The sequence below is a fragment of the Rhyacophila brunnea genome, unplaced genomic scaffold, assembly GCF_057557595.1.
Source record: "Rhyacophila brunnea isolate RB1 unplaced genomic scaffold, BYU_Rbru_1.0 scaffold_2, whole genome shotgun sequence".
Lineage (NCBI taxonomy): Eukaryota > Metazoa > Arthropoda > Insecta > Trichoptera > Rhyacophilidae > Rhyacophila > Rhyacophila brunnea.
The window spans coordinates 43,776,014-43,917,597 of NW_028232859.1; the positions used below are offsets into that span (position 1 = coordinate 43,776,014).

General features: G+C 35.2%; 6 protein-coding genes and 1 long non-coding RNA gene across 18 annotated transcripts; 4 read left to right on the plus strand and 3 right to left on the minus strand.

Annotated features, from left to right (window-relative positions):
* The first annotated feature begins 1,301 nt into the window (after positions 1 to 1,301).
* LOC147072359 (ARL14 effector protein-like) lies at positions 1,302 to 7,975 on the plus strand. Its single transcript, XM_085946705.1, has 4 exons — positions 1,302 to 1,405; positions 4,809 to 4,894; positions 6,655 to 6,798; positions 7,764 to 7,975. Exons 2-4 carry the CDS (start codon positions 4,815 to 4,817, stop codon positions 7,837 to 7,839), a joined length of 300 nt encoding a protein of 99 aa, XP_085802831.1. The 5' UTR covers positions 1,302 to 1,405; positions 4,809 to 4,814; the 3' UTR covers positions 7,840 to 7,975.
* Positions 7,976 to 8,581: 606 nt separating this feature from the next.
* hook (hook microtubule tethering protein) lies at positions 8,582 to 28,260 on the minus strand. Its single transcript, XM_085946703.1, has 12 exons — positions 28,034 to 28,260; positions 27,764 to 27,916; positions 24,693 to 24,809; positions 23,942 to 24,036; positions 23,713 to 23,847; positions 22,046 to 22,333; positions 17,237 to 17,488; positions 14,533 to 14,716; positions 13,441 to 13,571; positions 12,234 to 12,423; positions 10,775 to 10,948; positions 8,582 to 10,617 (listed from the first exon to the last, which is right to left on the minus strand). Exons 1-12 carry the CDS (start codon positions 28,119 to 28,121, stop codon positions 10,307 to 10,309), a joined length of 2,118 nt encoding a protein of 705 aa, XP_085802829.1. The 5' UTR covers positions 28,122 to 28,260; the 3' UTR covers positions 8,582 to 10,306.
* A 6,175-nt stretch (positions 28,261 to 34,435) lies between these two features.
* LOC147072361 (uncharacterized) lies at positions 34,436 to 95,643 on the plus strand. Of its 2 annotated transcripts, none has more exons than XM_085947679.1 (18): positions 34,436 to 34,610; positions 34,923 to 35,079; positions 43,359 to 43,523; positions 44,519 to 46,463; positions 49,822 to 50,011; positions 52,217 to 52,489; positions 61,106 to 61,453; positions 63,022 to 63,360; positions 64,005 to 64,157; positions 64,616 to 64,806; positions 65,413 to 65,802; positions 68,244 to 68,503; positions 75,469 to 75,584; positions 76,903 to 77,111; positions 77,402 to 77,609; positions 93,440 to 93,602; positions 93,691 to 93,911; positions 94,700 to 95,643. In XM_085947679.1, the coding sequence occupies exons 2-18, from the start codon at positions 34,947 to 34,949 to the stop codon at positions 95,198 to 95,200; spliced, it is 5,805 nt and encodes a 1,934-aa protein (XP_085803805.1). In that variant the 5' UTR covers positions 34,436 to 34,610; positions 34,923 to 34,946; the 3' UTR covers positions 95,201 to 95,643. The 2 variants fall into 2 exon arrangements, with proteins under 2 accessions (XP_085803805.1, XP_085803806.1); XM_085947680.1 differs by having other exon boundaries at positions 43,362 to 43,523.
* On the plus strand, positions 53,429 to 55,803 carry LOC147072362 (uncharacterized). Its single transcript, XR_015070708.1, has 3 exons — positions 53,429 to 53,504; positions 53,853 to 54,058; positions 54,483 to 55,803. It is a non-coding gene; the product is annotated as an uncharacterized LOC147072362 (long non-coding RNA).
* Positions 95,644 to 110,346: 14,703 nt separating the features above from the next.
* On the plus strand, positions 110,347 to 135,829 carry AGO1 (protein argonaute-1). Of its 11 annotated transcripts, none has more exons than XR_015070698.1 (15): positions 110,347 to 110,492; positions 113,881 to 114,018; positions 120,735 to 121,018; positions 121,711 to 121,911; positions 122,507 to 122,750; positions 123,890 to 124,112; positions 127,148 to 127,393; positions 128,186 to 128,351; positions 129,227 to 129,378; positions 130,172 to 130,356; positions 130,476 to 130,791; positions 131,249 to 131,338; positions 132,163 to 132,532; positions 132,872 to 133,994; positions 134,675 to 135,829. XR_015070698.1 is itself a non-coding variant. In XM_085947560.1 (15 exons), exons 2-15 carry the CDS (start codon positions 113,883 to 113,885, stop codon positions 133,178 to 133,180), a joined length of 2,997 nt encoding a protein of 998 aa, XP_085803686.1. In that variant the 5' UTR covers positions 110,347 to 110,492; positions 113,881 to 113,882; the 3' UTR covers positions 133,181 to 134,408. The 11 variants fall into 11 exon arrangements, 8 of the variants coding, with proteins under 8 accessions (XP_085803686.1, XP_085803687.1, XP_085803690.1 ...); XM_085947560.1 differs by lacking the exon at positions 134,675 to 135,829 and adding an exon at positions 119,041 to 119,115 and having other exon boundaries at positions 132,872 to 134,408; XM_085947561.1 differs by lacking the exon at positions 134,675 to 135,829 and adding an exon at positions 119,041 to 119,115 and having other exon boundaries at positions 131,252 to 131,338; positions 132,872 to 134,408.
* On the minus strand, positions 112,635 to 113,030 carry LOC147072365 (uncharacterized). The gene has a single exon (XM_085947570.1). It carries the CDS (start codon positions 113,028 to 113,030, stop codon positions 112,851 to 112,853), a length of 180 nt encoding a protein of 59 aa, XP_085803696.1. The 3' UTR covers positions 112,635 to 112,850.
* mRpL53 (mitochondrial ribosomal protein L53) lies at positions 112,635 to 114,272 on the minus strand. Its single transcript, XM_085947569.1, has 3 exons — positions 114,103 to 114,272; positions 113,506 to 113,633; positions 112,635 to 113,203 (listed from the first exon to the last, which is right to left on the minus strand). Exons 1-3 carry the CDS (start codon positions 114,246 to 114,248, stop codon positions 113,043 to 113,045), a joined length of 435 nt encoding a protein of 144 aa, XP_085803695.1. The 5' UTR covers positions 114,249 to 114,272; the 3' UTR covers positions 112,635 to 113,042.
* Positions 135,830 to 141,584: the final 5,755 nt, after the last annotated feature.

Below are 141,584 nucleotides of genomic sequence, written 5' to 3' on the forward strand. Positions count from 1 at the left end.
TATATCCGATATTTTCTTACACACCGTATACGATCACCATATTTACTGTTCACGCTTAACAGAATGACGTCTTCGTCGCTTAAGACCTTCTAATCCTTTATTTGACAAACGAAATCGATTATTTGTATTCAAATATCGTAATGTAGGCATTGGCGCACTTTTTTCCGGTGAAAAAACCATAATCTTGGTACAATTCACTACGTAAATAAAATTCTGGCAGGCGCGTCCGCCACTGTCCGCCATTTCATAGATAACGTGATATTCCAAATTTGATTTTTTTAAATACTTCTTTGTGGCTGTTCACACACTATTTTTGTTATTGAATAATTACCTAGGCTACTGATTTCTATAGATCACAATATAGTCATATTAAACTAACAAAATTGCCATTACAAACAATGAAAGAAATTAATACGAATTGTTATAGTTATCAAAATGGGTGATATTGTATAATATCTACCTATTTTTATCGTCCCTATCATCATCAATCTTGACCTATCCACTGCTGGATGAAGGCCTCCTCAGCCTTATTCTACTCCTTAGTTACACATGAATTGTTATATTTATCAAAATCAGTGATATTATATTATTATCTACCTATCTATATATAATGCCATTATTATCACGAGCCTCAATAAATCCATTGCTGGATGAAGGCCTCTCTACGTTGATTGTATTCTTGACAGTATTGAATTTCTAATGTTATTTATCTGCATATTCATATCGTCATCATAATCATCATCATCATCAACCAGGATCAATCCACTGCTGGATGAAGGGTTCCGCAACCTGATTCTACTACTCAGTTTAACGAATTTGTGATATTATACCTATTTCTATCATTCTTATATCATCGACGTGAACCAATCCACTGCTGGATAATGGGCTCCCTAGCCCGGTTCTACTTCTTTCTGTCATATGAATTGCTGTATTTATCAAATTCGGTGATATTATATTTATCTACATATTCATATCGTCATCATCATCATCATCAACCAGGATCCATTTTGCATTTGCCATTTCGCAATCGAGTGGTCTTCGAAAATTTGGAAATCTGCTATGAAACTATGAAAAATAGGGAACATGCGGCCCGCGGCGAAATATTTCTCCTAATAAAAACGAGCCGACTATGAAAAATTGGGAAAATCCCCAAATACTATAATTTTGGAGGCTCTGTACTATAATTCCACTTTCAAAATATGGCAACACTGCTCTATGGTCTGTACCTGGCAAAAGTATAAGTCTATGGTGCTAACTAGTCTATGGTACTGACACTGCTGCATAGATACCATAGATAAGATACTTAATAGATACCAATAGATACAATAATATTTACGTTGCTGCTAAAAACAGACGAATATCAACAATATCGTCATTTCAGTTGAAATCCAGTTGAAAATTAAAGGTATCTCAACATTATCTACCTTAGCCTAGAGCCCATGCACTAATTATTAATATAGGTACTATATAATGCAGGGTCCTCTGATATTATTGAATAATTCCGTACTACCTACCTGTTTGGCAGAAGCATAATATAAATCGCGTTTTGGCTATTTTGATGCCAATATGGCAGTAAATGCATAGGTACTTTATGTGACGACAAATCATGTAATATAGATAGATATTATCTCTAAAACTTATAGATTTCTCGTTAAACGACTTGGCAAAATAATACATATTGTCATAAATGTCAAGCTCTAACAAGCCAAAACCATGTATGTTATATGGGTATGATTTTGGCATATCAAAGAATTACGCATTCGCAGACTTATCTACGGTATTCTGCATTAGGTACATAATATCGATAATATTATAGTACATGTAGTGGAAGACGAAAATTATGAACACGGTCAGGAGGTCGATTCTAAATGATGCACTATGCCCTTCGCCAAACCGCTTCGACTGAAGCAGGTAAAATTTTTAGTTTTAAAGTGAATATTGTGTGTTCAGAGCTTCGAACGGCATCGAGCCGATGAAGGCTTCAAATAAAACTATTGAAAAATTTTAACGAATTAGGTCATTATCACTATAACATTGTAGAAAAAAAAACGAATGAAAAAGGAGAAACCCCTCAGGCCAGGTTAAAGACTGCCAAATCAGTATTATTTATGAAATCAGCAATACAGAGGGAGTGGAATATAATGTATGCAAAAAAAATGTTCCAACATGTCTTTGGAGTCACCGCAAATTTTATCATATCACATTATCATGAAGTAATTATTAAATATATTGTATAAAAAACCAATTTTCCGATACAGGATTTATTAGTACAGACCTATAAACTTATCTGAAGAATGGCCAAAAATGGAATTACGAACTACCATAGGACGCCAAGTTGAAAATGTCATTCGAATATCAGATTTTGTCCAGTTACGAGTCTTAATTGGGTAGTTTTCGACAGTGGCTACCCCATCCCATTCTTCAGATAAGTTTGTAGGTCTGTAATGGTAATTATTATGGAAGACACAAAACCAGAAACAAAAAAACAAATGAAAAGGAAGAAGTAATTACACACATAAATACCTTTCTGGGCAGTTAACATTTAAAAAAATGTATTATTTGTATTGCAATATGCAAAAGGAAAAAAAATGGTTCGTGTATCATATAGCATGTACATATTGTGTCGATTTTGAATAACACTGGATATCAATTTATTTAAAGTACTAAACACATGCAAAACTTGTGTTTCTTATAATATTCAACTAAAATGTACCTACTACAGATTCACAAGTAAAGCAAAAAATTGCAAATTGACAAGATTGCCCACTAGCAAATGGCAGATGAAGACTATGAATTTAAAAAAAAACGATAAGACAATAAAATTGCTTTTCTATAATTCGACCTGCAGCATGTTTGCCAACGCCTTCTCTTAACTCAAGTATAGTATACTATAAAAGGCAATTATTCATATTTAATTTGATCATAAGAAATTGCACATCAAACAAAACCTCATGTTATAATATATGTGGTACGAGGGAATAGCTGCAAGGGGAACTAACGAAATAGCGTCCTGTGTGATATGTAATCTGAATACCTTAACTCACAACTGTTCAAAGTGTATTAGATTCTCTGATTTTTGTCCGGGACAAAATAAAAATAACATCTTAACTGCAGCTCTATCTTACTTTGTAAGTACATCACCAACTGTCTAGGTCGTGGATCATAAATATTTGCTCCCATGTCATACGCGTCTTGAATGTACCACTGACCATTCGTGTATTGCAAAAGCCCAGAAAACTTCTAACATAGAAATTAGCACATCAACTGCTGACTAGATAATTACTAATTAATTACCACATTTAATACTTTGGACGCTGAAGACACACCCGGCGCGTAGTGACCAGGCGGCCGATCGATGTAATTAACGTGCATGTTAAAGGTGGTAATTAAAAAATCATTATCTAGTCAGCAGCGAATTTTATCTAATGGCCACCTGATCGCTAGGCGCGTCTTTACCGTCCAATGTATTAATATTCCCCATGATTGTTATCAGTTTGTTAGAACAGTACCTAAAGGTACGAATAATTAATTCCGTACTATTTCCGAATTCCGAATTAATTATTCTATACGGAAAATCTAAATAAGTGTATATATAATTAAATACAAACATCACGATATTCAATCCTAAGAGGATCACTATGGGCCACCATAGAGTGACGGTTGTACATTTTTATTAACAGATTTTTTACGAGAATTGGATGTCAACCACTTACTTAACCTATATTAGGTGTATACACTGGGTCCAAACACACATTGATAAACATGTGAATTTGCCAGACCCAGGACCCACGAAACCAAAGCGTTACCGCTCCGTAATTGCACAAGTATATTAATTTATTATTAGCGGAGCCAGCTAGTAGCAGCCAGCCATCTTCGCTAGATAGTAGATTTGGATTAGCGTTCTAACCACATGTGGATTTCAATAGAATAATGAAATAATTCTAATAATAATGATACGTTTTTACTTAACTTTGGGTGCTTGATTGTTCACTGTAATAGGTATTTAAGATGATAGCACGGTTTTTGTTTTAGGGTGGACTTTCGTTATAATGTCAGTTTGACATGATTTCCTTGCTGATTTGTCACTAGCGAGAATAGTTTTATTTTTCTAACATTTAGATTATTGCGGTAAAAATTATTCATTTTTTTTTCGATTGAGCTAGATCCTAATTGATCGGTCAAATGGCTAAGTATTTCTCATATAAAGTTTTTAATATAATTATGTGAGGTGGGAAGCATATATGATCGGTATTGAAGTAAAAATGTTGTTTTTTTTTTTTAAATCAGTAAACGCCTTACTGAATAAATCTAAAAGGGGAAATGAAAATGTTATTGGGACAATAATATCATTATTATTAGAACTATGAAATAATGTAATTTTTATACGGTTTTAAACATACAGGCATTAAATACAGTTCCTGGTATATCTCTGATAATGTAAAATTTTTAAAGATTTTCCTCGATTTAAATTGAAGTAATTTCGGGACTACAAAAATCAAAGTGAAAATGCTAAAAAATCAACAAACTGGCGTTTAAATAAGAAATTAGTGTGTTATCCAAAAGATGTTAGCGTATTAATAGTATTAGATTATTATTGATATTGTTACAATTTGCCCCATTCCCAATTTGTCATTTACTTTTTTAATCTGAAGAAGTAGTTCTATCATCTCGTCATATGCGCTCAGTAGTGTGCGCTCCGGCCCACTGCACCATTATATAATATGAATCAAGACATACCATTGTGTAGTGTAAAGATATGTATAGTGAAATGCATAATAATTTACTTTCATTATTTAACATTGTTACAGATAGCAATGGACAAGATGATGAAAGATTTTAATCCAGAGACATCAGCTCGGGAAAAACGAAAATCATCTCGAAAATCATATAACAAGTAAGTTTGAAATGCTATCCTTAAAGCCAATCGAATAAATGGTTACAGCTGCACACTAGTCATTAAATGATAGTAATCCCCGTTAATTTACCATATACAGGCGGACTTCGACTTTCAAACATTCGACTTACACACAATTCGCTATTTCGCACATTTAAAAAAAATCGTTTTTTAAAACGTCGCGCTGTGGGGTAAAGATATCCCCCTCTCGCTCGCTCACAAGCAGGTGCATTTCTTGCATCCTGCTCGCACCCGTTACTTTGTTTGTGAGCTAGCTAGGATAGGTTTAGTCAAGTCTATGGGTTTAGTCTTGCTAATTTTATTCATTTGAAATATTTCACCCTAAAAATTTGTAAACATGAGTGAGAAACGGAAAAACTGCAGTGTTGATACGAACAAAAAGAAATCAAGGACTCATAAACTTCACACGATCGAGACAAAGATGGAAATTATTAGACTTTTCTGATAGCGGTGAATCTTGCTTCAATCGGACGTTCGTATGATACAAACAGGTCTACAGTATGTTCAATTTTGAAATATATCTTTAAAGACTGTTGCCAAAAGACAAGGCATGCAAGACAATGGAAAAATCTTTGTCATCATGGATCGATGACCAACATCAATGAGATGTCCCTCTGAGCATTTCAATTATTCAAGCGAAGGCTCTTAATTTGCACAAAGATTGGAAGTCTAGATTAAAAGAAGATTCTAACATGGTTTTTCAAGCAAGTAACGGTTGGTTTAACAATTTTAAAATGAGGTATTCTTTTCATAATATTAAATTCACTGGAGAATCGGCTGATGCGGATAAAGATGCTGCAAAAGAATTTATTTCCTCATTATCCAAAATTATTGAAGATGGAGAATATTCCTCTAGCCAAATATTAATGTAGATGAGATAGGTTTATTTTGGAAAAAAAATGCCTAGTCGTACATTCTTATCTAAGGAAGAATCAGTTGCCCCTGGGCATATACCTTCTAAAAACCGATTGACATTGCTTTTTGGTGGAAACTTAGCTGTTGATTTAAATTGATGCCAATGTTAATTTATCAAGCAGTAAACACCCGCAAACCCCACTTAAACATGTCTCTCAAACATCTTATATTTACTTAATAAATAAATATTTTAAAATACACACAATTTTAATTTTTTTTTTACTTCCCTCTAATTTGAACATTTAACATTCACACACAATTTCAGGAACCAATTATGTATGAAAGTCGAGGTCCTCCTGTGGATTGGCTTAGTTTTACACATACACGTTTTCTACAAGTTCGTAACACAATCTGGGTTGTTCATTACTCAGTCATTGTTATTAGACAACTTAGAGCCAAGGAAGTGTCAACTGATTGTGTGGAGCGGTTTTAAGCCAATGAGATGTTAAATCGCTATGATGCAGATGCGGAAGATAAGCCACAAAAGGTTTTGGCTTTGATTAGTATTTTGTTGTTTACCCTTAGTTTATATTGTATAACTTATACATATATCCCATTTTAGCTAAAAATTAGATATTTATTGAATACACTAAATTTTACCTCTGTGTAAGATTATTGCACTTACAACACAACTAATCAAATCCAATCCACAAATACTTCCTAAATCATGTTTATACAATGGATAAATTTATAAATTTAAACATAATTATGTATAGTTTGTTCTTTGATTTAATTTTTTTAATATCGAACTACAATATTTTTGAGGCATTATACAAATTACTTGTAGACGTTCAAACGCTTAACATTTTATATCTGTTTTATAGCCGTAAACCTTCGAATCTATATGACGGATATGGTCATCTCTCATCCAATGGCCTCGATTTATGCGACTGCTTAGACTCAATGTGTCCTGGATGCCATTTTCCATGCCCAAAGTGTCGCTCCAACAAATGTGGACATGAATGCAGGTAATAATTTTAACTAACAGTCCATTACTATCAACTACATGCGTGGATGTATTACTAGCAGTGCGTATCGCCGCTACCATAAAGATGAAAGACAAAATACTTGTATAAGTTGGATTAAAATAGTTTAGGGTCTTTGAATTTTCACACGAGTGGTAACTCCCGCAACATAAATGTCCATGTGTGATAGAATGATGTAGCGTCTCCGACGACAAAATACACAAAACACACCGCGCAGCAGATTGTATCAATGAAATATATTATATACACAATAACTTTTTTTTACACTGTTACACCCCCGAATGGTCCCCATTTGGGGATGTCTCCTCTGTGGATATAAAGAGGCCTGAACCATTATCAAGCCACGCATAGTAAGGGTAAGATTGCGAGAATAAATAAATAATGATAAATATATAACCGGCAACATTGTCCAAATGCCGTTAAAAATATATATAAATGGCAACACCGGATTTTTTACCGACTGACAGCGAACGATTTTCCCGCGCAAGAGACGCTCCTAAATATCGACATTGTAAACACGTACATTTTAACCTCCGCAAAAGTTATTAAAATTATATAAAATGTAACCAAATAGTAGTAAGCAAATAAAAATTGACGTTTTCGACCATTCTGTTCACTCCCAAGTCCCAAATGACAGACGATGTCCAGCAACCAGCATACATGCATCTTCTCGCTCCCGACCTGACGGGAGATGACAATACCTTTCCGATTTTCAAAATTGTATTGCTTTATTTGTGGCATGCAATAAATATAGCAAATATTTTTATGAATAAAATTCAACCCCATACCCCCTCCCCTTTAAATCTTTCGTACACCCGGGGTTCTGCAAACACTGCATAAGATTCGATTTGTTTTCTTTGGCCATATCTACTCAGATAATATAAATAGTATAATAAAAACGCTATACTTAATAATTTGCCAAAATGTATTGTGTTTATTTTTTTCAGAGTCAATCGCAAATGGACTTACGACAGGATTGAAATTGAGGGAAATGATTTCAATATAAAAAATAAGAACAAATAAACATCTTTTCGAGTATTTTTTGAATTTAGTAACTCTGCAGGAGTAAAAACAGTAAAGGTGCAGTAATACGTATTGTGTCTTTTTAATAATATTATTAATATTAATTTAATAATTATAAAAAAAACAAACTAAACTCTAACACAGCTTATTTATTTTTGACATGTCGTTAGGTTTTGGTTTATTTTTAAGTCTCAAAAGACCATAGCCACAAAAACGATACGTAGTACCTACTGTATCTTTAATTAAAAAGCTACTGAAAGTGGAGCTTTAGCAATGAAAGTGGAGTTAACATCACTTAATTATAATTCTGATTTTCAAGGAATACGATATATTATTATCTCATCCATTATAAATATTTTTTCTTTTTAGTTTTAAAATTATCTCCTTTAGCAAATAAATGCATAATACAATTTCAGTGAAATTTTACTAAAAACAACTTGAATAGAAAAGCTGCATATAGGTAATAAAAATTTAATTTTAATTCTGTTGTAAAACTCATCTGTTTCAGTAAAAACATGTGTAATAATAATGAATGTTTCATATTTCAAAGTAATAATGTATTTGAGGTATGTAGCACTTTTATGCATATATGTCAGTTTACACATATTATGTAATAGGTATGATGTATTACGTTTGTTTTGAATAAAGAATACCAATTTATAAAGTATTTGTTTCATTACGATTACTTATTGATTGAATACAAATTAAATAGATACTTGGTCAATAAAACATCATTAGGTAAAAATATATATTTTATTCAAATGTGCAATATATTATCTCTTCATCTGTGAATAAAGCAATTACAATGTTATTAACACATTAAAATATGTATAAAAGAATCTAAAATATGGAAATGATGAAATCATTCTTTTAGAAAAAAAATATGGTTAATTAACATTTGCACTTCAGGATGAGGACTTATTTTGACAAACTCTGTTACAATGACTGGTTGTCAGCCATTCACTCAACTGTTTCCGGTCCAGGCGAAATTTTTGTCCTAATTTTGAACTCATATCGATTGAAAATTAACATGTTAATTTTACAGGTGAAACTTGTGAGCGCATTCCACATCCCACATCAATTACACATTATGTATTTTTTTTTTAAATAAAAGTGAATAAATAATAAGCTACATTACACTATTAATTAAGTTAATGCTCATCTGATGCAGTGATAATTAACAAATGTAAAGTCAGTTATTCTTGTACGTACTCACAGGAGTTAAAAGCTTAGTAGTTATGATTGATAATAATATTATATTTTTAATCTTTAACAATAAATTATTAATGTCAGGTTTTTCTGAGTTTTTTAAAAATCAATAAATTGTTGGTACATATGTATTTCAAACGTCAACATCGGCTATTAGAGAACAATTAATAATGCTATTATGTAAAAAGAATAATATCAAAAATCATAATTGCCTCCAGTTGATAGTATTAATTTACTTTAAATTGAAATACAAATTGTCTGAAATACATGTAATTTTGACAGGAAAAAAATGCTTGTAATCATAATGTCAAGTTACATTTACATTCCATAAATTAAGGATACTAATAAATGGAAATACCATTTCTTAAAACTACATAAAATAACAGCTACTTTGTTCAACACATTTAATAATATTTATCTACTCTTTAAGAAATGTTCAGTAAATACAATAATGGTCAAAATCACAACACAGGAAGCATTATGACATAATACTATAAAGTTGATTTCAATAAAAAAAAAAATTTTCTACACAAAGGCGTAGCTCAGGTTTTTTCTCATACACTAAATTTTCATCATAAAAAACAAAACAATAAAAAAACCCTAACCAAATAAACTCATCTTGGGTTCTCGGTTAGGGATCAATAAAAGATACAATTTTACACAGCAATAAACTTTGGCTTTCACATAACACATATTTTACATAATATGACTAATATGTAAATGACTTACGTCATATTTTATAAGAACCGTGGACTGATGAACTGCCTCCGCTTTCGATTCACTTATCAAAAAAATGTCTCGCTTACAGTGATAACAATAATATAAAACATGATTTCTTAGTATGTATTTCTCTAAATTTTCATCAAATTAATCGTGAGTGATGAATCAAACTCGCTTTGGAATGGTATCATATAAGCAGAATCTACATGACTCTACTCTATGTTGTAAATAATAGAATTTTCTAGCTAAATTCTTAAATTAATTGCTTTAAAAGTAAGAATTTTAAATATGATTCTTTCACTGCTTCAATATAATATAAAACGATGAAAAGTCATCATATTGCATTGCAATTTTTGAAATACAGAAAGTCTTAAATATATTTTTGTCTCATTAAGGCAAGTCGTTTAGTCTTCTCATCGATCAAATGAATCTATTAACATGCTATTTCAGATTAATAGTAAATTTGGTGGTCATAATTCTCTGAAAGTAACGAAATTGGGCACAGGAAAATTTACAGTTTAAATATTGTTAGTAAATTTTATTTAGTTCTAAACGTACTGATGGGCTTCCGAGGAGCGGCCTGTCTCTGACGTGCCAGAAAACTTTGTCCGGCGCTAAGCAAAGCGAACCGCTGATCGACAGCATCCCGGTGACAAGCCACCCCCAATTTGAAGAATGCTGACGTAATAAGTTTTTCTTCTCCCTCCTTCATGGCGTCTTGCGATCCGGTCGCAATCGGACGGGCATTACTCGACCCCCCTTGACCTGACCCTTGAACCTGACCTGGCGCCATCTTCTCCCCTGAGAGTCTACTGTTCAGCATCGTCATGTCTGTTAATGATTGTTGACCTGAATAATTTAACGAGAATTACATACCAACATACAATTTATAAGACAGTGAAAGCATATTATGACAAAGCAAAAAACGAAGGACTGACAAGGTGACAAGCATACGGGGAGTTTAAATCGTCCATTGACAAGAGAATACTTATGGTCACATTCTTACCTGGTGTTCTGGGATCGAGGGTCTTGATGACTTCTTTAGCCTTGTCAATTACTTTGCGATACTTTTCTTCAGTAGCTAATAAATCGGCTTCCTTTTGATTCAGATTGTCTTGTAAACTCTTTGACCTTTGTTTTTCCAATTGCAATGCCGCCATCAATTCTTCCATCTGTGTGCCTGTTAACAAATGGATAGATTCCAATATCATGGTGTTTAAATGTCCACAAAATGTAAATTTACAACAATATGCAAAGTAATATTTTAAATAAGAATAATTCGGCTTTAATTAGCTGTTTCCTTGTCAAAAAAATAACATTTTATGACAGGAAAACCCCATCTTTCTACTTTCATAAAAAAATACTATGATCATTTCTTTAAGCTTCCAAAATAAACAACATACAGATTTCAATACACATAATATTACATTATTATAAGTACATTTTATCGTTAGAACAAAATGTATTCACTCTTAGAAATTTGAATTACATGAAAACTGTGTGAAGGCAATGCGAAACATCTCACAAATGTTTAATTCTTGGTCAAACATAAAAGTAATTCAAGGGGTGCGCTGTAGAAATGTATATTCAGAACTACAGTGTTCGGTCAGTATTTATGAGTTTTTCTTCTTCAGTCAAATCTAAACCAAACAAGTTGACTAGGACGTGATGTCGTTGCACGGTAACCAGTCGTTGATGACAATCGAAACCTAATAGTGGCCAGTAAATGAGCTGCTAAACAACGATCACCAAACTGCAACTGCGGCTGGCTTGTTGAATATTTGCTGATTGTTGTCACGGACTTGGCCTGTTAGAAAGTTTGTTGTCACGATATTAAACTCACAGACAGCACACCAGTTGAAAAATACTGATTTAGAGATTGAATACAGTAAAATCTCATTAATAAAAACACGGATAATTTTAAATTCGCTGTAATTTGAAAACCATACCTTTAATTCGAGTTTCGTAATTCGAAATGATTTCAGAGTCCTGGCATATAAAAATATTCAATAAATCGTAATGAACTACATTATTTCATGAGTCATTGAAAATTATGACAGACTTTTCTTAAAACATCATAAATTACTTATTTTATGAAGGTAAAAAAAAATAATCATTTTATTGTACGACAACATCTTCTTGGCTACGCTTCTAGGCGCTGCTGTCTACTAAATGGGAGGAGCTTCTTAGTTTATAATGAAATTCCGGGTAAAATGGGCGGAGCATGTTAGTTCACAGTTTTAACACGTAGCCAAAAAGATGTTATCGTACAATATGACCCATTAACACACACGGAATCGGAAATTTGGTAGGCACATCTATGATCTTAAACAAAAATCAAAAAAAAATTATATTCCCCCCCCATATAATATTATAATATTTCGTAATTCGATTTTTTTTTTCGATTTCCGGTCCCGTGGAATTTGTATTATCGAGGTTTTACTGTATAAATTTAATATTAATACCTTTTCTTTGGGTTTCCTCGAGTGTTTGAGCCAATTTAAGTTCTATTTGTTGTCCTTTCTGGGTTGCATCACCAGACGAGTTACTCTTTGCTTCCTCCAAACTTGCTTCCAACTGCATTATCTTCTGGTTGGCCTCTCGGCACATTGTTCTCTGCTTATCTAAGCGCTGCCCGTAGTCTTCCAGCAAAGCCTTACAACAAATGAATCTCAATGGCGTTCATACAATAAATTTAGACTAGGCAAGATAATCACCATAGATGAATAAAATCCATTCACTAAACCAGTGCTTCCAACCTTTTTCACCTCACAGCACACTATCTAAATAACAAAAGTTTCACGCCACTGAAAAGGTCTACCTTTTTTTCAACACTAAGGCTCTCTCCAGGGTCCAAACGTATAACCGTGTGTGAAAATTTCGTAGACAATGTCTTTTTTTGGTTATATGTTTATACGATTATACGTTTGAGTTGCGCACGCCGCCGAACGGACGGGGCCTAAGGCTGATTTTCCAGTCACGCTGACCGTCGGCGCTGACGACGATGCGTAGCTGCTCGGCGCTGACTGTCAGGCATGACTCACTGCAACGCTCATTGGCAGAGAAGACTCATCGCCGACGCTATTTAGCACTGATCAATCAGCTTTGTTAGGAAACGCTACATTGTGATAATACATAATATTCGCCGATCAGCGCCGACAGTCAGCGTAACTGGTAAATCAGCCTTAAATTTACATAGGTTGCATATCTCCCCTAAAAAACATATTATTTCTAATAGAAATTTACTGTAGTAGTATTTGAGATATTTATATTTGGGTCGATGCTTGAAAGAGCTACAGCACACGAAAGATGGAAATTAATGTAAAATAATTGTAATGTTGATGCCAAATGCAAACCAATTGTATGACTTTGAGAAGATGCTTTAATTATACTACATAATACATGCAATTATATCATGCGACACACTTCCCAATCAGTTGCGCCACACCCTTTAGGAAGCATAGTTGCATAAAGTGTCTACCTCTAAATCTATAGGTTGCATCTGCTGACATGTGATTTTTTCAATTTAATATGAGTGAATGGCTATAACCAAAACACTCTTATAACCTCATGAGCCGAGATCTATGTCTAATTGTATAGCCAATTTTAAAAAAGGGGAGATAATATTATGGCAAAATAGATTTTCAAAATTAATACTGACAATATAATTACCTGTACGGAAGCTTGGTCACCCTGTGTCCCTTCTTTTTGACGCAGAATTTTATTTTCATGCTCCAACCTGATCAGACGCTCTTTCATGTCTGATGGCATCATTTCCCGTGACACACTGTCTTCGTTGCTTCCTGAAGAAATCAGACAACAAAATTAATAAAACTTGCACAAGCATTATATACTTCAGCGCATCTATTCTATACACAAGACTACTTTCGGCCCGCTACGGCAGCTAGGGTAGGAAAGTATCGAAATATTAACACTTATTGTAACAATTACACTAATTTAGCCGTCTAAACCAGGGGTAGTCAACCTGGTCCCTACCGCCCACTAGTGGGCGTTCCAGCTTTCATGGTGGGCGGTAGGGGTTTTAAAAACATTATTAATATTATTAAAAACTTCGTTATAATCTATTGAAGAGATAGTTTCATCACTTTCCTAAATTGTCATCTATAAAAGATGATGTAACTCCAGAGGATATTAACCACCTCAATGAACTTAAATTGGATATGGAAAAACGTTTTGAAGATATTTTGAAATTGAAGGTGTATGACTGAATGAAAAATCCTTTTACCGCAAATATTGAAGAGGCTGATACAACTTGCCAAGAAGAACTGTTAGAAATTAGATATGATGAAGAAAGTAAACATAAATTCGATAGTGGTAGATATGAAAACCTATGGCAAAATAAAAAAATGCCTGTATTATATCCAAATATGTGGAAAATGATATTCAGTTTATTGATACCTTTCCCCACCTCATATTATCTTGCGGAATCAGGTGGCCGGTTAGAAAATTTTACTACCAACAGATATACAAAAGTGGACGGTAGGTATAAAAAGGTTGACTACCCCTGGTCTAAACAGTCAAAACTGACTATCTCGCTCTGACATTAATAATTATCATAGCCAAGAGAGGTGCTGTTAAAACATAGCACTTACTGTAACAATTACAACGAACATATTGTAATTGTTACAATAAGTGCTAATATTTTGATACTTTCCTACCCTAGATGGCTGTTGTAGCGGCCGAAAGCAGTCTTGTGTATAGAATAGATGCGCAGATAATTGAATAAAAGAATATGGACTATACCGCTAGTTAGAATATTAGAACATCGCAATTCCTCGCAGGCTTCTTTAAGTGTATCTCTTTCGTGGAGTAGGTTGTCTTTCTCTCGTTGCAATGACAACAATTTTGTGTTAATTTTTTTATTCTCAATCTCCAATTTATCGGCTTTTGCTACCTCTGCATCCCACTTTTCATGTAATTCTGTCACCTATGTAAACACAATAAATAAATTAATAAAATAGTTCATACACCATTTTTTCAACAGTTTTATGTTTTATCTTATATCAGAACATTTGTAACTACGATCGAACTTGGTTATTACGAGGAAAATTGGACCGACTGAATTTTCTCGTTATAAGCATTACCTGTTATATCATTATATAACATTTTTCGCGCCACGTTCTATTTAAGCATAGAACATAAAAAATCTGAAAACCATCGTAAAAATCTCCAAACAAGCATGGCATTCATAAACTACAAAAGAAATTGTTTATTGTAATGAACGCTGGTAAGTACCTTATGACTTCACAAAGTACGAAATTTCAACCATATGCGTGGATACTTTTTCAATATTGTCAGCGAAAACACCAATTAGATACTTGGACATAAACTAGTGTCATAAACCTAATCCGATCCCGTTGACATCGGTATACGGTCGGATTTTATTGCTTAGGGTCGAAAATGTTTTTAAAAGACCGACACATTAACAGTTTTAAGAAAAATTTTGTAGATATTTTTGCTCGGTATATCCGATAAGTAGCTCGTTATAAAAGTGAATAAATTTATGGAGAAAATCATAAACTAAAATGTCAACGAATGTTTCCTCATTACATCCGAGATCTCGCAATGTCCGTGATCGTAATAACCGAGTTGGACTGTAGGTGGAAATCCCATCAAAGGATGTACGAAAATCTGAATTTTTGTTAATTTTTTTACCACTGCCAAGAAAAATGTTTCCGAATGTAAAACTATTATTTCCACAAGTCATTCAAATGGCCAGAATGTCTGCAAAATGTTCCTCATTATTTTAAAGAACCACCAGAATCATATACGTATTCTGGTGGTATATATAATTTAATTAACTGTTGTGTGTTTTCATTTGTTTTGTTCATCTGTCATCGACTTCAAAATACTGTTTTTAAAATTGGAATTGCGCAGAACAACCGCGCACATCACAGCTTAATTTTTTGAAAAATGTAATAATTATATAAGATAACAGATTCTTTACTAAATTGTTATAAATCGTTTTGTCCTTGGTTAAAAAAATATATTAATCCAAGGAGCAGTGATTCCCAACCATGTCTGGGGTTTGGCAAGAATTTACAAAAACTTATTCGTAGAAAATTTTATTCGTAGGATTTTTTTAAATTTACACTACAACAGACCACAGGGGTCAAACGTATTGCATCATAGAGAAGTAGGTAGTGAGAGTTATACCTCGTTTACATGTGCATGGATTTATTGCTGACAGTATGTATTATCGCGACCATAACAAAAATGCACATGTAAACACGTATTTTCGTGCAAATTACAAAATTTCATGCATGAATAAAAAAAGTTGTGAATTTTCACGTGACAATTGGACCGCGCAATATCTGCGCCTGCGCAGTAGAATGATACTAGCGAACATGCCGGAAAAAATACAAACTACACCCGCAGAGCATTTTGATGTTTACCAAATTTCACAACCTATCAAATAGCACCGCACCATACAATGACAATTAATGCGTCTCGCTTACATTTGAAGAATGAGATTGACGAGACAGTGAGCACTCTTATATGTAAACAGTTATTATCGCGATATTAATACACACTATTGGTGCAAGTAAATCGTTGCACGTGTACAAGCGCTAAATTAGCGTCGCGTGAAAATTGAGAAGATTCTAAACTTTTTTGATTCATGTATGCAATCTTGCAATTTGCACGATAATACGTGTTTACACATGCATTTTTTTGTTATGACCGCGATAATACGTAGTCAGCAGTAAATCCATGCATGTGTAAACGGGTTATTACTCTATTTACAAGCCTTACTGACAGTGATGTCAAATGCGGGTAGATGGGTCCATGTGTTGCTTAGGAGCGGCAAATGAAGGTAGGAATGCGAATGATACAACTTCTGGGATTAGATTATGCAGAGATTACAAATTGTTCACACTTGTGGCTATTTCACATCAAAAGACAATGTATCATATCGAAAGAAAATATCAATACTGGTATTGTAGAAGAAATATATTTAAAATCAAAACATTGTGTACTCGTATCAATATGAAACAATCATACTCTATCTCACTCTAAAAGTTAAACAGCCAAGAGAGAGGGTGTTATAAGATAGCACTTTTCACAGTTAACATGTGATAATTAACTGCCTGAATACATAAAGTGATAAATGTGATATATTTATCACATTTAGCTATTTTTGGATGTTAAGTGATATGTTAGAATAGTCTCGCAGGATTGGAAACTATCCCTTGTAAGAACAGACAAAAATGTCTTAAGAGCAGAAGTTAATAAAACACTTCTTGTAACACTAATGCAAAGCACTTATATCTCAAAACGCCCCAGGCAAATATATCTCACATCGCACGAGTAAATCTTGCTTTAAATGAAATACAATTCAAAATGACTAGAAGCTAATTTAATTTTTAACCTTTTTTCAACTTTACTGTCACATATTTAGGCACTACCTTCGTAGAAGAAGGTTTTCTTCAACGCCTGTATACATTACCTGCTTTTTATATATCTCCAACTGGCTTTTAATATTGGTCAACTTTTTAGCATCCTCTTCGTGTTCTATACTTCTCTGCACGTACTCCACATTTTTTTCCTCGAGGAGTTTCACTTGTTTCTTCAAATCAACATATTCTTCCATTCTCTTCTTGTATGACTCAATTGTAACCTCGTAATTTAGAACTCTGTCAGCGGATTCTCTCAAAGCGTCCACTTCATCTTTCAAATGTGCTGCTTCTGATGCTGTTATCTACAAAAAATAAATTTTATGAATCACTAATAATTTTCTAGTTATATAACTATAATGAACTGAACAAATCATGTACAGTGAAACCCCGATTCTACGGTTTTCAAGGGACCCTAAGAAAAAACGATAAATGCGAGAAACGTTAAATGCGGGATACATAAAAAATAAAAAACTCATTTTTCTCCTGGTTTTTTTTTGACGTTTTGAATTATTTTCAGTTTCTCAGCTGGAGTTCTAGTTTTCTTCATGGGGGGCATTTTAGTTGCGACTTATAAAAATTAGTGACACGAGATGCGAGGCAAGCGAGCGCCGACCGACCTGTCTAAACCTGACTGAAAGGTCTGTAGTATGTATCATAAACAATTCGACGAAAGCGAAAATGAAATATATTCAACAAAAATGGTCAATAGGGATAATATTTGTGACGGGACCATAATATTTAGAGATAGATCAAGGAAAACGATAAATCGGGGAACGGTTAATGCGGAATTATTTAATATTGTTCTTATGGGTGTTTGGCGGGACTTTCAAAAACGAATGATCCGTGCGTGAAAACGATTTATGCGAGAACGGTAGATCGGGGTTCCACTGTAAATATATTCGTTGTATTTGTATTGCATACATATTGATTTATTCCAACAGAATATGGACAGTACAAATTACTATTAAGCGTCAAATGCATTATCATCACGTTATGTGCTGTCACAGTAAGCTGCCGCTACGGGAAAAAGATGTGTGAAGTCGTTTTAATTGGTATTTAAAATATTATTAGACTGATACTGCTGTCCGGTAGCACATTTCGAACCTTTCAACTTTTTCAACTTTCAACTGACATTGTCAATTATAAAAATCTGCCGAAATCACCAGAACAACAGTGAGGTCACCTAACGCGTATCACACTACATCATGAACCGCATTAGTCAGTGAAGGTTTTTTCTATTTTCTGCAGGCCTACGCATTTATTATTGGTTTTCTCTGTGGATTTTCTATTAAATTATTGTCTATATCTGGTGTTTAAGTCTATTATCAATGGTCTGCTGGTTGGGTTCTGTTCAAAATATTATCTATAGATGCAATATCTCAAGTAATTTTAAGGTACGCACACGTAGAAACTGATTAAATTAATTAACAGTAAAAAATTATTTGAAATTACCATGAATAATGAATAAATATTCAAAATACTATATTAGAGTTGGCACTCTCCATCATTGAATTTATAGAGATAGTGATCATTCAAAATATTCTGCGGAATGACGAAACCATAGACTAAATTTGTCGCCGTGCTAGCATGTGACAACACGTGACGTGATCATAATGTAATCGCAGCATTTATATACCACATGTCGAATTCGTCAATGTGACGTCATCGTCATCCACATAACAAACGCTGTCAAATGGAATCGAATGTCTTCGCAGATTGGTCGAATGCAACTGAAAAACATCTATGTTTCAAAGCGACAGATCGAGTAGCGACTCCACAAACATGTTGGACGGCGATAAAGCCGATAAAGCCGACCCCGCACCTGCGCAAAGCGCTCGATTCGACCATTTTTGCCATTCGTATCTAGACGTCACTGCTCGCCGGTGGCCGTTCTGCTGCGATAAATGATGCACTGTACATTAATATATGCCTAATTGACGGATGAATCCAATATTTTCGCCTTCTACTTCTATTTCTGCGGTACCAATACATAATAATCACTGTATCAGCGTCTGATGACATATTTGCGTAATGGCGTCTGGCCAGAGTACTTATTATTTTGACATTTCGAGAAGTGAGTGTCGCTAGTATATGTGCGCGTTCGTCACACACAACAATTTTTCGGGAGTCTCGGAACTCGGTCGCGGCGAACTAGGCGAGTTTTGATCTAAGAGTCGCGTGGAAGTCAATGCTGTATTTTGTAAAGACCAAATACTGCTTGTTCAACACATGCATGCTACCTGTACTCCTGTATGGTATCTTGCCAAAGTCCAAAGATCTTGATTTTCCAGCTATGAGAATCCATGTCTCTACAAAATCTTAGTGGTATACTAGTATGATTGCATTATAAACACTCGAGTTCATGAGTTGACACGCCAGTCATTGATGACAAATGTAATCAAGGGGCACCTCACGCGGTTTGGACATGTAATGATGTCGCCAGAGGGCGTGCACCGTTTTGCTACAAGTGCAAGGATTCCGTCATCATGGCCAACCCTTCCTCACCTTGCAGCGGTCTTACAAAAGGGATCTTTACACTCTAATGCTGAAGCGTAACAGAGTGACTTGGTAATAAGAGTACCTATTTTAAGAAATTATAAAAATAAAGTCGGTCTAAATTCAACTCATGTAAGCAATTTTTGGTTCAACACAGCTATTTCCCTTCCAATTAACATCAATGACAGGTCAGTTCACTCTTAAGCCTACTCCAGACTATGGACCAAGGCCTGAACAAAAACGATGCATGAGTGCGAGTGAGAAAGTATTCGGCACCCTTACAATATCTTACAGTAAGATAAAAGGTCTACATACGAGGGTGGGTCAATAAGTCCTTAGAAAAGCCGACAGGTGGCGCGACTAGTACTGTAAGCGGTTTGTTTTCATGCAGCGGCACTACCGATTCAGTATGCTGCGAAGTTTCAATCAGATTGGTCGGGTTGTTGTGTGTTTCTCGTACATTTAAAAAAAAAAATTGCTTGTTTACAAAAATGGAGAAAATTGAGTTTAGAGCTGTTATTAAAAATTTTAATATAAAAGGGTTAACAGCAAAGGAAATAAAAAATGAGTTGGATTTAGTTCACGGCATATCTGCTCCTTAACTTGCAACTATTTATAACTGGTTAAATGAATTTAAACGTGGTCGTACATCAACAAAGGATGAACCACGCTCAGGACGTCCTGTAGAGGTGACTACACCAGAAATGATCAATAAAATCCACGATATGGTGTTAAGTGACCGAAGATTAAAGTTGAGTGAGATAATTGAGGTTACAGGGATCTCAAAAGGTAGCGTCATTTCTATTTTACATGACAAATTGAGCATGAAAAAAATTTCTGCAAGATGGGTGCCGCGTTTGCTCACAGTCGACAATAAACGCAATAGGGTGGTGGCCTCTAAAGCCCTGTTGTCGCTCATGCAACGCAATCCGGATGAATTTTTTCGTCGCTTTGTGACTGTAGATGAAACATGGATACACCACTATACTCCCGAGACGAAAGAAAAGTCAGTCAAAGCAGTGGATTGCGGAAGGCGAACCATGTCCAAAGAAGGCGAAAACCGTAAAATCAGCTGGTAAGGTTATGGCTACCGTATTTTGGGATGCACGTGGAATTATTTTCGTTGACTATTTGGAAAAAGGAAAAACAATAACAGGGGATTATTATGCATCTCTATTGGACCAGCTAAAAAACAAAATTGAAGAAAAACGGCCTCATTTAAACAGGAAAAAAATCCTCTTTCATCAGGACAATGCCCGTGTTCACACATGTTTACGATCAATGGCTAAAATTGAAGAATTGAAGTTCGAATTGGTCGACCACCCACCGTATTCGCCAGATTTAGCCCCCAGTGACTTTTTCCTTTTCCCAAACTTAAAAAAATGGCTAAGTGGACAACGTTTTTTTTTCAAATGAAGAAGTCATCGATCGGACAAATGCTTATTTTGAGGATCTTCCGAAAACTTATTTTTCTGACGGTTTAAAAAAAATTGAGAAACGTCTAACCAAGTGTATTGAGCTCCAAGGAGATTATGTTGAGAAATAAAAAAAAAATACAATAATAAAAACTGTTTTAATGCTTTTTTCTAAGGAATTATTGACCCACCCTCGTATCTGTGAGCTAGTTTCCAAAACTATCGCCATCAAATCGGGGCGAAACGCTTCACATAGCGTCGATAACTTGCGAGCTTGAGTTGCTAAAATTGATATTTTTTGTGTTAAACATAAAGTCAATGGTAAATATTTTTAGTTAATTAAGTAGAAAAGATGGTTCTGTGTGTTGTCTTAAAATGTGGTAACCGTACTGATAAGCAAGAAGATGGTATTACGTTTCATAGGTAAGTTGATACATGTTCGTGATAATTTATTTGTATTTTATTATATATTTTAATATCAGTGACCTAGTGTTTCTTTAAAATAACTTAAATTATGGATATCTTTACCTAAAGGTTGCATTTTGACCGCTTTAAAATACTATATAACGTAAAAAAATAGAAAATTATATTTTAATTCTGAGCGTCTAGTGCGAGCACTTTGGGCGAGCACTAGCGAAATGGTCTATGGTCTCGAAAATTTGTAGACGAATGCATTCGCTCGCGCACAAACCAAACGCAAGGCACGCGGCTTCATTTAGCAATGCAACGGGTGGCGTCTAGATGTATCTATAGTCTAAGCTATGGACATATTATATATGTATATGTCCAATATTTGCCATCAGCATTGGAAAACAAAAATCCAAGGTCATTTGTATCAGAACAATATTCTATAGATACAACTTTTAAACATTTGTATACAATGTTCACCAAACCGATGGTCTGGACTAGGCATTATATTACTACATACTACACGATTATGTTAATTACCTGCAATTCTTCCAGTCGCGAGTGCAACATCAATAGTTCTTTATCTTGGATGAGTGTTTTAGCTTTATAATCATCTCTGGCTGTTTCAATTTTGAAGAGTTCATCTTTCAGTAGGTCTACCTGGCGTCTCATATCGTTGTATCTCACCGTACCAGATAGCGCCGGTCCAATGGAATCTCCACAGTCATCGACAGATTCAGAGATGTTTCCGACACCTTCTTGAAGCTTCGCTTGCAGTTTTTGATTTTCATTCAGGATTGTAATTTTCTCTTCAGTCAAAACTTTTACCTGAATTAGGAGAAAAAATATAGATATAGACTAAACTCATTGCAAGTATAATCAACATACTCGGTTAAATATTGATGACAACACAAAACAACAATCCAAAAGAATACAATAATGGTTAGATATTATCTTCATTTTAATGAATTGTTATCCTAAATTGCAAAGATAAATCAATATTATCAATAATTTATAAACCTAGATTATAATGTTATACATACCTATTATAATACGAAGGTTGTCCAAGAATTAAAGACCTTTATTATTTTAAAAATCAGGAAAAATCTATTTTTATAAAAAAAGCAAACGAAATTTTAGGTACATATCCCACTATTTTTCGACATAGTCCTCATTACGATTGATGCAATTGGTGAGCCGTGGAACTAGGTCCTTGATTCTCTTTTCGTAGAACTCTGCCACCACCGTCTTCAAAAATGTTATCACCTCTTCCTCCACATCCTCGTCGGTCTCGCAGCGTTTTTCGGCTAAATGTAGCTTCAGGTGAAAAAAAACAAGGAAAAATTCGGTGCCAGATCAGGGGAGGACATCCCATTTGAATGAGTCCAAAATGTTCAAAAACACCTAAGCGCTTTTCACACGATTTTGTTTATGAGCTTCCGTCAGCGTTTTGGGCACCAAATGAGCACACCATTGCATACCCCAATTTTCCCATCAAAATCATTTGTATGGTAGACTTACTGACGTCTGGGATCAAAATTTCGAGCTCACAGACTCTCAGACGGTGATCTTCACAAACTTTATCATTGATTTTCTTCAACAAAATGTCACCAATTTAGGACCTCCTTCCTCTCCCCTCAGCATCATGAGCACTCGTTCTACCACTTGAAAACTCAGTACACCACTTCCTGACATTCCGTTGGTTCATCACACTACCATAATTGACTGTGAGACGACGATGGATTTCAACAGGGTGGACTTCCTCAGGGGATTCGACAGCGGAGCGTCCATCTCAAACGGACGCAAAGGTCATAATGAAGCAGCTACCGAGCCAGCTCACCACTCGTTCTGGAGAGGGAAGTTTACGCTACATGCCAGTGCTGCCAGCTTTTGAGAAATAACATCTGCATCGCCAAAAATGAATAAAGGTCTTTGATTCTTGGACAACCCTCGTATTATGTAGGTACAACTAAAATAAAATAGTATAAAGAAAACTAATCCTCGCATCATATGTATGCAGTTAGCCGTATCACGGTTCACAGTGAGCCATCATACTGGAAAGAGATGGCGGTATAGTATTGAGATAAAAAATACACGTTCGTGGAGCATTGCAGACAGTACCAATTTTCAATACGTACAATTTACATGTGACCCTACGACTGAATAAAAATATTATACATAATTATTTTATTGAAATAGAGTCCAACCTGTAAGTCAAGTTCATGACATCGCTGTGCTAAGGTGTCTCTGGCTTCCAAATCCGACTGAAAACGTGCGACATTTCCGCTGATTTCTAGGCTCAGACTCGATCTGTTACGACTGTGAATGCAACTCTCCAATTCCTGAACAGTTTAAAAAGCAAAATGTACAATCATGTCCCACTCCATATTATTTTAGTAAACAATAATGTGTCAAACGTCATAATCAACTATTTACCTGAATAGCTTGCATGATGGATCTTTGACATGAAATCTCCAATTCCATTATCCTAGTAATGTATTCTTCTTTCTGTTCACAATTCACAGCACACCCTAAATACATTTACAACAAAATTAGTGGAAGAACATATTATAAGATAATTTCCAGACAGTGTATATTCCTTCTCATCCAACTAAAATACTACTGCTCAAAATCTGTGTAGAAGTTAAAAGCACTGTTGAAAAGGCTGCTAATTGTGTGCCTGAGTTGAAATTCTGCTGGCTCGGTGTATTTAAATTCAAGATATGGGTGTTTACAATTTATACTACTTTTGTATTCCTCTTAAAAAACCTGATTTGGACAAATGACATAAAACCAATCGTCAATACAAAGTAATCAATTAAGATGGCTTTATATTGTTGAGATGGAACTGAAATGATGATTGCTTGCAAAACATTACATTTTATAAAAAAATCCAAACATGACACATTAATTACCTATATTACATTAAGTAGAGCGTTACATATTATTACTTACTACTGCACCCTGTTGCGCTCCAGCATCGCAACATAAGTCAAGCACAAGGTCGCACCACTTCCTTCGATCCATCGCCATGTTATATATTACTAATATTTAAGTAAGTAATCAAAATCTAATAAAACAGTCACGAATGCTTCCAAAATGTTGATATTATAGTGGTGACCTAAGCTAAAAAAAGTCATTTACTAATTTTCTTTAAAAAGGTGTGTTAAAACATATGCTTCTTTACCTAGAATCAACTGCAACAATCGACTAAGTTCATCGAGGTCCCCCTTTTCAGCGATCTTAACAACATCTGGTTTGGGGAAGTCAGCTAGACTTAAACTTAGAGCATCTTGATAGTAATCTAAAATATACAATCACACATGAATGGAAAAAAAACAGTCTGGAGCAATGAACACGGAAACTTATCAGGTTCTTTGTTCACTGTCACTTTCATATATAGCAGGGGGTGGCCACACTTTTTTTCTAGGATCGACAAAATAAATCAAACAAAGTTCAGACAAAGTTCGACTGATATCGCTCGTAATTATATCATGCGAGAACAATAAATTAAATTAAAACAAAATTTATGTATTTTACATTTATACATATAAAAATACCGATACGAAAAAATCGAATTAATAAGTAATTTCGACATAGTTAAACAATTTACCTGTATATCAAATATTAAAAATGTTATTTTTTTTTTAATTTTCAACCGAATCCATATTTCCATCATTCTGTAATGTCACAGACAAAGGAAACATCAAGCAACCGGTTTTGTCATCTAGTTAATGATATTCTGCCCATTCTTTGTTAAATACTGTTTAATTTCAGGTAACATATCTCTGAATTTTTTCAAAAACTTAGCCCGACTAGCGCCAACTTACATTTGTATGCAACAAAAGTTTGCCGTTTTCCAATCCATATTCTTTTCAATAATGATCGAAATTGCCTTTTTTGTAAAGCTTTACCACGAATTAAATTCACAATTTAAAAGCAACATCCATCACGTGCTTCTAGTTTAACACTATTGAACATAACGCCTGCTGGTGTATAATGCAATGATAACTTTTAAAGTGGGTATTGCTTCATCATTTTTACATAAAGTAATAAACCCAATATGATTCCCAACCATAGCAAGAGCTCCATCAGTCGTTACCGATACTAGTTTATGAATAGGAAATCGAGTATGATTAATATATACGACTTAAATGCATTAAATACATCTTCTCCTCTGGTTCGTTTCTTCTGTGGTAAAACTGTTAATAATTCTCCTGAAGCAGACATAATATCTTCAAAAACCAATCGAATAAAAACGCTTAGTTGTGCAATATCCGTGTAATCTACAGACTCGTCAAATTACAAGGATAGGAACTTACATTATTTATTAATGTTTTTCTGTAAAATTTCTTCCAAGTTTAAGATCATCACTTGAATACGTGTATTAATTAAGGCGCTAAGTACCAAAATAATAAAAACTGACATTTTTATAGAAAAATATTCTACATACCAACGCCAATAACTTTAACTATAGTCTAAGTGCCTGAAGCAAGTCAAAAAAACACAGCAAAATAATTAAACCTGTCGACGTTGTAAGTCCGTTGTCGTGTTTTATTTATAATGGTGTAAGTAGCACTGCAGTGGTCAACGGCATTCAATATAAAATAGCTGACGATGGTGTGTTGACACTTGCGAGTTTTTAATACCTAAAATTATAGAAGCTGCCATGATTGCTTCACACTGTAAAACTACATTTTTCAAAAGGTCTGCTTCATGAAATTTTACTGCAATGACTCGGTTTTTTGTAACTACAGGCAATACTACTTATTGGTACTTAGAGCCTTATTTAATACAAGTATTCACTTGTGTTCTTAGCATGACTGTATTTCTTGATAATGATATGTCATTGATTGAAGACATTATTTCAGTTTTATTTTTAGAATATTTAAATAATGTCTCCCCCCGGCTTTAATAAAACGCTCTTTCCCTATTTCACCATCTTCGAAGGGTTTCTTATGTTTCATTAAAACATCTGCTATTACCAAAGAAGCCAAGGTAGCTACCTAACTAGCTTGGATTTTTCATTAAACTTGGTGAGAAAAAACTGTTGACCAGACAATTGTGAATTCAATTAACTCACTTTACTTTTACGCAACTCAGTACCAGGCAGATAATTTCCATTATGATTTCCATGGACAAATAGAAATAATACAAATCGCGAATGGAGAACTACAAGGTTCTAAGTGTTTGTCCTTGATGAAACAAAAGTAACAATGTGGCAGATTAGAACACTACTTCATTGCTGGGTTTGTTTTCTCAAGGAAGAATACTTAGAACCTTGTAGTATTAGGCTCGCGAAATATATTTTTCATTTGCCATAGTGAAAAAAAAATTCCTCTTCCCATTCATTGACAAGAAATTTAGAAGAAGTCACGAGAAATAGTACAATATATTATTATGTCCGCGATCGACCAAAAATACCTTTGCGATCGACGCACTGGCCATCCCTGGTATATAGAAATAACATTGGAAAAAAGTACATTGGGTTGTGCACGTTTTTGCTGACCGGTGAGTGAGTGATGAGAACATACTCTGCGTTGAAATGTATATGGGCGGTACATGGCATTAAACCCCACGATGGCCAAACGGCTAACGCGTCGGCTTAGTGTCATGGGTCCCAGATATGAATCCTGGGTCTAACAAATACACATATTATTTTTCAATATGTGTTTGGAGTCAGAGTATGGATCTAATAGGTTGAGTAAATGGCTAACATCCATTTCTCATAAAAACAAAAATCTGTTAATGCTAACATGAACTCTGGAGGCCCATATGATCTTCTTAGGCTCGGATATGGTCAAAAATGGCATAAATTTGAAAAAGTGATTAATAACTCATGAATAATGATTACACACATTGAGTGACATTTTGATGCATCATTATCACAAACTAAGATTATATTAAGTTGGGGTAGGTTAGGTTTGGTTTGGTCTAAAAAGAAAGTGATAAAATCTCATGACAGCATATGCGGCACATTTACCAATTTTTTAAAAAGAGAATGGAATGAAAGGTTCAGTGTATTGCAAAATTATTTCCCCCAATTAAAGCACTGCATATATGACATATTTATAAACTTTAGGTTGTAGGAGGATCAAGGTTAGCTAGTTGATATTATTGTAATTTATCATATTATTATTATTGAGTAAGATACACAAGTATGTGTTTATAAATTAGCATCATGTGCCCACTTACACACACCATGTTTTTGAGAATAACTAATTACACTGTGGCATGATTAATAATGACATTCCTTACCGTTTATACGTTCTACTATCTTTTTTAGATTGCTGACTTTCAATCTCCAATTGCTTCCGACATCTGGCTTTATTTTGGAATTCCAGTTGGCTGTAAAGAAGTCTGGAGCTATTTGGGTCAGAGCTTCAGCCATAAATACCCCGTCAAAAATTTCTGTAATTGATTGAAAAGGTAAGTGATAGTAAAATTGCTATGCTTACTTAACAAATTACAATTTCGTAAGAAATCATGAGTACATTGCTACATCAACATCGTAATAATATTGTTTACCGTCGGGGGTGTTGTAAGTTCTTCCAAGATTGAGAGTTCGGAGCCATTTCACTAAATTATCGCACAAGGCTGACTGATGAATTTCCATAATATCCTTGGATAGTTTTGAATGAATATATTTCACAAAATAACATTGACAATATGACACCTAGTCAATAATGAAATGAAAGGGATAAGATAAGTACGAATTGGCAACTGGCAATTATTTCGTTTTCGTTCTTCGTTGTGTCAAATGTCAAAGACAATAAGCAAAATATCAAGAAAGGTTTGATATAGGTATTATGAAGAAACCTTCATTAAAAACTATTTTTCATAAATATCCTCGTCTAGTTCAAAGGGAATATTGGGATATTTTCTCGGCGTAAAAATTATAAGTTCCTTTTATTATCAAATATACATCTGAAATAATTAATAATATTACTGATTAACAAATTATTAAAGGGTGATCGATGAGCGACTAATATCATATTCTTTGGCTTGTAATTTTTTTAATAAATGAGTGATCACGAAGAACCAATAGATATATTTATAAAAATTACAATGGTTTGTTAGATTTATATCACTTTTACTTGTTAAATCGAAGCGTGTGTAAAATCATGTACCTACCTATAAAGGATCGATGCATTGCCGACTCAAGTAATCTAATGCCAGCGCTCCATTGGCGAGCCAAACATCCGAGGACAATAAAATAATTTCGAAATAAATACCTACCTGGTACTTTAAAGCCGGCGCTCCATTAGCACGCAAGTCAGACGATTTACAGTCTTCGGACTTTTTTTTCGCGTGGAGCACCCCAGGTCTGCGGACTTTTTAATCCGCAGACCAGGCTAGTTGGATTTCAAACATGTTTGATATTTTACCTCCGATCGCAATGCAAATTCGATTTGACATTAAGGGCCCGCTGAAGAGCCCGCCGTTCAAATATAATTCAGTATAAAAAGGACCTCGGCGTCGTAACTACGTCAATTTAAATCGATCTTTTTGCAAAAATCACTAATCATCGGAGATTTTATTTCAAGAAATATTATTATTATTACTGATAATTTCTGCCGCGCAGAGAATTATTATTATTTTATGAACACCTGCGAGATGAAGCCGATCAGAAAACAGGGCTGTCAACATAATATTAAGCATTCATATTTTTTAAATGTTAATTTCATCATGGTTTTTAATCAAACCTGTGCAAGTACGTACTGATAGCTTGGGTGGATTTTGTAGCAAACATACTATTGATATATATACGGGTATGTTATTATTATAACCCAATTCAAATTGAACATAGGTTGATACTCAAATACTATTATAGTATGTTTATGATTTCGAGAAAATAATACGATGGTATAATTAATCCATATCAATTATTTGAAAACATTACATTCGCACTTTGCACAAAATTACAAACACATTCGAAGTTTGCCGCACACGTACAGACCACGTGATATTTGTTTACGCAAAATCGTCGCTTTTCAAAATGGCGAATTTGATTACCAGATTTTACTGCGATGAATCAGTATGTTCCTTTTTGTCTTTTTTTATTCGTAGGTTTTTTTACTATGTACACCGAGAAATTTCCATTTATAAACTCGGAAACGATTTTTACAGAAGAGTTTTGGAATATAATACAACCAAAACTGGAAAAAATTCTATCATGGGTGTTGACTTCCTGAATTAGCTAACCCCAGGTCCATGCCACTACGTGAACCACAGTGGATATTAAGCCATTTCCACACTGGCAACAAGTTGCTGGCAACCTCATTAAATTTTACGATACTTACCATAATTGCTTAAGAAATTTTACAATAATTATCGTAAAATCTAACGAGGTTGCCAGCAAATTAACTTGTTGCCAGTGTGGACCCGGCATTAGATGCACAAAACTTAAATAATATATATTATAAATAAAAATTTAAAATTATAAATATATATTATGATTTATGTCTTCGACAGCCCTGATGAAATAAATGTGAAATATGAGTCGGATCAGTCACAGAGCAAATTTATTAACACAAACAACTTTGACACGACCTTTTTATATTAACTAGTAGACCAGATATTATGGACCACATGTTAAAAAATCATATTTTCAATTCTCAAGGCCAATTCTGTAGAACGTCCTCTTAATACGCAATCATTCGGACCGCAAAAAAATCTGTAATTGTTTTAAACATTTTCATTGATTTATTTGTTAATTTACACATTATAAAATGAGAGATTTACCAATTATTTTTTTATTTGTATTTATGAAATTCATAAAAGAAAACGTAAATCTTGTGTTGTTTTCACTGCTATATTATTTTACGCAAGTCTACATATAAATAACACAAAATTATAGGGTTATCAGAAGACATTACGATAATCGCAATTTTTAACTTTTGACAGCTCGACTTTTTTATTCGTTCATTGATCAGTAGTAGGGCATAGACAAATCGGACGATTTATTGTCCTCGGACTTTTGGCTCACCAATGGAGCGCTGGCATAACATTTTGAACGCGAAGTTTAGTTTTCGTACAGCGGTTCTTCAACGGAGGTCCCGAAATTTTTCAAACTTTCATTTCATTCGAGCATCGGTTCTCAAGTCCAGTAGTGGTGACCCTTTGATACATTGGAATAATTGTGAAATTTTTCGAATTTAATATTTCTCGTTTGACGTTTGACGTACGACCGTATACTGAACAATTATATGAATAATATTAACTTTCCGAACTATAATTAATTATAACATTGTGAACTTTTGTGAATCATTGTGAACTTTGTAAACGTGAACAATATAATATAGACCTTTTCTAACTTTGCTGTGAGTTTTAATATGGTGACTTATGTGGTCACCGCCTACTGCAAAACCTTGGCCTGCTACTCCTCATGTGATTGACTTCCACTTCCAACCCTTGGAGCTAGCCGCGGATTTGGAGGCTCATCAATTAAATCGTCTGATTTGTCTATGCTCTGCTACTGATCAACGAACAAATAAAAAAGTCGAGCTGTCAAAAGTTGCGATTATCGTAATGTCTTCCGATAATCCTATACTTTTGTGTTATTTATATGTAGGCTTGCATAAAATAATATAGCAATGAAAACAACACAAGTTTTACGTTTTATTTTATGAATTTCATAAATACAAATAAAAAAATTTGATAAATCTATCATTTTCTAATGTGTAAATTGTTAATTTTGTTAAATTAATCAATGAAAATGTTTAAAACAATACCCCAGATTTTTTTTCGGTCCAAATTATCGCGTATTAATGTCAAATTGAATTTGCATAGAGATCGACGGACGAAGTCTGGCAACTCGGAGAGTAATATCAAACATGTTTGAAATCCAACGAGCCTGGTCTGCGGATTAAAAAGTCCCCAGATCTGGGCTGCTCCACGTGAAAAAAAAGTCCGAAGACTGATTCGTCTGACTTGCGTGCCAATGGAGCGTCCGCATTAATTAATCTAAAGATGGCGCTGCCATGATGACATTGAGTTACTTTACAAGCTGCTTGTGTTGGCGAATTTACAATTTGCTTGTAAACTCGATAAGTGTCGTCATCGAACAAGCTAACAAGCAGATTGTAAACAATCTACCGAGAAAAGTTGAAAGGCGGTCTACTTTACTAGCATCGATGACATTGAGCTACTTTACAAGCTACTTGATTACCTATACTTAGACTAGATATATATTTTATTATTTATAATTGAATAGTTCCTTATCAGATAATATGTACTCTAACCACTATTCACTTTGTATTACGAGCATATTTGCACGGTGGAATTTGATATACCTAAACCCCATCAATCATAATATTATTCAATTAAACACTAACGTAATACGTGATAAAGTACTTATCGGTTTAACTCGATCTATAAAAAATAGCGGAAATGCCGAACCGCCGAACTCATATTTTCTAAAACCAACATTTTTTTATAATCTTTTAATGATTTTAATGTGTGAAGTAGGTACAAAAAGAGTCTTCAATCTCTTTGGTGAAGTAGATACCTATACAATTCATGCCACTGTCAAAGCTTAATATCCCGTTTACACGTGCATAGGTTCACTGTACACAGTAAAATGTATGGGGAAACAATATGTATTATCCTGCAGTTGGCAAGATTGCGTGCATAAATCAAACAAGTTTGGAAGGTTCCAAATTTCAGCCCGCAAGTAAGATTATTTTCGAGCTTCGTTTGCGCAGTAAAGCGATAGGGGCGAACACGCCCGTAAAAAAACGAACTACCTACTCATTTTGAGGTTAACCACCGCCATCTTTAGATTAATAAAGACTGAGCATAACTTTTTGCACAAGCGACGAGTGGTCCACTGCCATACTATTTATTCATAACGTACTTACAAGCAGAGTTTAATGACTGAAGAGTATAAATAAGTTATTAGTTATTGTCGTTTAGAATCGACTGTCACATTGACAAACAACGTCTTAGTGTATTATGATATTATTATACACAGAAGAAGTTTATTTACTTTGATCGTCACTTCAAATTATTAATAACACATAACCACTAAATCAGATGAACTCCAAGGTCTCCAAGATACGTTAAATTAATCTGAAACTAAGAATACTCCGACAAGTGAATACGACAGACGCGTCAGTATGAGCACTTTATAGACAATGACAGGTCATCCATAGACAACGGGAGTCGTGTAATGTATCGGCTTCCTTCTTTAGTGGGAAATGGCTTATCAGATTTTCAATACGACCTGTCAGATAGTAGGTAGTATAAAATGACAACCTCGCGTCTCGCTTACTCTTGAAGAATGAGATTGGAGAGCAGTGTTGTCATCTGTTCAAAGTGGAATTATAGTACAGAGCCTCCAAAATTATAGTATTTGGGGAAAAAATATAGTACGCGTTGTCATTTGTTGAAATTGTATAGGTTTTTTGTATCTCAGAAAAAATAACCGAGAATTTGAGAAACCCGAGACCCCTTTTTATTTAGGTATCTCTTCCGACCAAAAATGCTTACCGACGAATTCAAGAAATTTCATTTTAAACCAGTCAAGAGATTTTTCTACGGTTTTCGAGCAATTTTTTTTCAATGTTCTCCAAATCTTCTTATATTGTGAAATTATGGTACTTTGTACCAATTTGTCGAACGGAAATATCGAAATTTTAGTACCTATTCAAAATTATAGTATTTTAGGCGTACTATACCTGTTTTATATCGTACATAGTACGCGGACCAAAATTATAGTACAAATACTATAATTATAGTACGGTTGGCAACACTGTTGGAGAGACAGCAGCACTTTTACATGTAAATAGTAAGGCCATCCTCCCATGGCGCAACTTATGTCCGTCGGAACTGAAACTAAAATTCCAGCCAGTATCTAGCTAATGTATTTCAATATTTTCAATGGCGGCGAGACTGGAATCTCTCAGCTTCAAAACGGTCGCGAAGAGATGCGACATGCTAGTCGCGCGGTCTCTGATGTTTCCAGTCACCGTAAAACAGTGGTACCAACATCATTAGATTTCGGTGAAAAATCATATTTTCTTACCAAAATTGGTTAAATATTAATTGGAAAATCAAAATAACCGTATGTAAACGCTGCAGCGCGCGTGTTGTCAGTTTTTGTACAACACGGTTGATAGTTGAGTTTGACAGTTTGAGGTTATGTGAATATTATTTCAACTGGGTTTCAGTAGCGCCGTGTGCGAAGCATCACATTGGTCAGTTTATGAGTTCCTTCACCAACTAGTTCCATCAGATTTCAGTTGCGCCGTGGGAGGATGGCCTTTTTGTCACGGTAGACTCTCTGTCACGTAACCTTTCCATTTGGAATAGATGTTTTTGAATGAAAACGTGAATAAACCAATCGAGTGCTTGGAATTTACTAATACAATTACCTGTACGGCGTACATATTGTGTAAACTAATCGAGTGCCTGGTTATTAGTAAAAGCCGGGCACTCGATTGAAATCCTTGTCACTGTGTACAATGGTAAGGTTACATGAAGGATAGCTAGTTTAAAACAAGCACGATTGCCGACAGTAATATTCCATGCACGTGTACGGGCGCTATAACTCTTTACTCGTTCCGGTACCTATGAGGTATTACTATCTTGACGGCCTACATATTTTTGTCTGTGAAAGTCGGATGCAAAGAACAACTAGATTCAGCAAAGCCTGAAAAGAACCTGCCCAATATTTATACCTAGCATAAGAACAGATTAGCATATTTATTAGGTACGCAGGAAACTTGCAGGAGAATATTATTATTTATGTACAAAGAGATTGAAGACTTGATACAACTTTGGTTCACAAAACGAGTAGGCTGACATTTGTGTGCTCCCTCTGCCAATCTTTTTGTCTATGTACCTATATTTAATTTAAATTCTTGAAATCATGAAGCTGGCAGCACTTTCCATTGAATCTTTACTCTATGGTGTTAACTCTATGACATAGACAATCTCTATGATCTATGATGCACTGAACTCGTTCCATGGAGTAAAATAAAACGAGATAATAAAAATGATATAATTGAGTAATTTAATAAAACCTGGCGATGATTTTGAATTCAATGGATAGATTACCATAAACTGAATGGTATAATGATATAATTGGCTCCATAACTAGGTAAGTTCTCGATATATTGTGCATTATTTTCATCGATTTAACAACGCTGAGAAAAATGGCGGCGTATCCCTAATACTGGTTATGCGTTTGTCAAGCTGGGCGTCGAAAACTGACATTTTGCTACAACGAAATCAGTAATTTGTAAAAACATTTCCTTTTAATATTACAATTTTATTATTATTAAAGTTAATATAGTGTATTTTATGCAATAATTTATTAAACGACGTTGGTAGCATTGATAATTGATTTCCGCGCTTTTTTGTCAACTTCTCACTACTTGGGTAGTTACTAATATTTTTTTTTAATTTACAGGTTATACTAGTGAATAATTCGACAATGTCGAATACTGTTATTACAAATTATTCAGATATAAGTGGAAAAAATCCTAAACCTGGAAACCAACTGGTTGTTTTTGCAAATAAGGATGGAACCTACTCCGTTGAGAAAGCAGTATTGGACTCTCTTCTCGGTGAGCATTATTATTTTGCCCTTGTGTCAATGTATTGCTTCTATGTCTATCACCAATCAATAACATAAGGGTGCTTTTTTTACTGGTTCTCTGTCGTCGTTATCTGTCAGTCGCCATTTTGGAATTCAGCTATCATTTTGTCCTCGAATTATAGTACGCGGTCCAAGACATTATAGTATTTCGGCAAAAATTATAGGATGTGTTAAAAAGTTTTTTGTTCGTCACATAAACATAACAGAGAATTCGAGAAATTCCGATGCCCTGCTTTATTAAAACACCTCTTACGACTGAAAAATGCTAACGCCGCCCGCCGTCATTAACTGTCATGTTAGTTTTTTAGAGTATACAACGCAAGACTACGTCCATAGACTAATATCGCACACGGATCTTATATTATTAATATCTGTACCTCAGAGGCAGACGGATGGATGCAAATGCCAAATACCCAATTGTTCAGGAGAGCCAAAAAACAATTTTTATTTTAAACGAATATTCATAACTTCTAAGAAAATATACATATAATGATCATTATTTTTTTATTCTAATTCAATTAAAGTACTTCTGAAATATGTAAGAAAGGAATAAATATAATGCAATTTTATATCTAAAAAAATAAAATAAAAAACATAGTGTGGATTTGCATCCTTCTGCCTCTAAAAATATTTTGTTAAATGTGGATTTGTATCTTATTTACCTAGCCAAAATAAAACAAATTATAAATTTAAAAAATTTATAGGTATAAATATAACAAAGCAAAACACATTTTTTTTCAAATTTTATTATGTATTCATTATCATCACCAGCCTGAATCTATTCACTGCTGGATGAAGGCCTCGCTAATCTCCAAGTTGATTCCACTTCCTTCGTCCCTGTGCGTTGCGTTGCCAAGTTTTTCCGCAGAACTTTATCATTTCATCGATCCAGCGGCCTCTAGATCTACCTTGCGGATGTTTTGTACCTCTTGGATACCATTGGATGAATAAATTTGTCCAACGATTGTTCTTTTTTCGACCTATGTGTCCAGCCCATTTCCATTTGAGGTTTTTAGCAAACTCTATCACATCATTAATCCTTGTCCGTTCCCTTATCCACTCATTCTTCTTTTTGTCCGTTTGCATTATGCCCAGCATGCACCTTTCCATTCCACGTTGTGCTACTCTAAGTTTCTGGATCTCTCTTTTACTTAGGGTCCATGTTTCACACGCCTGTGATTACGGGAAGTACACACTGGTTGAACACTTTGCACTTTAGGCACAGTGGGAGGTCATTTTTGAAGAAATTATTCAGGCGGCCAAAAGCACTCCAGCCTAGCTTTACTCTGCAAACAATTTCATCAAATATACATCCATCTATAGACACTTGTTGTGCCAGATAGATGTAGTTTTTCACGTGTTCGAGCTGAATGCCATTGATGAGGATCTTTTTTGGCCCGCATAGCAGTTGAACATGACTTTCTTCTTTGACACATTTATTTTCAAGCCTACTTTGTTGCTTACTCTAGCGAGTTCCTGCATTCTGCTTTGGAGGTCTTCTGAGTCTTGCAAACTACTATTTATTGTCATCGGGAAAGCGCAAATGACTCACGTATTCTCCATTTATGGGGGCCCGCGTCATTCCAGTCAAGTTCTCTAAATAAGTCTTCAAGTGTAGCTGTAAATAGTTTAGGTGAGATTGTATCACCTTGTCGGACTCCTTTGCTGATAGGAAATGATGGCGATGGTTTATGGAGATGTTGTTGCGCTACTGTATATATTATTGAAAATATTTATATAGCGCCCGGGGATTCCTTGATTTCTGAGTGCATCGAGTATTGAAAATTTCTTTATGGAATCGAACCCTTTCTCATAGTCCCATGGATAGCGGCAGGTTGTATTCCTGTTACCGCTCTGATTTCTCTGATGACTTGGATATGGTCCATAGTGCTGTATCCTCTAAAGCTCGTTCTCCTGGCTGGTTCTTGTCTAGTACATATTGCAGACGGTTTGAGAGAATTTTATCTTAGTGGATTATTGGATTTGCATCCTTCTGCCTCTAAGGTAGGTATGGCACTTGCATCTTTATTCTATGCATATCTTGGACTAGGACTTCCATCTCTCTGCATCTAATAAATAAAGCCTTTAGCATGACGATTCTTAAAAAAAATCATTTTCCCCAAAAATGGAGTTGCATCTGTCTGCCTCTGAGGTACAGATATTATATAGATTATACTTCCTACGTCCCTCGCTTCACATTATTACGATTTGCTGTGATTGAAGTACGAACATTTTATTGAACTTTAACGCTTTCGCTGCTGAATAGATAATGAGATTTTAATTGCCCTCTTTAAAATGCACGTTAATTACATCGATCGGCCGCCTGGTCATTACGCACCGTGTGCGTCTTCCGCGTCCAAAGTATTAAACATCGACAATATAGACCATAACTTTTAAACGCAATGAAATAAGCAATGGGGAATATTCGCACAACCGGCGAATTCAATTAATTCCATTTTTCAAAATTGTGGTATTTTTGACGTACTATACTTGTTTAATAGTACGCGGACGAAAATGTTATTTTTTTAACCTTTTCGAAGCCGCAAATAAATTACGCCGCAGTGCTTATCAGGCCAAATATTTTTTGTAAAAACAAAAGTTGTCTAAAATTTTTTTTTGTTGTGTTTATTAAATTATAATTTACTTACCAAATATTATATCTTGCATCGAATGTTAGAGTTTTATTCTTGAAGTTAAACCAGTTTCAAATTTTCATTGTCAGACAGGGTTGGCAGACTGATCAAAATTTTCAGGAATGCCTTCTAAATCATCCATTTCTACATCGCTTTCATCTGACTAATGTAATTCCAGGGTCTTGTTCTAACTCACTCAAAAAGTCTTCTGCATCCATTTTTAGAGGAATATCGTAAATAAATGTTTTTATTATATAGAACAAATACCGAAACTTAGTACAAATTACTAAAAAAATAGCTACATTCACAAACACTTCACTAGAACAAAGAACTTAGCACAAAGCAATTAATTATTTTTGAAGAGTTGTAAAACACTTCACTAGAACAAAGAACTTGGCATAAAGGAATAGGTTATTTTTTTAAAAGTTATGAAAAGAGACCGATATCACTAGCAAAACGCTGATAAAATCGGAGCAAATATAACGCGAACAGGTAATAACAAATATTTTCGTAATATTATTTGAAAATAGTACGAAAAACACGCAAAAATTGAGCAAAATAGAACCACGCACAAACACTTCACTAGAACAAAGAACTTAGCACAAAGCAATTAATTATTTTTGAAGAGTTGTAAAACACTTCACTAGAACAAAGAACTTGGCATAAAGGAATAGGTTATTTTTTTAAAAGTTATGAAAAGAGACCGATATCACTAGCAAAACGCTGATAAAATCGGAGCAAATATAACGCGAACAGGTAATAACAAATATTTTCGTAATATTATTTGAAAATAGTACGAAAAACACGCAAAAATTGAGCAAAATAGAACCACGCGCGTTCAAAACAATCATGAATATTTTAAGTCAAGTGGCAGCCCTTATGACATCTGTATACTGTCAGCTGAAACAGTTTTCGAAATTTACCGATAAATCGCTTAAAAGTATTTATAAAATGACACTTTATAAAATATTTTGGAGAACTTCAACAGATGTCAATGTATGTTCCGTTTTTACCAGATTGTCAATATAAGTTAATACGGCGCAAGAATACGCCACCAAAAGTACTTTTAAATACGGGCACTCCGCCATTTGCCGAGATATCTCATCTGTGGCAACCATCGAGTTAATAGTATGCAAACCAAAATGTACTATAATTATAGTTGGGTTGGCAACACTGCGCTCACTGACAGATGACAGGAAGCGGTGGCGGAGAACCAGTAAAAAGACCCAACATAAGTAGTCTCATACTGAAGACCATTCGAAGCGCATTTAAACAATCATTGAAGAATCAAACGAGTTTATAACCGTTTATAGGTTTTACAGCTGACAAAACGTATTATCGCGGCCATAACAAGAAAATGCACGTGTCAACACATTTATTATAGTGTAAGTAAATATCAGACGTGGGCAAATGCGGCTCTTCGTTGGATTAAATGCAGCCCCCAATATATCTTGATAAAAATATAGGTATTTTCTTTCCCCGTTATACTTGTATTTTTGCGAGTTTCCAAATTTTAGAGATTTAGCTAAAAATGATAAATATACTTTTTATTATACTTACTTTATTTTTATTAAATAAATTTTGAACTAATTTGTGTTTTCTTTCCCAATTTTTATTTTCTCTGTTTTATTTGAAATTGTGTATTTAATATTACGTGAGAACGTGACTATGGTGTGGCTCTTTATATATATGAAAATCCAGAATGTGGCTCTCGTTGACCTCAATGCCCATCCCTGGTATATATGTATCATTCATGGATCAAAAAGTTCAGCGGCTATTGTATTTTCACGCGATAGTTGGAATTTGCGTAGTAGAACGAGTGGCGAACCTGCCAGTAAAAATACAAACTACACCTACAGAGCATTTTGACATTTACCAATTTTAAATAGCACCATACAATGACAATAACGCGTCTTAATTATATTTGAAGAATGAGATTGGCGAGACAGTCAGCACTTTTGTATGAATACAGTTATTATTGTGATAGTTTAATTTACACACCATTGGTGCCAGTAAATCCATGCACATGCAATATAAGTTTATTTATTTTAGATATTTGTATTATAAACAATGAAAACCCGTGTATACTTTGATTTGATTAAGTTTGTGTCAAAGATCTCTTAAAATTATGAGCTTCTCTTACATTTGTGATAGAATGCGTAAACAATCTTTAATAATTAAGGCCAAGGTGAGCATCATAGAATTTTTCAGCGAAAAAAACCTTAGCCGATAATTTTTCCAGAGAACAAACACTACTCAAGGAATTTAAACCGAAGATATGCTTGTGTAGAGACACTGACAGTTGCATCATAACCGAAAAATCTAAAATACTAGATTGTTGGGTAAAACCAAGGCCTGAACAAAACGAAACATAGGTGCGAGTGAGAAAGCATTTGGCACGCTCTTATCTCTGGAATATGCGTTAGAGTAAGATAGAATTTCTACGGCTGAATTAAATATTTTTTGTACACATCGCCGGTAAATATTGATTTGGATGACGAGTCATTTAAAAACCGTGAGCATGTGTTGCTGAAATTTATTGTTTTTGTGTTAATAATAAAGTTAGTGGTAATTATTTTTAGTTAATTTAGTAGATAATATGGTTAACTATGTTGTGTTTAAATTTGGTAACTCTACTGAGAAGCAACATGATGGTATAACATTAAATAGTTAAGTTAATAATAATAAAATTGAAGTTCTACTGTGCGATATGCGCAAGAAACATGGCTTCATTTTTCCGAACAATACCCACTCTCCTTATATTATTACTCTGAGGGTAAAACAATCATCTACTAAATGGCGATCTGATGACTCTAGATTCAGCGATGGCGATGGATACAGCGATATTGCAGATAAAGAAACACCTTTCAAGCATGAGTTGAAGAGCAATAAAAAGCCTTAAAACCAACAAGCTCCCAATACTGATAAATTCCAAGGAGAACTTTTCAAAAAGGAAGAAACTTGATTCTTAAATCCTATAAACTCACGGTTGTTTTTTATCATAGTAGATTCTTCTTTTTTATTTCCCCGACGTTTCGGGCTCATTGCAAAGGTCATTATCAAAAGATATGTGTTATGATGGAGTGTAGTTTAGGTGTATCAATGCAAATGCCGCTCTAAGAATGCCAAAAGGAATCCGATTAGCTAAAATCAAACGTTGCTCAGAGTGTGATGACCAGAGATACCGGATCGAATATTGGATTTTGGCACTGTCGGCATCTTCTGGTTTGACTGTACGAGCTGCAGTCGGTTGACAATTATTGTCTTCATCCTCGGAATCCAAGCCTCTTAATATATTTATGAGCTCGTCTTCAGTTAGAAGTGGCGCATACACCTCAGAACTTTCTGTTATCCATCGTAATAGATTCTTGGGTTTCACCATCTTGATTCATGGAGGATATGTTAAATACACTGTTTTTTTTGTTAATTTCTATGTACGGTTTGGGAAATGTCCCCTTCTATGCTTATTGTATCTATTAAAATTTTCAGTGAAGTCAGTTTACAGGAAGCCAGGCTGAAACCGTGCCAATTTTCATAGTCGATTTTGGAAAAATTCATGAATTCAAGAATGAAAACCTAACCTAACAAATAATTCAGCATATCGGCTATTTTCAAAATTCGTTTGCCCCTGGCTTTCTGTAAACCAACAATAACCATAAAAATTGTTTTTATGGAACCGTCATTGGATGATAATTCATCATTTGAACCGTGACCAGGGGTGTTGTCCAGCACAAGGAGAGCTTTTTGTGGGAGATTTTTCTCAAATAAAAATCGTTTCACTTCAGGCACAAAATTTTGATGGAACCATTCATAAAATACTTCTTTTGTAATCCACGCCCTGTTCTGATTTTTGTAAACCACTTGAAGTAGATATTCTTGAATGGCCTAGGATTCCTAGCTTTTCCTATGACCGAAAGCTTCAGATTGTGTGTCCCAGTTGCATTGGAGCATGACATAATTGTGATGCTGTCCTTGGGCACTTTCCTCCCTGGTGCATTACTTTCTTCGCAATAAACATACGTTTTACGATGGAGAAATTTCCAAAATAAACCCGTCTCATCTGCGTTGCATACTTATACGCGGCGAACTACTGAATTTGACATACGAATACTAGTGAATTATAGAGTTTAATTTTGTGCTTTCAACTAGTAAAAATAACAGCAGATTATAGTAGTTGTCGGATAATCAAGCGGCAGATTACTGAGAGAGTACTATTGAATTTCATAATCAGTAATGTATTAACTACGAGGGTGGGTCAATAATTCCTTAGAAAAAAGCTTTAAAACAGTTTTTATTTTTGTATTTTTTTTTATTTCTCAACATAATCTCCTTGGAGCTCAATACACTTGGTTAGACGTTTCTCAATTTTTTTTAAACCGTCAGAAAAATTAGTTTTCGAAAGGTCCTCAAAATAAGCATTTGTCCGATCGATGACTTCTTCATTTGAAAAAAAACGTTGTCCACTTAGCCATTTTTTTAAGTTTGGGAAAAGGAAAAAGTCACTGGGGGCTAAATCTGGCGAATACGGTGGGTGGTCGACCAATTCGAACTTCAATTCTTCAATTTTAGCCATTGATCGTAAACATGTGTGAACACGGGCATTGTCCTGATGAAAGAGGATTTTTTTCCTGTTTAAATGAGGCCGTTTTTCTTCAATTTTGTTTTTTAGCTGGTCCAATAAAGATGCATAATAATCCCCTGTTATTGTTTTTCCTTTTTCCAAATAGTCAACGAAAATAATTCCACGTGCATCCCAAAATACAGTAGCCATAACCTTACCAGCTGATTTTACGGTTTTCGCCTTCTTTGGACATGGTTCGCCTTTCGCAATCCACTGCTTTGACTGTTCTTTCGTCTCGGGAGTATAGTGGTGTATCCATGTTTCATCTACAGTCACAATGCGACGAAAAAATTCATCCGGATTGCGTTGCATGAGCGACAACAGGGCTTTAGAGGCCACCACCCTATTGCGTTTATTGTCGACTGTGAGCAAACGCGGCACCCATCTTGCAGAAATTTTTTTCATGCCCAATTTGTCATGTAAAATAGAAATGAAGCTACCTTTTGAGATCCCTGTAACCTCAATTATCTCACTCAACTTTAATCTTCGGTCACTTAACACCATATCGTGGATTTTATTGATCATTTCTGGTGTAGTCACCTCTACAGGACGTCCTGAGCGTGGTTCATCCTTTGTTGATGTACGACCACGTTTAAATTCATTTAACCAGTTATAAATAGTTGCAAGTTAAGGAGCAGATATGCCGTGAACTAAATCCAACTCATTTTTTATTTCCTTTGCTGTTAACCCTTTTATATTAAAATTTTTAATAACAGCTCTAAACTCAATTTTCTCCATTTTTGTAAACAAGCAAATTTTTTTTTTAAATGTACGAGAAACACAACAACCCGACCAATCTGATTGAAACTTCGCAGCATACTGAATCGGTAGTGCCGCTGCATGAAAACAAACCGCTTACAGTACTAGTCGCGCCACCTGTCGGCTTTTCTAAGGACTTATTGACCCACCCTCGTATTATTGTTATTAATCCACATTATAGTATTTCGATCGTAAAATGTGATTGACATGTATTTATTTGTCCACATATATCAGAAGAGAAGAGCTATGAAAATACTTCCATCAGTGTGGTGCACATAAACGAGGATGGGAAGCCGGAGGATGCCAGCGATCACAGCTCCGACGATGACTCCATCCCTCATGTTAATTTAACGGTCAACTCATTTTACAATACGGATGGATTGGAGCCCCTACTCGATGGTAAGATTTATACAATACGTATTCCCGTATATTGGTGGGTGGCAAACCTTTCAGACATTGGAATTACTTTTTAAATATTATATTATAATAAGTATATACCATGGAATCAACTCCAAGTTGTGATATTTGTATGGAAAAAATACTATATGTATATTAATATTCATTATAATGATTAGTATGTAATAAATCATTAAGAGTTTAATTAGAAGACATGTGATGAATGATAAATTTCATCTGATATTTTTTCTACATCGGGTGGGTAATTGATAAAACAGTTGTCCAATTTATCATCAGTCAGTCAGTCTCGATTGGTATTTATCTTATACTATTATTATCCTATGGCTTGCGATAGGTTTAAAAAAAAATCCATCCCCTGATCGTTCTTTTTTCAAAAACAATAGTATGAATATATGAGTTCCGGAAAGATCAGAATGGACAGTTCCATGCCCCCTATTTTTATAGAAAAAGCAAAATCTGAGAGTCTTAATAAGTAAGGAAAAAAATTGTATCCAATACATAATCCTCACACTAAAGTTTAATATTATGCCCAAGTAGCCAACGCTCAACATAATCGGATCGTCTATAGTTTTTTTATAATAAATTACAAATTACTTGTGTGCATGTCGTTATACATGATTTACATTTGGGTATTGTAATAGCTGTCACCACATGCTCTTCCTCTTCCCAACGGGCTTGATGCAGAGCCCATTTTCAAGAGATACTGAGGTAGTGTACTGTGGTGTGGTGTTAGTATGAATGTAACATAAACAACAGTGATAGTCTCAAACATTATACATGGGGAACATAATTTATCAAAATAATTTGTGAGTAATGTTTCGACCAATGCCTTCATTTTGCTTTAACAGTCGGATTTTGTCGGTCTTTTAAGAAAATCTTTCCATTCATAGTTTTCTGGTTATTTTTGAATAAATTTTATGGTCACCTGAATTTTCCTATATTATATTGATTCTGAATTATTTTTTTTTTATTTTCAGAAAATGAAAGTGAATATGATGAAATCTCCAAAGAGTGTTTCATGCTGTCATTCCAAAATGACCATTGCTACACCCCTTATACGTCTGAAAATCATTCGGAAAGCGAATCCCTGTATCCTGACACCGAGCCCGTTCCCGTCGTTGTCCATAAATCAACCATTCCTAGTTCTAAAAAGATTACAATTTTAGAAAACAAAATATTGACAAAAGGAAAAATTCCATCAATTCCGCTGATCACTGATCCACGGATAATTTTAAAAGGAGTAGACCTTTTAAAGAAATCTGCTCTCTCTTCCAATATTACGCCGATAGTTAATATCAATCGAAATGTTCATTTGGAGAACAGAGCTCTCTTGCTCAAAAAGAACCGAGCGAATGCGGCGGCGCCTCAAAAAGATCGCAGTTCCAGTGAGAGCTTGCAGGAGGAAGATCGGGATTCCGATTCCGATTACCGTAATCTTTCCAAAAATAAGCAGGCCGGCAAAAATTTCAAACCAAAATCTATCATCAATAAAAATGTTAAGAAACTGCTCAATAAAAAACTAGAATCAAAGAGAATCACTTTGGTTAAGAATGCAATATCTGATGCAGATTTAGAGAAAATCGGTAAACCTGTCAAAATTAAAACGTTCTCGCGGCTAAACAACTCCAGGAGAAATCCCAAAAAGGTAATCGGTACAGAACCTTTGAAATCTCCTGAGATTGCGGCTGCTCCGATTGCAACGGTCGATCCTTACTCTTCCATGAAAAATGCTAAAGATAAATTAAAATTAGAACTGAAACCGGACATCTCTAAATCCCCCAAGTCTGTTATTAAGAAAGACAAGAAACCGCCACCGCACATAACCGTTTTGCTCAACGATATGACTTCGCTGTTTTCAACACCTGATGTTCTTAGAAAAAATTCCACAGAAACTAAAACATTCTCTAAACTCCCTGAAAAGAGTCCTGTCGAGTTGCCTGAGAGGCCACCAGAGTTTGCCGACTCTGTTTCTCCTGACGGAATGGACGCTGACTCTCTGAAGTTATCAAAGACCAAGCGTGAAACCAAGACCTATTCCAACAGTTCCAGAGCGCACTCCAAAAATCTCAGCGGCCAGCGGCTAGATGCAAAACCTCCCGGAAAGGCCCTCGACCTTATGTCACCCCTGGACGATGAGATGCTGACTCGCCTGCTACAGGATACCAATCCGGAAATTTTAACACCATCTCACGACGCTCAGATCGACTTTGAGAGTTCCCTCTTGCCAAACATTATAAAGAAGAATCCCCTCCCCGGGGGACCCTGTCTCTCTGCCGGTCCCTCGGCCCCCGCCCGCGTACCCGAGGCCCCACTCTCTCCCGGTCTTGACCTACTAGCTGGGCTGCAGCCGGAGGAGGAGGGTCTCACCGAAGACCTGCTGATGCACGTCGCGCAGCTCGTTCAGAGCTCAGAGAACCTCCAAGAGGTGATAGACAAACAGGTGCTGGGGAAGGTGGCCGATGTGGCCGCGCCTGAAGATGTTCTGCCTCCCAATCCCACAGTTAAGATGGAATTGCTGAACAATCAGTTCAACAAAATCGAAATGGCTGCTTTACCTTCCACCGCTCCCCGGAAGGAGCCGATCCAGATAATGCGAAGCAACGGTAGGATCATAACGCTGCCTCCGATAGAGGCCCCCGCCACCCGCTCCTCCAAGAGAAAGAGTCTCTTGAATACTTCCGTCAGCGAACCGGCCCCGCCCGCCGCCGACCCCTCACTCAGCAAGATGACTACGCCCGCCACGCAGGCTGTTATGATCAAGCGGGCAACGCAACAGGCTCCTGCCAAAAAAATAGTAAAACCAGCCACGCCCCTCCAGCAGCCTCCCGTCACGGTTCAGCCCGCTCCTGCACCGGTACACAAAGATGACGATGATGCTATTGAATCTGATGAGAGTTGGAACTCAGAAGATGATCCTGACAGGTAATAATTGATTACATTGTATAGGTAAATCATTCTACAGTGGCACCATGGTTACGGAAAAAGCGACTTGCAGTTGTAGTGGTATTGTTTGTTAGCATTAAACGAAGCATTGCAGCAAGGAATTCCAATACATACGCGTAACGCCTATGGTGCCACTGTAGAATGTTTTACCTATACATTGATATCATATCCCGCATGCTACATAATAAGCAATAAAGTCATCTAGTGTTCAACAGTAGTATGTGCATATTTTAAAATTTTGTGTTGAACATAATAATATGCTTTTATTACATAAAATATTGTGGAACAGTATGTGTGCTGAAATTATTTTTTAATGACATCATCTTTGACAATCGACTTCAGCGTGTTAGATTCATGAGTGTAAAAACGTTAGTATTGTTATAAATTAGATAAGAAAAAATTTGCATGTACAGTAAAACCCTGTTGATTTGAAATCGATGGGATCAAAAACAAAAAAAATCTTAAATTACGAAATACAAAATGTATGGTAAAAACAGTGAAGCTTTGAAAAAAGATTTTTTTATTACAATTTTGTAACAATGTTTCAAATACAATTTCTTTCACTTCGATAATATCAGTGGTGACCAGCGGCGGCTGGTCTAACATCATGCAAGTGCACTTCACCGCTTGCATTGCTATGAAACATCGTTCAACATCGTAAATCATATTTTTTCTGCATAGGTTTTTAATATTATCCAGGTTATTAATATGATGTGCCCATACTGCCAATAGGCGTTAATACAGACACTATGCACCTTATACGTCATCTTCACTCAAATCATTTGAGCCCCGGCAATATATTTAGTTTACTTAAAATGAACCCAAAGCTTAGTATGAACTAAAGCCATTATAAAACAACATAATCCGTGCTTTTCGCCATGAGTAAGTTCGTGAACATCGTGCGCCAACCGGGTAAAATGACATCACATTGATCTGAGTAGAGAGCAATTACAGATTTGATTTATGGTTTGTTATTATAGACGCTACAGCTTCCTCTTCACACTTCAAATTATGTTTAGTATAATATTTAGCAATCTCCTATGTAAAATGCCTGTAAAACCAGAAAAAATAGAATTTTTAATGTTAAAATTTAAAATGGGTAAGAAATATAATACAATGTCAGTAAGATACGAGGGTGGGTCAATTCCTTAGAAAAAAGCATTAAAACAGTTTTTATTTTTGTATTTTTTTTTTATTTCTCAACATAATCTCCTTGGAGCTCAATACACTTGGTTAGACGTTTCTCAATTTTTTTTAAACCGTCAGAAAAATAAGTTTTCGGAAGGTCCTCAAAATAAGCATTTATCCGATCGATGACTTCTTCATTTGAAAAAAAACGTTGTCCACTTAGCCATTTTTTTAAGTTTGGGAAAAGGAAAATGGAAAATCTGGCGAATACGGTGGGTGGTCGACCAATTCGAACTTCAATTCTTCAATTTTAGCCATTGATCGTAAACATGTGTGAACACGGGCATTGTCCTGATGAAAGAGGATTTTTTTCCTGTTTAAATGAGGCCGTTTTTCTTCAATTTTGTTTTTTAGCTGGTCCAATAAAGATGCATAATAATCCCCTGTTATTGTTTTTCCTTTTTCCAAATAGTCAACGAAAATAATTCCACGTGCATCCCAAAATACAGTAGCCATAACCTTACCAGCTGATTTTACGGTTTTCGCCTTCTTTGGACATGGTTCGCCTTTCGCAATCCACTGCTTTGACTGTTCTTTCGTCTCGGGAGTATAGTGGTGTATCCATGTTTCATCTACAGTCACAAAGCGACGAAAAAATTCATCCGGATTGCGTTGCATGAGCGACAACAGGGCCTTAGAGGCCACCACCCTATTGCGTTTATTGTCGACTGTGAGCAAACGCGGCACCCATCTTGCAGAAATTTTTTTCATGCCCAATTTGTCATGTAAAATAGAAATGACGCTACCTTTTGAGATCCCTGTAACCTCAATTATCTCACTCAACTTTAATCTTCGGTCACTTAACACCATATCGTGGATTTTATTGATCATTTCTGGTGTAGTCACCTCTACAGGACGTCCTGAGCGTGGTTCATCCTTTGTTGATGTACGACCACGTTTAAATTCATTTAACCAGTTATAAATAGTTGCAAGTGAAGGAACAGATATGCCGTGAACTAAATCCAACTCAATTTTCTCCATTTTTGTAAACAAGTAAATTTTTTTTTTTAAATGTACGAGAAACACACAACAACCCGACCAATCTGATTGAAACTTCGCAGCATACTGAATCGGTAGTGCCGCTGCATGAAAACAAACCGCTTACAGTACTAGTCGCGCCACCTGTCGGCTTTTCTAAGGACTTATTGACCCACCCTCGTATTTTGATTTATGTGTCCTCCAATTTAAATCGGTAAAGATAAAAATAATTTTGCTACCTACCACATTTTTGAAAAATTAATATTTTATTATCCTGTGTGTTGACTAAACGCTAAATGATGTTTGTTATTTATAATATAGAAAATTATTAATTCATGAATTCTAGTGATAAGTTAATAATCTTAATACTATTTCACAAAGTGTAGTTTCATAATAATTAATAGTGATCATTATTCGTACAGTGTTAAAATTGCTAAAGATAATGTACTTATATAGATTAAGATGGCTTCCGTTAAAAGTAGGAGGTATTTATCTACTACAAAAGATACAATCGTTTCTTAAAACTAAACCAATAAAGATTTAAGTAACTCGCAACATGTTTTATTAAAAATATAAAATATACAGGTAATTTCCCAAATGTCAATAACGTTTTGTCAAATCAAAAACAACGCCGATTCATTTTTCAATAATTTGTTTCCAGCGCACCCACAAAAATTACAATCCAAAAGATCACCGGCCGCCACTGGTGGTGACGTATTATTATGTTTCATTCATTGAATTAGTGGAAATTGCTAGAAATAGATTTTATGAATACATTATATTACAAATACAGTGTATTTTGAATTAACTGTGTTTGTATACTGTGCTGTATTATACTAATCACATAATGTGTAACATAGATATTTTATTATTTATTAGTATTGTAAAAGATTGCAAATATACCAAGTATTCTGAAATACCAAAAAGCCTTCTGCTTGTTACATTTCTAAAATTAGTAAACTAATAAATTGATCAACTGTTGTAGGTTAGACTGAAATAATTTATAAAATGAGTTATATTATACAGATTGCTTTATGGCATGTGTTTCGCTCACATAGTCATAATCCACTGACTCATTTTATGAATCGTGACATCAACAAGTACAAACGCCAAGTGTCTTGGAAAGATGAAATCTTCATTTTTGAATGATGTGATATTTTTGTCCTTTCAGGCTATGGTGTATTTGCAAACAGCCTCATAATAATCGCTTCATGATATGCTGCGACCTGTGCGAGGACTGGTTCCACGGCAAATGTGTCAACATCACAAAAACGATGGGCCAAGAGATGGAAGAGAAAGGAGTGGAGTGGAGATGTCCCAATTGTTTGAAGAAAAGGGCAATGGCAAAAAATGCCTTGAAGGTGTGTATTTTATGCCTAATCAACGAAATCCCCTTTTGTATTTTTGTCAAAATAAAATTTATTTACGAATTTATAAAGTGTTTTTATTCATAAAAAAATCTACCTAATTCTTGGTGTAGCCTATTAAAACTGAAAGAATTTGTAATATATTTATTTTATGCTATTTTTAAATGGGAAAATCAGAACTGTTTATCGTTTTACACTAACATGCGAGCCCCGCCTTATTGGACTACAGAAAGTAATGACAGTCATCTTTATTTTCTACAATATTTTGAAATTAATACTCCAGATGAGGGCTGTCAACAGTACAATCGTCAGTAGAATAATATTTTTTTTTTTTTTTATAGAATTATTAATAACCATGTCCTTGCTTTTTCGTACAAGGTGGTTAGTAATTTTGAACAATCACAAACACCCAGGCTTTGAGAAAAACACATAAATGTTTTTGTCATGACCGGGAATCGAACCCAGGAACTCTCGGGTGGAAGGCGAGCGCCTTACCCACTGCACCACGAGAGCCGCCAGTAGAATAATATTGCCAATATATAAAATTATACTTGCCAATGTAGAAACTTATCTTTTCATATAATAAATTACATATTGTAATGTTGGTACTATTGCAATTATATAAAAATAATGGTTGGTTAAATTTCTAACACCAAAATCATTTGCAGTATTCCATATCAGAAGTTCATTTAATATTTTGTTTCTGTCTCGTAATTCATTAAATTGCTAATTTCATGTTCAATCTGCATTCCACTTACACTTCAAAACCTCATTTTTATTTTAAATGTAATAACAAAACATTTGAAAATCATGTTTGCATTCTTAAATAAAATATTGGAACACTTTTTTGTGAAGTGTCAAAAAAAGATTGTGAACATAATAGTTTCATCACATAATGCTGAATGCACATATTGCTAAATATGGTAACATGCACAAATGATTTAAGATGTAGCATTATTTCAATGTAAGTATCTACCCCGTTCTGAAAGAAAACGCATATATTATGTCTGTAAATGTTTCTACATATTGATTTTCACACAGATAATAAAAATATATTCCATTTATGTAATTCTCCGAAGACATCAATGAGTTGTATTTATATTACTTACTGTTATTGTGTAGGGAAAACATTGTGTGCAGTTCATAGACAAGTCGCGAGTGGAGAACTACATGGTTCTAGGTGTTTGTCCTTGGAGAAACAAAAGTAACAATGAGGCAGCTTAGAATACTACTTCATTATAGGGTTTGTTTTTTCAAGGACGAACACTTAGAACCTTGTAGTATTAGGGTCGCGAAGTAATTGAGTGCATGATTTTTTATCCGATAATAATACAATTCTATTATGTATTATCTGATTTCACTGTCTACTATGAAAGACTAGAACTTTTGAGGTTCTGGATGTTTTGAATATAAAATTTTATAACAATTAAAACAAAATATTTCGATTCTTTTAGAAAAAAAGTAGAATTAGTAGTGAATTAAACATTGGCGCATACATAATACACTGGCATTAGGATAATATCAGTAGGTACCTGAAACACTTAAGTATATAAAAAACTAAACCAATTACATAGATTCGCCTACTGAAGTCTTGGATATCGAACGTTTGTATGTTTAGATAATTACTGTTGGTAAGATTAATAAGTTAGTTCAGTTTCTTGTGATATTTGAATAACACACTGATGGTTTTATATATATATGGTAAGAATGAGTATATTATGGTCCGTTACACTACACGAATGAAGAAAAATTACAATAATTGAGTTAATTTTTTTTTACTGTTCGAATAGAAGGCGTCAAATACAATATGGGCATTCGGGCATAATATCCCTTATTCAAATATTATATTCATTAAACGATGATGTATCCGTTATTTAACACAAATCAAAATTCAATATAATTCATATTTAATTGTAATCTTCATAACGTAATTCGATCACAACGCACGAACGTGACATAGGTAACATGAACAATTTGTCATTATAAAACATAATTTTCAGATTTAAAAGTCTTAACATCCAAAGGCAAAACCTATGTACGGATACACATTTATTTTTAAAGAATCGTTTTTATTCTGCATTTGGTGGTTTTATCTACTAAGAATGATTTTGTTACCAATTCATTGATGATATTGATAAAATGGGTACGCGATAAGTACTGATCGGATAACATTTAATTAATATTTATTGTTTAATACAGATGAGCGTAACGCGGAAGTCGACAGAGACCAAACCGGAGGAAGAAAGCGCGGGTGTGTTTTCCCATCTGCCGGCAGATCCGGTAGGCAAGTCCCCTCCGGGCGGCACATTCTGCATCGTGTGCAAGAAAGCAGCGCGCGTCAGCAGCATTTACTGCAGTGACGCCTGCATCCTCAAGCACGCGCAAGAGTCTCTGGGTGGTGCAGCGCCTCCTGCCGATGCCGTCGTTAAAACTAATCCAGTTAAAGATGAACCGTCTGACAAACAAAAGACCGTATGTTCCGTTATCCTCATTTTACCACGTTTTTATTAGCTCGTTTTCTTGTTTGTCCAATACAAATCTTGCAATCGATTTTTAACTAACTTCCCGACAAGCTAGACATTTTAAACTTTTAGAATATATCAGAACACGATGACAATTCATTCTTTTAATACTTTTAGCCATCTTTAAGCAGAATTGAATTCATTTTCAGTTAATTCTGTTTTGTATGGAATGTTAGTTCGGAAAAAAATCCGCAAGGTGGCGCTTCGATCAAAGTCAATGCTTGCACTTTTGCGTAACGTCGTTCGACGATTTTGAAAAAAGAATTAACTCGCTTGTTATTTGTTGGTTTTGTACTTCATATCAAGTACAAGATTTAAAAATCTCATGTTATTCAATTAATAAATGTTTGAAAATTTCTTGTAATTGCTCTCTTTATTACGTATTTGATCATTTTCTTTGATGTTGAGTTGATGGGATAATTCATCAAAAAAAATTTTAAAAAGTATTTATTAAGGGCACACATGCTTACCTAGAGTTTCTGTTTTTTCATTTAAAGTTGAACTATGACATTGAATACTAGGTATGATTTTTAAAGTGAAAGTGATATTATGTTACATCTCTTTTACGCATGCTAATATGATTAAAAAGTTTTTCTTTCTCTTTCTGTCACATTCGAATTTGATTACCAAAGCTTAAACATTTACTATGCGTATTAGCTGACGTGCTTCGTCGTTTACAAATTATAACATGAATTTAAAAAATATATGTATTTATAATATTAAATATATTTTATAATGTACACAGATTTTTTTAACAACTATATTATATATACTTTTATTTATTTGTCGCATATTCAAAATGTTCTTGCTATATTAAAATCTTTTTTTTAGCCGGCCAAGTAAATCCGTATTTTTGGCCATAGACTAATAGAAAAAACTCTCTGCTGTCAGATTATGTTGATAGCAAATTGCAAGATACCTAACGAAGGAATTGTGTTTTATATCAGGAATAAGAAACACTATCTGTAAGTACAATATTATGTTATTTATTACTGTAGTAGTATTCTGTGTGTTTTGCATATATTATTCAAGTGTTAATTTATTGTTTTCTTAGTCTACATTAGTTGCGTGGTTAGTTTAGAGGTTATTGCGAGAATGCCTGTGATTTCATATTTATTTGTTTGATATAATCTAAGGCGTTCTAGTTGTTATTAAACATGTTACCTACCTGATTACTTTATTTTAGTTAATCAATCTTTTTTGATGCTTTGTATTATCACTAATCCGTTTTAATTACCATTCTTCAAACAGTCGCACACTATAAAAGATTAAAAATCACACTATTAACAGTTCATATGTTATGTTTTTTGCAGATGGAGAAAATGTCTACCGAGATCTTTGCTTGTCGACGGTTTCATATGAATAAGATGGAATGAAATAAATCTTTTAATTAATAATGAAATAAATCCGACTTTCGGCGTACGATCCGAACATGGCGTGATTCATATAATATTATTTATGACGTAGACCATCAAGCATATATACCCATTTTATAGATTTAATAGTACAATTACAAAAGGTAAATATAAAGTGACTAATGTTTGTAACCTATAGCTATGTCTATCTCGCATACATATTTAAAAAATAAAACAATTTTATAATTACATTTTTGCACTAAATTTATTATCGATAATGATATAAAAGTTGCTAAATTGATTCATAATATTCTAAAATATAATATAATTTTGCATATCAGTTACTTGTATCATATCAGGTATGTCATTTGGTAGAGCTTACTCTCCAAGTCTTTTCTTTTTCATCCTCAATATCACTTTGATATTAGAAACATTGTCTTTCTAACACCATTTCAAAGACTTTAAGTTTTCTAGATGCTGTATATTAATTCTTCTCTTCGGCTATATCTGCATCTTAGTTGCAGCATATGGATACAATGCGGCGCCTCCAAGAATCTCTGTCACTCTAGTTTTTTTGCATCGTTCCAGGTCATACTAGCAGCCCGTAACTCCGCCAGATATGCTATATAGATAGTATTTAGCGGCCATCCAGGACGCCGGAATCCGGTTGGCTTGAAGAACAGGCAAACCAGATTGGGATTCTCTTCAGGCACTCGCAGCACGTGGCCGGGCCAGGTACAAAGTTGCGTATTCACTCTCAACGTGATGCGAGGCTATTTGGTGCGTTCTTTTATCTCCCGTTACTTCTAAAATTACCGCACACCCAGTATCCGTCGTAAACATCTGTTCTCGAAGCTCAGTATACGGTTGCTCGGAGCCTTTGTAAGGTGCCATGACATAAAAACTAGTAAGATATTTAAAATAGCTGCTAGAATGAATACATTGTTGAAAGGAAATGAAAACTGATAATATGATATATCAATTAATTTGTCCATCTGAAGTTGTAGATATCAGTTAATAATTATGTGTTATACCAGTAATTAAATGCTGACTTCAAATGAAAATTGACTATTAAATATTGAAATAATATATTACCAGTTTTGATTTTTTTAAGTACTATACTATATCCATGGTTCATATTACAATGTCATAGTAAAACTTAGAAGAATAAAATATGTCGTAAGACGAAATCAATCTTGGGGTTTTAATATAAGTTAAATAAATAGTACACAGCTAATTTGTTATTACTTTGAATACATGCCATGTCTTTACATCAATAAAAAACAGAAAAACAATTTAATAATGTATAAATATTTATATAAGACTTAACAACGTCTAGTTAGACATCTAGTTAGACACGATGACCTCCATTTAATTTCCTCTTATTTTAAAATTCACCAAGATATATCCTAATAAGTAGGTAAGTATATTACATTTGTACATATAATAAGTAAATCAAGTACTTAACATAAATAATTATACTGTAAAATTAAATTACAATTGAAGCAGTATATATGGACCCCACAGAGTAATTAACAATATAATAATTTATATAATTATATCGGGTATATACTATATTGACACATTTTAATGAAGTCTATTTTTCTTGGTACCTACGTTCAATGATAAATGTTGTTTTATATTGTAACATAAACAATGGTAATATGCATTGATCTTTCTGATTTTTAAACTGTGATATCTATTTTATATATCTATTGATTTCTATGTGTATTATTGATACATTATTTATTTCAAATACAATAATTTCAAAACTAACAGTAAATAATATATAGAAAGCGTCATGTTGTTTAGTTGGAACATCTACTAGGAAATTCCATCCAATCCAAATTCAATTTTTACCAGGTGGGTACTTGTAGGTCAGTTATTTTTGGAATAAAATGAATCCCTTAAAAAATATGAAATAAGAATAGAATGATAAATATTTGTGAAAATTTACCAAATCAACATGTTTAACGTGAATATTTTCACACTAAAATGATAAATATTGTTAAGAAAATATACACAAACAGTTCATTCAGAAGTTATGACGTTTAAAAGATCCCGCGAGTTAACTCGTGCGTGGCACTGATCATGAGGTGATATCAGTTATAATCATTTATGAGGAATGGTTATAAGCCATTGGCACAACCAATTTGGTTTTTGACCTTGAGAACAAAATGTACTTTTTACACGGAACCAAAACTCACGGCTGCAGAGACGAATGCTTATACAAAATATGGCGCAGTGGAATCGCCAGCAAGATCAGGTATCATTATTTAGATGTAAGTATACATATTATTTTGAATTTCATAAAATTACACTCGTTCTGGGTGTCTCGTAACAGTAAACTATATTAGTAAATTAGATATATCTTGATGAACTATAAAATAGTGATGTAATATAGACTTGTTGAAAATATATTAAGCATAATAAAATTTAAAATAAAAATTTAGAAATTCAGCCTTTCTGGTTCTCTAATATTCATAGATCTACTGGTTCTGGGATCTACTATTTCTGGCAGTAGACAATTCATATAAAAGTGATATATCTTTTTTTCAATCTTTTCAATCCAAAATGTCTCGTCTTTTTTGATTAATTCTATTTTAACAGGAAAATTATGTCCCGTCCAAACTCCAAATAAACAGACATCTTTCTTAGTAATATGAAGCTGCCCCTGAATCTGGAAGTACCAATCGTGATTTTTATCTATTACCATATTCCTGTCTTTATCTACTTTCCAAAATTTAATTTTTTTCTGTACAATAGCTTCATCTGCACTTATTCCAGCAGCTGAGAAAGGACATTTTATTTCAATAATTGTATCATCATCGCTGATGCCATCTGGCGTTGCACCGATAAAATCATACACATCATCGATAAACAATCCACATCTCTCAATCTTAATCCGTTCTTGTACACTAAGCTGTTGTAAAGCTATTGATTCATTTTCTTTACCATATTTTACCGCTTTCACGTTGGCTAATGATTGGCTATATAATAAACGTTTTACCAAAGGCCCAAATTTTGTATTTTCTCGCCGCTTACACACCTTACCAAAAACAGAGGCAGTAAGAAGGTTTCGTCGCCTTTCTAGCCATTCTGCACATTCAGATTGTAATACGGTGCGTCTTTCTATATCCCTCCTCTCATAGTTTGTCAGTTTGAGTTTTTTCAAAAAAGTTTCTTTTAACAATTGATATTGATTTTTGTCCATATCAGGTTTTTGGCAACTCTCTCCATAATCTGGATTAGATAAAGGAACAGTATGTATTGGTTTTCGCCAAGATTTTCCTATTTTTTTTTTATTTATTTTCAACCTTCTTGATTCTAAGCGATTTATGAAGGCTTTTGGGCTATTTTTATAAACTTGTTTTTGAATTGTGCAATGTAACTTATTTGTATTAAATGCGATTACCGCCGCTGCACATTGTCCCATGTACGATTGTCTTTGAGAGTAGTTAATTCTCTTGCCGCCTACAAATTTTGCAATCATGTTATTAAAAGATTCTGAAATATTAGTAGAAAAATTATAAATTAAACTTTTTGAATTTAGCACCAAACGAGAATTATATATCATTAATTGAGAAAATAGACTGCATTCTTTTAATGCTGGTACATAATTTACATCAAGCATGTCCTCTGTATTTGGTTCATTTGTACAAAAATATGGTAGACAAGAAGTATGGTCTCCAAAAACATGGTGCGGTCCATTAAATAAATCTTTTTTCAGAGCGATAACCTTTTCTTCGAAAGTACTATCTTGTAGTTTTCTATACTTGATTGCACCTATGACGGCTTTCCGCAGACGTCTTTTTCTTGACGCAATGATTTTTCTTACATTCAAGGGATATCTTGTGTCTTTGGTTAATGCCTCTATTTTGCCACAATAATTTCTAATTAAATGGTTTTTACATTCAACTTTCTCGACAGTTACATTCGGATAAGGGTGACAATCAAGAATTTTTTTGTATGTGCTGGAATCTCCATCAGCAATCAATTTTGAATAAATCAATCCATGTGTATTAATAGATTCTTTAAAGCCTTCTAATATTGCTGTAGATTCCATTCCACCTGACGGACCGGTATAATTTAAAAAGCATTTATGTTGTTGAGCAGGGATATTTTTATTTTTAGCTTTGGCGCACAAATCGCAATATTTATTTTTCACTGACATGTACAAAATCTTTCCGGTTCTTTGACCAATGATCGTGGCAGCGCCAGATGCTGCGGAATAATTGCATCTGTATGAACGTTTCGACCAACAGCCGTCTGCAACAACTGATATCATGGGAATACCAGAAGAATCGACGTCACCATTTTCGATTGCAAGTTGTCGCTCTTCTTTCGCAGCGTTTTCCATACTCTTATTTTTGGTTTCTTCAAACCACTCGTACACCTTCTGTTGACTCTTTCTGTATGTTCTTGCTGTAATCGATGGTACGTCAATTGCTGAACACATTTCTTCCAGATTTGAAAATCCACTGCCGATACTGATTATACTGGATACAAATGCGTCACACAGATTCATTTTGTTTTTGTTCATTTCAGTGGTATATAATTTTAATTTTTTACCACAAAGTTTACATTGAATAAAAAATGTACTACTAAAGTTATCCCGATTTTCCCCAAAAATTTCTAAATGTGATAAATTACAATTAAATGGAGAATCATGGTGGCTAATTAATTGAAGTTGTTGGAAAAAATATGAAAAGTCTATAATTCTACGGCCTTCTACACGGAATTTAGGGCTTGAATCTTCAATTTCATTTTCTATAATAAATTCTTCGTGTTCGTGTTCAAATGTGGGATGAAATTCTGGTTCAGGTAGTATGCTTTGAGGATTTCCATGCTCAGGCATAGTCTTCGGCAATATATCAATACTATAATACATTCAAAAATATTAGTTTAGTAGATAGTTAACAGAAAACAAAATGTATAGCTGCTATTAATTATTGTACCAGATTATAATTTTTGTCACAGACACACTAATTTCGAATAAGACATGGCACAAACATAATATAAAAATAATATAAGTACAAATGATCATTATACTTAATTGTGTGTATTAATAAGTAATACGCAAAACTTCCTTTTGCAAGATAAATAAATATTGTGAACCAAAATTTTCTGTGAAATGTGGTTTTTTCAACTATGTATAATTATGTCAAATTATAAAATAATAATTTCAAACCTTTGTGTTTTTAATGTATTAATATTTCCATCTTTTCTCCTACGTCTTTTTTTGGAACTTCCAGCCATCGGATAGTGAGTTCGTGGCATTTTTTGTAAGTACAATCGATATAAATAATTGTGATAATATTGTTAGGTACCTATGTCAAAAACCGAGGATGAAAATTTCGCATTCCCGCTGAAATAAATGACGTTCATAGTATTGCCAGGCTAAACTTTCGAAATTAAAGTTAGTTTTTAAAAAAAAAATTACATTGGAAAATATTATGTAAGTACAGGCATCCATTATTATGTTATTTGATGAAAGTATTCTTTAAAATCATCTGTATTATTATAATCTCGCAAATTCATAATTTAGTAAAAGTTAAATTTTCTGTAATATAAACATCAGTAGGTACCTAACCTATGTTGATTCATAATTTTGGCTAAGTAAAAAATATAGATATTTTTACTTCGCGATGTGTTTGGGGTGTTCTAAATTATGTAAGTATGTTTAATAACAAATGTGAAATTCGTAAAACCTCATGTGTATTATTTATTAAATAAAAATAGTAAAACTAATAGTAGATACAAATGGTGAAAAACTTCATTCTCTTATTTACTAAAATATCAATTCAATAATATTTTAGTAGATATGGCAATACTGGACGACCCGATATATGTCACTGAAATAAAATAAAATCTATCACAATTTATAAAATACATACCTACTACAATCATAATTATTTTGAATGTAGAGGGAGATAGTTATAGAAAGGGACAGAAAACTGATTGCTATGTTGCAATATTAGGCAAAATAGATTGCAACAGTGTTAAAAATTATAATGTATGATTTAGTATGACATAACGTAGAATTGACGCAAATACAAATTTCTTCAGATTTTTTTTTGTTTTGTCCTCAAATGTCAAAATATGTTTTCCTTTTGAATAATATGTTCGAATTTGTGTTTGTTTCGCCTATTTTTGTGTTCAATTTGTAGCATTCACTTTTATAAACATATTTTTGTACAATACTTGTGTGTTGGCGTATTTTTTTGGTCATATAAAGTTAAAATAATACCAGCTAAAGATTCCATACATCATACACCAATTCGCAGGTGGGTCTGGCGGATATCAAGATGGTCGAATATTTCGTGGAAACAGTTGTTTTAAAAAGGTCTCTATTTAGTATTACAAATTTATAACTAACAAGATATTTCATCATTTATTCAATGATTAATGATAAACCTTCTGATACGTAGCTTTATATTATTTCGTATGTCTATAATTGTAGCATATTTAAATAACAAAATGTCCACTCGCTTCCATTAGATTTAGAACCAATAGAAACTGCAAATATTATAATTATACTGAATATATTTTACTACATTATGTTTTATAACATTACAACTATCTATAATAAATCGTTTGAGATAATAATTAAGGGAAAAATTTGTCATCATCACAGCCTATTAATGTCACAAAAATATGGCTTCGTTCTCAATTATCACGTTTCACGGTTTCAAAGAATATTATTTTACGTCATAAAAATACTTTATGTAGTTATCAAATGTTTTACATAAATATTTGACGATGAATAAGCTTCATAATGATATAAATAGTTTTTCTACAAATCTTACGTACTATTCAGGCTTAACCTCTGAAAATACCAGAAAATAGCTGACATGGAACACCTTCCCCCTTAATACATAGAATTGTCAAGTTTATATGATTCAACGGAATTTAAAAACGTGGTATATAAAAAGTTCTTTTTATCTTGTAATTATTTAAATTTAAGTGATAGTGGACACATAGTGAATTCTCTATTTAAATAGACCTCTGATTTAAACACCGCTATTTCACACGCTCACCGAGGCTGTGATGGAGTCAGTTAAGCGGAGGGTTCATTTTGCTATAGCTAAAAGTGTAAAAAATAAATATCTTGTCTATAGAACTTTTTCTAAGCCACAAGATTGAAACAATCTTGATGCTGTCACTGCCGGGTTTTTTAGATCGATATGTCGAATTTATTTTTGTTGCAGGTCATAGTTTACGAGCGTAAAACTGGACGATGTCTGGCGGGGCCTAGCGCTCCCACCGAGGCCAATTTGAAAGTTTGGCTTCAACAACATCCCACATTTGAAGTCATACACCCTGGGAAGAATAGCCTCAACAAGATCAAGCCCAAGGTGCAGTCGGTGCTGAAGATCAACAACGATAAGCATATCATCATTATGCAACCGCCCGCCAAGAACCCGACCATTACCGCTAAAACGCCTTCTAAACTCGTAAAAGCTCCCATCGTCAGTCCTAAAACGCCTACCACTAAGCCGCCACCATTAAAACAAAATATCAAGTCGCCTCCTACTCCGAAAACCCCACAATCAAAGGTATGTCATATTACTAAACGTCGCTAGCTTTTTCTAACCATTTTGATTTTGGAATATAGACATGGGATGGTGTATCTATGTCAGTGATGGCAAACCTATGGCACTGTGGCAGATGATTTTGCATGGCATACAAATGTTTTATTTTGAAGACAAAAAAATACCTTTTAAATTAATTAAATAACAATTAAAAAGAAATCATAAAATACAAATATATGTACTTATATATTATTATGTATAATAATATTAAAACACAATGACAACATAGCAATGCGTATTTTTTCGGTTTTATTAATAAAAATATTCAATCAATAAACCTAATGAAATGTACAGTAAAACCTCGTTAGTAAGAACACTGATAATTCGAAATTTTCCCAAAGTCCCTTGAACATTATTTTCATATAAAACCATACCTTTAATTCGAATTTCGTAATTCGAAATGATTTCACAGTCCCTGGCATACAAAAATATTCAATAAATCGTAATAAAGTACACTATTTCATGGGCCAGTCACTGAAAATTGTGACAGACTTTCCTTAAAACATCAAAAATTACTTATTTTATGATGGTAATAAAAATAATCCTGACATTTTATGACTCAATTCGGTAGGCACATCTATGATCAGAAACGAAATTAATGAAAATCAAAAAAAATTTTTTTTTTTCAAAATTTTTATATTTTCTCCTCTATGATCAGAAACGAAATTAATGAAAATCAAAAAAAAATTTTTTTTTCAAAATTTTTATATTTTCTCCTGATACAATTCCTAATTCGAATTTTTTTTCGATTTTCGGTCCCATGGAATTCGTATTAACGAGGGTTTACTGTATTGGCTATCATTTAAAGATAACGGCTGCTTGTTTTTTTGGCTGAAACATAATTGCTAAAAATTAAACCCGTTCAGTGATAGGAAATATAATATGAAAGAAGCATGGTTAAAATGCTCCCACGATCTTTTCAAATGAAATTTTGAAAACAAGGAAAAGATTATTCAAAGAATAAAAGATATGCCTCCGGCTAGTAGAAACTTGGTAAAAAATATAATATCAAGAACTGAATTGTAATTTAAAAACTTTGTAATAGAATTCTTAACTATTTTTTCATGAAAAAACTGCTCGTCACGCCGGACAGTCAACAAATAATATTTGTGAAATATTGGCACGCAAACGTAAAAAGGTTTGCCAACCTTGATCTATGACATCTATGATTTAGTGACAGAGCAAAGTTCAAACTTTATAATATGTAATGCCGTATCCACACTCTCTCGCCGAGACTACCCAGTTGAGACCAAGCGCGAGGGTGTAGTAGGCACGCTCGGCCTTCATTGTGTGCCAAATAGTATCAGGGAAGATCTCGGCGAGAGTGTGGATTTGGCATAAATGTATATTAGTTTTTTTTATATTTTATATAGGTACCTAAAATCTACTAAATTTTTCAGCTCCAGAACCGAACATTTTGTGAATTTAATTATTGCAATGTACGATTAATTCCCACCCAATAGTTAATACGTAATGTCAATTCAAACACTGACAATTCGAATTACTTTATTTAATTCCTCGATATTCTCTAGCAACCTTCAATTAAATCACCCACCTCTACAACGCCAACGCAAAAGAGAGATGAGTTCAAATTCAAAAGTTCATCCGTAGAACCCATCCGGGAGAATGTAAAGAAAACCCTTCAAGAGCAGTTGAGCCTGAGAATGAGTGAATCTCCCGATACCAAGTTCACTCAGGAAGAGATTGTCAAGTTTGCAGTGGACACGGAAATTGAGTTGCACAACCTCTTTAAAGATGTCGGAGCCAAGTACAAAGCCAAATACAGATCGCTCATGTTCAATTTGAAGGACAGAAAAAATTTATCACTCTGGCAGAAGATCTGTGACCGTTCCTTAACACCCAAGCAATTGGTAAGTTAAGTTGCACATAGAAATATCTTATGCAATGTCCATAACCTCTACTAATTTCAACATCTCATGCTATCGAACTATTGTTATTAGTTACTATTTTTATTAATATGGCAATAAAAAGTAAACAGATATACAGAAAATATAAAGTTTTTCAAATCAATGAGATAGACAACGGTTGGATCTAGGCGTGTACCTCTACCCAGCCGTCCCATTTCTAAAAATATTGAGTCAGTCCATTTAGACATATATGTCTGTATCACACTCGACTGAGAGCTCTAGCGAGCCATGTGAACGTCAACAATTGAATTTATCCCGCTCTACTATGATGAATTGTTTCAAGTGTGTTATTTTCGAAAAAAAATATATTAACTTCAGACCTTTTGAAATGAAACTACTAAATTGGCAAAAACAATGTTTAAATGGTGAATGTTTCATTATTATTAGTCCAGTACTTTTTTGAATGATAACAGAACAGAAAGACAAAGGCTTTATTAAAAAAAAGCTATCATGGAAATAGTCTAAATGTTGTAAAGGCAAATATTTTTGAAATCACAGACTTTTTTAATTTCACCGTTAGTATAAATCAGTGATTACCAAAGTGTGTGTTTTAGATGTTTCACAAATTCATTTGCTTTTGTTTTCAGGTACGTCTTTCACCCGAGGAACTAGCAAGTCAAGAGCTCGCCCAATGGAGAGACAAAGAGGCGAAGCACCAGTTAGAACTTATTAAAAAATCAGAACTAGATCTTTTATCTTGCAGTAAAACATATGTTTTGAAAACTCACAAAGGCGAAGAGGTAATATTATTATATAAACAATGTACTTTAAAAACATGTCAAATTCAAAATTTATATCATAAAAATGGGTCAAAACAATGAGTCCTCCATTCCTGATTTATTGTAAACAATTAGTTATCAAGACCATGAAATTTCTTAATGTCACAGGAAAAGTTAGATTAAAAATGATGAATTACACACTGGGAGTAGGCATTTCAATAATTTTAGAAAAACTTTGTTCACCTAAACCTAAACCCACTACTGAGTGTTAAGATAACTCACAGAATTAATAAAACTACAGAAAAATTTGTTTCATGACTATTACAAAGGAATGCGCATACTTTCTTAAAAATATTGCCATTACATAAAATATTTTTGGCAGCAGAAACTGAATATTATAAAATATAAAAAATTCACTTTGATTCAGCCTTATACAGGGGTTAAGTGGATGTATCAAATGTATTTTTTTTAATGTTTAGGTAATGGAAAGTAGAACGACGGACACAACAGAATTGGATCCGAACGTGACCATGGAAGACTTGGTGTCGGCGTTGAACAACTCGGGTGCAGCACCGGCAGAGCCCGTGGCGAGTGGCAGCCGCTCCGCATCTCCCTCTCCACACAAACACAAGCATGACCGCAAGCATTCATCACATCACAAACATTCCAAGTTAGTCTCGGCTCATCTTTTTCACCCATTGTTCGATTTGTTGATGTTCGAAAGCATCTCAAGTATACTTCATGAGACCCTACAAGTTACCAAAGGCTGTCACAATACAAATCTGATAAATCAGGGGTGATAAGCCAAAAGGAATGATTATAGCAAATATGAATTATTTATAGGGTTTGATTAAATTACTTTAGATGTAAGTTGCAAATTGTTATTTGAATTTAATGTGATGAAATATATTGTTACATTGAAAAATAAATTTTCACAATGGAACAACGCTTTGAAAAAATGGCGGAAATATCGTGAGGGTCCGCTCAGTCATATGCAATCGTTAAAAAGTGGGCAAACAAGTTCAAACACGGATGGCATGATATGTGAGACAATCCCTCGATCACCGAATTACTATCAAGGGGATAGCTGAAGTCCTAACGATCTCACATGAACATGTGGAATTGATCTTAATCATAGAATTACCTATCTTCACTATGTTTTGTTTCTGGACACTATCATTTTATGACTGGTTCTTCTTCTCTTGTAAAGTTTTGCAAATACACAGCTGGTTTTGAAAGCGCAATAACAATATATAATGTGAATACATGATTTTAGGCACAAAACCAAACCGCATTACAAATCGTCAAAGAGTTCACACCGACGAGATCATTCATCAAGTAGAAGCAAAAGCAGCAAGACGCCAGCATCAGGGTCGACCAGAGACAGCCGCCCCCACGGGGACGGGCACCGCCGGAAGAGCTCCAAAGATGACGATCGAAAAGAGGACAAGAGCCGAGAGGAAAAGTCTCGCCGCACCTCTTCTTCTTCCCATTCCCACTCCCGATCTGCCAGCGGGAGGTCCAAATCCAAAAGCAGGCGGAAAGAGAGCCCCGATAAAAAGAGTCACAAGCGATCTCGCTCTAGGGATGCCTCCAAAACGCGTTCCCTCTCTAAGGAAAATGACAAGCGCGACTCTTCATCTGCCAAGGAGGAGTCAAAACATAGGTAATTGATTTTGTCTGTTATTAACGATTCCGTCAAACGTTTCTCAGGTCAATAGAGAGTCAATAGGAATGATCGTCACATAAAATGCTCAACTTATCAATCAATACAATATACAATAACTAATAAAATTTGAGGTATACTGGTATGGTTGCAGCTTTATTTGGAAGGGATCTTGATAGAATACCAATGGTTTTGACGGAAATTTCAATGCCAATTTTCTTAATCTAGGAGCAAAGCCACCGACTGAATTTTTAAATGCAAAATCCAGTAGCATCTACCACAAAATCTGGGACTACAGTTGACAAAGTAACATAATAAAATTACAATCAATCACTTCCATCACATTTTAGTTATCATAAACCTATAATTTCATTGGATTCCTGGTTCTCAAATATGTAGGTGTTTTTCAAAATATACTACATATCGACTGTAAAAAGGAAAAAGGGCGTAATCCACACAAAACAAATTTTACAGTAGGAGTAAAAAACGTTTTTTCAATGATTTTCTGTCAAAATCAAAATAAAAAATATACACAGTCTTAAAGTGCATAATGATTAATAATTTGGTGTATTATTTTCCCAATCTGACATTAATTACGTAAGTTATTACAGAAAAACCGATAAAAATGATGGTAACATCCTTTTTCCTTACCAATTTCAAATGTCGTATTTATAAAATACAGTGGATAGCCTTTTTTCTCACTTTTTTTAAATTAAATTCTTGGGAATGTATTTCTTTATAGTGTTTCACTAGGTGTTTATTTAAAATGTATTCATTTCCCATGGTTTAATTATATTATGGTTAAAATTAGAACAATCATAATTTATTATTTTCAGAAAAAAAGTATTTTATTAAATCATAAATGACACATAATCATAACATAATAGTAATAATAATAATAGTAAATATAGCAAATATTTTATTGTAAGTATACTGATTCAAGCTAATCTTGGTTATTTACAATAATTATAACAAATAACCAATATTTGCGGATGTATTTGGTTCTTAAAAATCACTCGTCACTTCGATCAGTGGCTCCTGACAACAAATTAAAACAAAACGCATTTTACTCGAGATTTATGTTATTACTATAAATAATACGGTGCATAATTATAATTTTTGTCCATTACAATGATTTTAATCGTAAATATAAGCGTAATTAGAACCAAGTTCAGTTTAAAATTGTGTTTGACACGTCACATAACCTATAAACCGCACGGCGGTGTTTGTAGTAAATATAGCAAATATTTTATTAATTTTATCATCTAATATAAACAAGAGATCATTAACCAATGATTAAGACACAATATAAGTTGTAACATAATGTTTTATAACAATATACAGAGAATTAACGATGACGCTTCACTTGTGTGGCATAAAAATTTCAAGGCGTAATTTTAAGGACTTACCATTTTTGTTTGTGTTGTTTATTCCATCCATGTTAACACCACACATTTTTAAAATATTTTAACTTCTGTCTATTGCCATTTTCACTTGATTAGTATACTTTAAATGAATTTTAATGGAGAGAAGTGTCAAAAAACGTGTTGACTGACAAACAAGCGGGCGAGACTATTAGGTGGATTAATCTTCATTAAGGTTCATACCTGACCCAGCTGGCTGTCAGCGTTTAGTAAAACTGCCATTATCCTCATACATTTACGGATTAAGTTGCTTACCGCCCTTTTCCTTACCACAAAAGATTGCTTGAACGACTTATAATGTCATTGATGTGGTTTAAGCCCCTTTTCCTGGAGGTAAAATTTACACGCCCTTCATTTCCAAAAACTAAAAGCTAAATTTTGATATTAATTTGTCATTTGCAGCTTAAATCCTTTGGGCATACCATGTATTGAGTTGAATACTTTGCTAATAACAAATAAAACCCACTTTGCAAAAACTGAGGCTTACGCCCCTTTTCCTTTCCACAGTCGATATGTAACTAGCTACGACATTTCAACAAGTGAATTACCAATACCTAAATCTTAATACACAATGAACTAAAAAATGACATGATTGGATTCGTATGTTTCACTACCACTGTGCTTTTTTTGTTTTCAAATAAAAAATCCCAATCGTACCAAACTGGGTGTCGATCTGAGCTGCCTGTTTAATAAAAATCCAGTCAGTGGACTTAGAGTTCTGGAATAGGTCACGTACCGGTTGCAGTTCATTTGGTATACGGGACAAGGACAGTTTTCCGAGATGATTCCACTTATATATTACAGTTCTTTCAAATACCAGCAGAATTTCAGTATGCCACAGGTGCCAAGTATGCTGTAGGTTCGCCATCACCGAACTAGAGTATCATTATAATATTATGTAATGTGAATTAGTCAATTTATTCAGATTTACTGACATAATTATCTTGAAATGCATCCATGTTGTTAAAAAATTTAGTAACTTTTGATAGCTGCATAATTTCGTCCTTTTTTCCTCAGGTCTTTGTCTAAAGAGAGTGACAAAAAAAGCAAAAGTACAAAAGAAAATCAACACAAGGCAGAGAGCGTCTCAAACGAAGTTTCGCTATTGCAAGCGGTCCAGTTGATCATCGATCAGGCGAAGATGGTTAGTGAGGAACCGCCGGCGGACGGGCCTATCCCGCCGCAACAAATCAAAGTGACTGAGGACACATTACTCCCCGATATCAAATCGCCGCCTACTCCAGGGACACCTGAAATTTCAGAGCAGAAATTCCTAAGTAATTTATTTACACTCCCTAACCCCGCTACACCTTCACAACCTTACAGATTATAAGGCAAAAATTCTCAACATGTTTCAGTTGGTTGCTAGAAGTTTACCTACTTATAATAAGTATGTACTTTGAAATTTACTAAATATACGTAGAATGTGTGATGCCTATGTATGTGCAATATTATACACTACAGTAAAACCCCATTTATACAACATGGTTAATTTGAAATATGTCATACAGTAAAACCTCATTAATTAAAACACGGATAATTCGAAATTTGCCATAATTCGAAATTTTCACGAAAAAAAAGTTCCTTGAACATTATTTTCATATAAACCCATACCGTTAACCCTTCTTACGCGGCAACTGACTTTAGTCAGCCTATACGCATGAGTCATCCGCGTGTCAGCTGATCAGAAATGAAATCAGAACGCGCACTGTTGTATTAAGCCGGGATTCGTAACACTTTGAAAGGGTTAATTCGAATTTCGTAATTTGAAATTATTTGGATAATTTGGATAAATATGGTGTGTTAGGAATATGTAATTTTCAATACAGTCAAACCTCGTTAGTAAGAACACTGATAATTCGAAATTCGCCGTAATTCGAAATTTTCGCGAAAAAAAAGTCCCTTGAATATTATATTCATATAAAACCTTACCTTTAATTCGAATTTCGTAATTCGAAATGATCAGAGTCCCAGGCATATAAAAATATTCAATAAATCTAAATAAAGTACACTACTTCATGAGCCAGTCATTGAAAAATGTGAATTTTTTTAAAACATTATAAATTACTTATTTTAAGAAGGTAATAAAAATAATCCTGACATTTAATGACCCATTAACACACACAGAACCAGAAATTTGGTAGGTACTGATAAACCACCACACTTCTGGTCTAGCTCAGTTTCAGTTTTTTTGGAAGGTGGGTATCATAATTGTTCTTTTTGTACTAGCAAACTGTCACTTGGGTTTTTTTATGGGTTTTTTTTTTGGTCTGGATTGGGATGTGGAGATGATGTTTTATAAACGGCAGAGTATATTTAAGTGGATGTTATATAATTGTTACATTTTTTTATAATTTGTTTTACGGAGGACAAAATTCGTGTGTCTACTGTTTGGCTGTTTCCCGAATACTACTCGCCATCTTGTTTCGCAATCACGAGATCCGTTGTTGAAAAAAGGGCGATGTTGCAACATCTCCAACGGTCTTAATTTACGGCATTGCCGGCTCGGCTGTATTATCATTATTTTTATTTCGGAATCAGCGCTTTAAATTGTTTACATTTATTTAATTCTAGGATATTTACTTTGTACGGCGCACTTACGCGTTATTACAACGTAGTGTCCATACTGCGGAATTTTTTTTATACATCTTAATTTTACATATTTTACGATCTAGTTATGAAGTAACACTCTTTTCCTTCTCCTAGCACTATCTAACATTCCTCTCTCTCATTCACAATACAAGTTATCACAATTTATTGGCGTTTTGTCTACACATTCTACTGACATGTTTTACTCATTTGTTTGCTTATGTTTTATTGGCAAAAGCCCAATACCATTCGTCGTCTCGCATACCTTCTGATGTGTTTACCCTGGTCTTCCACGGACCATGTCCTCAGCCTCAAGGATATGGTTCGTGAGACTTATTTCTGGAAAGAAACGTCCCTCTGGGTGATCAAGGGTGCGGCTCGGTGCAGTTTATTTGACTATTTTTTATTTCTTATTTTTTTATTACTCGTTTTTGTTAGTTATTTCGTGCGTGTTTCAGTGACCTTTTGGTACGTTGATTCACGTAGAATGATCTGCAGGAAAAGTGCGTTTCTGCAGTCGGCGCCTTTCGCTACGTCCAGGTTTTTGAGGGTTTAGGTTGGCAGACCTATGTCTTGTAACCGCCCTTTCGTTGTCTGAAGTTGTCGTGCCAACTGTCGGATCATTTCCAGCTGAGGAGAGTGAGAGGGGCCTTCTAGTACGCCCCTTCTTTCCGCTCCTAGTGCATTTAAGTGGCTTTTCGATAGGTTGGTGTTCGACTTCTGTTGAAGGCGTCCCCTGAACGAGAGTATCTAACACGTTTTCAATCCTATCGTACGTCACTAGTCCGTCAGATGTTGTTTGTTTAACGGCGGACGGCCCTTCTGCGGCGCGATCGTTGACGGACGTCCCCTTGGCAACGTCGATCGTCGGATCAGCTTCGCAGGGCACAGATGCCATTGATTTAGCACCTTGTTGTTTCTTTCTTTTCTTCGCTCCCTTACGAGCGACCGGCAATGCTCTTGGCAAGCCTCCTGTTATCTCCTGCTCCACTCGTGACGGGTCGCTTTCAGGTCGGTCGTGTTGCGATGACGTAGTCAGAGAGTGATCAATTCCCATGTCTACATCAGGCGTCTTTGACCCAAGTTGTTCTAGGACGTCGTCTCGAGGGTTGGGGTTTAAAGGAGGCGGTACCCTAGGCTCCGTCGGATCGCTACATATTCCATCACATAATTCCTTCATTACAAACACTATTTATGTCATTCATATCATTTAAGTCAAGGCTATTCGTGGGTATATTACATGGTTTATGGTTAACAATTTTGCTAGTATCGGCATTATATATACTCACGGTTTGTAACGACGTATCTGCTGTGGAAGTCGTCCCGTCATCCCCATGGCTCCTGTTCGTTGTGTTTTTAACTCCACAAACATTCATCACCACATCATTGTCTTTATTTACAAGTTCCCTACTACTAGACGCACTTATCGTTTTGGATGCCTCGCCTAGTGGTTGTTTCTGGACCTTTTTACACCTGTATGTGGTGATATTTACGTTAGCCTGCTTACAGATTGACAGCGAGGGGTTATGTCACCCGTCGCACTTGTTCGTGCTCGAAAGCGTACCGTAATGAGTTTTATTTTTATTTGAGGTCAAACGGGAAATACCACTAGACAGTGCGTCGCGAAAGCGCGTTTTATTTTCACTTTCTCCTAACACTGTCACAGTATTTACAGCCCCTTTAAGAGAGTCCTGCCTTATAACTTTTTCAGCTATCGGAAGGATGTCCTGACTAACATTACTTCCACTTTTGAACACAGGCTTTTGCACAAGCGCTTGAAGAGGGTCCTGCACGACGGTACCTTTGTAGGTGCCGTATGCAGCACGTCGACTGCCATCTGCGAGCCTCAGACGGTGGTCGGGTTCTGCATCTAATCTTCATTTCTCCTGTGTTCGCTGGATCCTTCGTTTCAGTACCTCGCACTCGGAATGTTCATGATACTCCGGGCAGTAGTAACACTTCCGAGCTCCGTTAGCATTTGAGTAACTTCCACGGCCCCTAGTTCCAAATGAACCCCGTCGAGGGTATTGGCCTCTATACCCGTAACTCGTCTGAGCCGGCGGTGCTTCATAATTAGTGGTCACTTCATTCTCCGTTTTTGTAGCGAGTGGTGCGAGGCGTGTATGCGATACCTCGGCGGACTGTGGTTTTGCGTGTCCCCCGGTTTGTTCCATTCGTTTTGTCTGCTCGCCTCGCCACTGACAACTGCACGTTTGAGGTGTGCTTCTTTGAGTGGATGTTGGTACGGTGATGGTCGGGTTTGTTTTTATCATCCGTAGGTCACGAACGACTTCTAGTAATTCTTCGAGTGTCTGCCACTTGCACGCTCCGACCCACAATTGTACTCTTTCTGTAAAAAGTTTGTAAAATATGTCGGCGAGGTCCTTACTACTTGCAGTAGGCATTAACGCCTTGGCGAGGTCTCGCTTGTTTAAGAAGAAGGCATAAGGGTCTTCTTCAGGACGCTGTATTGTGGTTTTCAGTTTGTCTTGTTGTTCCCTGGTCCTGGTAGGTGACTCAAAGTGACGGCGGAGTCGGTTGGTAAAGGTCTCCCACCCATCGTCTGGAGACACTGTTCTGGCCCAGGATTTGGCTTCGCCTTTCAGCTGCCCCAAGGCATGTCCTGTCCAGTTATCCTCTGGGGTTCTATCCAACCGGAAGAACTCTTCGCATCCGGCCAGAAACGTAGCCACCCTATGTTTGGGGTTACCCCCAAACGTCACTTGTAGTTCTGGCTTGTGTGCCCACGGTTTATATGATAGTTCTGGTCGGGGCACTACCATCGGAAGTACACATGGTATACTAGGTGTGGTCACTTCGGTGCGCGGACTGTCATTAACAAAATGGTCGCATTGTTTCGAAATTGGTCGCGAACGCGTTGTCCGTGGAGGCCACTTCCGTGTCGATAATCGGGTCGGCCATGGTTAAGGAGTCTTCAGATGTCTCTTTTTTGGTGTCTGCCTTTGTTTGCGAACGTGTCCGCATTGACATGTGCACTTATTTTATTTTATATTTTTGTAAACAAGATTTATTTTTATTATTATTATAATTTTTAAAACACTTCCGTTGCCACGATGATCTCGCAGTAGAGAAATGGCTTTTTGAAGCAATCGATTAGCTTTTAAAATGTCTTTAAATGCCAAATTTATATCGGTCCACTGAGTCGACAGCAACGGAACGCGCGTAATTTTTTTATCACGGTAAGGGAAAGGTTAAAGAAAGTATATTTATTATTTTTTGGTTCTCATGGTTGAGGAATCGGCAAATCCTTACAATTCACAAGCCGCATATGTTGGACGCCACATGATAAACCACCACACTTCTGGTCTAGCTCAGTTTCAGTTTTTTTTGAAGGTGGGTATCATAATTGTTCTTTTTGTACTAGCAAACTGTCACTTTGGGTTTTTGTATGGGTTTTTTTTTTGGTCTGGATTGGGATGTGGAGATGATGTTTTATAAACGGCAGAGTATATTTAAGTGGATGTTATATAATTGTTACATTTTTTTATAATTTGTTTTACGGAGGACAAAATTCGTGTGTCTACTGTTTGGCTGTTTCCCGAATACTACTCGCCATCTTGTTTCGCAATCACGAGATCCGTTGTTGAAAAAAAGGCGACGTTGCAACATCTCCAATGGTCTTAATTTACGGCATTGCCGGCTCGGCTATATTATCATTATTTTTATTTCAGAATCAGCGCTTTAAATTGTTTACATTTATTTAATTCTAGGATATTTACTTTGTACGGCGCACTTACGCGTTATTACAACGTAGTGTCCATACTGCGGAATTTTTTTTATACATCTTAATTTTACATATTTTACGATCTAATCGTGAAAAAACGAAATATAATCCTGCTGATGCAATTTTCATATAAAACCATACTGATATTCGAATTTCGTAATATGAAATAGTTTTTAACCCAGACAACAATGCAACATTCCATAAATCGAAAAAATCATATTTATTATCAGAAAAAATCTGCTACATTTCAGAACTCCAGCTTTTTGACAGATGGTAGATTATTTATTACCTAGCAATAAATGTTCAAAGTTTAAAAACTAGCATCACCATATTGAAACACAATAAATTATGCAGCAAGCATGCATACGCACATACAAATGGTATGTGCAGTGAAGTATGATGGGCAGAATTTAGGCTATTGTGTGAACTTATTTGTTTTATATTTTGTTTTTTTCCGTTTTATTTTTCGAAAACATGTATTTCCCTCATACATTTCATAAATCTTGATTCGATTTTTTTTCGATTTTCGGTCCCGTGGAATTCGTATTAACGAGGTTCTACTGTATTTACTTCTTCTTCTTCTTTGGCCATATCCGCCCCTTAATTGGAGCATATGGACACCATGCGGCGCCTCCAAGAATCCCTGTCGCTCGCCAGTCTTCTTGCTTCGTTCCAGGTCAAACCAGCATCCCGTAGCTCTGCCTTATACACTCTGTAGATAGTATTTAGCGGCCTTCCAGGACACCGGAATCCGGCCGGTTTGAAGAACAGGCAAGTTAGGTTGAGGTTTTCTTCTGGCATCCACAGCACGTGGCTGAGCCAGGTCCAACGTCGCCTCTTCTCTCTCAGTGTGATGAGAGGCTGCTTGGTGCGTTCTCTTATTTCCTCGTTGCTCCTAAAGTCATACCACCCCAGTACCATTACATACCCACTATCCGTCACAAACATCTGTTTTCGAACCTCAGTATACGGTTGCTCTGAGCCTTCCTAAGGTGCCATGATTCGCTACCGTAAAGCAGCACCGTCAGAATGCAAGCGTCGAATAGGCGGCATTTGGTTTTGACCGAGTACAATCGTGAGTCCCAGACATTCCGCATCGATAGCGAGCTCTTTCTGCAAAATGCCATCTCCCGTGATGTGTACTCCTAGGTACTTGAAGCTGTCGACGCTCTCGATGTTTTGTCTGTCGCTAATCAGAGGGAAATCTGGATCAGGACAGGTGCTATTACACAAGACGTTGGTTTTCTTCACGTCGATTTTCAAACCAACACGAGATGAGTTGTTATGCAACCTGTCGATTGTCTCTTGAATGCCCTCGATTGAGTTGTCGAATAGGACAGCGTCATCGGCGTATTCCAGGTCGCATAGCTTCACCGTGGGGGTAACAGGTATGCCTCGGTCGGGAGGGGCGATGTGGACTGTCGAAAGCCTTCTCATAATCCACAAAGCAGCGAGCCATCGAACTGTTCAGCTCATGGCTCTGCTGGAGAAGATATCGAAGCTTGTGGATTTGGTCTGCACACGCTCGACCAGGTAGAAACCCAGCTAGGTTTTTCCTGGGGACGTGCATTATTAGGTCTCTAAGTGTGATAATTTCACCGTTCACAATGGAATAAAATTTGTTAGCTCTCTTAGCCCTTGTAGCTAGTAAAGGGCAATCGGTATGACTGGCTGAGAAATCAACTAGATTCTTTTCTTTGACTATTGTAAGAGTTCATTGAATGAATGACTATTGGAGAATTTCATTGAATTTAAAAACTAACCGATACCATCTGCCGTTTGTATTCGTTCAATGAAAGCAATTAAGTTTGACTGACAAAGCTTAGCGTGCACTATTTATGTCTATCCACAGCCTTATCCTTCACCACTGCAATCATATCATAGTAACACCTTCTAAATATTCAACAGCTGGAGCTGAAAGTGATCAAGAACCGACGAGCACTGTCGACTCAGCATTATCAGCTATTTGGAATGGATCAGTTGGCATGGTTGATGTTGCCAAATTCAATGTCACAGCATATGAGGTAATGTCTTATTAATTTTTTATAATAAAATCCATTTATTACAATCCATCAGTCATTAAACTCTCATTGTGTGCAATGGCATAGGAAAGCAATGTACATTCAAACGTCTAATACAGTCTTCCCTCACTATTCCGGGGGTTCCGTTCATGAGAAATGACTCATATATGAAAACTGCAAATATCGAATTTCGATCTCTGGATAAAACTTATTTAGCTTGTGGCTTTCATTTGTCTGCAGCAAGCAGCAGGTAGAATGTGACCAAAAGTGAATAAGTGAAAAAACCTGTTCTTTCACCAAATCAAAGCCGCAGGGTCATTTTGCACTAAACAACTAATGCATCAAGACAGTTGATAAACTTGTGACTGTATAATATTATTTTCATTCATATCGTCTTTTAAGAAACAACACCACGTAAGTCCCCATTTGGCGGTTTTGAGTTTTGAATAACATTCGGTAGGTAAAAAAATCCTACACCGTGTTCCTTCTATGGAAAAATTCTTTTTGAATGAAAAAATGATTTTTTTTTAACTTAACACAAAAAAAATAAGTTAAAAGGTATCAATTTTCAATTTTTTGAGACGTTTTTTGTTTCCCCTGAAAATTTTAATTAATTGACTGCGGTGTTGTTTCTTAAGCGACGATATATTCTTTGTTGACATGTCAATAAATTCGTATATCATAATATCAAGATAGTTGGCGGTTAACATTAAAAACTATTTATTAAATTTCTCGTTAAACTATGACAGTTATCAGATTTACATCTTATCCATCATCTGAGTACATTGTTCTACACAATATCTTTACTCAGATTCTAACGGCTAATTATTGTTTAGTGATAGTGATATTCTATGCATCTCAGAGCATGGCCCCATATGGGGGGAGGGGCTGACAGGGCTCTAGTCTGGGGGCCCGGCGAGGCGAGTCGACCAGATAACTGAAATAAACAAACACACTTCACAAATTTGCTTTAATAGTAAAAAAAAGTTGCCTGCGGCGCTATTTTCCTTCAGTAATATTATTATTTTAAATTATGTGGTCATACGATACAATTTTCAATTGTATATCAATACTCGACAACTCCATAATTCAAATGGATATGGAGTTGATAATGAATTGATAATATTAAAAAAAAAAACACTAGATATACACATTAATTTTACCGCGTACACCATTTGGAAAACGCTAATGTAGAGCGTCACACTGCCTTTAGCGATAGGTAGGTCCGCCTAAGATCCTAGCCTGGAGGTCCGCTTCAGGATGTGGGGTCCATGTCTCAGAGTATGGAAGCAAATTTATAATATCCTCTTGTGTGTGGCAGGTTTCGGGGCAGTGCGATGACATAACTCCAGAGCTAGGGAGCGAATTGGAAGTTGTGGGGCGGATCAGTCCTGAGATCGTGTGGGACTACATCAATAAGATGAAGAAGCAGGGCAGTAAAGATATTGTGGTTATAAAACTGTCAGCCGCCAATGACGAGGAAAAAACGCAATACAATGTGTTCTTCAGCTACCTCAACAGTCGCAACAGGTAAACGTCTTTTCTGCATTATTACCCATTAATTTTTATCCCTAGAGTAGAGGAAATAAAGAGGTTTTACCTAAAATGGAGGAAGTAATACAAACCTCTATTGCAACATTTGACAGCAATTTCAAAATGACAGCTTTTTATTCACATGACAACTAACTACCATATGTATATCGTATGATGGAATGAAATTTATATGAGCAAGGTGAAAAAACAACAGCATTTTTATTATTCAGATGAAGGGTCTATTACGTCATAAGCGATTTTTATAATAACACAAAATATGTCCGCAGGCTGGGCGTGGTAAAGGTGAGCGGAACTGGCGTGAAAGACTTCTACGTGCTGCCGCTATCATCTCACTCCCCGCTACCATCTGTGCTGCTTCCTCTCCACGGACCGGGCTTCGAAGAGTCACGTCCGCATCTCCTGCTCGGAGTCATCGTCAGGCAGAGGAGGAAGCGATCTTCGCAGTCCACTTCCTACGTACCGATCCCGACAAAGGTTAGCCTTCCTCAGCTATTTAACGCAACCCTTATCGATACAATAAAACCCCTTTAATACGAACAGAGTTAATTTGAAATTTACATTCATGTCCACATATTGTTGAATAACGCACCAACAACAATTCATTTGAGTAGGTAAAGTAATAAAATAACAACGGTGAAATGATAAGCTGCCCATACACGGCCAGTTTGAGTAGCAGGTTGAACCTGCCACAGACAATAACTGTATGTTAGTGGGCACACCACAGATCAGTTCAAACTACCCCATTTAAATCTTTCAAACTGTCAACAGACATGCCCATATACGTACAGTTATTGTCTGTGGCAGGTCAAACATCAGAAACTGTGGAGGTTGGGTTCGCGGAGATAATACACAGGAGTAGTGTTTAAATTGGTTTGAAGTGAGGTATACTAGAACAATATTGATACACGAATAATTATAACAACTATAGGTAGTTATTTTTCTATTATTAGAAATTATTAGAAACAGATTGACATAAAATACCTACACACTGATGACGTTGGTAAAATAAACCATGATTTCACCAATGTTCCGTATTTTATCGATTCACCGAAACAATAATTATAATCATGTAAATATAATATTATGATCTAGATTCTTTTCTTTTAAATAAATTGTTCCCTTTATAAAATGGGCATATGATTCAGCATTTATCTATTTGGTCATATTTTTCGAATACGGTAATATTTATATATTGATTTTATGCACAATTTTTAAACATGCCACAAAATATTGTGTAAAATAATATGTTTACATAAATTTACCCTCGTAAAAATAAATAAAATATATTTGCGATCTCCGCATACATATTATTACATTATTAACCCTCTTACTCCCAAGTGATTTAGCCTAGTAACACACCCTCAATAGCACGACACAAATCTGGCTAGCTCACTTGTTAGTGCACGTACCATAGGGTGGTTATTAAATGTTTATAGTTTTTTTTTGGAAATGTATACAATGTGAATTAAAGTCTTAAAGAAAATATTAAAATCTGTTTATTTATGTATTTTGTTATAAACACGGTCTTTTTATCATTTCAGACATTACAGGGTTATTACATTTAATTTTTCTATTAACTCTATATAAAACGGGTTATTTATTTAGGAATTTATTTTTTTGATATTCAATTGATAATATTTTTATTTATTTAGTTATTAACTTGCACGCCATAAAGGAGCGTGGGTTTTATACTATAATCCTATAGGAGCCGAATATCGAACTCAACTATCTTGTTAGAAGAGCGAAATCGAACTACATTACTATCTTATTAGAAGGACAGAATCGAACTGATCACACTACTTCTATTTCGGGAGAGGACCTATTTTTTAAAGCCTGTCCCCCTTCAGAGGCACCACCTAATTAGCAGTGCGATCGCGCGTATTATTCCTTAACATTTAATTTGTTATAAAATCTTATTCTAATCTATAAACTAGACAAAATTATTCAAAACATAATTACGGAAGAAAGCTACGGAGAAAGTTAAGTATTTAAGAAGTTATTTCAATTTACAAATTATAAAAACATTGCGAAGAAAAAAATATATAGGTATAGGGATCTCCCGCCGAAAGATTTCTTCGTTCGTTTCGAATCGATATGAACAGTGCACACACACTATCAAAATAGTCGCCCGATTCACGCATATCGAGTGATTGACAGAATACGCAGTGCAGTGCGTGTATTATTTTAAATTTACAGATTTTATTTAAACACGTTATTTATTTTAAATTATAAAATGCAGCTACTGAATTTAATTATACAAAACAAAACTACTGAGCTTAATAGTAACCCTCTTCGGTAATTTTGCTATACATATTATTATATTTTAATCCTCGCTTACATTTATTTATCTCAATTCTCATTTACTCCGGCATTCATCTCCTTTATAGTATAACAATTTTACATCTTCCTCACATACCAGTATACATATTTATTATTAAGATATTTCTTTATTTAAAACTTACGTGCTAGGTACATACCATATTATTTGAAATCATAATTAAACAATTTAAATATTTACTTAATCTATTGACTCCATTCGTCACCTCGCATACTTGTTTCAATTTCTTCCCGCCTAGTGTACACCAGTGCATACACAGAGCGAGGACTTAAACTGAAATAGAAAGATAGTTTGACGATTTTCCAAGGGATTTTAGTTACGAGTTTTATAAAACCGCCGGGGTAAAGATTAGGTGACGATGTTTGGGCCATCAAATATATATTATATTATCATAGATATTTAAACGGTATTTTATGTTGGTGTTAATTCGCCCCTAATTTGTGATGCCCAAACGTCGATCCTAATCTCACGGCCACGTGCTTTGTCCCTTGGACGATCGTCAATACATGTTATGGTACATACATTTACATTTTATTTAGTTATACGATTCAAACTTTAAAGTAACTTAAAAGACTTGTATTAGCCTACAATCCTGATAGGTTATTAGGGAATCTGGTTATATGTTTTTGTTAAGCCGGTTATTTTTTTGATCAGGCGACCTGTACAAACCGTCAGAATTTAGAAAGTGTAGGCACCGGTTAAAGAGCGGGTGTAGGGATCGGCAAAACAAAATGTCCCCCCTTTCAGCGATTTGTACGTTCACCCTGATTTCTCGGCCGTATTCCCGATTCCTCGATAATTCGTTCAGTGTATATTTTAATGCTTACATGTTTAAAACCTTATTTATTAAAATTTTCGTTCAACAATTCTCTTTATTACCATCTTTTTTTTTTTTTTTTTTGTTTACCTTATTACCGTTTCATCTTTATATTGTTGTGTTACTTTTTGTTAGTTAGGACGTAATTGGTTACATTGTCAAAAGCGTTGGGACTTACTTTCGTTATTTATTTTATTTAGTTAATTGTTTACTTCTAGTCATCTCCTCAAAACGCCGTTGTGCGGGATTATTGAGTGTGCTAGGTATATTTATTTTATTTTCCAGTCATCCACTCAAGACGTCGTTGTGCGAGATCATTGAGTTTTGCTGGGTATATGTTTTTCGTATTGATGTCTAGAATATCAATCGTTTTTGGTTTTCTTTTTTTTATTTTATTTTATTTCTTTTTGAGCGTCGGTCGCGTCCTTTGTTGACGTCGAGCTCTTCTTTTCACTGGGTGAATAAGTGTTGTGTCATGAGGGACTGTACCCGTCGGTACAGTGGTTGTCCTCTGGCGAGAGGCGTCTAAGGCAATTTTCACCTCACTAAGCGGTATATCATCGTCAGTCAATCCTTCTACGTCAGGTACCTTGGTCAAGGAGAGATTATGGTTAGTTGTCCCGGTTTCGAACCCGGTTACCTGCCCCTCTTCCCCACAAGATTCCGAGGACGTTTCTGGAGTCCTGATTCTTTTCCAATTTCTCACTACTTTGTCACTTTTTGACGTCGACGCTTCACATGTCCTTCCAGTTGCATCATCATGTCCCAGGGACAAATCATTTGTAGACTCGTCACGATACGGCGACGCAGGCGGGGAGTGTACAGTTCCCTGCGCTATGTCGTGTCCAGTGGTCGTGTCTCGTCTTGCAACGATGTCCTGAGTATCAGGTACTTCCTGAAGGGATGTGTTCGGTGCCTCCGTATTATCTTCCTCTTCTTCTTCATCGGTATTAATATACTCCAGTTCTGGTACAATCGGCGGGTAATACTTGCGTAAGTGGTCCACGTGGAACTTAAAAGGTCTGCCCCGACGCAATACGTAGTACGATACCCGACCTACCTTCCATATAATTTTATGAGGCCCCGACCAACGAGGGTCAAGGCCCGAACTCGCCCCTGGCCTCGTCTTTGGAAATTCTTTCACGTATACAGAATCACCAACTTGGTACGTCGGCGTTTCGGGTTCGTTTTGTGCTCGCCGGCGTCTAAAATATTCTTCCTCGTTTATTAATACGGCGCTATCTATTTCCTCGCTACTCCTCTTCACGTTATTTTCTTCATTGGTACGCAGTGGATTGGACCAATACCCGGGTTTGCACATTTTTCGACCCCAAATTATTTCCGCAGGTGAGAATCCAGTAGCTGCGTTTCGACGACCTCGTAAATCGCCCAATATATCGGGGATGAGATCATCCCACGTATTTTGCTCTCGGCCTATCAATCGGATCCGTAGTCCTTTCTTTATTTCCTGGTTTCGTCTTTCTGTAGGATTTGCGCGTGGTTGGTAGACTCCGGTGTTCCATTGAACAGCGTCCCATTCTTGTAATGCGGCCAACCATGCCGGATGAGAAAACTGAACTCCATTGTCTGTTAATATGGCTCGTGGGCTTCCAAATCGCAATATGATATTATCGCGGACCAAAGGGATAATATTCATGGCCGTCGACGATCGCATTGGGAAAGCCTCTACCCACCGTGAGAAGAGATCAGTAATTACTAAAAGAAATTTGTTTTTACGGCGTGTAACAGGGTATGGGCCCATTAAGTCAAGGGCCAGGATTTCCCATGGTCTTTTTGCCTCCGTATGCGAGGTTTGAGGTGCTCGTGGTTGCAATGCACCACGCTTTCGAGTAGCGCAGATGACACAAGCGCGTACATACGCTTCCACTTGCTGTCTTCGTTTGTGCCAAAAGAATTCACTTCGAATAGCATAATCGGTTTCTTGCGCGCCCGCGTGTCCTCCTTCGTCATGAAATAATTGTATGACATCCCTTTGAAGGGGTGGTGGTACTACAAGGGTAGGACCTTGGTTATTACTTTTTCTCACCAACAATCCGTTTTTTATTTCGAATCCTGCCAGTCTCCTACGGACACCTTCATTTGAGTTTAATCTTATCATCCGACTCCGTGTGACTGGGTCGTTCCTCTGGCATTCAATTACTTTCTGTCTTATATTCACTGTTGTCAGCAGCATTACTGCGGCAGACTCCGGTCTTCGTGTAGGCGCTGCCATACGTTCACTCTCTTCCTCCGGACTTAGAGTGACGCCAGCGGGTTCTTGTGGATACCTTGAAAGATGATCAGCGAGATGGTTCTCCTTTCCCGGACAGTGTTCAGTGGTAAAACTAAACTCTGAGAGGAGGATCGCCCATCTTGCCAACTTTCCCTTACTGTTTTTAGCAGTATTGAGCCACGTAAGCGCCTGATTGTCGGTAATCAGAGTAAACGGTCTATCTTCTAAATAACCTCTGTATCGGGTGATGCCCCATACAGCGGCCATAGCCTCCAGCTCGTTACTGTGGTACCGCCTCTCAGTGTCGTTTATGCGCTTGCTTGCGTAAGCGATTACGTCACGTTCGCCGTTCTCTTTCTTTTGAAAAAGCACAGCGGCTATGCCGCAACCGGATGCGTCTGTTTGAATGCAGAAGGGTCTTTCAAAATCGGGCCTTGCCAACCTCAAAGGCTGTCGTAAGACATGCTTTATTCGGCGGAAGGCTTCTGTTGCTTCTGTTGTCCACCGGAATCGCACGGTGGTTCGAAGTAGCTGTGTTAACGGGGTCGCCATCTCGGCAAACCTAGGGATGTATTCCCTAAGCCAATTAACCAAACCGAGAAAAGATCGCACGTCTTTACGAGTTTTTGGCTCCGGTAACGCTTCTATTTCTTGGAGATGATGCGCCTGCGGCTCATTCCCTGTTGCGGTAATACGATGCCCTAGATAATTTACTTCCGATAATCCAATATGGCACTTCGCTGGTGCGACGCGTAGCTCGTGGCATTGCAGCCTTTCAAACACAAGTCGCAAATGATGGGCGTGCTCCTCCCATGTCTTACTATAGACGATTATATCGTCTAAGTAGACCAGACAAATATTATTCACCAAGCCTACCAGCACCTCTTGACTCATAAGCCGCTGGAAGTGTCCCGGTGCGTTTTTACTTCCAAAAGGAAGTCGTCTGAATTGGTAGCAGCCCCCGTCAGCTGTAGTAAAGGCTGTCAAAGGCCTCTTATCTTTGTGGACTGGAATTTGCCAGTAACCAGATTTGAGGTCCAAACTACTAAATATAGTGGCTGTGCTAAGATCTTTAAGTGTGTCCAGGATGAGCGGAAGTGTTACAGATTCATCGATGGTTACAGCGTTGAGCCTTCTGTAATCCACACAAAAACGTGAAGTCCCATCGCGTTTAGGTACTAGAACAATAGGAGACGCATACGCAGACGTACTTGGCTCGATGATGTTATCAGCTAACATCTGCTCCACATCCTCCTGGATCTGCTTCCGTTTACTTTCTGATTGTTTATAAGCATTTATACGAAATGGTGTTTTGTCTTTCAAATGGATTCTAAATTCTGATGTTCGACTGCAAGGGCCTGTTTCCGCGAATTGGTCTCGGAAATCTTCCATGACTTGTATTAGAGCGATGCGGGCCTCCTTGGGAATATCATGACTTAGTTCGGCCAATGTAATTGGTCCATTTGGTAGAGGTAACCTATTTGTTATACAATGTAATGTCTGTCTTTTTGCTTTTCCAAAATGCACACATCGGCGCTTTAGGTCAATCATTGTTTCTTGGTCTTCCATCCAATCCAGGCCGAGTAGAACGTCAATATGTAATCCATCTAATACCAGTGCCTGAATGTGTACAGGACTATCTCGTAAGTAGCCTTGGATTAAAACTTCGCCTTGCGTCTGTAGAGACTCACCGCCCGCAGTCATCAACGTCACGGGGTTACCCTCTATTCTGGAAAGTGATTGTGCCAAATCACTACGTATCAGGGTCCTGGTGGCCCCCGTATCCAAAACAGCTTCGTAGCATCCTTTTATTCCATTTATCCTCAGTGGTAGCCGAAGCAGATGCTCGCCATTCACTCCCTTTGTGTCCCCCTTATTGGGCAAGTACACTCCAATATAGGGCTGTTCCTTTATGTTAGCGTCTTGGTGTGTACCAATGCTATTAATTCTGCAATTTATTTGCTTTAGAATTTCTCCGTTGGACGCATATTTATCATTTATTATTGTTACAGTATCCTTAGGGGGTACTTCATCGTATTTTATTTTACTACTTACTATATGCATTGTAGATAAACTATTATTATTTTCATTCTTATCTTTCACACTTTTATTTCCTACATTACTTACATGTACGCCACTGTCGATTTTCTCCATATGTTTAACACTTTTATTATCTAATTCAAATGTCAATGCATCATTATTAATTACATCTAAATATTTCACACTTTTATTTTCTATATTACTTATATGTACGCCACTGTCGATTTTCTCAATATGTTCCACACTGCTCTTATTTAAATCAGATATCGATGCGTCATTTTTAATTATATCTAAACACTTCACACTATTTCTTTCATTAATATTTTTTTCAAATGTCAAGCACGTTATGTTATCATTCTTTTCTTTGAAACCAGCCGATGGTAACATAATCGCTTTATTTATGTTTAAAAATCTATGTGGTGTCATATACAAAAACGAATTTAATTGTTCTCGACTTGTAATATTTCGTAAATCACGCATTTCACAAGATGAACTGTCACTAATATCTAGATGCGTAACATTTTTATGCGTTGATTTATCGAACGATGTCATTTTCGATGTTTTGTTTATTGTAGTCTTGTTATCTTGAGTATTTCCACATTTATTATGGACATAACAATTTTTATATACATCTATTTTATTAGAATTTATTACCTGAAAGGTTTTCAAAGGATTATACTTAAAGTATTTATTCAACTTTGCATAAGACATTTTTATATTCTGTGTAGGACAAAGAGAATATTTGTTTACAGTTTCGTAAGGCGTTTCAAAATTTTTACGCGCCATAATATGAGATGGTTTTTCTAATTTTATCAGCTCAGTCTCGGTATTTAAACAATTACTTACTGTTTTACTGCGGGAATTCTCTGCGATGATGACAGCATCGTCGATTTGACGTACACCATTTTTTTCTGACATCCTACATTCATTCAACCTTTCACACTTGTTAATATTTTTATCTTTAAGTACCTTATTATTTAAACAAACGTCGGCGAGCAATGCCTGTGATTTTACATTTCTTTCTTTTGAATTTACTTTATTATTTATTAAATAGATACTGACATTGTCCGTCGAAGTATTGTTTTTATTTTCTAATATAACAATAAACTTCACAGGTTTTTTAAGAAAGTTACTATGACACTTTACACTAGTACACTTTGGAAGAAAGTTCTCAAACGTATCGCCGTCATATGGGGAGACATCAGCAGCGTCCGGGCTCCTAACCTTGACTCGGTGGCGGTGACCAGGCCCTGCGTCGTCTCCTCATTGTTATGACTGGTCTTCTCGTCTTGATGCTTCCTAGTTCCTTCTCCAGGCTGGATAGTCCGGGCACGTGTAATACTCGTAGTACCCGTTCCTGCAGATTTGGCACGGCCGGGTTCCACACTCGCAAGGCATTCGAGGTCTGCCACTTAAGAATCCCCTTCCTCCAATCTCCATAAATCCTTCGAAATCGGACCAGCCAGATTGGCCCACTCGTAACTGGTCTCCTTCATTTAGAAGCTCGATGGTCTGATGTCCAGTGATAGCGGAACAGTTCCTAATTTTGAAATAGGAGTCAGCACCTCCTCCTCCAAAAGGTTGGGGTCCTCCGAATTATTTTTGGCCATGGTGCGAGTCTTGGAGCGCGTTAGCATTTATACACATTTATTATTATATTTACAAAAAATATTTTTTTTTAATACTTGCGTTTTATCAAGTCATGGTTCCGGAGGAAGCCATGCACTTCCTCAGCCTGCACGTTAAGGGCGCCAAAATAACACACCCTCAATAGCACGACACAAATCTGGCTAGCTCACTTGTTAGTGCACGTACCATAGGGTGGTTATTAAATGTTTATAGTTTTTTTTTGGAAATGTATACAATGTGAATTAAAGTCTTAAAGAAAATATTAAAATCTGTTTATTTATTTATTTTGTTATAAACACGGTCTTTTTATCATTTCAGACATTACAGGGTTATTACATTTAATTTTTCTATTAACTCTATATAAAACGGGTTATTTATTTAGGAATTTATTTTTTTGATATTCAATTGATAATATTTTTATTTATTTAGTTATTAACTTGCACGCCATAAAGGAGCGTGGGTTTTATACTATAATCCTATAGGAGCCGAATATCGAACTCAACTATCTTGTTAGAAGAGCGAAATCGAACTACATTACTATCTTATTAGAAGGACAGAATCGAACTGATCACACTACTTCTATTTCGGGAGAGGACCTATTTTTTAAAGCCTGTCCCCCTTCAGAGGCACCACCTAATTAGCAGTGCGATCGCGCGTATTATTCCTTAACATTTAATTTGTTATAAAATCTTATTCTAATCTATAAACTAGACAAAATTATTCAAAACATAATTACGGAAGAAAGCTACGGAGAAAGTTAAGTATTTAAGAAGTTATTTCAATTTACAAATTATAAAAACATTGCGAAGAAAAAAATATATAGGTATAGGGATCTCCCGCCGAAAGATTTCTTCGTTCGTTTCGAATCGATATGAACAGTGCACACACACTATCAAAATAGTCGCCCGATTCACGCATATCGAGTGATTGACAGAATACGCAGTGCAGTGCGTGTATTATTTTAAATTTACAGATTTTATTTAAACACGTTATTTATTTTAAATTATAAAATGCAGCTACTGAATTTAATTATACAAAACAAAACTACTGAGCTTAATAGTAACCCTCTTCGGTAATTTTGCTATACATATTATTATATTTTAATCCTCGCTTACATTTATTTATCTCAATTCTCATTTACTCCGGCATTCATCTCCTTTATAGTATAACAATTTTACATCTTCCTCACATACCAGTATACATATTTATTATTAAGATATTTCTTTATTTAAAACTTACGTGCTAGGTACATACCATATTATTTGAAATCATAATTAAACAATTTAAATATTTACTTAATCTATTGACTCCATTCGTCACCTCGCATACTTGTTTCAATTTCTTCCCGCCTAGTGTACACCAGTGCATACACAGAGCGAGGACTTAAACTGAAATAGAAAGATAGTTTGACGATTTTCCAAGGGATTTTAGTTACGAGTTTTATAAAACCGCCGGGGTAAAGATTAGGTGACGATGTTTGGGCCATCAAATATATATTATATTATCATAGATATTTAAACGGTATTTTATGTTGGTGTTACTAGCATATGTGAAAACTCCCAAGCGTTTTTTGCCAAAAAATCGTTGATTTAGATTTTTTTAAATAAATAATTCTACGCATGTTTTAAAAATTTGAAACTTTTTTTGTGTGTTCTCAATGGTGTATAAAGCAATAATAACTAATAATATTGATAGTTTACATCAATAGAGAAAAAAAATAAACATATTATTATTTCTCTATAGCCATGCACTTCCTCAGCCTGCACGTTAAGGGCGCCAAAATAACACACCCTCAATAGCACGACACAAATCTGGCTAGCTCACTTGTTAGTGCACGTACCATAGGGTGGTTATTAAATGTTTATAGTTTTTTTTTGGAAATGTATACAATGTGAATTAAAGTCTTAAAGAAAATATTAAAATCTGTTTATTTATTTATTTTGTTATAAACACGGTCTTTTTATCATTTCAGACATTACAGGGTTATTACATTTAATTTTTCTATTAACTCTATATAAAACGGGTTATTTATTTAGGAATTTATTTTTTTGATATTCAATTGATAATATTTTTATTTATTTAGTTATTAACTTGCACGCCATAAAGGAGCGTGGGTTTTATACTATAATCCTATAGGAGCCGAATATCGAACTCAACTATCTTGTTAGAAGAGCGAAATCGAACTACATTACTATCTTATTAGAAGGACAGAATCGAACTGATCACACTACTTCTATTTCGGGAGAGGACCTATTTTTTAAAGCCTGTCCCCCTTCAGAGGCACCACCTAATTAGCAGTGCGATCGCGCGTATTATTCCTTAACATTTAATTTGTTATAAAATCTTATTCTAATCTATAAACTAGACAAAATTATTCAAAACATAATTACGGAAGAAAGCTACGGAGAAAGTTAAGTATTTAAGAAGTTATTTCAATTTACAAATTATAAAAACATTGCGAAGAAAAAAATATATAGGTATAGGGATCTCCCGCCGAAAGATTTCTTCGTTCGTTTCGAATCGATATGAACAGTGCACACACACTATCAAAATAGTCGCCCGATTCACGCATATCGAGTGATTGACAGAATACGCAGTGCAGTGCGTGTATTATTTTAAATTTACAGATTTTATTTAAACACGTTATTTATTTTAAATTATAAAATGCAGCTACTGAATTTAATTATACAAAACAAAACTACTGAGCTTAATAGTAACCCTCTTCGGTAATTTTGCTATACATATTATTATATTTTAATCCTCGCTTACATTTATTTATCTCAATTCTCATTTACTCCGGCATTCATCTCCTTTATAGTATAACAATTTTACATCTTCCTCACATACCAGTATACATATTTATTATTAAGATATTTCTTTATTTAAAACTTACGTGCTAGGTACATACCATATTATTTGAAATCATAATTAAACAATTTAAATATTTACTTAATCTATTGACTCCATTCGTCACCTCGCATACTTGTTTCAATTTCTTCCCGCCTAGTGTACACCAGTGCATACACAGAGCGAGGACTTAAACTGAAATAGAAAGATAGTTTGACGATTTTCCAAGGGATTTTAGTTACGAGTTTTATAAAACCGCCGGGGTAAAGATTAGGTGACGATGTTTGGGCCATCAAATATATATTATATTATCATAGATATTTAAACGGTATTTTATGTTGGTGTTACTAGCATATGTGAAAACTCCCAAGCGTTTTTTGCCAAAAAATCGTTGATTTAGATTTTTTTTAAATAAATAATTCTACGCATGTTTTAAAAATTTGAAACTTTTTTTGTGTGTTCTCAATGGTGTATAAAGCAATAATAACTAATAATATTGATAGTTTACATCAATAGAGAAAAAAAATAAACATATTATTTTAGTAATCAAAAAAAAATCGTATAGTGTCAAGGTATTCAAGAATATTATTCAATTCACGAAATCGCACGAGAATTCGATACAGTATTGAGGACCAACTGATATGGGAATGAATTAATTTCAAAAAATAAGTTTCAAAGCACTAAAACTATTATAATAATATTTATTCATGTATTTTTTCACCATTCTACCGACAGAACAGTGGGCATTCATTGTTCGTTCAGCCAGAGTTCATTAAAATTACAAAATTTATAATTATGTGATAAATGAATCATAAAACAACTAAAAGAAACCTCAGAACTTAAAATGTGTCATAAAAATAATGTTTTATTATTTTTATGACCCTCTTTGGCTTCCCGTTCGATAGCTAGAGCAATTATGACTTGTGAGTTATTAGGGTATGCCACAATTATAATCAAGTGTGACACTAAAATAACTATTAGTCACACCTAACACATACCCAATAGCGGCCTTAAGCCTGACAATGGGGTATGTCAATTTTGAATATATTATTTTAATTTGCCTTTTCGTTGTATACCTAAAAGACGTATTGCAAATTAGCTTTTTATACATTATAGAAGATGTACTAGAAATTTTTATATGTAGGTTACTTACCCTTAAAAAAATTTCCATTTTTCACGTTGTCAACTCATCGTTAACCGAAATTGCACCCAACACGTTATAATTTTTTGTAAATTAGGTCAAAAACCAAACTTTGTGTGTCTATTTATACACCTAATAACTGTTGTACTTAATACTATTTAAGAACATAAGATTAAAACAATCAAACACATTTAATAAAAACTCCGTTATAATACCTAGTGTTATGGAATGGCGGGGTCATTTATATATAAACACTTTTTATATTTCCACTGATCTTATTAGAAGGTAACTTTATGATTAATATAGCAGATTAAATTTTAATCGGTAACTTGTATACAATGGTTTAATACAGAAAATGCAGTCGATGGGTTTTACTCAAAGGTTGGATTTAAACTGAACCTACAATTAATAACATATGAAACTTTCAGACAACAATGGTCAGTTTGAAATAATAAGCGACAACAAATAAGAATAAAAAGGTTTGCCGCACAAATGAGACCTTGAAACCACAGAACAAAACTCTTGAAACATTTAAGGAAAAATTTATATCATTCTGTTTCATTTTACATATTGAAAATAGTATACCTGTCTCGTTTTCAGCAATGACCAAAATTTAGTGTATGCAAGCGATAAAACAATATGAAAAAAAAAGGCGTGTTTTGTGCTTTCTTTCCGTCTCACATATGGGAAATGAGAGAGAAAGAAATATTATTAAGAAATATGAATCTTGGTGTTCATGAAATTGACCGAGAAACGCTTGTGAGAGTTGAGATACGTGTGTGTGTATGGTGGTTAGATACATGTACATATAAATTAGCGTGCGTCACGTTACAATCGCTCGCCAAAACGGAAAGAGGCGTAGGATAATAATATATAGGAGATAATTGACATTGTATTATGTATATAGATTGTAAGATATTTATTTTTGGGAGGTCATTGACTATTTGACCCAAGCAGCCAGCCGCCCATGCACATAACGAATATAGTGTTTTGTCTACATGAGATGAAATATGACAGGAAAACAATTGGAATAAATCGTAAATTTGGATCCAAACTGTCGGCCGATGGATCGGCCCAGATGGAGTTTTCGCATAGGTATGGTGGGCCGAATGGGAGTAAAAGGGTTAATAATAAATGAATTTTTATTTTATAACAAGCAACACTGCCGCAGCCGTATCGCACGGTATATTCCACTTTATGTCACAAACATCTAATGCAGTGGTCGGCAACCTACCACCCGCGGGTAAATGAATTACCCACTACAATATTTTGAGTTACCCGCCAAGAAAATATGATAATATTTTTTTCAAATTATTATTTTTATATAATTATTTATTAAAAATACCAATGGTTAAAAAAAGTTAAAATGCTTAGCTTTATTTGTAAAACCAGATGATATTATGGATTTAAACGAGCTTGAGCTTAAATATTTTGAATATCTTGGAATAAATAATCTGGAATTAGAATATTTCTATGGACAAAAAAATTTAAAGATCTTCACCAGCATCTTGAACACACAGAACACGATCACATGAATGCAATATCATGCTGGGCGTCATCACCACAAAATTTTTTCATGCTTAAAAAAATTGCATTTGCTCTATTATCAGTCTCTCAAAAGGTTGCCGACCACTGATCTAATGTCACCCGAAAACTTACGGCGAGTCGAAATTCCAACAGTTTTACAAAAACACGGGAGTGGGGGTTCGCCGGCAGTTTGAACCTGGCATATATCTGGTGGTCGAAAACTGTTTGTCTATGGGCGCAGCAGATATATCTACCAAAGATAACTGTATGTCCGCCATTACGTGTTAACTGGCAGGTTCAACCTGTTACTTAAGCTGGCTGTGTATGGGCAACTATAAGGTGAGGTTCGGGTAGAGGAGCCCTCCTTATCCAACCGGTGTCTAGCTCATTAGTTTGAAACAAATTAAATTGAATCAATCTTATTTTTTCATTTTGTATAGGTATCTTATTTCACGCAGAGGAAGTAGCGGGCTATTGCTAATTTATGATATAAGTTAACATCACAGTTCAGATTAATAAGTGCGAAAACCAGTCACCATAGACCGAGGTTTTGAAGCCAGTTTTCGTTTATAGCTTAATAACAGTCAGACCATAAAACGCAAGAAATACAAAGCCTACTGAGTGTAATCAATATTAAATACGTTCTTCATTTACTTTAATACATATTATGATATAGATGTAACTACAGTAAAACCTCAATCCGAATTCCATGGGAAGACCGAAAATCGAAAAAAAAATCGAATTACGAAATATGAAAATGTATGGGGGAAAAATATTAAAATTTTGAAATTTTTTTTTTTATTATTTTCTTTAATTTTGTTTCCGATCATAGATGTGCCAACCAAATTGGGTCATAAAATGTCAGGACTGTTTTTATTACCTTCATAAAATAAGTAATTTTTGTTGTTTTAAGTAAATTCTGTCCGAATTTTCAATGACTGGCTCATGAAATAGTTTACTTTATTACGATTTATTGAATATTTTTATATGCCACGACTCTGAAATCATTTCGAATTACGAAATTCGAATTAAAGGTAAGGTTTTATATGAATATAATGTTCAAGGGACTTTTTTTTCGCGAAAATTTCGAATTACGGCGAATTTCGAATTATCATTGTTCTTACTAACGAGGTTTGACTGTATTGAAAATTACATATTCCTAACACACCATATTTATCCATACTTAAGAATTACACCTTCAGCCTCGTCCAGAAGGTACCCCTTTCCCTTATTTTTGTGATCTCTGGGTTAATATTATATTTCACAGAAATTTCTAAATCATTTATTTTTTTATGCAGAGTGAGATGCAGATGACATCATGAAAGGTTAAAAATAAACCACAACACCTACTTTGAACACCTGTTACACTGGCCACCTTGAGATGTTTACTTTATGAGCAAATTTTTATTAGCTACCCTTTCTGACAATATAATTACTTCATTTCTTATTCTACGTTAAGGAAGTTACACAATAAAATCTTTATTACATAGTATGTAAATCACAAGATTTCATTTTTAGATTGTGTATTTTTTTACCACAGCAATGAAAATAAATTCAATTATGCAATTTTATTTCTTTCCTACACCAGTTTGAAATCTTATGGAAATTATGTACTTATAATGTAAATGTATAATTCTGACGTTATAAATGAAACAAGCAATAAAATACGCTTTTATCTATCAATGAATGCATTCAATCAATTAACTAATAAAACTATTTCTTTGTTGGACAGATAACCAAGACATCAGAGGAGACAGATCGATCATACACCCCGCCGCCGGATGACTCCTACACTCCTCCGTCTACTCCCAAGAGGTTGCCTCTTCCCGGTTCGACGCCGGTCTTCCCGCCCGCTCTCTCTTCCACCGTCAAAGACAAGATTGCCGCCTCTCTAGGTGAGACTTATACCCTTTTATTGCCCGCATATAACTTTCAAGTTGTCTTTTTCCACGTACAATGTTTTTATGATTCGTTTGATTGCAGCATGCGCAGAAGACGACGAGCCTTACAGTCCTGGAGGGAGCGACAGCAATTCCGCAGACGGCCCCCCTTCACCCCCTCTTCCTCCCCTGCCGCCGCTTCCGCCTGCCCCGCAACAGACCACTCATCTTCTGAGGAAGATGGAAGAACTCGATCAAAAGATTGAGAGAGAGAGAAAACAGATTAAAGATATCACCGACAACATTTCTTCCAGTAAAAAATTGGTCAGTTGATTTCTTAAGTATAGTTAAGACCGTACATAAGTGAAACGGCAAATAATTTTAACTTTGTTTTTCGTCTCCTGAACATTTTACATATTGACGCTGTCGACAAACCAATGCTGAGGCATAAGGCTAAGGCAGTCGTGATGAGTCATTGCTCATTTATGGGAATTTCTTTTCTACTTACGCTTTGCAGTTTGTCGACCAGGTTTTCATTCAACTTCTGGCTTCTTAATTGTCAGTTTTTTATCATGCGTGATTCATCCATCCTGTGTACATGGGCTCCCGTACAAAGTTGACAATTCATTATCATATCTCCATCTCATCTTTGATGAGTCAGAAAACATCACTCAATATGCTCTGCTCGTAGCCCAATAATCTTTCATCTTCTTGCCCAAAGCACCAGGATGGTTTTTGAGCTATACATGACAACACTGTTCTTATTAGTGTTGGTAAAAGATACATTTCAAGTGTCAGTTCAATACCTTGGAACGTAGCACCTTCATTATACCGAAGCGGCATTTATTGCCTAGCGCTATAAATTCTTCTTCTAATTTCGATGTCTAGGCTACTCTCGCTGATCATGGAGGACCCTGGTACACTAAACGGCTGTCGCGCACCCTGAACGTATGACCATCTCTGTCCGACCCTCAGGGTAGATTTGGTAATTTGGGGATATTACTCAAAGGTATGGATTGAGTAATTTCCCCACCAATTGACACCCAAAATTTATCTAGCTACTTTATTCAGTAACACTAAATAATATATTTACTCATGTGAACCTTTTGCAGGACGAACCTTACTCTCCATCAGGCTCACCGTCGGGCACAGATACTCCACTAGCCGCCCTATCTTCCATCTCGCTGCCTTCTAATCTGCAGGAGATCCTGGCCAGCATCAAAAGCCAGGCGCGCCCACCCGCCGACACCGACGAAGGATATGTGCCCACCGCAGTCTCCATCAACCCTGACAGCTCAGCTTTCTACAGGGAGAGCGCTGACGTAGACATGAGAGTGCCGCCGCAACCTTTCCTCCCCCTATCCCTGTCGCGCCCGCTCCCCTCTTGCCCACCTGCCGATACCACTAGCAAACTTTCCAAACTAAGTGAAGCTGAACTTCTCAGCATGGTCCCCGATGAAGAGTTGCTTTCACCAGTCTATCCTCCCCTGCCTTCCCTTCCACCCCTTCCGCCCCTGTCGGATGCCGACCCGCGGGTCAGCCTCCCCCCTCCCCCCGCAAAGAAAAAGAAGCCATCGCAGCCTCCTCCTCCTGGCATGGATGACGAAGACTGACTCTGAGTAGAGTCGCAGCCGGAGGATTCTTAACAGCTTTAATATTTCCTACGTTCTCTCCCGTATCCGACATTCCCGCGCTCGGTCGACTCGAATGTTTGTTCGGTGCGATCGGAGACCTCGTATTTTTCTTTGCGCTCTTTCGCCGGGCGATCGAGATGATCGGTTTTTACGATTTTTTCCTTGTATTTTGATGTACATTTTATTTTAGCTTATGTCTCCTTGAGAATGTGTAGGTTCAAAGATTATATAATTTTTTAAGTAATGAGAAATTAATTAACTAGATTAATAATATTGCTCGGACGACGGCCACGTTTACGGCGAGCGATTCAAGCATTTATGTAATCAATTAACGATTATTGAAATGAGTTTATATTTACTCAAATCTTATATGTAAACTAGCGATGGATGTGTTTTGTAAATAAATGATTTTTGATGCATTGCTTCCTGTTTCATTAATATTACGATTTCCCTTATTACAATCAGAACTGGAGACCAGACCCTGAAAATCCCATAATATTTTAGATCTGGAACCAAAACCTTTGATTTTGAATAATCAAAGGTTTCGGAATTCCCAATTTTTTTTTTTTTAATACTGTAAGATATTTATTTTTATTTATTTATGGTCATCATTGATTTCTCCCCATCCTCAATACCTATGCACATAATATGTATAGGGATTGCAATACCGAATGAAAATACCAATGCCGGTATTTCAGTATTTCCTATTATCGTGAAATATATGGAAAAAAAACAAAAAAAAAAACTGAGTGCAGTCGAGCTCGTTTATTACGATCACGGATATAGCGAGAACTCGGATGTAACGAGGAAACATTTGTTGACATTTTAGTTTATGATTTTCTCCATACATTTATTCACTTTTATAATGAGCTCCTTATCGGATACTGAGTTAAAATATCGTCAAAAATTTTCTTAAAACTATTAATGTGTGGATCGTTTAAAAACATTCCCAAGACAGGATGCCGCCGGGTTCGGATTACGTTTATGACACTAGTTAAGTGTCTAAGTACCTACCTAATTGGTGTTTTCGCCGACAACATTGAAAAAGTATCCACGCATATGGTTGAAAACAAAAATCCAAGGCTTGTGAAGTAAGTAGGTACTTACCAGTGTTCATTACAATAAACAACTTCTTTTGTAGTTTATGATTGCCATTCTTGTTTCGGGGAAAAATTCTAATTGTGTATTTTTGTTTGAATTGTGACTTTTTGTGTTATGTGACCACTCATTTAAAAATACCCATTCTCTGATATAACGAGCAAATTCAGTCGGTCCCATCTTCCTCGTAATAACCAAGTTCGACTGTATCTACCAATCAATATAGATATAAAAATCTCTTAAAAATATATCTAAATAGCTACATTTTTATATGTATGCTATGCTGATGTGTAACCTGACAAAAAAATTACGATCCTGTTAAACTTGTCTCTTAATTAATACATTTTGTTTCCTCTTTCAATACCAAATACAGTAAAACCTCGTTAATACGAATTCCATGGGACCGAAAATCGAAAAAAAATTCAAATTACGAAATGTATGGGGGAAAAATATTAAAATTTTGAAAAAAAAAAAATTTTTTGATTTTCATTAATTTCGTTTCTGATCATAGATGTGCCTACCGAATTGGGTCATAAAATGTCAGGATTATTTTTATTACCATCATAAAATAAGTAATTTTTGATGTTTTAAGAAAAGTCTGTCACAATTTTCAATGACTGGCTCATCAAATAGTGTACTTTATTACGTTTTATTGAATATTTTTATATGCCAGGGACTCTGAAATCATTTCGAATTACGAAATTCGGATTAAAGGTATGGTTTTATATCATCACTGTTCTGGCAGAAGACACTAATTCGAAAAAATTACATATTGAGTTAGTATACCAAAATGTTCCTTATTTCAAACTTTACCGTCTGGAAACCTTCTTAATAAATAATCAGTCTTTATTTTAAAGTCATCCTTTTTACGATTACTTAATAAACTCACATGATAGACCATTTCAAACATTTTTACAACTTCAAAGTCAAATTACTCAAAACTAGTATTCTCCAGTTAGTGTGTTCTGCCAGAACAGAGACGATATGAAAAAAAAGCTGGTATTTCGGTATCGAAAAATACTAGGATACCGATTTTGAAATACCGGTATTGCAATCCCTACATAATATATACTTTTCTTTGAAACACAATACTGAAAATGCTAACTATTTTAAATGTTTTAGCCATTAAAAACATGATTTATGTTTATGTGATATAATAGGTGTCTACCTATGTTTGAGAGTTTTATTGATCATTAGTGAAACCTTTTAATTAACTTATTTAGTGCTGACACCGCGACTGGCTCGTTCGCGTTACCTGGCCATTCGATATAATTAACATGCTATTTATAATTAAAAATTAATTAACAGCTCAGCAGTGATTGTGTTAATAACGGATTCTGACAGCTCCGATTGATTAAATTGTAAATAATAAAACTTACATGAAAGTCAATCCTAAACAATAGTTAGGTGTCCTTCATAATTCTTTCCATGAAATATAATATGTATTTCATAAGACACATCAAATTTATACATGTAATCACATTTCTCATAATTCTGAGTTTAACTTGTTGACCGCGCAGCATTTTATTACCACATTTAAATAACATGCTAATTATATCAAATGGCCAAATAATGAGGTCACAACAGGTGTGCCGTCCGCGTTGAAAGGATTAATAATATTTAGTACATTGTCAAATATCTTCCAGAATCATGATTATGTTACTGTAGTACATAACTATGTATATTTTTCTTTATAAAATGAGTAAGTATGTAAAACACAAAAGTTGGTATTTTCAACATATCAATACCAAGTGATACTCATTTTATAGATTATCATGAACCACCATCAAGTAAATGATGAATTAAGTTGTGCTAAGTGATTAAAATACAGTAAAACCTTGATTTAATAGAACAAAATTTCCAGTCCGTATTCTGGTCGTAAACAATGTTCAGAGCATGATTAGCATGTGATCACACAGCATTATGCACGGTTATTAATTCTGTTGCATGACTTTCGATGACGTTGCAGTTTTAATGCGTGCCGACTGATGGACATAAAAATAGTTTATTTATAAAATTTAAACTTTGTTTTGTTTTTATATAAGTACAACATTTTTTACAGGTAAACTAACTTAAATTGTAAATTTTTCAATATGTGCATTCGGAAAACCTACTTTATTATATAACAGACTTTCAGCTATAATATCCACACCCTCACCTGAATTATTCTGCTACATCGAGGTTTTACTGTATAGTCACTTAAAATGCTTCTTCTGTATTATTTATGCGGATACATTATAACTGACTAACATTATAATTTGCATTATCTTTGCTCAACAATTTCAGTTAAATTCTAGCCATTTGAATTGGTTCTGAAATCAATTCAGTATATTAAATTATTTTATCGCAATCATGTCATAATGAATTTCATTCACAAGTATTCGTATTAATTATGTAATGGAAACATCATTTCTATTATATATTTGTACTTTTAGAAGTACCTAATACCTATTTGACTGTTTTAATAAATATTTTTTTCGAATTCTTTTAAATTATGTTATTTGTTGTTTTTATACCTACATATTTATCATGTTAAAAGTATGTAACAAGAGCCGAGTGTGTGTAATGAAATATGTACAAATAATTTTTGCTTCTTTTATACTTTACTAAAGACCTCAAACAGAAGTAAATTTCCATTCTGTGACATTTACAAGAAAATGTTTTCAGGAGATACGCATTGAACTATCTTTTATGCGTTGAATTTTTTGATGTCTCTTTGTCACTTAAAATAATGTTATTGTACATCCAGTATCAACATTGCTGAAATCGAGATACGTTTCTTTGACCTTAAGGGGTCGGAATGTACTATAAGTATGTACAAGTAAGATTTGATAGTTGGGGCGGGAAACAAGAAAGAGTGGGAGAGCCACCGATTGAGATAAGGCGATTCAACAGGTGTGATCAAAATACAGTCGGCGATTGAAACCATAGACTATAAATACATTGGCCACGAGTACTTGCTGTGCATGGGAAGAAATTGCAGTGGTGTGGTTAAGGGGTTCCACCATAATACATTTGATTTGTTACATACTTCATTGGCTTTGATATACAATTATATGTACCTTACTTTTCACTATACGACATGTTTAATTAAGGTGCAAGTTTGATTTGTAACCCATTTTCTTTTCGATATATGACCAAAACAAATAATACTCTGAAATAAAAACGACAGTTTCCATTTTTGAAAAATGTTGGCAAGTCAATAAAAATGTCTTATTTCTCTTTTAGGCCAGCGCCACACTACGCAGATATTTCATAGCGGAGGATGAGCGATGGAATGCCAATACATTTTATTACATATAATTTGCCGTCATCGGTTGTCCGTTAGCGGACCGCTCTACTTTGGCGTCTGCTCCGTCCTCCGCGCACTGACGGCAAATTATATGTAATAAAATGTATTAGAGTTCCGTCGCGCATCCTCCGCGACGGAATGTAATATGGTGCTGGCCTTATAGGTATAATTTCTAAAACAATATTGAGCCCTCATAATGTAATAATAAGATTGTAAGGTTATTTTTGACTTTAAATAAAAAATAATTTTCTTTTTAATGGTTTTGGATATGTATTTATTAATTAAAATACTTAAAAATATACATTCTCAAAAAAATGCCTAATGTTGCAATCTTCGTGTATTTTTCCGCTAGGTTCCTCTGGCAAGTGAAGTATTCGCCATAAGATAGATAAGCAATAAAATTGTGTCCTTCAATTCTACATTTTTTTCCTAAGATACAAGATAGACTTCAAAACTCCAAGGAAAGGTAAATATTTGTTAAGTACCTATTGGTAAGGTATACGTTTCGGGTGATGTGCAATTCATTTTTTCATTACATTTATTCACACTCTGAGATAGGGGGTATCACATAAAAAAAAAGTATTGACACTCCGCGAGTGGAGAACTGCAAAGTTCTAAGTGTTTATCCTTGGCGAAACAAAAGTAACAATGAGACAGCTTAGAATAGTACTTCATTGTTGGGTTTGTTTTCTCAAGGACGAACACTTAGAACCTTGTAGTATTAGGCTCGCGACTTGTAAGTATCGGTACAAATAATAACGACCATAATTATATTTTGCTGCCATTTTTTAGCGGACACCCAATATCAATCACCGGGAAACAAAAATGTCCCTGACAATTCTCATTTTGGGATACCTTGTAATTGTTATCAATGAACTGTTCATAGAATCTATCACTGTAAAGAGCAGTACTGAGGGGAGCTTATACACTACAGGCAGGCTGGTGCTCTGCCTAGGAGTGGCGCATTCCATAGGGCAGAGATAAATGATTATGTATCACATTTCTAGGTTACTCACATGTGAACATGAGATTTTCTTAACTGCGCGATTAAGGTTTACCGGTTCTGTATGCCAGGATTTTTAGAATTTTCATTTACAATACCTAATGGTCATCTGTACAGGCCTCGCTCTTGGTAAGACCAGCCCTGGGAGAAAATGGGTTATGAGCAGTTATATAGTAGGCCCGGAGTGCGCTTGATAGAGAACGTTCCGGCACTCAATATTATGTTACACCCAATGATTTGAAATCATGCAAATATAGGAATTATGCCATTGTTTTTAACAGGGGAGTGCAACACCTGGGAGGCAGATTTTATAGAGTGAAAAAATACCCTGAAAATATTCATGTTTAATAATATATTATGTCGCATACAGACAAAGGGTGACATATTATAAAGGTCATCAAATCAAAGATCTAACATTTGCAACCTTGACAGAAGGTCTCAGTTCAATTGAATAGGGCTTTAAAATTTTAGAAAACAGGCTTGGAACTAATACTCTCAATTACTGTTATAAATAAATAAATAATATAAATATTTTCATGAAAATAAAATAAATACACCCAATCCTCTTTTGCACGGTTTCGAAATAACACAGTTTAAAAAAAGTGCTGATTATTTTTTATTTACGCTGATGTCACGGTTTAAAAAAACTAAAAAGAATAAGAATACGTAAACACGCCACTGGTGCATACATATGTTGTCACCGGATGTCGCCCAGACATACATACGTACATACATGGCGCCACTAGTCAAGTCACTTCGGGTTCGATACGAGAGATGCACCGTGTGCTTCGGCGTCAGTGTCATTAAATATTTCCAGGGATGAGTGATTTTTTGTCAGCGAAAAACAGCAGTAAACGGGCACGTTTATTGTCAAGTAGCGTAGAATGAATATATTTCTCTATGCTTAGTTAAATTTTAATCGAAAATGTATTTTTATGTATAAATAATAAATAAATTCGATTTATTTTTGAGTTCAAGAATTTCGTATTTTGAGTTGATTTTAAGGGGGGACATGCTCGTCGAAGGTCAAAATTGAGTTTTTATTGTATTTTCAAACCATGATCCTGGACACTCCTTAAACGTTGTAGATAATCTATTTATATAATTTTGAAGCCTTATTATCCTTTATAGTTATTTTAAACATTTGATGACTGCATAAAGTATTTTTGTTACATAAAATAGTATTCTTTTAAACCTCTCGCTCTAATGTTTTAAAATATAGTCATATTTCGGTACATAACTGTGCAGTGGTGTTAAGATTTTTTACATTTATTAATTTTTAAACGCATTTATAAAACCATTAGCATAATTTATTGCGAGATAATTTTTGTAAAATATTCACGATAAAAAATTATATTGATAATCTCTGTGATCCCAAATTTGACAAGAATTAGGCATTTTATTATTCAAAAAATCGGCAAGATTAACACATTTGAAGATGATTCTAAAGATATTTATTATAAGCTATGTCCTTGACCATTCAAGTGTGATAAACATCTTATGAATAATGATTGCTTTATAATAATTATTGACCTAAGAATAAGGTAGTGTTTTTTTTAAATACGCCATTTCTTTTGTCATTCCCCAGTGGTTAAGCTACAACATACGACCGTAGCCATAAATTGACAAACTATAATTGAAATAGGGAGTAAAATGATATTGACGCGCGTGTTTGAACGTGTACCTAACCGAATTTTTTTTTATTTTTTTTTAAACGGTAAGTGATGGAACCTATCTACCATTTTTGTATGGGCACCTAATCTTTTTTTACACGGTTTTGTTTTGCACGATAGTCTTGGAACGTATCCCCCCTGCAAAAAGAGGATCAGGTGTATATAAATTTTTTCATTCATTTTATATTGCCATTATAAAATGATTTTATATTGGGGAAGACGGCAATGTTCAGTTCGCACCTGGGCGGCAATCGCCCATGGTGCGGCCCTGATCGAGAACATAAATGATATGCAAAAAAGGTGATCAATTCCAAAGTATAAATATGTTGCCTATTTTACTTTGTGCGGTAAAATTAAATTTTCCGGCAAGGCAACACGATCTCATCCAAATATTCACCGCTATTCTGGAAGATCTATTCAGGTGAATTTCATAGGAATCGCCATTAGCCTTGCAAACATTTTTTTTTGCAAAGACTCGATGGGTTCCAGGGCAGGATGCCGGGAGCTTGCATCTCGTCGCTTCATTTTTGTCCATCAATACTGATTTTTTTATTATTAAGCATGCCCTTGCTTCTTCCTACAAGGTGGTTGTTAGTCATTTGAAAAGTCACAAACACCCATGCATTGAGAAAATCAAAATAAATATGGTGTCCTCACCGGTATCGAACCCGGAGCTTCTGGATGGAAGTCCAGCGCCTTACGCACTACACCACGAGAGCCACCTATTAATACTGACTAGCTGAGCCAGCTGGCTCTCGCCAGTCTGTCTCGCTAGGTCTTGCAGACAGCTTTTCGTCATAGTGACTTGGTGTTGGATTTTAATATAATAATTGTAAAGCGTGTATAGACGGCGCCATAGTTTTCCCTTCGGGATGGATTTTCATTCACGTCAGACAGTTGAAAATTTAGCTGATTTGTCAGTTTTACGATCTGCATGTCGTCACTGCCAATACAAATTTGGAGTCATGTGCGTAGTCTATTCTGGAGTCTGGCCTTCTCAATATCGTCTGACACCATTTCAGGCTGCTAGGCCTAGCAGAACAGCTGGCAATCACCGATTGCTACCACTGTCATTTTAATACAATATATGTGTAGGTATGTGCATTTGAATATGATAAATAATTATATAATCGTCATAAATCAATCGGATCATAAATAGCGATCCAATATAACGCGAATGTTAATCTCTTTCGGGTCCCATTTACATAATAGAAAAAGGTTAGCAGCATAAAAAATAAATTTAAACATTATTTTGTTTCATTGTCTATAAAAAATAAATGCTCGGAGCCATAGAATAATATTTTAAAAATCATATTTTGATTTAAAAATTAACCTGAAACAATATAGTTTCCCGGTGCGGGACATTCATATCGAGACAAATGTTGATAAATAATGAAGCAATACATATTATATCTGATAAAAATAGGAATTCATAAGACCTAAAGATGTGGAATCAGCTTAAAGAGGCCTTCATCCAGCAGTGGATTGATACAGGTTGATGAAGATAATGACGAAATAAATGGGTAGGTATATAAAATCACAAATTTAAAAAAATATTGCAGTTTATATGACCAAGAAGAGTAGAATTAGGTTGGGATAACCTTCATCCAGCAGTGGATTAATCTTGGTTGATGATGATAATGACGATATTATGACTGGGTAAATATAATATCAGCAATTTTGATAAATATAGCAATTCATATGACCGACAGAAATTCAAACAACTTATAGAGGCCTTCATCCACCAGTGGATTGATACAGGCTCATAATGATAATGGAAATATAAATAGATATAATATAATATCACCGATTTTGATAAATACAGCAATTCAAATGACAGAAAGGAGTAGAATCAGGCTTGGGAGGCCATTATCCAGCAGTAGATGGGTTCAGGTCAATGATGATAAGGACGATAGAAATAGGTATAATATAGTAGTAGAATCAGGTTGCGGAACCCTTCATCCAGCAGTGGATTGATCCTGGTTGATGATGATGACAATATGAATATGTAGATAAATGTAATATCACCGATTTTGATAAATACAGAAATTCATATCACAGAAAGGAGTAGAATCATGCTAAGGAGGTCTTTATTAAGCAGTGGATTGGTTCAGGTCGATGATGATGATGATGACGATATGAATATGTAAATAAATATAATATCACCGATTTTGATAAATACAGAAATTCATATGACAGAAAGGAGTAGAATCAGGCTAGGAAAGTCTTTATTAAGCAGTGGATTAATCCTGGTTGATGATGATGATATGAATATGCAGATAGAATATATAATATCACCGATTTTTATAAATACAGGGATTCATATGACATAACGGAGTAAAATCAGGCTAGGGAGGTCTTTATTAAGCAGTGTATTGGTTCAGGTCGATGTGATGATGATGATGATGATGATGATGATAATATGAATATGTAGATAAATATAATATAACCGATTTTGATAAATACAGAAATTCATATGACAAAAAGGAGTAGAATCAGTCTATGGAGGTCTTTATTAAGCAGAGGATTGATCCTGGTTGATGATGATGATGATGACAATATGAATATTTAGATAAATATAGTATCACCGATTTTGATAAATACAGCAATTCATATAACAGAAAGGAGTAGATTCGGGCTAGGGAGGCCATTATCCAGCAGTGGATTGGTTCAAGTCGATGATGATAAGATGGATAGAAATATGTATAATATCACAAATTCGTTAAACCAATAGTAGTAGAATCAGGTTGCGGAACTCTTCATCCAGCAGTGGATTGATTCTGGTTGATGATGATGATGATTATGATGACGATATGAATATGTAGATAAATAACATTAGAAATTCAATACTGTCAATAATACAATCAACGTAGAGAGGCCTTCATCCAGCAGTGGATTTATTGAGGCTCGTGATAATAATGGCATTATATATAGATAGGTAGATAATAATATAATATCACTGATTTTGATAAATATAACAATTCATGTGTAAGTAAGGAGTCGAATAAGGCTGAGGAGGCCTTCATCCAGCAGTGGATAGGTCAAGATTTATGATGATAGGGACGATAAAAATAGGTAGATATTATACAATATGACTCATTTTGATAACTATAACAATTCGTATTAATTTCTTTCATTCTTTGCAATGGCAATTTTGTTAGTTTAATATGACTATATTGTGATCTATGGAAATTAGTAGCTTAGGTAATTATTCAATAAAAAAAATAGTGCGTAACAGCCACAAAGAAGTGTTATCTATGAAATGGCGGACAGTGGCGCACGCTCCTGTCAAAAGATATTATACATAGTGAACTGTACCAGGATTATGGTTTTTTCACCGGAAAAAAGTGCGCCAATGCCTACATTACGATATTTGAATAAAAATAATCGAATTCGTTTGTCAAATAAAGGATTAGAAGGTCTTAAGCGACGAAGACGTCATTCTGTGGGTCGTAAACAGTAAATATGGCGATTGCATACGATGTGTAAGAAAATATCGGATATAAACGTCACGTAGGGGAACCTGTTGTACCTCGGACCTATTTTCTGTTTTTGATTTTTCATAAATTACTGGTTATAGGTAAAATTGCCAACTTTAGTTGGTTTGATTTTAACATCTGTCGCGCATGCTTTGATACATGTATCAAATTAAATATCTTGATATTTATGGTGATTTTAGGCAATATAAAAAAATGTGGATTTAGGTCCAAGGTACAACAGGGGTGTTGTACCTCGAACATATGAAGGTTGTACCTTGGACATACATTTAAAAATCCTAATAAGGGGACATTTAGGTATCTATGCTAAATAAAAACACAGATTTACGACAAAAGAAAATAAGCTTTTTACAAATATATTTTATGGAACAGAAGAACATTTTTTCATAACAGTTATACTTAATTATAAACCATAATTATCTTAATTAGAATTAGGTAGATATTATAACACATAAAATGAATCGTATTTAATAATAAAACCTCAATTATCTCTTCCTTATCACCCTAATACTTGACCATTTCCTTAACTTGATAAATGTAGATCTAAAATTTAGTAAATTAAGTAAATTTAGATTGGCATTTTTCAGGTAGTAGAATTTTCTGGATTACGTCACCTCAAGGATAATTCTTCGAGTCGATGTTCTCCGACCATTTCCAACCCTTTAGCGATTTTTGCATTGAGCTAATTTTGGCTCCATCCTTGCATATTTCTAGGATCTTTCCTAGAAAATAATTATTCTGTTTCATAAAGAAAAATTACAAAATCCCCCACTTGATATTCTAAATTCAGTGTAGATTAAAATTCATCTGGAAATTCTTGAGGTCCTTCTGAATCGCTGGAGTCTTGAAGTGCAAAATTATCAGCCGATGACTCTGCTGATGAAGATTTTAAACTAACTGATAGCTTTTTCTTAACAGCAGAAACTTTTTTAAGAACATAATTAGTTTTTTTCGATGGAATAATATTTTAAGTCTTCGCCAGCTTGGTTTTCTTCTTATCCTCGATTCTTAATTTCTCCGGTGTATCAGTCAGACTACGAGATCGACCCTTTTCTCGCCCCTGGCGATTATTTTTCCGCGGGGCAGCTTTGGGGTGAGGTCTTATCATAGAAGGCATACTGCAAAGATGCAGCTTCTGTAATGTATTGCAGCAACATATTATGTTCTTCTTCTTCACTGAAAATTTTCTTTAAAGCAAGATTTTCATAAAGGGTGCAGGCTTTTCAGTATTTTGAAAATAATGAATATACTTTCTTATTGTGCTTCTGAGTAACCCGTTTAGTTTCGGAGCTCTGTTCAGCGTATATTTATGTTATTTTATTAATCGGATCGCACTGTGTATTTTTTCGTTATCCGGGCGAACCCTCTTGATTCCTGTCTTGATACGTACGAAGCATATTAAGTAAACACCTGGAACAAGTTTAAACAATAGTTTGAATTAAATTGAATGTTTAAATGAATGAACAATACTAATCATAGTCATACACAATATGGGTGGCAAACGCGTTGTACCTTGGACATGTTCCAGGTACAACGCATTTTTTATGTCCAAGGTACAACACCACGCCAAAATGACAAAAACAATTAATAGTTTTTTTTAGGTAAGGAATACAAAATCTATAATAACCCAATGTTATGGACATATGAAATTTAATTCAATTACACTATTACTTATTCACACAAGAAACATAGTATGGCATATATTTATAAAAAAAAAAAATGAAAAAAACTTACTTTTACGAACGAAAATTTTCAAACTCACTTCACATAAACACGCGTGCCGCTTGCCATCTGAAACTAGCGTTAATTATCCACCAAGATGAAGGTGTTCAAACTACTATTGTAAATTTTAAGATAAAATGGCGCCAATATACAAAAACATGCATGTGTTCGAGGTACAACCCTGTCCAAGGTACAACAGCTTCCCCTACATGTAAAATCATGGAAAATTTCTGAAATGTGTTCAATTCAATCGGTAGATGAATCGGTAGCGCACATTTCGAAGTGAAGATGTAAAAATAACAATAAAATGTCGCTTAAATGAGCTGTTGGTGTATTTTCCAAAATCTCTTAGGATAATAATATATAGGAGATTATTGTTATCCTGAAATTTTCGGTACTTCTTCGTCGAAATATTGAAAAATGTGATTTAGATGAAATGAAGGGGTGGGATTAGGTTTTATAAAAACGTCAATTTTATTTAGCTTTACACCACTGATTACAGTGATGTCTTTAGGCAAAATGCCACCCTTAAGCAGACTTAGAATACTGCCCCTTTTCAGTTTCGAATTATCTGAAAATTCGTAAGGTATGTACCTACCTACCTATTTTATTATTTATTTTCGGCTATCTAGAAATCGACAAATAATACCTACACTAAAAATCTTTTAAAAATTTAAATACTGAGAATTAGAGCACTTCCATGAAACCTACTCTCAAACAGTAGTGGTTTTAGTTACGTAGAGGTCTATGGCGCTGACAGGTATGGAGGCACCCTTGTGAAAAATTACCTATGCGATAAACCGCCATAATAATATGTACCTATTGCCATAGTTACAGGATTACTAAAGTTATGGTTTGATTATTGAAGCTATACTTCTTTAGGCGCGTTTGGAAAATCAGATCAGAGTGTATTTTTGGTGTATGACATGTAACACACATTTTATTTTTTCACATAAAAATGATGCACTCGATTGGATTCGAACCACCGATTTTTCGGTTATCAGCCGAATGCACTACCATTACGCCACAGTATGATACTCCAATCGTGACGATTATACAGTAAAATATTATAGTTTAAAATTGTTCCTTTGCCTAGGCAGCGAATTTATTATTGTCAGCCATTTGCAATTCCTTATGTTAACAAACTATTAATCGTCATAGTGTTTGTAGTTGTTACTTTAAAAATAAAAACTACGATAAATAATTATATAATCTTGTAAAATAAGTTAAAGTGTATAGAAATAAACCAATAAGCGGTCCTTTTACTTGAGTGTGTAATTTAACAAGATAATTAAGAGCTAGTCGAAGAATCTAGGTTATCACAAGTTTTGTTTTTGTTTTGTTATGCCAAAGAAGTATAACTTCTAACGCGCGTACATAAGTATACACACCGATTTTTTTAATTTTTTGAACTAAAATGTTGGTACATACTATCTTAATTAAGCGACCGCATCTTCTGCTTCATGGAAAATCACCACTGCTCTCAAAGGTATAACAGTACCTATTTTGGTTCCTTCATTCGCCGTCCTCTGTAATATGCCGCGCCTATGCAACGCATGACCTGCCTTCCCCCACGGGACGTCACTGAGTGGTTAGTCGATTGTTTAGAATGCCATCTTCAGCATCCCAATGTGCGTCAGCAAGAGTCATTCCGTGACGACGTTACAACCATTTTTTGACTAGGTGGTTAATGAAAATATATAACGAAACCAATAAAAATCTTAATATGTTGAATTACTGCAATATTGGGCCTTTCATTTTCATCTCTTTCTATGGGGAATTTTCTCTGATCTAACGGCCTTTTCCCTACCAGTGCTCCCACTGGAACATATAGCCTCCGCGTTTGACTTTGCCACCCGCAGACGCAGGCAGTGTCAAAATAAATTTTAGACTATGACTGCTTCTATTATTTATTATAAGTGTAGAATCCAGCCTGCGCGGGAAATAGAGGTAAACTACATCTAGTGGTCATTTCAGCGCGCAGCTTAATCGGCATTACCGCCCATCTTTTAGCTTTCCTTCAAATTCTTTCTTCAGGTTTATGAGCAATTTATTTTTAATTAATAATTTTAATGAAGGGTACTGTATAAAATTATAAAATAGAATTTTAAAAATTGAACAGGAATAACATCCCGATTCCAACAAAATATTTAAGAATGTCAATAAAGAGTGCAAACAACAATAATATTATAGTCTATCGATATATGACATAATTTTCTTTATGCCACAGCTAAATAAATAAGATTAGGCAAGTACCTTCCCAGTTTCATTTCAAATAATAAGACTTTTTTCAGTATTCCTTTTTCTTGTCGAGTTTTCATGAGTAACTTCTTTCAAAAATTCCACCCCTTGTATATACATAGGACGGTGTCTATTATAAGTTACCTAACAATGAAAAACTACACCTAAAACATTAGGTACATCTATAAATTTTAAACCGGATATAGGTTTACGGCGATCGCGCCATTCATGTTCAGTATTGGCCGCTGCTTATTAATGAAACGTTGAATGAAACTAAAATATAGATTTACCCCACTTTCCCGAGTAATTGCATAGAATTTATATAGGCATAATATATTGGAACATATCATCGGAAAAGTACCTGCGGCAAATATACCCTAGCCTGTCTAAATCTTATTGGAATCTCACTAGAATTTTTATATTTAATTGAGCGTAAATTGCATAATATTTAAATGAAACGAAATTGTTTAGATTTTATATAACAATACTTACTTGAATTGTTTAATTAATAGAGGATGTACGCGGGAAAAGTGATAGATAACCGACTCAGGCATATATTTTAAAAAACGCGTTTGAAACGCATCGCGGCGGCGCAATATGCATTATGGACGAACGATATAATTCTGTGCGCAGTTGTTTACAAGGTCATGTTTATGCTAACAGAAGATTGGCGTTCCGTGTCATCTCGAATAATATATCAACAAAAAGACGCAATCAGCTTTCTCAGAGAGCAATCACGTTAACGGTAAGGATTACTTCAAATATGTTTTAATTTTATCTAGTGTTTATTACGTATGACACTCTATAAATTTACTTATATCAAAAGTTCATCATCAGTATGATACCTCTACCACTTTCCGCAGAATAAACCGATACGTATATTGTAATTTCTGCACATTTCGAACTTTCTGTTCACCGACAATAATGCAGAAATAAGATACTTCGATAATAATATGTACCTACTCACAGATAAATACGATTTTCCCACATAAAAATATTAGTTTCTGCCATTGAGTTGAATTACCGGTATCGACAGCGGTCATTGTTTTTATTTTGTCGATTGTGTATCAATTCTGAAATAAAACAAATATTTATACGCGCAGTATCTAAGTTTGTTAGGATTGTGTTCATCAAATTCCGGGAAGATGTTTTGGTTTGAATCTTCATAACATTCCTGACCTATTCTCATGAAAACATACGAAGTCAGAAATGCATTCGCTTTTCGCGCTAAAGTGAGATAGCAACAGCCGGCCGCTTATACTAGAAAGAGACAAAACATTAATCCCGGCTGCCGGCGTGCTCGAGCTCTCCGCTATTCTATTTTCATCAATATGCACTACGTCCGTCGTCCGTACAATATTTTATTGCTGAAAATTATTGTACCTATGTATCGGCCATAAAATAAACGCGTCGGATAACTAAGTTAATGTATGACTTAAAAAATACCGCATGCTTCACTTATTTTATATAGCTACATAATTCAATACCTATATCGATTATCCAATTAAAATCTTAGCTGTTGCTCATTCAAACACATGTTAATTCTGAAAACTCGTAAATTTCACATTGATGAGAAGTTTTTCATTCAAAACTATATTATTCAACATTCTCTGAAATGTGTACCTACCTACCCACACAATTATAAAATTCCGTATTATGAAATAATTTATGTAAACTTAAAAAATTGGAAAATTAACTGTGTGCTAAGTAAGAATAGTAAAATTACATTGGTAAAAAATCAATATTTCCCAGAAACCGTTCCCTACTGGCAAAATTAATTTTATCTACATAGATCTTCATTATCATAAATTTAATAGTTAATTGTGTCACCAAGAAACGCAGCCAATGGAGTTGTTCTCGGATATAAGGTCTATTTTTTTGTTCGGTTTACCACAACAATCTGATAAGAATACTAAATTACGTATTATTTCATTGCTTTGTGCATTCAATGTAATGTAGCACTCATTTTCACACGCCCTCTGCTTCTACACTGTGCAACTAAAGTTTAGTATTTTATAATTATTAATGTAATAATTAAGTGAGATGTAAATGCATTGGACCCAACTGATAAGTAAATTTAACAAAATTGAATGTATATGAATCTGATGTACCTGCTTGAACTGATAGAATCAGCTTTAAAGGTGTAATTTTTTTTCAAAACGAGCATGTAATTTTTTAAAGTAACGTGGATCAGCAGTTTTATCAGTACATTTAGATGATTTTACTAGTAGGTAGCTGGCATTCAAAGCACATTATCTCTTCTTGATTGGTTTAAGTTTAAAGCGTCGATGACATTGAGCTACAAGCCAGCAAATTTACAATCTGCTTGCAAACCCGCCCAGTGTCATCATCGAATTAGCTAACAAGCCGATTGGAAACAATCTACTGAGAAGTTGAAAGCCGGGCTGCTTTACTCGCTACTAGCTGATCTGTGTCTGCGCAGTAGAGCGATAAAAAAAAAAAAAAAACTACTCTATACGTCCTATCAAATAGTACCAAAAATGACAGTTTCAACTCGCTAGCTTGTTGGCTCTGAGCGAGTGGAAAGTTTTGTGTGTCATCATCACAATCGCACTAGCTGACTCGCCGACTAGCAGCTTGTAAAGTAGCTCAATGTCATTGACGCTTTTGTGTTTCTCAAGTTCGGAACGTTTTTTTAAATTTGGAAAAGTGATATTGTGTATAGGTATATTTCATTCTCAAAACAAAAGGTTTGCTTGGCAGATCACAGAATCAGTGTTAACACAATGCTTACGGGCCCTTTTAATTAATTTTGTAATTAACGTGTTAATTTGCATTTGAAAAGCAATTAGCAAAAACACAATTTTGTGCGGCCCGTAAGCATTGGGTTAATGTGGAATACAATTATTGTACATTGAAAATAATGTTTCGATTAGGGTTTTTACAATTTTATTGTTTTAAATATTTCATTACATTCTACATAATATATTTGTCTCAGTCATACATATTTCTCCAGGTTATAGGTAGAAATTACTTTTCATTGATTAGTTTATTCATCGGCGGGAAGTGTGAAGCGAACGGAAAAAAAATAATGATAAATTAATACAGAATCATTTCAAATTAAATGTATTCTTCCTAAAATCTACTCTACCGGTTTGATCGTAATAAACTTAGCCAAAATAAAAACTACCAGTATGGTAGAGATAACGAAACATACTACAAACACATAAAAACTATCCTCCGAGAACACATCTGTAAATGCAGGAATTTGATTGTACAGCTGGTCGATGACGTGCAAGTTTCCTCTCTTGTTACGGTTCATGTTTGACGACATTTATCGCTTTCTCGCGCTCTTCTTTTCTGACTTAGTTTGAACGATGGTCACCACTTGCTCTTTTGGCGCCAACGGAGTAATATACTTGTTGACGAGTTGTATCAATTCAAGGCAGTCCAAGTTGTCACTTTTAAATATGAAAGTGTCAGAGCCAAATGTTTCTGAAAAACATTAGAATATTTTTTTAAATCAACAGGAGGTGACTGAGGTAAAAGCAATAATTTCTATTCAAAGTTATTCATATAACGGCAACTGTTTGAAATTCGTGTGGGGTGTTGTTAGATACAATTGGCTATTCAGTGTTCCGAGTGTGATTGAAAATAAAAAATATAGTTGGACCCATTTCACAATTCTATAACATTTGTGACAAGAGAATAGGTATATCGGTAAAATATTTGAAATCAAAATTTTAAGGAGAAAAATGGTGTAATATGAAATTATTACTATTGAATGTAGGTATTACCTGCGATATCTGGCAGAAGTTTAATTGTTACTTTTGGGTCAGCTCTGTTACAAACAATTTCTGTTTTGATTGAACAATTAGGATTTGCTAGTGCTATCTTTGGTGATGACATAAAATATAGGAAATTTCTGAAACGAAAAAATATTGTAAACATTAGGGATAGGTTTACAATATTATAGTCAAACAAAGTGATATAATAGACAGAGAAGTAAATTAATTTTTAGTTGCTTGACTTGCCATATTTTAGACAATATTTCAGATCGTTCATTACCAGCTTCTCCCCGTTAATCACGAGTGTATAATGTCTTCAAACTGATTTACTAGACAAGCTTGACAAAATATTATATTCTTAATGAAATTGAAAAAATTGAGCAGGAATGTCAACGGAAAGGGAGCTCACTCCAGGCGGCCCGGAACCGTTGATTCACATATCGCTTCCGGATTTAGCTGCGCTGAGGCTAAACACTGCCGTGAGCATATTAGGAAAAGCTTATGGATGTGGACAATGTAGTGGTAAGTAAATTTATTTTGATATTCTAATGAAGCCATGTTGTGACAGTTCTTAAGAAAGCGTGCGAGCTGTCCGACACGTCTTACCTCGTATGATTTACATTTTCGTGAAACGGGTCGAATGCTACTGTTATCCGCTTAACAGCTTTCAGATTCACTAATTTCAACTGTTTACTGATAGCCGAAACGACCCCGATCGATCGTCTCAGAGTACCACTGCGTGGTATGGACATTTTGCGCTAATTCGGTTTCAGTATGACCAGCTGCGGCGACGCGGATCATAGACAATGTATACAAAATTCGGATACCGCGCACATTTTTGGTGTTAGCGATTAAAAATACATTTTTTGTCTGAAAACGGTGTTGAAATTTCTCACACCACAAAAAATTGTTGCTTATCTAAAACTGTGTTTTACATTAAGGAAAAATTATTTAAACCATCCTCAACTAAATATATTTACTATATAGGTACCTAGTATTAATAATTATTGTCATTCAGTAGGCTGAATAATAATGTCGTGCGTCAACTTGTCTCGTATTCATGTTATAGCAACACTTTGATGACGATAGCATATGACGACAAAAATAAAAAATGGCGTGTATAGTTCTGAGCTATTCTGTTCGTCTTTAAATATAATTCTTAAATCGTGCCTCTATTCATAAGTTTAACTTAAATCTTTAAAATGTTTCCGGTTGGGCAACGTAAGTACAGAACCATTGCATCTTCTTTTTATGTAGATTATGATATGGGTGTAGAAAATGCTAGTTGATACAATATAGTACGCCCTTTGTTTAAAATGCAACCAAATTGGTGTTTTCTGAAGCAACCATGATACATTTCTTTGAAGCTTATTGGATTGTTTTAGCTTTTATTGATATATTCGTGGTGATGAATACAAACAAATGCTCATTTGAAACACAGCAGTATTAACTAATCCCGAAAACATCGTTACCAAAAGAATTCGTATATAGTTATGTGTATGTTAATGTTTTAAGGTTATCAGATGTCAATAAAATTTTAGGTGCGTTTGACTCGATTCATTCATTCATGGAACCGTCAATGGAATTACCCAACAGAGTTTCCCGGTCGAATCCGTTAAAAACTATTCTTACCATATTAATTTCTATGCAATTCTTGTGTTTTTACACGTATTTGTATATTGGGTGAAACAATATAAGTAGATGCCTAATAAAAATGCTTTATTCTGTTATTTAAAATTTTTGTTAATCAAAGTTTTGTAGCTATAACTGCGAGGACCTCTTTTCTAATAAATATAACCCTTCTCTACCTATCGTTTTTTTAATAATACACGGGTTCTGTACTCTATATAGGTATATCAAATTTGATGATCAATCAGTTAGAAAGCATCTGATAATTACCTGCAAACATGTCTAACCATGTCTTTCTGTTATTGTTTGCATAGTATTAATTTAATTTATATTCTGCGTCAATATAAGTATAGAACTTGAATGACCTATTTAATATTGCAGTCATGATTCTTGCGTGGACGCTCAATTTTATACACTAATAATATGAAGTCATACAGACTATATTATAATAATATGGTATGTGAAAAAATAAATTAACATTTTCGACACATTCTTCATGAGGAATAATTGGCAACCATTAGCCCAATCCATTGGAATCTTGCTCTGGATCAAAGATACATTGAAGACAATAATATTTATACGATTTTTGCCAGAAGTGGGGCTCGAACTCACACTTGCAGTTTCGGAGAGGACCAATTAATTTCAAACATAACTCTGCCCCTCCTCTACTGTGGTACGGGTAAATCATTCTGTAGTGTACCATATGCGATACGCGCATGTAGTGGAATTGGTTGCTGCAATGCCTGTTTCAATGCTAACAAACAATATAGGTACCTATATCATACAGTGCCACCATGGGGTATGGAAAAAACAACTTGCAGTTGCTGTGGTGTTGTTTGCTAGCAATGAAACAGGCATTGCAGCAAGCAATTCTAATACATCCGTGATTTATTGACAGGTTAGTTAGTGTACAGATTTTGCTTGTCCAGTTTTGAAAGTCTAATTTAAAAATCTAATATGAAATGAATGGTATTTGAATGCGACAGTAATATTTTTCAAATACCTCATTTGGGTAGGTACACAATATTTCGATCCGGTAGGTTCAAAGAAACATAATATTTAATTTTTTTCCACTTTACAGGAAACCCCAAACTCAAGTAAATTTACATTCCACTGACGTTAACAAGAAAATAATTTCACGAGACGCGTATTAAACGATCTTTATTTATTATTTTTTTTAATAAATCCCTTAATGTTACTTTATATCCAGTACCAAACATAACTCAAAATCGCCAAAAATCTAAATACATTAATTCATTGACCCTAAAGGGCCAATTTTATAGTATATAAGTATGATGCTTAAGGACATTTTGTATGATAGTAGTTATCACTGAATTTCAATAAAAACTGGACATAATCTGCCAATTTATGATGATATAAAATAACATTCAAAATTTTGTTTCATCGATAAAAGAGTTTGGCGTCTGACATAAAATGTAAGTAACGGGCATATTTGTAACAACTGACATTTTCTGCAAGGAAAAATTTTAATTTTGCAATTTATGATGTTGTTTGGTAAGTTATGAAATCATATCAAATTTTAAATTCAATGATGCACAGCCACAGAGGTTTTTAAGGTATTTGCATTCATGTCAAGATTCACATCTCAATGCGGCATACCTACTGCTAAGCTAAAACCTCTGCATCTCATACATAAGGTCATCGATGTTTAAAAAAGATTCAGCTAAGTATGTAGTAAGACACATTTTTAACCGTCTTTGTTTTTGTTAAATATTGTACACATCAAACATGTTTTATTATATCATTCCTCATTGTATTTAGTATGAATAAGTGTATTGTAAGCCTATTGTTTTCATTTATATGCATGATTTAAAAAAAAATTAATTATTCAGTTCATTTGAATGTTTGACCCATAATATTATTATATTGCTTCTCATCACTAGAACTGAGTAAAGAAAAATTGATTTTTAAAAATCATTAGAAATCCTGACAAAAAAATCATTAGGTACCCGATCATTGCTAATATTTTTTGTCACTATATAGCTATGCTCATAATTGCAAATATACTATTGGGGGTGAAGTCATCAATTTAATTTTTTATTCACAAATTTATGGAAGTGTCGGTGAGCGGGTCGTAATCGACTTATTTGATTTTCTACAATCTACATAAATAATTACTATATAATATAAACAAGTATGTATAATAAATTATGCTTTTGGTTGATTTTAAAATTGTAGTCCCTCATCACTTCTAAAATGTTTGGGGAAATGTTCTGTAAATGTTGGTATTTATTATTAATCATGCTTAGTGCTAGTTTGCTTATTGGAAAACTACTTTATTGGTGTTGGTATAATAATAGTTAAACTTCTAATACCTACTATATTTGTTACTTCTAAGTATATTCAAAATACATGTATGCAAATCATTTTATTCATAAATTATTCTATTAATAATTGAGTTACTAAGAGTTACGTACAGAGTAAAATGACATAAGTAGAACAGTGGATTCAATATATTTTATCCACAATCACAATTTATTCTCTCATTTTGTAACTTTTTATAACGTAATTTAATATTTTCATTTGAATACCGCAATCTTACCGACAACGGTGAACCATTTGATCTCTTCAGACATAATTTATGGCTTTTAATTTTTTTTTAATGTTCTAATGGCTTTAAATCCATTAGAACTTAAATTCCATCGAGGAACCTCCATCGATAGTATTGATACTTTCTCTATGTGTTCCCATAACGTCACATATGTGTCGCTACAGTCAGTCTTCCTTCAATATGTAATTTATGGTTTTTGTAATTATGAATAGAATAGAACCTTGTAAAGCATCATACTGGTAAAATCTAGACGTTAATTGAATCTATAGTTTAACTTTACAACTAATTAGTGTTTAAACCTTTAAAGGATAACCCCAGATTTCTATGCCTCCCAGTATTGAAAAATGAGGGTAAAGGTTATAATAACCTGAAAGAATAATACACATTTGGACAGTTATCATCGATATATGGGGTCTAAGACGATTTGGCGCCGAGACAACTGCTGCCACGCAATTCAAAATTAAATAGACATTAGGTACTTATATGTACTTTAAAAAAAATATTTAATATTATTTATATTTAAATTATTATATTATGATTTAATAGTTGGTGAGAATTTCAATATGCACATGTAAATAATGATTTAATCGTGCATATGTTTAAGTTCACATGAAAAAAGAGTTTTATTTTATATAAAGCCTTAGGCATGGTAATTCTCAATCCGCAATAAAAAAAACCATAATGTTAAGAGTAATATGAATTAAAACTATTAAGTAGTAGATATAAACTGATTAAAATTCCTCGTCTACGTTCTGTATACGTGTCTACGACAGTGCGGCGTCCAATTGTCCCATTCCCGATATATGCTAATATACCTGCAGTATATAGTAGCATACTGCAATTTGTTCTTTTATTTTCAGATTCTGAAAATTTTAGAATAAATTGAATATTATTTTTGTACAGAACGTGATCTTTCATATTTCTCCAAAGCGCCAACTAATTTAATAACCTATGCTCATACAAATACTATTAGTTATAAACTCGTTAATTTGTTAGTATTTACAATTGGCGCTAGCTTCTCACGTGATTTCATTATTTACAGGTAGGTAGAATAATAAATAATTGTATTATGTTTAGCAGAGTCGAGGAAAACCTTAAATAATTGCTTAGGTTCGAGTTTTTGTCACCGATGCTCCCAGAGTATATGTGGAGAAAAATAATTTACTGTTTACAAACATTTTATTAGCCGCCGTACGTAGAAGACTATGTAAATAGCATGCAGTAGTAGTTGTTGAATCATGGATGCATGGGAGGAGGCATGTGTGGTTCGTTGTGTACATTTTCATGGTGGTGGTGAATTGAGCTCCGTCCTCTCACCCTGTCATGTTTGTTATGATTTTTAGTGCCTTCGTGGACTGCGTCTCCGCCGCGGCCCCCCAGCCCTTCACAGCCTCAGACCAGCTTCGAACAACTCTCACGTAATCACTCATTTAAGACCATATTGATTTTTCCAAATTATACCCTCTGCTTTCTGTACCTCTCGGCGGATTGTAATGTATTTATTATTACTAATATGTACATAACGAAATAATAATGCATCTTAACCCGGGACTGAAATGCAATCCACACATTATAACACTAATTTACAAAGGTCGTGTATTTAACCCCCGAGAGTCCGAAGATTCGTACAGGAGAATTTAAAAAAAATATATTATGTATACATGTACTTGGATACAGTCCGTTTTTCGGTGGACATCGTATCCATTTTTTTTTTTACTGAGTCTACCGGCAGCGGCAAACCCGTAGCTATTCCAATGTATGTTTTATTTTGTGGATTGATGATATTATCGGACAAAATAAAATAATTACTCAGTATTGTCATTATTTGTAGTAAAATGATTACTCCAAATCAAAAATTAATATGATATGAAAAGGTGAAATACTATCAGTTGATGAATGCCTTTCCTCTATTCATTGAGCAATTTGTCTGTCTCAAATTTAATGTAATGCATAACTTTTGTCTATTTTATTTATTCAAAAATTTGTAATATCTATCAAATGAGTAGTCTTTAAAACTTTATCTCTATGCTTAATAGGTATATGTCCTGACTAAAAGAAATGCACAAAATATTTCTTACACGGCCATAGTTTATCTCTTCTGTTGACCGTAACTATTATAATATTCTATAGAGTTTGTAAAAAAATATTTTTATCGGAGGCAGACTTATTCTCTTGGTATGTTAAATTATATGACGGGTCGGTCGGTCGTAGTATGATCAATTTAACAATTGTTAAATGGAGTGTCTGTGAATCCAGACCAGAAACCTGTTCTGACTAAATATTTAGTATATCTGTAAGAATATGTCTGCCGGTCGAGAAACACCGATTTAATCTTACAACGCACCATAGTAGGCTTATTCTGGTAGACGATTTTACACAAAATACTGCTAGTAATAAATATGTTGAAATTTGCATTAACAATAAACACACCTAGAATAAGCCTACTGATACTACTTTACTTATGTATGCATCGCAGGTTCCACTGTCATTAACCTTATATATAAATGTGACCTAACCAAACCCTAATTCACAATGAATCGGGTAAACAGATTCCTAAATGGTAAAATGAACTATTCAAGTATGAACTGGAATGGGTAATAACTAGTTATATACAATATGCACGAATAATTTGAGGAGCTGATTTATTTTGCTTAAAACATATCCTGGACTGCGCTTTTTTTGCATTGCAAAGCTATCTGTCAACCGTAAGGATGTAGTAAATGATTTATATTTTGTAATAATATGATGTGAAGAAACCCGCCAATGGGATCATTCTCTCACAATATTATGGCTGCAGTTTGATTTTATTGTTTTATTGAACTTTTATTGTGTACCTGAAAATAAAATGATTCAAGTTTGGAAATCGGTACCAAATAATGTCTCCGAAATGCGTCTTCAAAAATATGAAGATGCAGGGTAATGGTAGGTTTTTATCGGGTGATTTTTTTTTCTGCACTCGCTTAGAGTGCTACGCCAGTAGATGTAGGCGTGGAGCGATTTCCAAATGTAAGCGAGCGTGTGTGTGTGTGTTGTGCAGCGCCCCCGGCCAGCGGCAGCGTGGGTTCGAATGCGAGCGGAGTGACAGGCGTGTCGGGCGGTAGCGGCAGTGTGGGGGTAGGGGTGGGCGGAGGAGGGGGGCTGGTCCCGGCCACTCCTCAGCCGGCCGCCGATCTGGCCGTGTTCTCTTGCCCGCGCCGCCCCAACCTCGGACGGGAGGGTCGCCCCATCGGCCTGCGGGCCAACCACTTCCAGATTTCCATGCCCCGGGGCTTCGTTCACCACTATGACATCAACATACAGCCCGACAAATGCCCACGAAAGGTAACTCCCGACTGATTCATTTCATATTTAGTTTTCCTATTATTTTGCCATATTTATTACAAAGGATACTCAAATCATAATACCTATAAGGTTGTAATATATATTATGATAGTTATTTCCCTGATTTTTTTTGCAAGAAACCGATATCTTTAAATACTTCAATCTGAGGTGAAGAATGTTACTGATAAGGATGCCCTATCTCAATATCTTATATTAAGTAAATTAATATCTATAAGCTGTACCACTAATTATTCATCTTTCTGTATGAGAAACATTACTGCAGATCTGGATCCTCAACATCATCCTGCAATTGGAATACCATCAATTCAACTTGATTACCTTTTTTGATCATTGTTTGGCCATAGTTGAGATCTCTTAAAAAGAAGGAAGTAAAATATGAGGATTTCGGAAAATCTTTAATAGCAATTGTTTTTACGCATTCACTTCACCATAAACAATTCAATCCGAAATTAGTGAATTCATGTGACACAAGTTTAACACAAGTTTAAACCATATAAATAAATTATTGTTTCCAACTCATGTTTCACATTTTAGCATATTGTAACTACAATTAAAATAATAATTTTAATCTGAAAAAGTGATTTACAAAGATGTTAAATCTTTTTCCAGATGTAGCCGTGTATTTGTATTTTGTCATAAATTCCTCATGTGTCCTCCTATTTTAATTCTAGGTAAATCGAGAAATCATAGAGACCATGGTGCATGCGTATAGTAAAATATTTGGAGCGTTGAAACCCGTGTTTGATGGGCGAAACAATCTATACACGCGCGACCCTCTCCCCATCGGAAACGACCGGGTGGAGCTGGAAGTCACCCTGCCTGGTGAAGGGAAAGACCGCGTCTTTAGAGTCACCATCAAGTGGGTGGCACAGGTAAATAACTGAAACTGATATATTCGTGCTTCATTCAAGATTTCCCCGATTAGCTGAACAGCTGTTTTTTGCTTTCACAATTTCCATTTTGGGCATTATACAAAATCTCCTTGTATTTAAAGCCTTCAGTCTTTGAAAAATGAAGAATATGCTTCTCCCATTGTCAAAAATTAATAATAACTTACACATTAGAATGGCACACGTAAAATAATAAAAATATCAAACTGGTGCACTTTCTCATCAGGTTTTATTTTTGATAGAACAGTGATCTTGGAGGTTTTTATGTTGTGAGTTTATCTATCTGAATTTGTGTATGCAAGAACAACTTGGACGCTGTCTTTGGGATTCAAATGATTTCTTTGCTGTGTAGTAGTGGCGTGGTACACATGCGAAATTTAAAAAACATCAACTTTGTAATAATTAATTTTCATTTGTATTTCTGGGCCTTCAAAATTCCTCCACCCCTAACCCGGTGGGTCCATTAAATTCAGTTTAATGTTTTAATTTATATACACCACTAATATTTTGTTTCGTTTTTGCAGCATAACATTGTTTACTTTATTGTACATTTACTATAGTTGTAATATAATTTCAGGTGTCGCTGTTTGCTCTGGAGGAAGCATTGGAAGGGCGCACCCGCCAAATCCCTTACGACGCCATCCTGGCGCTCGATGTGGTGATGCGTCACTTGCCTTCCATGACGTATACCCCCGTGGGCCGCAGCTTCTTCTCTTCCCCGGACGGATATTACCATCCGTTGGGCGGAGGCAGAGAGGTGTGGTTTGGATTCCATCAGTCTGTCAGACCCAGCCAATGGAAAATGATGCTCAACATTGATGGTATATAATGTCATTTACAATAAAATTTTCATTCATTCCGGATTAACCGGTCAGGTTTAAATGTCATGCCTATATATTTTTTAATGGAAATACAATTTTTATCTACTGCCAAGCATATTGTTTTAGTCTTGGGTTTTTGTTTTTTTTTTTTTAAGGCTTCGGCCACATAGGCAGGTGCTTTGCTAGTCCTGAGCTAGATGCTATGCTTGTCTACTAAAAACACTATGGCCACATTGCTCGCTACGTGCTTAGGTACAAATTCATTTGACATTTGGGAGCGCTCAAGTCAACAATGATATGTCACTCAAAACTCACCAGAAAGCTACTTCTCACAGAGAATTTAAGTTTAAAATTTTGAAAGTCACAAATTCGAACTTGTTGGGTGCATACTAATGTCAATTTATCCCATGCGTCATTATTCATAACCTCATAATATACGGTGTTTGACGTTTGTCATACTGAAGAAACATTCGCCATCTTGCAAAATCCATAGACAATGGCAAAACCACTAGGTGACACAATAAAAATAACCAACACGTTTGTTCGCCGGGAGACTCACGAGGTGACTCATAATCACGTAGCGAAGCGTACAGTGTGGCCATTGCGATGGAATAGTGTGCGTTTGTATGCTAGGATATGTCACATAGCATGTAGCCAGCCACCAAGCAAGGCACCTGCCTATGTGGCCTTAGCCTAGCTGTTTTAATTACAGTTAAGTGTGTGAATTGCTGTGATACGGAGTTAGCAGCTTGCCACTGAGCTGTGTTCTCTCATTCATTTTTCGTAATAAATATTATTATGTACTAACCAAAAAATATACTTTATAAAAAACCTTTAGAAAATGTGCGTTATTTGGAAAATAGATTTTTATTAGTACCCAAGTCATATTTTACGAATATTATATTTGTCATTAAAATGTGATGTAAACGTTCTTCTGAAAGTCGCAAAAAAAAATTTTCAATACTTTAAAATGACATTTTAACAAAAATATTCATAAAATACAATATATTATAATAACATAAATCTATGAAAAGTAGTGTATTTTTCTGTGTATGATTAATTTCTCATCTGAGTGTTTGATGGGTACTTTATCCATTTCCATAACATGTCCAATAGTAGATTCTATTTGCTATTTTCAGTTTCTGCCACTGCATTTTACAAAGCGCAACCTGTGATCGACTTCATGTGTGAGGTTTTAGATATCAGAGACATAAACGAGCAAAGGAAACCTCTCACCGATTCCCAGCGAGTCAAATTCACCAAAGAAATCAAGGGACTTAAGATAGAAATAACCCACTGCGGGACTATGAAACGAAAATATAGAGTCTGCAATGTCACCAGAAGACCGGCACAAATGCAATCGTGGGTGTATTTCTTTTATTCATTCTCAGTTAAAACATAGCCAACGTTCTACAGGTGATTTAATATACTTATCATATATGGCGCTAGTCATGGCACAATATTTGAAAACACATTTTGAATGTTCTACAATAATTATTTATTTATTCAGATTTCCCAATATCATCGAGTTTGCCTGCATAATCGAGTTTCACTGCAGTTCTGGGGGGGGGGGGGTGACTTAACTGATCTCTCATTCATGCCAAATATTCTATTGTTAATGTATATATCGTCCTCTAATTAACACAAAAATGTATCGACAAAATGTCGATTTTTCAGGAGATACATACAGATTAATGGAAACTTTATTTAGATGGAAAAACATTAATCTCAATATACAGAGAAACAAATTAATACAATCACAAAGTTATTTATTACACCGCTCAGACAGACCGTCATAAGATCATGATTTTTTGTATACTGCAAAATTCCTGCTTAATATTTATTTGGTTCATCATTTCTGTATTGGAATTTGGAACCCAGAAATTTTTACCTGGTCTCCATTTGAGTCAATCTTTTTATTTTTCATAAATTTTTTGGCAATAATTTTCGGTCAATTTAAGTCAATGAATTCCGTTGTGTCAAGTTCATTGACGGCGTACTTTCCACCTTTTGATGATATCAAACTTCAAACAGACATTTAAATAACAACACTTGCCTTTCACAAGAAATATTCAATTTCTCATTCGTCATGGAGAGATGAGTTTTGTTCCGACATTCTCAACTGTTCTACTGCTGTACGACAGTAGACAGTAGAAGAAGCTATGCCTCTGTTTAAACCCAGAAATTCGCATCTTCCCGCAGGTGTTATATGTAGTTAATTTAAAAATGACTTTCACACAATCGTTAATGCAATAAAAATGGAAACGGTTAATGCTTCACCTTCAAAATCATATTATATTACAATTGAATGTACATGCCTTTTACATTTTTACGACTCAATTCCGATGGGCCTATGATGCGATCGTCCAAAATCCATCTCTCGATCAGTGCGTTCAACACGCCTGGTATATAGTATAAGCCCCTTATTTTGAAATTTCGTGTCCAGAAACTTGTACAGTAAAACCTCGTTAATACGAATTCCACAGGACCGAAAATCGAAAAGAAATTTGAAATATCAAATGTATGGGGGGAAAATATTAAAATTTTGAAAGCCTATGAAATTTCCGATTCCGTGTGTGTCATGGGTCATAAAATGTCAGGATTATTTATATTACCTTCTTAAAATAAGTAATTTATGATGTTTTAAGAAAAATCTGTCGTGCAATTATGATTTATTGAATATTTTTGTATGCCAGGACTCTGAAATCATTTTGAATTATGAAATTCGAATTAAAGGTATGGTTTTACATGAAAATAATGTTCAAGGGACTTTTTTTTCGAGAAAATTTCGTATTATAATTGTTCTTATTAATGAGGTTTTACTGTAGTACATATTTTGCTCAAACCCACAGCTGAATATTATTTTAATTATGAAATAATAGATGTAAATATAGAATTATTGAAAGACGTAACAATGACGTTTGACTCATCTAGGGTCGCAATATTAATTATAATAGGGTTTCCATGGAAATAAGCCGAACCGAATGGTTTATGACGGTCTCACCTTACGCCGAAACCGTTTATTGCCGTAATAAAACTTGTCGAGTGTTCACCCACTTAGCTTCGGATTTGTATATACGGGCGCCGCCGTGTTCCATTATGCTCTATGCAAATAACGGTGTTTGTACATGCGCGCCTATTTGAAACAAGTATTCCTTATATTAAAACAGAACAATATTTTTTCTCTATGGTCAGTTTTTGATGTCTATGGGCACTTAACTGTCAAATAAATGACAATTTCTCACATTTTGCCGCTAGATATCCCTAGTGGTCCATATATTTTGAACTCGCTCTTACATTTACTTTCATATTATTTCTTTTATTTTTCGATTAATACTACATTATGGCCGGATAATCCGAATGCCGAATAAACGTTATTGAATAAATAATCATTACAATATAAACAAATGAAAGTAAATGGTTATCGTGATAGTATACCTACCTACCATATAATTATTATGCATAAATCGATTCCAGCATAATCATGTGAATTGAGTTGTTCAAAATATTATATTACTTGTATTTATTTGATTTCATGAATCTGCGTCTGATGTGTATTTACTAACGAGACTCTTAAATTTGAAAGCGTCGCCTCTTTTACGAAATTTGCGGCATTGTAGATTAGCTTTATCTACGAAAGCAAAGTTTACTACCTATAAATAGAGCATTCATGATTGAATAAAATAAGCACCAATTATAGAATCAATTGTAAAATAGATAGTACCATTAGACAATAATCAAAATAATACACTGAATCATAATGAAATACGGAAGAAAACAAGAACCTATGACAATTATCAACAAACGCGGGCTGTCAGTTGCGATCTGTCAAAAATGGACTCTGCCGAATTTAGCAATCGGTTTCGCTAAACTTATGGTAGAGGGGCATTAGGTGTTCGGGTTCGGCGAGATGCTTATGTACTAAATTTGGATGAACGCAATTATACGGGCGTATTATATATCTGGCGTAAAATCGCATTCGAAAATTTTGGATGAACACCCTGTTAGTATCCTGTAGGGCTATACGAACATATCACTCAGCTCCAAAATCAATTAAAAAAGATAAAAATGAAATGTTGTATTCAGGCAGTTAATTATCCGGAAATTGAACTAGGCGTGACGGCGTTAACCACGGGCTGTTGAAAGTCGTTGACTAACTCAGTTAGCACATCATACTTGATTCAAAATGCATCCGATTAGAATCTCCAATATTGGATAAAAAAAGCCTAATTGGAGATTCTTATCAGATACACTTGGAATCAAGTAACAGGGGCAGCAGAGAGAATGCCTCAGCAATTATTGAACATAACTGATTTATAAAATGCAAATTGATATGTTGACTTTAGCTACAGCATTAACGAAATATATTTAATGCATGTTTATTATTTTTCACTCAGGTTTCCACTTCAGCTGGAAAATGGTCAAACAGTAGAATGCACAGTTGCAAAATATTTCCTGGACAAATACAAGATGAAGCTGAGATATCCTCACCTGCCATGCCTTCAGGTGGGTCAGGAGCATAAACACACCTACCTGCCGTTGGAGGTGTGCAATATCGTCCCTGGCCAAAGGTGTATCAAAAAGTTAACAGACATGCAGACATCCACCATGATCAAAGCCACAGCTCGTAGTGCACCGGACAGGTAAGAGTGAGATAGCAATCAGTTATTTGGTCTTGCTGCTTAACATTTGAATTGTTTGCAATTGTATGATATGAAATGTAAGGCGGCCACTTTATACCACACATAAGATACAAGAATAAATTTCATCCCATATAAAATCTCAGATGCCGTGGGTGCAGGGTTGAATCCCTCACCTGACAAATGTTTTGTTTTCTAGAGATTCTATGTTATAATGCAGACGTGTAGGCCTTGATTTTAGGTGACCAGAATTCTCGTTTACCAGCTATTTGCGTTTAGTTTCTGCAGTCCTATTATATTACATTTAATTCTTCATTTTATGTTTTTATTTCCTGCATTTTATTACTGAAAAATTCAATTAACGTTGGTGACGATTAAATAAATGCATGGTGGTGACTATTGAAATTTTAAGTTCCACACTCATAACTACTAGAAAAGTAATGCAATGTAGAATGCGCTTCAATGAGCAAAAGGACTAACTTCATCGCAATTAGAGAGGACACATAAAGCTTTGTGGTCATAGCACATGGGCACATGCGTGTCAAAAAGATTTTTTCTAGTGATTCTGTATTCCTCATTATCAAATTATGTATATGTTTAACAAGTCAACGTTGGATGTTAGTTTGGTTTCGAGTCTTTGCCACTGAACGATTGCTGTTGTTGTGCATTGCTGTTTAAGTTTTTTTTTTGAATCTCTATAATTCTATAATTTGCAGATTAAGTTGTTCACCCAGAAATCATGGCAAACCAAATAGTTAAATTCTTTAGTTGAACTGTTTACTTGGAATTTTTTAGAGAGCGAGAGATAAACAATTTGGTGCGGAGGGCGGACTTCAATAATGATTCGTACGTACAAGAATTTGGACTGACGATAAGCAACAGTATGATGGAAGTGCGCGGTCGAGTGCTGCCGCCGCCCAAACTACAATATGGTGGACGAATTTCTTCACTCGGCGGACAAGTAAATATTCACCATTCAATAATTACATCTTAAATTAGTCTAAAGAGATCAAGAAGATTATCCGGGGACCCCGTCCCCGTCTCGGTACTTCATGCATTATGCCATGATATATACCCATGAGGCTATGGGGACTTGATGGGTGATGGAGGGTATATCATTGTTGAACATGAATTGGTTCCTACCAAGTGACTGTCAATAATATGAAAATCGTTATATCGTCCGTTCTAATAGTGGTATGTTTTGAACCGATTCGAATTTTACATTTAAAATTAATACTTTCTATCGGCAAGTCCAATGCCATGATTACTTAACCAGTTTACTACCATAAGAAAGTCAGTGTGACCTCTACCACTTACTTTGTATTGTATCACTTAACTGCCTGCTACAGGAGTGAGAGAATGAGAATATGTGATTCTCCATGTTTTTAACTGATATTGTAATTTCTTTTTACTGTATCGCAGTAGTCTCTTTGCACAGTATGTATGATGATAGTTTGACGATTAGTATATCTAATGGGTTCCCAAGAGAAGACCAAAACTTATCATTTTGTTAACTAATAGGAAATTGAGTATTTATGTATTTGTGATGGTGAAAATATTGTTTCACCTCAGTCAAATATAATACCTAAGTTAATTTAAATTCAAGAATGACAATGGGTGGTGGTAAATGAGATGTACCTACACAATATTCATATAAAACTTTAATATGTATTGCCTTATAAACAATCGATGCATTGAGAATTTGGAATAAACAAAAATATACTACAATATAATATTATGTCTATGCTTGTCTGTATACAATATATTTAAATATTGAGCTGTTGAAGAGATAGAAAGAAAAGTGTTTGAATAGAGCAGTAGTAATGTCGGAGTAAGGTGTTGGCTTGTTCGCAGAGTAAGCAGCAGGCGATGCCGAATCAGGGCGTCTGGGACATGCGCGGCAAACAGTTCTTCACGGGAGTGGAGATCCGGGTGTGGGCAATTGCATGCTTCGCTCCGCAGAGGACTGTTCGAGAAGACGCTCTTAAGTATGTCACTTTCACTTTACCCTCCTCTTCGTGCCCTCTTAGTCTATGAATATCTTTCACAATTCTGTTATCTACTGGGTAGTTTACACGTGCATGGAGTAGGTATTATCACAGCCATAACAAGAAAGTGTAAACACGTATTATCGTGCAAGTTTTTTGAAGAATTTTCAGACGATAGTTGCATTTTGCATGATATCTGCGCATGCGCAGTAGAAATAGTATAGTGACTAACCTGATAGAAAAAAATTTTACCATCACTGCGCAGAGCATTTTGACATTTACCGATTTTCACAACTTGTCCTTACCTGTCAAATAGCAACACACACCGACCGACAACAAATGCGTTCGCTTATGCTTGAAGAATGAGTCAGGACTTTTGTGTGTTATCGCGATAGTTTAATTTACACTCCATTGTTGCCAGTAAATCCATTCACATGTACAGGTGCTAGCTAGAATTGCAAGTGTCTTCAACTTAATTTTTATTTTTTTTGTACCATGTTCGATCCTTCCCAAGAAGACCATATGGACCTCCTCAGATTTTTATTTTTAAGAGAAACGGATGTTGCCCACATGCTCAACCCATTAGGTTCATACTCTGGATCCAAACATTGAAAAAAAACATGTGAATTTTCCAGACCCAAAAATTGTATGTAATGTTACAGAGTTATTTATGAAAACTGTAAGCAATAGGTACTATTGTTCAATTGAGTGAAATATATCATGTGTATGTTTCATTTTGATTTCAACGGAAAAAAAAAAGGCACTTAAAACATATAATTCATTTTGTTTGCAGAAACTTCACTCAGCAACTACAAAAGATATCGAACGACGCTGGAATGCCGATCATTGGCCAACCTTGTTTCTGTAAATATGCCACTGGACCCGACCAGGTGGAACCCATGTTCAAGTATCTCAAGTCCACATTCGTAGCGCTCCAATTGGTGGTGGTCGTGTTACCAGGAAAGACTCCCGTATACGGTGAGAATTCGTTTAATTAATATTACATCTTCACGGTTGGAATGACTCAGGGTATTTCTCACACTCGTCCCTGAATGACGATAAGTCATGTTTTATAATGATCTGGTCATCCTTTGCAGCGGAAGTGAAGAGAGTGGGCGACACGGTCCTGGGCATGGCCACTCAGTGCGTGCAGGCTAAGAATGTGAATAAGACATCGCCGCAGACACTGAGCAACCTCTGTCTGAAGATCAACGTCAAGCTGGGCGGCATCAACTCCATCCTGGTACCGTCTCTGCGGCCGAAGGTGTTCAACGAGCCGGTGATCTTCCTGGGCGCGGACGTGACACACCCGCCTGCAGGGGACAACAAGAAGCCGTCGATCGCAGCCGTGGTCGGCTCCATGGACGCACACCCTTCGCGTTACGCTGCCACCGTCAGAGTCCAGCAGCACAGGTCGGCCCTCGTCGGCGGATCGCCTGACGCCTTTCAAATATTTAAATTCATTGATGCTTAAGATTCACTTTCGCGAATTTAAATTCGCCGCATCGCTTCAAGAACGATTTCAGACGCTCGTCGAGCGGATTGCATCCTTTCCGATTCGCCTCGCGAGTTAACATTATGGACTTTCGAAACACTTGTCGCCTCCGCGTTCGTGTGGAGCGATGTAGACGTTTTACCATCCGTCGAAACGTAGATCACTCGAGTACCTTTTAAGAAGAAGCGCGGTCTTCTCGATGAGGTTCCGGGGGTAGAATCCCGAAAGTGCTGGGCCGACGCCTGCCCGGAGGCAGGGTCCGCCCGGCCGACCGTGTGTCTTAAGTTAAGTTTAAAGAATTATTAAGATATGTTTGAATTGTTTAGTCGATGTCGAGTGTCGAGTAATATTGTTTTGTGTTCCGGTGTCGATAAGCAGGGGCCAGCAGATTGTGAGGAACACCACTCCTTCTGATCCTGACACGCCACCCTCGCCTCCTCGAGAGACTTCGCTCTTCTGGCACAGGCACGTGCAACAATCGCCTTCACTTTCACTCTCACTGTTGCCCTCCACCTCCCCCGCTCTGCTCCATTGCGCCGCTGTCCCATTCCTGTCCCCGGTCAGAAAATATTTTTCTTTTGGAATCCATCACTCGAGCGCGACTGGATTCAATACCCTGAATGGCAGTCACGCTGACTGTTTTTTATACTTTTTCTTATCAAATATAATCAATCATTCACATTGGTGAATGCATAACGTAAATAAACAGATTCAGAATCATTAGAATCTTTTGTGTGCACTTGCGCAATTGTGTAGATTTAATTAATAATATTGCCATTCAAAGTAAACTTAGACGAGCGGCAACACTCAAATCGATGTCGTCCTCATACGGTCGCGCCGATCGTCTTCCGACATTGAATTTCCTCCATCGTCCGGTCGTTGACGATCGATTCCATCCTGAAATGCTTTCTAGTCTAGTAGTAGCGGTCGAGTCCGGTTTGTTTAGTTTGAAGATTTCGGTCTCCAATGTTTTCGAGGCTGAATCCGTAGTTTTCTGTTTGGTTATATTTGTGTTTGTGATTTTGGTAGATGTTTTTGCATTACTTAGTTTTTAGTCGTATTTAGACGGCCGGCCGAAATATTCTCCGACCGCCCCGGCCCCTCCCCCTCCCCCCTTCAGTTTTGTATGATTTGTTTTATTTGCTCTCCCGCGTGACGCGGAGGCCGCGCCCGTTTGAGTCGCGGAGTGGCCTTTAGAAATATTTTTGTCGATTAGTCACGTCCGGATGGGCGATCGAGCGGGCGCGGCTGCGGGAGAGGCGTACTGACCGAAGTGCTGCGTGTTTCAGGCAAGAGATCATCCAAGAGATGAGCAGCATGGTGCGTGAATTGCTCATTATGTTCTACAAGAGCACGGGTGGCTACAAGCCGCACCGCATCATCATGTACCGGGACGGGGTGTCGGAGGGGCAGTTCCTGCACGTGCTGCAACATGAGCTGACGGCGGTGCGCGAAGCCTGCATCAAGCTGGAGGCGGACTACAAACCCGGTATCACCTTTATCGTGGTTCAGAAGCGCCACCACACCCGCCTCTTCTGCGCTGACAAGAAGGAGCAGTCCGGCAAATCGGGCAACATCCCTGCCGGTACCACTGTCGATGTTGGCATTACTCACCCCACCGAATTTGACTTCTACCTCTGCAGCCACCAGGGCATTCAGGTGCGCTCTTCTCTCTCTCACCTCTGACCTTCGTTGTTCAGACAAAAGTCACTATCGGCAGAAATAGTAGTATGTATTGAGTTAAATATGTATGTGAATCGATTCAGAAAAATATACTCCACCGATTTGGATATGATATTGAATCCAATTGTATTTCAATGTTACATTTCTGCTAATGGTGACTTTTCCTTTACTCTTGAGACTGAATTGAAAGGAAGAATTCTCTGGAAATAAAATAGATTATAAAATTTGCAAAGCTTTATCATTTTTAAAAAATAATTCTTTCATTTGAACGATGACCTAGAGTAGATTAATGATGACTATGCTTTCAATTCACAGGGAACGAGTCGACCGTCCCACTACCATGTGCTGTGGGACGACAATCACTTTGACTCGGATGAGCTCCAGTGCCTGACATACCAGCTGTGTCACACATACGTACGCTGCACGCGTTCTGTGAGCATCCCCGCCCCCGCCTACTATGCCCACCTGGTAGCGTTCCGCGCGCGCTACCATCTCGTGGAGAAGGAGCACGACTCAGGCGAGGGCAGCCACCAGTCGGGGTGCTCCGAGGACCGCACGCCCGGAGCCATGGCGCGCGCCATCACTGTGCATGCTGACACCAAAAAGGTCATGTACTTTGCGTGAGCGGTGCGCAATGCGGCCTCTCCCGTTCCACTTCTCTTCGGTTTTAGTTCTAGATGGAAAATGCCAGGCTCACATGTGTATCCGGCGAGCTGGCGATCGCTTTCCTGAATCTTACCGCAATTTCTCTATACATAATTATGACCCACAATGTTCACAAATCTAGCGATTGCGGAATGCGACAATGAATTAATCCCGCATCGTTACGAAATCTTTCGAGACATCAATCTGAATATTGATACGGAAGAGAAACCCGCTCGATTTATGTGAGAGATTCACCCGACCGCTCTTCATTTAAAACTGTCTGGATCTGAAATAATATAGAAATGTGAAGTATTATGCTACAAATGACCCAAAAACTATAAATAACACCACCGTGAAACTAATGCGCATTTGTTGAAGACATCGGTATGCAGTGAAATGAGAAACCCGACTTGTCTTCAAATCGCTGTGGAATCCAACTCGACTCTGGATAACAAAAAGATATCTCGAATCATATTCCCTGTTGCCTGACTAATAATAATTTTTTTGGGCTATTCAAACTTTCAACGATAAAGTACGTTAGGTTTGATGTAAATGAAACATGATTATTTTGTTCATCATTCATTTTCTGTCTTTTGGCTGGTTGATTTTTTAAGAATAAGGAACTGTAATCAACATAATCAAAAGCATCATCTTTATTATTCCTTCATTAAAAGATATCAAGTTGCAAGTTCAATTGGACTGCAATGTGTATCAAGTGACTTATTTACGAAACTGAGATAATTAGCTTTAATTTTTTTTTGTTTTCAAAAGTATATAATGCAATCGGGTCAATGTGACTTAAGGGGGGACATGCTCGTCGAAGGTCAAAATTGAGTTTTTATTGTATTTTAATTATAGTTTGTCAATTTATGGCTACGGCCGTATGTTGTAGCTTAACCACTGGGGAATGCCAAAAGAAATGGCGTATTTCAAAAAAACACTACCTTATTCTTAGGTCAATAATTATTATAAAGCAATCATTATTCATAAGATGTTTATCACACTTGAATGGTCGAAGACATAGCTTATAATAAGTATCTTTAGAATCATCTTCAAATGTGTTGATCTTGCCGATTTTTTGAATAATAAAATGCCTAATTCTTGTCAAATTTGGGATCACAGAGATTATCAATATAATTATTTATCGTGAATATTTTACAAAAATTATCTCGTAATAAATTATACCAATGGTTTTATAAATGCGTCTAAAAATTAATAAATGTAAAAAATCTTAACACCACTGTACAGTTATGTACCGAAATATGACTATATTCCAAAACATTAGAGCGAGAGGTTTAAAAGAATACTATTTTATGTAACAAAAATACTTTATGCAGTCATCAAATGTTTAAAATAACTATAAAGGATAATAAGGCTTCAATATTATATAAATAGATTATCTACAACGTTTAAGGAGTGTCCAGGATCATGGTTTGAAAATACAATAAAAACTCAATTTTGACCTTCGACGAGCATGTCCCCCCTTAATTCAAAACTCCAAATAAATGTGGATCTATGTTGGCCTCATACTCTTTTTGTAATATGCCGCTTGATCCATAATGTGATCCAGTCAATCGGTGCAGCTCATCCATCCCATCTATACTTGCAATTGTTTATTAGATTAGTATTTCTATTTGCAACTACAGACAGCAAAAATGTTTTTGAAATATATTTATACTTTTTTTTTATCTAACCTTTAACTTTTCATATTTTCGATCAGAACGTTTTTTCGACTACAAAAAGTGAGTTTAAGGTATTTCGCCGTGTTTCGCTCGTAATCATTAATTTGAATAATGATAGATATATTTATTAAGACATTTGCCAAATAGCTTAGCGACGAAATCGATATAATTTTGAAGTGAATGATTTTTGTTAGGTGTACTTTTAAATATAATATCAATTATTGAATTCTTCTGTGCGCAAAATAAACATGAAATTATTTTTACGCAGTTTCATTCAAAATCAGTGATAAAATTCTATTTGAAAATAGGCTTCGCATTGGAATGATTAATTTTACAACAGTATGCGTTCATACAAAAGTCATCCATTCATATTATTAAATAAAAATGATTCACCCTATCTGTGTTCAAGACATACAGGCAATCGTGAATATTAGCCATAGAGTAGCACATAAAAAATTTAAAAGCCACCCTCAATTTATAATATAACTGAAGAAATACTATCAACGGTAGCAGGCGTGTACATATTATTAATTTGTGCGCTATTTCAAATATATTATTTGCAATATACAATCACACTTTGTTTATAATATTTGTGACTTAAAAGATGTCAGCTCCGCTGACCGCAATCAAATGAAAACAAAGTCAGTCGTTTCCGAGCGCCGCGAGGATTGAATCATACGGGATAGTTTTAAGTTTTAAATATCAAAACGATTATTGATGTAAGGACAATATACAAGGGACTCTGAATGCTGCCAAGCATTTTTTAGTAATAAGTTAGTAATACAATTATCATTTCATCCTAGGATAAGATTTTTTATTATGTTTCCATGCGGTATTGCCATAATTCATATACTTTTGACAGCTGTAATATTTCATTTCTTTAATTAAAAGATTTAGAATACATAGCCATTAGAAACCACACAAAATTAGCCACTCAGCCATTCCCAAAAAAATAATGTAATAATCAAGTCAATGTTTGACCAGAGGGTTGCGACGTGGAATACATTTATTATTATGTTAACTGGTTATTTTACAATAAAACATCATAGTTTTGTATTTGTGATTTTTCTGCTTTAATATATTGTATTGATCGTTGGTAAAACTTTGTATCCGCTAACTTTTTAATCAACATCTGCAGCTCAAGCTATAAACAGTATAAACCTTGAATTTTATTTATAATTAAGAGTTGTGGTGAGTCTGTTTTTTAGATTGTAAGAAGCAGGAAGATGAATAAATTTGTATTGCCAAATGGACAACCAGATTCAAATATTTTTCCCAGCCTGCATAATATGTACATCCAAAAATCCACATTGCGTATGCAGAAACAAAGACTGGTTATGTCAGCTCACATTATTACTGTGCAGGTGTTTTAAAGAAAATGTAGAATTATCTGTGGTGGCTGGGACATATGACGCAGGTAGATTATACATTTTTATTTTTGCAAATTGATATATTGGAAATCTTTTTTTAATAAAAAATTAATAATATCGACCGATGGTACTTGATGGAATATGAATGTAAATTCTAATTGATTTAAGTTTTGTACTATTTATTTCGAGTCATTTTTTGCTTCCCGGGTTTCACCTTTCGGCATCTTCAAGCATTATGTGCACTCACCAATAGCGAATACGCACTGACAACGAATACAATTAATTCTCATTTATATATATATATAGTAATTTGTATTAAATTACTATATACAGGTCCTCATTATCTGAGTATTCGTTATCCGAGTTCCCGTAGGAAAATACAAAAACAAAAAAACAAGCACAATAGCTCACAATCTTGAACTGTTACTTTCAATCCCAAACTCCTATGCTATTTCTGTCTTGCTCACGTTTATTATTTTTTGTCCCAATTAAACCCATTTACTAAGTAATTGTGGTCACCGTTTTAAGAGGATTCGCTTTAGGAGGTATTTTTCAGTCTCAATTACCATCAGGGATAACGAAGATCTCCTGTAAACAAGAATTAACTGTATTCGTTGTTGGTGTGCATTTGCCATAGGCGAGTGCGCATAGTGCCTGAAGATGCCACAAGGCGAAATCTGGATCACAAAAAATGAATCAAATGGAATTATACAAACCTTAAAGAAACTAGTTAAACTATGTGTTTAATGATGAAAACCATTTAATTTGAGATGTACCTAGATAATATATTTGTCACGGAGCTTTATAATTTAAAATTTCTTTTAGCTAAGCACAAAGATACTAATACTAATGCGTTAACTACATAAGAATTATGTTTATATATTTTTTAATTTATTTAAGTCATTTGGCCAATAAAGTATTCCTATTTGTTGAATATTCTTCTTCTATCCGTTTGTTTGAAGTTCTTTTCAAATAGATCTGTTTTGTTTTGTTGATATATTTTTTATTCTGTCGGAACTAACTGAATATGAATATATTTGGGTTTGCATTGCATTTTAATCGTATTTTATAATCCACCGCAATAATGATTGCAAAATACCTGTGTAGTTATATAAAATTTAGACCAAACAAACTGTTTACATAATTTTAAAAAGTGCATGAATTGAATATGTGAAAAATAAATTAATGTAGCCATAACAAAAGGTAACTGGTACATTACATTAAATATATAAAAAGAAATCCAGTTTTTTAAGAAATGTCCTAGTTTAGTAAATGAAAGGCAATTATATTTTTAAAATATACATATGTAAATTCGTGACAGGTCAACAAGAAAGTCTCGTGACAATTTTTGCTAAAAATTGAAATATCCTCCATCATTTTGTATTATTGTACATACATTTATATTAATGCCTCAATTGGAATTAGGTACTAAATTAGTCAAATAAATTTAAATGGCCCCTTAGATTATGACTGTTGATTGAATCGGTAGATTGTAATATCATTAATTATTATTGTCCGCGTAATAACTCATACCCCGATACCTATTAATTTAATTTGTTTAATACTTCCAAATATTTTAAAAATTAAGTCTTCGTGCAGGGTAACAACATTGTAAGCGAAGTGTGCCTACTAAATGTTTATTGACATCAGAGATCTTTTTCCTCTCACATTTTAATCCGACGTATCGTTAGCAACTAAGAAATCATATAATAATTCTTTTCGTTTGTCACAGTCTTCACTGAAACATTGTAAATTTATATTTTAGTCTTGCAATATTCTCTATGCGATACATTGTTTGTGTAATTGTATATTTTTATTTATGATGATTGCCTATATCTCACATGTGTTTCCCAAGCACTTCAAGTGATGTAATAAATTTAATTACAAAAAAGTCACTAGTTTTATTTTTCTATTTCCTTTGTGTATCCCAGTACAGTACTCTCTCGGTAATCCGCCACCCCAGAAACCAGACAAGTGTCCAATTAGTAAAAGCGGCAGATTATAGTGCATACATACAAAATATGGTAAAAATTAAAACAGGTACATATTTCATAAAATTTTTTTTTTTTGAGAAATTTGTCCTACCAAATTACGATTTTATTTATAATCGAAATCAAGTACATATATTTACTAAATTATACAACAGTAAATCACTTGACACACCAGTTCAAGTGAGGCTGATATTCTTAAATGGCTTAGGTCATAGGGATGACTTTCCCTATGACCAAAAGCTTCAGTTTGGGTGTCCCAGTTGCATTGGAACACAGCATAATTGTGAGCGGTCCTTGGGCACTTTCCTCCATGGTACATTACTTTGTTCGCGATGAAGGAGAAGTTTCCAAAATAAACCCGTCTGCGTTGTATACTTGTACGCAGCGGACTACTGAATTTGACAATCGAATACCGGTGAATTAAAGAGTTTGATTTTGTGCTTTCAACTAGTAAAAATAACAGCGGATTATAGTAGTTGGCGGATTACTGAGTACAGGAGGACCTCGACTTTCGCACATAATTGGTTCCTGAAAAGGTGTGCGAATGTTGAATGTTCGAAAGTAGAGGGAAGTAAAAAAAAATTAAATTGTGTGTATTTTGAAATATTTATTTATCAAGTAAATATAAGATGTTTAAGAGACATGTTTAAATGGGGTTTGCGGGTGTTTCCCTTAAAAAGTTATCAAGAGTTAGCTCTTTGCCACGCTTCTTTTTCTTATTTTAAATAAAATATTTTAAATGGTAAATCATTAACTTTTTAATATTGCTTAACTGCTGGCACGAAATGTAAAGTGAACCAATCTTTTAATATTAACGCAGTAAACCCAGTTTTTTTTTATTTGATTACTGTAAGCAATTCTTTATCCTTCCCTTTCAATGCTCTGGGATTTTCTGGTTGATAAATTAACATTGGCATCAATTTTAAATCACCAGCCAAGTTTCCACCAAGAAGCAATGTCAATCGGTTTTTAGAAGGTTTCTGCCCTGGGGCAACTGATTCTTCCTTAGATAAGAATGTACGACTAGGCATTTTTTTTCCAAAATAAACCTGTGTCATCTACATTAAATATTTGGCTAGAGGAATATTCTCCATTTTCAATAATTTTGGATAATGAGGAAATAAATTCTTTTGCAGCATCTTTATCCGCATCAGCCGATTTTCCAGTGAATTTAATATAAACCAACTGTTACTTGCTTGAAAAATCGTGTTAGAATCTTCTTTTTCTAGCCTTCCAATCTTTGTACAAACTAAGAGCCTTCGCTTGAATAATTGAAATAATCAGAGGGACATCTTTTTGATGTTGGTCGTCGATCCATGATGACAAATATTTTTCCATTTCATCCATTACTATGCCGTGTCCTTTAGAAACAACCTTTAAAGATAATATATTTCCACAATTTTGAACGTATTCCTTAATTTTATTTTTCAAAATTGAACATATCGTAGTAGACCTGTTTGTATCATACGAACGTCCGATTGAAGCAAAAGATTCACCGCAATCAGAACGTCATGTGAAGTTTATAAGTCCTTGATTTCTTTTTTTTCGTATCAACACTGCAGTTTTTCCGTTTCTCACTCATGTTTATAAATTTTTAGGGTGAAGTATTTCAAATGAAGAAAATTAGCAAAACGCACAACATGACACGCCCGCACGCGCTCCTGCGCAAGACACCTATCCTAGCTAGCTCACAAGCAAAGTGACGGGTGCGAGCAGGATGCAAGTGACGCAAGAAATGCATTTGCTTGTGAGCGACCGAGAAGGGGATATCTTAACCCCACGGCCAGCGCGACGTTTTAAAAAAACGATTTTTTTTGAAATGTGCGAAAGAGCGAATTGTGTGAAAGTCGAACGTTCGTAAGTCGAGGTCCGCCTGTATACTGTATTCAAATGTCACAACCAAAAATATGACCAGTTTATTACTGCAATAATATTCACGCCCTCTAATGTACAGCAAAAGCACTTTGCATTTCATTGATTAGACAGTCGCAGGTTTCAATTCCGAAAATCTTATATAGGAATCTTCTATATTCTTTGCAGTATGTATTAAAGGCAATCCATTTCGAGTTTATACGCAGCCAAAAACATAACACTTCAGTAATGATGGTCGCACGGCTTAAGCGTTGGACTATTGCGTCGTGGGTCCCAGGTTCGAATCCTGGGCCTTGCAAGTACACATTGTTTTTCAATTTGTGTATGAGTGAGTATGGACCTAATAGGTTGAGCAAGTGGCTGACATCCATTTTTCATAAAAACAAATCTGTCAATACAAACTCCACTCTGTGGAGGTCCATATTGGGATCGAACATGGTTGGAAAAAAAATATTTAGTTGAAAAACTCTGTAAAATCACTTATAAACTTCACACGAGTGACTCAACAGCATAAATGCAATGGACGTTAAAGAATGCCATTTATTGCTTGAGTTACAAAATTGGAAATGTTAATAGCTGTGTACTTCATTAATTTATCCATGCTTCATTCATTCAGTAAATGCGTTCAAGCAGTGACGTCCCTAGACAAAATGCCGCCCCTGGGCAGTGCCATAATGCCATCCCATTTTTTTATACAACGGAAGTAAACTAGACATCGCGAACCCGCCATAAAATTACTGTCCTGTTTAACCTTTTATGTTAATTAATACATTCTTGTTTCCAACCTGTGAGCTGAATTTTTCAAAGGAAAGATATTTTCGTTATTAAGTAGGTATCGAGTTTAAGTAGCTATACCAAATGATTCTCCTCGATTTGCCACACTTCGAGTAACTGCCGCCCCCAAGCGACACTCAATCTGCCTACCCCCACGGGACCTCACTGTATAGTCAGTTAAACACAAAATTGGATAACTAGTGTTGTCAACTGATCGCTAATGATATTTCAATGCACCAACGTAGTGATAAGGCTTGAAACGGGGCCCTAGTCGTTAACTATTCTAAGACTAAGTCGTTAGTTATCTATATTGGAGTGTATATGGCGGATCTACTGAATGCTGGTATGACTTGGAATGACACAAGAAGACTGGTGAGTGACATGAATTCTTGGAGGCGCCGCGTAGTATCCATATGCTCCAGCTAAAGGACGGACATGGCTGAAGAAAAAGAAGATACTACAGTATTTAAGCATGCCTAGTCGGATAAAGCCAACGATAAAATCCATACGGCTGCAAGTAAAAAAATCTTTTTAACCCTCTCCCCCATAAGGTTGTACTTCAACTGATAGGGTGCCCAAACTCACTCTCAAGCCAAGCATTATGAGAGGACAAAAGAGCAGCAAGTTTCATCCCATCAATGATAAAGAAGTATAGGTACGTAACAGAGTTAGGTATATGCCGCATTTTGTGGCT

What these genes read in the sequence shown, in the direction of transcription:
- AGO1 (XM_085947560.1), top strand. Translation starts at nt 113,883, where the DNA reads ATGTCAACGGAAAGGGAGCTCACTCCAGGCGGCCCGGAACCGTTGATT. An exon ending in CCATCAAGTGGGTGGCACAG is followed by an intron (nt 121,912 to 122,506) that starts GTAAATAACTGA and finishes ATATAATTTCAG; the next exon opens with GTGTCGCTGTTTGCTCTGGA. An exon ending in AGGAAAGACTCCCGTATACG is followed by an intron (nt 130,357 to 130,475) that starts GTGAGAATTCGT and finishes CATCCTTTGCAG; the next exon opens with CGGAAGTGAAGAGAGTGGGC.
- LOC147072361 (XM_085947679.1), top strand. Translation starts at nt 34,947, where the DNA reads ATGTCGAATACTGTTATTACAAATTATTCAGATATAAGTGGAAAAAAT. An exon ending in AGTATTGGACTCTCTTCTCG is followed by an intron (nt 35,080 to 43,358) that starts GTGAGCATTATT and finishes CACATATATCAG; the next exon opens with AAGAGAAGAGCTATGAAAAT. An exon ending in CAAGATTGCCGCCTCTCTAG is followed by an intron (nt 93,603 to 93,690) that starts GTGAGACTTATA and finishes GTTTGATTGCAG; the next exon opens with CATGCGCAGAAGACGACGAG.
- mRpL53 (XM_085947569.1), bottom strand. Translation starts at nt 114,248, where the DNA reads ATGTCCATACCACGCAGTGGTACTCTGAGACGATCGATCGGGGTCGTT. An exon ending in GAAAATGTAAATCATACGAG is followed by an intron (nt 113,634 to 114,102) that starts GTAAGACGTGTC and finishes TTTTCGTTTCAG; the next exon opens with AAATTTCCTATATTTTATGT. An exon ending in ACTTCTGCCAGATATCGCAG is followed by an intron (nt 113,204 to 113,505) that starts GTAATACCTACA and finishes AATGTTTTTCAG; the next exon opens with AAACATTTGGCTCTGACACT.
- LOC147072365 (XM_085947570.1), bottom strand. Translation starts at nt 113,030, where the DNA reads ATGAACCGTAACAAGAGAGGAAACTTGCACGTCATCGACCAGCTGTAC.
- hook (XM_085946703.1), bottom strand. Translation starts at nt 28,121, where the DNA reads ATGGAAATTCATCAGTCAGCCTTGTGCGATAATTTAGTGAAATGGCTC. An exon ending in TTCTAATATTCTAACTAGCG is followed by an intron (nt 13,572 to 14,532) that starts GTATAGTCCATA and finishes TGATTTCTTCAG; the next exon opens with GAAGCAACGAAGACAGTGTG. An exon ending in CGAGGAAACCCAAAGAAAAG is followed by an intron (nt 10,949 to 12,233) that starts GTATTAATATTA and finishes ATTTGTTAACAG; the next exon opens with GCACACAGATGGAAGAATTG.
- LOC147072359 (XM_085946705.1), top strand. Translation starts at nt 4,815, where the DNA reads ATGGACAAGATGATGAAAGATTTTAATCCAGAGACATCAGCTCGGGAA. An exon ending in TCTCGAAAATCATATAACAA is followed by an intron (nt 4,895 to 6,654) that starts GTAAGTTTGAAA and finishes TCTGTTTTATAG; the next exon opens with CCGTAAACCTTCGAATCTAT. An exon ending in AAATGTGGACATGAATGCAG is followed by an intron (nt 6,799 to 7,763) that starts GTAATAATTTTA and finishes TATTTTTTTCAG; the next exon opens with AGTCAATCGCAAATGGACTT.